The sequence below is a fragment of the Mobula birostris genome, chromosome 11, assembly GCF_030028105.1.
Source record: "Mobula birostris isolate sMobBir1 chromosome 11, sMobBir1.hap1, whole genome shotgun sequence".
NCBI lineage: Eukaryota > Metazoa > Chordata > Chondrichthyes > Myliobatiformes > Myliobatidae > Mobula > Mobula birostris.
This window is the reverse complement of record NC_092380.1, coordinates 22,427,054-22,533,888: the sequence shown is the minus strand read 5'-3', so window position 1 is coordinate 22,533,888 and position 106,835 is coordinate 22,427,054. Positions and strand designations below refer to the sequence as shown.

Below are 106,835 nucleotides of genomic sequence, written 5' to 3'. Positions count from 1 at the left end.
GTGTGTGTGTGTGTGTGTGTGGTGTGTGTGTGTCTGTGTGTGTGTGTGTGTGTGTGTGTGTGTGTGTGTGTGTGTGTGTGGCGTGTGTGTGTGTGCGGTGTGTGTGTGTGTCTGTATGTGTGTGTGGTGTGTGTGTGTGTGTGTGGTGTGTGTGGTGTCTGTGTGTGTGTGCGTGGTGTGTGTGTGTGGTGTGTGTGGTGTATGTGTGTGTGTGGTGTGTGTGTGTGTCTGTATGTGTGGTGTATGTGTGTGTGTGGTGTGTGTGGTGTCTGTGTGTGTGTGTGTGTGTGTGTGTGTGTGTGTGTGGTGTATGTGTGTGTGTGGTGTGTGTGTGTGTCTGTATGTGTGTGTGGTGTGTGTGTGTGTGTGTGTGGTGTGTGTGTGTGTGGTGTGTCTGTGTGTGTGGTGTGTGTGGTGTGTGTGTGTGTGGTGTGTGTGGTGTGTGTGTGTGTGTGTGTGTGTGTGTGGTGTGTGTGTGTGTGTGTGTGTGGTGTGTGTGTGTGTGTGGTGTGTGTGGTGTGTGTGTGTGTGTGTGGTGTCTCTGTGTGTGTGGTGTGTGTGTGTGTGTGTGTGTGTGTGTGTGGTGTGTGTGGTGTGTGTGTGTGTGTGTGTGTGTGTGGTGTGTGTGGTGTGTGTGTGTGTGTGTGTGTGTGTGTGTGTGTGGTGTGTGTGTGTGTGGTGTGTGTGTGTGTGTGTGTGGTGTCTCTGTGTGTGTGGTGTGTGTGTGTGTGGTGTGTGTGGTGTGTGTGGTGTGTGTCTGTGTGTGTGGTGTGTGTGTGTGTGTGTGGTGTGTGTGGTGTGTGTGTGTGGTGTGTGTGTGTGTGTGTGTGGTGTCTCTGTGTGTGTGGTGTGTGTGTGTGTGGTGTGTGTGGTGTGTGTGTGTGTGTGTGTGTGTGTGTGTGTGTGTGTGCGTGTGTGTGTGTGTATTGTTTGGGGTGAGCTGTCTGGATGTCAGGCAAACACAAGCTGCTCACTGACAATGATACAGCAGGACTAACATCCTGGGTAGCTACTGATCCCAGTCCTGACGAAGCATCTCAGACCTGAAGCGTTAACTCGCTTTCCCAATGTTGGATCTTGCACCATTTATTTCCTCATTTTATTTGGGACAATAATAAATCATTTTTGCACTCCGGTTGTTGGTCATAAGAGCAAGACTGTGATCCTGAGGCTTTATAAGGCAACACACACAAAGCGCTGGAGGAACTCAGCAGGCCAGGAAAAGAGTACAGTTGACGTTTCAGGCCGAAACCCTTCGGCAGGACTGGAGAAAAAAACCTGAGGAGCAGATCTAAAAGGTGGGTGGAGGGGAGAGAGAAGCACCAGGTGATGGGTGAAACCTGGAGGGGGAAGCATGGAGTAAAGAGCTCGGAAGTTGATTGGCCAGAGACGGAAAAGGGGATGGGAAATGGAGAAGGATATGAGATGTTGGTCAGGCCGCACTGGAGTGAGTAGTTTTGGACCACCTTATCTAACACAACTTCTCCGTGGATTGTCACCTTGTCGTGGTGGAGAAGCTTGCGTGGTCCTGTGATCCCGAGAGCAATGCCGTCTGGAGCTATGCTCCTGGTAGGGTCACCCATGGCGGTAAGATCGAGGGTGAGGTCCCTGACAAAGAACAATCCAACCAAGACCTCAACGGTGGAACAGACGGATGAAGTTACTTCAAACTCAATGGCTGTGAAGGCAGATGAAGGCTGCAACAAATCCATCAGCTCCAATCGTCGTGGTTTCCATGCCATTGGAATCAGTTGGTTGACTTGTGAAGTATCGTGTGCTTCTTGGAGTGCAACATCAAGTACACGTTAAACAAATACACGCACAGGCGTCTTCACTCTGTGGGCCACTTCTTCAGAACAAAGACCATCATCCTCGACCTCGAGGGATAGCCATGACGACGATCTAATACAAAATGCTGGAGGAGTTCAGCAGATCAAGCAGCATCCCTGGAGGAGAACAAACCCATTCCCAAACTGGAACATAATGTCTGGGGCTGATGTACCAGGAGAACAGCGAATGATGTTGCTGGGACTTGAGGACCTGAGTTGTAGGGAAGGGTTGAAGAAGTTCGGACTTCATTCCCTGGAGTGTAGGAGAATGAGGGGAGATTTGATCGAGGTATGCAAAATCATGAGGGGTATAGATAGAGTAAATGCAAGCAGGCTTTTTCCACTGAGGTTGGGTGAAACTAGAACTGGAGGTCAGGGGTTAGGGGTAAAGGGTGAAATCTGGGAACACGAGGGGGAACTTCTTCACTCAGAGGGTGGTGAGAGTGTGGAACGAGCTGCCAGGGTGAGTGGTGGATGCAGGTTTGATTTCAACATTTAAGACAAATTTGGATAGGTACCTGCATGGGAGGGGTATGGAGGCCTTTGGTGTGGGTTGATGGGACTAGGCAGAATAACTAGTACAGATTAGGTGGGCTGAAGGGCCAGTTTCTTTACTATAGTTCTTTCTGATTCTATGACTCTATGATCGCTGGGATCTTTGGCAAAACAGATCTTTGACAAAACGGATTTGACAATACCGATCTTTCACAACACCCGAGACTCTACACCCAGCTTCAAGCAGCACTAATTGACTCCATCGCACTTTTTTGAAAGAGGATCATTTGAGTTTTCTGGGCAATATTTCAGCTGCAAGCATTATTAAAATAAAATAGTAATTTAGGTATTACACTGCGACTGCTTTCCTTTCGATAATGGTAGTCCAACATCAAAATCAAAGTAAATTTATTAACAAGGTACATATATGTCACCCTGAGATTCATTTTCTTGCAGGCATTTACAGGAAAATAATGAAATAGAATAGAGTTTGTGAAAACTATGTAAACGATGACCATAAGACACAGGAGCAGAATTGGGTCACTGAGTCCATCGAGTTTGCTCTGCCATTCCAACTTGTTTGTTTTATTATCCCTTTGAACCCATGAACACTACCTCACTACATTTTTATTTCTGTTTTTGCACTACTGTACTTATTTTAAGCTATCTTGGTAGCTTTATATCACAAGATGCTAGAAGTAAAGTAGAAATAAAAATAAGAATTGCCATTGCCAAAACCAACTTCCAAAAAATGAAACCCATTTTTACCAACAGACACATCTCTATGACGATAAGGCTTAGGCTACTCAAATGTTACATCTGGTCAATCTCGCTGTGTGCTTCTGAAACATGGACTATAACACCAGAACTCCAAAGAAACTTAGAAGCAACAGAAATGTGGTTTCTTAGAAGAATGTTGAAAATATCATATAGAGATAGGGTAACTAAGGAGACAGTACTCCAACCTGCCCACGCAGAAAGATCTTTGATGAGAACATTAAATGAGAGGAAACTTAAATTCCTGGGCCATGTCATCAGAAAGGGAGAAGTAGAATGCCTTACATTACGAGGCCATATGCCTGGGAAACGTGGAAGAGGAAGGCAAAGAAGAAAATATATGGACACTGTGAAAGAACTAACAGATCTAAGTGTGCGAGATATCATTGACGTTGTGTGGGATCGTTCGATGTGGAGAGCCATGATCGCCCAAGTGTGTAACACGCAAGGCACACGAAGATTTTAATTTAACTATTTTATATATATATATATATATACTTTACTTCCGGGGTTTTTTCTATATTTATCATGTATTACATTGTACTGCTGCCGTAAAGTTAACAAATTTCATGACATATGCCAGTGATATTAAACCTTATTCTGATTCTATGTATATAAGTTAACCTTCTGTATGTATATTGTGTATTTTTAGATTATTGAGCTTTTTATCTTATTGTATGTTTTTTTTGGTGCTGCATGGGACCCAGCATAACAATGATCGCGTTCTCCTTTACACTCTTGTTCTGGAAATGACGTTAAACAATTTAAAATCTTGATCTTGAATCTTGGATCGTGTGGAGAGATTAAATACGTATTCTGTTTGGGTGCCATATTTAGGAGTAAAACATAGGAACCGTTGCTCAGGAAAACAGACGTCCTATATGTGACTCATAAGGAAGATTGAGGCCGATGGGGGCATTTTCCCCTTAGCTAGTCCATCAGGAACCTGGACACACTCCACAGACCCAGGACAGGGCCAAAGTAACTACCACTGACAAGATTGGCAACGGCTGAGCAGTTTATTGGCTGCAAGTCACCACTTTCACAACTGTACCCAGAACTGCGGTGAATAAATCTGGGAATGGGAATTATAGGCTCCAATTTCAGGAAAGTCCCTGACTCCCTGGGCCAACTGTCGGGAAGTTCTGACTTCTGGTAAATGGACTGCCCCGGACAGCGCTGCTGGAATGGAGAGCTGTGAGGCAGCTCCCCCTGGTGGCAAAGTCCTGCCACTGCTGCCACAGAGAGTGGGAGCAATCAATACTCCAGTCAGCATCTAGGAGAGGATGTCTCAGGCCTCGACCTTCCATGAGGGGTCCATCCTCTTTACAGCTTTGCTCTCTGACTAAGCGTTTGATGTCTCTGGGCCTGTACAGGGGGATGAATGGGAGTGTTCTCATTGAAACCTACTGGATACCGAATGTGATTCTGCAGACGCTGGAAATCTGGAGCAACGCACACAAAACGCTGGAGGAACTCAGCGACTCAGGCAGCATCCATGGAGGGAAAACAACAGGCCTGGATAGCGTGGACGCGGAGAGGATGTTTCCTATAGTGGACCAGAGGGCACAGCCTCAGAATGAAGGGACGCAACAGGGATGAGGAGGAATTTCTTTAGCCAGAGGGTGGTGAACTGGCAGGGAGGACTGCGGAGACCAAATCATCGGGTGTGTACTGAAGGTAGACATTGTAAGATTCCTGATTGGGAAGGGGGTTAAAATTTATGGGAAGAATACAGGTTTTTTTTAAATCATCAACACCAGATGCTGGAAATCCAAAGCAACATGCACAAGATGCTGGCGAAATTCAATAGGAAAGGCAGCATCCAATGAAATAAACAAACAGTCAATGTTTCGGCCAGAGACCGTTCTTCAGGTCTGGAGAGGAAGGGGGAAGATGACAGAATATAAGCGTGGGGGAGAGGAGGGAGGAGAGCTGGAAGGTGACAGGCGAAGCCAGGTGGGTAGGAAAGGTAAAGGACAAGGGAGGAAGGAATCTGACAGGAGAGGAGAGTGGACCACAGGAGAGAGGGAAGGAGGAGGGGACCCAGGGGGAGGTGGTACACAGGTGAGAAGAGGCAAGAGGCCAGAGGCCAGAGTGAGGAATAGAAGAAGAGGGAAGAGGGGGAGGGAATTTTTTTTACTGGAGGGAGAAATCAATGTTCCTGCCACCAGGTTGGAAGCTACCCAGTCGGAATATGAGGTGTTGCTCCTCCACCCTGAGGATGGCCTCATCATGGCACAAGAGGAGGCCGTGGTCCGACCTTTCGGAACAGGAATGGGGAATGGGAATTAAAACGTTTGGCCACCGGGACATTCCGCTTTTGGCGGATGGAGCGGAGGTGCTCGACGAAGCGGTCCCCCAATTTACGTCGGGTCTCGGCGACGTAGAGGAGGCCGCGTTGGGAGCACTGGACGTAGTAGACGGCCCCAGCAGATCCAGCAAAACGTCAGCCAGGATAGAATGGCAGGAAAGACTTGATGAGCCAACTGACCTAATCCTGGTCCTGGATTTTGTGTTCTGGGCTTTTGCTCACTTCAACCTGAGTTTATCGTCACGGGTACAAGTGCAGTGAAGCCACAGGTAACAATGAGAAACACGCAGGCAACACACCGAACATAAATCACACGAGACTGTGCAAAGCAAGACACTGATGCCAAACACACAATCACTCTTCCTTCAGTTAGTCCTGACGAAGGGTCTCGGCCTGAAATGTCGACTGCACCTCTTCCTACAGATGCTGCCTGGCCTGCTGCGTTCACCAGCAACTTTGATGTGTGTTGACACAATCAGAAACATGCCTACGATAGATCGACACTTTATTGATCCCAAAGGAAAGAGATTGTCCACAGTGCTCTGTAGTAAGGATTATGTTTCCACAGGTTGGTCCAAGATGACCGTGGGAAACATGTTCTTTAAGTGTGTAAGCAGAAGTGAGTGTGGGTCAGTCAATCTCTCCAGTCTGTGTCACTGCTGATTGAGAATCACAGCTAACGCTTTGTCCTGCACTGAACCTAAACCAGTGATTCGCCAAGTATTAATGAAACCTCTCCTTGTTGCTCGAACCCAGTTTTCCCCACCTTCTTCCGCTGCACTCAATCGGCCTCTACACTTCCTCTGTAACTCTGACGCTATGTTCTGCAGACGGACCAGAGGCTGGACGCTGGAGGCACAACCTGCTGCAGGAGCTTAGCGGATCAGGCAGTATCTGTGGAGGGAGATGGGCAGTCAACGTCTCGGGTCGAGACCCTTCACTGAGTCATAGAGCACGACAGCACAGAAACAGGCCCTTCAGCCCATCTAGTCCATGCTGAAATGTTACACTGCCTCATCCCAGCGACCACAGCCCTCTGTACCCTTCCCATCCACGTGCTTATCCAGACTTCTCTTAAATGTCAAAATCAAACCTGCATCCACCATTTCTGCTGGCAGATCGTTCCACACCCGCACAACTGAGTGAAGAAGTTGCCCCTCGTGTTCCCTTTAAGTATTTCACCTTTCACCCTTAACCTGTGACCTCTAGTTCTAGTTCCACCCAACCTCGGTGGGAAAAGCCTGTTGTTTTTCACCCTTCGCCTTTCACCTACATTCTGCATTCTGTTTTTATTTTCCCTCGTACCATCTCAACATACTGACGCGACCAAGTGATCAGTCAGCTTGGCGTGCAAAACAGCGGTTTTTGCCGCAGCTTGGTACGCGTAACAATACGTGGGCAGCACGGTCGCGTAGCAGTCAGCGTAACATTAACGCACGCCGGTGTCCGGGGTTCGATTCCCGCCACCGTCTGCGAGCAGTTTGTGTGCTCGCCCCCGTGGCCACGTGGGTTTCTTCCGGGTGCTCTGGTTTCCTTCCACAGTCCAAAGACATGCAGGTTAGGGTTGGCGAGTTATAAACACGTTACGTTGGTGTCAGAAGCTTGGCGACACTTGCAGGCTGCCCCCAGCGCATTCTTGGGCTCGTTCTCACTAACAACATATTTCTCTGTAGGTTTAGATGTACGCATGACAAATAAGACCATCTTTAGAAAGATAGAAAACCTACAGCACAATACAGGCCCTTCGGCCCACAAAGCTGTGCCAAACACGTCCTTACCTGAGAAATTACCTAGAGTTGCCCATAACCCTCTCTTCAAATCTTTTTATTGTTATTATTATCCAAAATTAACATGAGTACATCGAAGTAAGCAACACTTACAATGTCTCAAGAAAAAGAACATTATTTAAAGATTGAAAAATTTTGGTGATAGTTAAAAAACCCTACTAAGCAAGAAAAAGTAGGAAAAAAGAACCCATTAGGTGTTCAACTCCGGACCCATGCATCATACAACATAACCCTCTATTTTTCTAAGCTCCATGTACCTGTTCAAGAGTCTCTTAAAAGACCCTGTCGTATCCGCTTCCACCACCGTTGCCAGCAGCCCATTCCACGCACTCACCACTCCCTGCGTAAAAAACTTACCCCGACATCTCCTCTGTACCTGCTTCCAAGCACCTTAAAACTATGCCCTCTCGTGCTAGCCATTTCAGCCCTGGGAAAAAGCCTCTGACTAGCCACACGATCAATGCCTCCCATAATAAATGGAATTTGCCAATTATCAATTCTTTTGTAGACTGTGGAGAGAGGAGAGACTGGACATCCATAATATGTAAAAAGTTCTGGTGTGAATTTACTGGAGATTGACGGCCCGGGGCGAGGGAAGAGAGGTTCCCCTTGGCAGAGCTGCTGACGACAAAGACCCTGGAAACCTATCAGCAAACTGGTGCTGCAGTACGTGGACCCACTGCTTCCCACCTCCAGGTTGTCCTGAGCTCGGGCGCTCTCTGTGTGGAGTTTGCACGCTCGCCCATGACCGTGTGGGCTTCCCCAGGTCCTTCGATCTCCTTCCACATCCCAAAAACATGCAGATCCAGAGGGTATTTGTCCACCATGAAAACTCCCCTGTGCGGTGATGTGTGTTAGAATCTGAGGGGCCATCATGGTTAGGGTGAAAGCGGGCTGATGCAGAATTCAGAATCAGAATCAGGTTTATTATCACCGGCATGTGACGTGAAATTTGTTCACTTAGCAGCGGCAGCTCAATGCGATACATAATCTAGAAGAAGGAAAAAAGTAATAATAAGTAAATAAATCAATTACAGTATACATGTAATGAATAGATTAAAAATCATGCAAAAACAGAAATAATATATATTTTAAAAGTGAGGTAGTGTTCACGGGTTCAATGTCCATTTAGGAATGGGATGGCAGAGGGGAAGAAGCTGTTCCCGAATCGCTGAGTGTGTGCCTTCATGCTTCTGATGGTAACAGTGAGAAAAGGGCATGCCCTGGGTGCTGGGGGTCCTGAATAATGGACGCTGCCTTTCTGAGACACCACTCATTGAAGATGTCCTGGCTTCCACAGATGGCTGTGGAGGTCAGGACGTTGTGTGTGTTCATGGGTGAGATTGACAGGTTACAAGGAGAATGGGGCTGAGAGGGAATAGAAATCAGCCATGATCCACGGCAGAGCAGACATGATGGGCTGAATGGCCTAATTCTGCCCTTATGTCTTATGGTCTTAAGTGCAGCTTTGAGTCCCTTCTCTATGAAAGGACGTGCTGGCATTGGAGAGCTGGTTTGCGAGAACAATCTCGGGGATGAAAGGGTTAACGTATGAATAGTGCTTGATGGCCTTGGGCCTGTACTCACTGAGGTTTGGAAGGTTGAGTGGAGTGGTGGTGTAATCTACTGAAACCAGGTGGTGAGGATGTTTCCAATAGTGGGAGATAGTCTTGGACCAGACAGCACAGCCTCCGATGAGAAGGATGTTTCTTCAGAGGTGAGGAGGAATTTCCGTGGCCAGAGGATGGTGAATCTGTGGAATTTGTTGCTACAAAAGGTTGTGAAGGTCAAGTTATTGCGTATATTCAAAGCAGAGGTTGATAAGGTTCTTGATGAAAGGTTTTGGGGAGAAGGAGGTGCTGGAGCATCAGGACTAGGACTGCCAGACTGGGTAACAGCTTCTTCCCTCAGGCTGTGAGACTAATGAATGCCCTGCCACCACCGAGTTCTCGTTACTAGAACAACGAGCTGTTGACTGTTTACCTGTGCTGCGCACTTCACATGCATTTTGAATTACATTTTTTCCCAGCTGACTTGTGACAATATTTTGCGCCGTTTTGTTTGGCTGTATTCACGTGTGGTTGAACTTGCGCCATGTGCGCTACACGTTGCGTGGGTGCACCGTGGTCCGGTGGGGGGGGGGGGCGGAACGTTGTTTCGTTGGTTGTATGCATGTGCAGTCAGATGGCTTTAAACTTGAACTTCAGTGGGGTTGAGAGGGAAAGCAAACGAGACATGGTCGAATGCCAGAGCAAACTCGATGGGCTGAGTGACCTAATTCGGCTTCTCTCTCTGACGGTCAGTGCATGTGTGGGTCAACGGGCCTCTTTCCATCCCTGAGAGCTGTGACCTGCAGGTGGGGTCAGGCTGGGCCGCACTTGCTGGGCTGAACAGCCTCCTCCTGCACTGTGAAATTTCTGCCACGCAGCGGGAGGTCATTCCCAAAGCCACAGGCCCTGATATCTCACCGTCTTCGATTTCCCATGATCGCACAGACCCAAACCGTAGCACCAAGCATTTTAGCTCTGAAAACAGTCCCGGGGCCCTGCCAAAAGAGGTGATAATCGCCCGGGCTTGCCCACACTCTCTGACTTCCCAGAACGACAGCCTGTATACTTAACCCAACCAGGTTGCATCATAATAATAATAATGGAACGAATCAGAGGACCCTTCGTGGGTCTCGGCCTGAAACGTCGACTGCACCTCTTCCTACAGATGCTACCTAGCCTGCTGCGTTCACCAGCAACTTTTATGTGTGTTGCTTGAATTTCCAGCATCTGCAGAATTCCTGTTGTTTGAGACCAAGATTACAGCGAGGTTGTGAAGGTAATGTTTAACTTCCTGGGTCCGAGGTCAAAACACCAGATGATTGATCTGGAGACATCAGACATTGATCTAGAATTTCAAAGACTGGGGAATTTTAATTCAATAAGTTAAATAAATACATAATTACAAAATAATAATGGAATGCCAGTTACCCTGTTATAGGAAAGATGTGGTTAAACTGGACAGAGTGCAGAACAGAATTACAAGGATGCAATCACAGACAAGAGAAAGTCTGCAGATTCTGGAAATCTGAGCAACCACCCAAAATGCTGGAGGAACTCAGCAGGCCAGGTAGCATCTATGGGAAAGAGTACAGTCGACATTTTGGACAGAAACCCTTTGGCAGGACTGGAGAAAAAAAGCTGAAGAGTAGATTTAAGAGGTGGGGGAGGAGGGGAGAGAGAAGCACAAGGCGATGGGTTAAACCGGGAGGGGGGTGAAGGGTGAAGTAAAGAGCTGAGAAGTTGATAGGTGAAAGAGATACAGGGCTGGAGAAGGGGGGAGTCTGATAGAAGAGGTCAGAAGGCCACGGAAGAACGAAAAGGGGAGGAACACCGGAGGGAGGCGATGGGCAGGTAAGGAGATAGGGTGAGGGAGGGAAGGGGGATGAAGAATGGTGGGGGGGGGGCATTACCAGATGTCTGAGAAATTGATGTTCATGCCATCAGGTTGGAGGCTACCCAGATGATGTTCCTCCAACCTGAGTGTGGCCCTATCCCGACATTGGAGGAGGCCATGGATGGACATATCGGAATGGGAATTTCTGGCGGATGGCGTGTAGACTCTCGGGGAGGCGGTCTCCCAATCTACAGCAGGTCTCATTGAGGTACAGGAGGCCACACTGGATACAGTAGGTGACCCCAACAGACTCACAGGTGAAGTGTGGCCTCACCTGGAAGGAGTGTTTGGGGCCCTGAATGGTAGTGAGGGAGGAGGTGTAGGGGCAGGTGTAGCACTTGTTCCACACACAAGGATGAGTGCCGGTATGGAGATCAGTGGGGAGGGACAAATGGACAAGGGAGTCGTGTAGGGAGTGATCCCTGCGGAAAGCAGGAAGTGGGGGGGGAGAGAAAGATGTGTTTGGTGGTGGGATCCCATTGGAGGTGGCAGAAGTTACGGAGAGTTACATGCTGCACACACAGGCTGGTGGGGTGGTAGGTGAGGACAAGAGGAACCCTATCCCTGGTAGGGTGGCAGGAGGATGGGGTGAGGGCAGACGTGCGTGAAATAGAAATACAGAAAATCTACAGCACATTACAGGCCTTTCGGCCCACAATGTTGTGCCAACCATGTAACCTACTCAAATTTTTTGTACTGTATGACTCTATGAGTACCTGCCCTTCAGAAATACTTTCACAGAATTACATAGCACACAAGGCCCAGAGGCCATCCAGCCCATCCACTGCATGCTGTACTGTCCTGGAGGTTCCTCCCAGGTTCCTCATTGACCATCTTTGGTTCCTACTCCCTCACTTGCTTGTCCAGCCTCATCTTAAACATGGACTTTCAATTTTATTTGACACATGTGCGTCAAGACGCTAAGTGAAATGTGTCATTTGTGTCAACGACACAAGGATATGCCGATCTTCAGTATCGCCCTCCCCCCCGCCCCCGCCTTTGATGGAACCCCAAACTCCAGGTTCAAACTCTGGGCTCGCAGACTCACCAGCCCTCGTGTCTTCCAGGACCCACCCACCTGGGACAGTCCCTCATCCAAGGATGTCCTCCGTCACCCGTCCACGTCACTGGCCTCTGAGCGCAGAGTAGATGGCTAAGTTGCGGATGTCTTTTATTCCATGTCTACATTGCTGGTCTTCGAGCCCAGATGGAGTCCTGGACTTTCTGTTGCCCTTCGTCACCCATCTGCGTCGTTGGCCTTCAAGCTTGAAGCACAGATGCTCCCATTTTACTCTCTCTAGACTCTACTGCAAAGAGAGTCGCACCTTTCTCCCCACCACCTGGGCAACACAAGTCCCCCTGAGCTCTTGGGCGACCTCCTTGTGGGGGCAGCCTCCTGGTTACAGCCGTTCCCCGGATGTGGAAACATCCTCCCTTGCACAGGATCGCAAGAGGCTGCAGAGGCTCAGTCTGCTCAACCTTCCCCACCATCAAGGACGCCTTCAATAGGCAATGCCTCAGGAAGGTGGCATCCATCCTGAATGGTCGTTCAGCAGCAGGGACATGTCCTCTATCGTCAGAGAGGCAGAGAGGAGGGACAGAATCCTGAAGATCCACACGCAGAGTATTCAAAGTTCAAAGTGAATTTATCAACCAGGTATGTATCCTCTATACAACCTTCTGATCCATCTCCTTAACGGCAGCCATGATACAAAGTACCCCAATAGAACCCATTAAAAACAAAATACCGTCGAAAGCCCAATGTGCAGAAAGAGAGAGAGAGAGAGAAAAACAATTGTGCAAACACTCCGGCGAGCAAACAGCATTCAGAACTGAAGCTCACAACACCAGGCATCACTGCAGCTGATTCCAAAGACCTCAGTCCAACACAGAGTCAAGCAAACCCTGTGGGATAGTGAACTGAACCAGCCCGTCCCCTGCCTCTGAGACGACGCCCTGACCTTCTAAACCTGGCCCGGCGCTTAAATCGTCCAAACCTCAGTTCATTCCTCACTCTCGGCTCGGAGTGCCACCTTCCAATTTCTGGACCATCCATGAACCCATGAATGCCACTTGTTATTCCTTTGGTTTTTGCATTATTTATTTTCGTAACGTATACTAACTTTATGCCTGCTCCGTAAAACAAGAAGTTTCAGGTCTAAGTCAGTGAAAATAAACCCAATTCTGGTTCACCGGCACCATTGATTTCCGTCATTTGGTGATGACACGACCAGAGGTCAAAGGAGAAAGTCAGCAAGTCTGGAGGTCGAGTCTGCGAGTCCAGTCCAGGTCAGAGACGCGTCCTGCCGTTAGAGCCTTGTCTGTGTTGGGGAGGGACGGGAGGAGCTTGTTTACTTGTTTGTTTTGTGGCTGTTTTTGTTACTTGTGTTGTTCTGTTGTGTTTTTGCTCTATTTATTTAGAGACAACGCATAGAGACGCCTCCCGACCCAATGAGACGCATCGCCCAGCAACCCGTCTCTTTAATCGCAAACGTACTGGTTAGTATACTAACGGGTATGTCTTTGGACCGCAGGGTGAGACCGGGGCACCCAGAGGAAACCCTCACGCACTTGGGGAGAACGTGCAAACTCCTCACAGACAACCACACACGCAAAAAGCTGGAGCAAATCAGCAGGCCTGGCAGCAAAGGGGTAAACAGTTGGCATTTCGGGCCGAGACCCTTCATCAGGACTGGAAAGAAAGGTGGGACGTCAGAGAAAGAAGGTGGGGGGAGGGAAGGAAGAAGCACAAGATGGTAGGTGATAGGTGAAACCGGGAGAGAGGGGAGGGAGTGAAGTAAAGTGCTGGGAAGTTGATTTGTGTGTGTGTGTGTGTGTGTGTGTGTGTGTGTGTGTGTGTGTGTGTGTGTGTGGGGTGCTTTGGATTTCCAGCATCTGCAGACTTCCTGGTGTTTGTGGTCCTTACAGACAGCACCGGGGCTGAATTCCGAACTCCGATGCCCCGAGACTAACCACTACGCAACCCAGTGTGGACATGGTGGGCATGCTACGTTGGCATCAGAAAGCATGGTGGCAATTGTGGGCAGCCCCCAGCACGCCCTTGGTTGTTAATGTAAATGATCCATTTCACTGTGTGTTTCAATGGACACGTGATGACTAAGTTACTTTGGATCTTTTCCCCTCAGGAAAAGATTAAAAACCTATTATGAAACTATTGAAAATGAAAAATGCAATTAAACATTAAAAAAATCACTTAGCAACTCTTCAATATAATTAAAACCATTTCAACCAACACAAATGATTGGAATATGAAGCAACAAACCTGATTACTTCCTCACAGTAGGGAAATTCCCTTCCTAATGATTCAACTCAGCCGAACGTGGGAATGAGTGTAAAAATTCTGGGGATTCCTGCTGCTGCCTGCTTCTGGATGCTGTGCAGCAACCCAGGAGCAGACTACACCCAGCACGTCATCTGCAGAGCTTGGCTGGCAAGCACACGCCATCTGTTCCCCTACAGAGATCCCTCTGCTCTGCCCAAGGACAATTTCCACCCAGATTGCATCAGTCTTGTGGGTGGATCAGAGAAACTGGAGCAGGAACTGGGAGGCCTGGGAGAGCGGCAGATCGTGCAAACACTCCACAGTGCAAACTGTGATATCATGGTTCAGTTCTGGCTGGAGTTTGGAGTAAGGAGTTTGTACGTTCTCCCTGTGTGCATTTCCTCCCACATTCCAAAAACATACAGTACTGTGCAGAAGTCTTTGGTACAGGTACAAAAAATCCTATAAAGCAAACATACTTCCAAAAGTAATGAAATTAAAAGCTTCTAAATAACAAAAAAATTCTATAAAGAGCAATAAACAGTAAAAAAAAACTGAAGCAAATCTACATTTGGTGTGTGATCACCCTTTGCTTTTCGATCTGCATCAGTTTTAAAGAACAGACAAGTTAGAAAAGTGTTTAATTGGAGTAAGGAGAATTATGAAGCTATCAGGCAGGAACTTGGAAGCTTAAATTGGGAACAGATGTTCTCAGGGAAAGGTACGGAAGAAATGTGGCAAACATTCAGGTAATATTTGTGTGGAGTTCTGCATAGGTATGTTCCAATGACACAGGGAAGTTATGGTAGGGTACAGGAACCGTGGTGTACAAAGGCTGTAGTAAATCTAGTCAAGAAGAAAAGAAAAGCTTACGTAAGGTTCAGAGAGCTAGGTAATGTTAGAGATCTAGAAGATTATAAGGCTAACAGGAAGGAGCTTAAGAAGGAAATTAGGAAAGCCAGAAGGGGCCATGAGAAGGACTTGGCAGGCAGGATTAAGGAAAACCCCAAGGCATTCTACAAGTATGTGAAGAGCAAGAGAATAAGACATTAAAAAATAGGACCTATCAAGTGTGACAGTGGGGAAGTGTGTATGGAACCGGAGGAAATAGCAGAGGTACTTAATGAATACTTTACTTCAGTATTCACTACGGAAAAGGATCTTGGTGATTGTAGTGCTGACTTGCAGCAGACCAACAAGCTTGAGCATGTAGATATTAAGAAAGAGGATGTGCTGGAGCTTTTGGAAAGCATTAAGTTGGATAAGTCACCGGGACTGTACGAGATGTACCCCAGGCTGCTGTGGGAGGTGAGGGAGGAGATTGCTGAGCCTCTGGTGGTGATCTTTGCGTCATCAATGGGGACGGGAGAGGTTCCGGAGGATTGGAGGGTTGCAGATATTGTTCCCTTATTCAAGGAAGGGAGTAGAGATAGTCCAGTAAATTATAGACCCGTGAGTCTTACTTCAGTGGTTGGTAAGTTGATGGAGAAGATCCTGAGAGGCAGGATTTATAACATTTGGGGAGGTATAATACGATTAGGAATAGTCAGCATGGCTTTGTCAAGGGCAGGTTGTGCCTTACGAGCCTGATTGAATTTTTTGAGGATGTGACTAAACACATTGATGAAGGAAGAGCAGTAGATGTAGTGTATATGGATTTCAGCAAGACATTTGATAAGGTACCCCATGCAAGGCTTATTGAGAAAGTAAGGAGGCATGGGATCCAAGGGGACGTTGCTTTGTGGATCGAGAACTGGCTTGCCCACAGAAAGCAAAGAGTGGTTGTCGATGGGTCATATTCTGCATGGAGGTCAGTGACCAGTGGTCTGCCTCAGGGATCTGTTCTGGGACCCCTACTCTTTGTTATTTTTATAAGTGACCTGGATGAGGAAGTGGAGGGATGGGTTAATAAATTTGCTGATGACACAAGGGTTGGGGGTGTTGTGGATAGTGTGGAGGGCTGTCAGAGGTTAGAGCGGGACATTGATAGGGTGCAAAACTGGGCTGAAAAGTGGCAGATGGAGTTCAACCCAGATAAGTGTGAGATGGTTCACTTTGGTAGGTCAAATATGTTGACAGATTACAGCATTAATGGTAAGACTTTTGGCAGTGTGGAGGATCAGAGGAATCTTGGGGTCCGAGTCCAGAGGACACTCAAAGCAGCTTCGCAGGTTGACTGTGTGGTTAAGAAGGCATACGGTGTATTGGCCTTCATCAATCGTGGAATTGAATTTAGGAGCTGAGAGGTAATGTTGCAGCTATATAGGACCCTGGTCAGACTCCACTTGGAGTACTGTGCTCAGTTCTGCTCACCTCACTACAGGAAGGACGTGGAAACCATAGAAAGGGTGCAGAGGAAACTTACAAGGATGTTGCCTGGATTGGGGAGCATGCCTTGTGAAAACAGGTTGAGCGAACTCAGCCGTTTCTCCTTGGAGCGATGGAGGATGACAGGTGATCTGATAGAGGTGTATAAGATGATGAGAGGCATTGATCGTGTGAATAGTCAGAGGATTTTTCCCAGGGCTGAAATGGTTGTCACAAGAGGACACAGGTTTGCGGTGCTGGGGAATAGGTATAGAGGAGATGTCGGGGGTAAGTTTTTTTTTTAACGCAGAGAGTGGTGAGTGCATGGAATGGGCTGCCGGTAATGGTGGTGGAGGCGGATACAATAGGGTCTTTTAAGAGACTTTTGGATAGGTCCATGGAGCTTAGAAAAATAGAGGGCTATGGGTGACCCTAGTAATTTCTAAGGTAGGGACATGTTCGGCACAACTTTGTGGGCCGAAAGGCCTGTATTGTGCTGTAGGTTTTCTATAAATTCTGTAGTTCTCTTAGGTACACTGTCACGCAGTTTTATAAGAAAATCAGCTAGTAGGTTGTTCCAGGTATCTTGGAGAAATTTCGCAGTTCTTCTACAGACTTTGGCTGTCTCGCTTGCCTCTGTCTCTCCAGCCTCGAAGATGTTGAGATCAGGGCCCGGTGGAAGCCATACCACCTGAACCCAGATCTTAAAAAGTGGCCTGAGAGTTTTGCACTGTCCTGTACGGGTTAGGGTTAGCAAGTTGCGGGGACGCTGTGTTGGCGCTGGAAGCATGGTGACACTTGCGGGCTGCCCCCAGCACATCCTCCGATTGTGGTGGTCATTTGACTCAATTGACCAATTTCACTGTATGTGAGAAATAAAGTTTATCTTTTTCTTGAACTGGAGTGTGGAGTTGCAAGATAAATTGTCAGGGTGTGCACACATCTTTGGCCAGGCTTTCACCTCATCTCACAGAACACAGCCACCTGACTAGACACCTTACTCTGCATTCTGCTATTGTTTTACGTCAAGTATGGAAGAAATTGTAAGTTCTGGGGCAATCATTGCGGACACTATCCTCCCAGTAAACTGCCTTCTCCCTCTGGAGAGCACTACAAGGCTATTAAAACAAAAAACTCATTTTACTCCCACATGCAGTTAATCTGATCACCCATTCCAGTTAACACCCCACTCTTCCCCCCATCTATTACCTCAGTCACTGAAACCACTCTTTATAAAGGCCTTTACATTGTAAATACTTGCTGGTACTTATGTGTGTTTATGCACATTTTATTCGATATCTGGACTTTAACTTAAATTTTTATACAATTCCTTGCTGAATGTTGTTGTTTTCTGTTGTACGCCCTGTCAACACACCACAGCAAATTCCTAAAGCATGTCAATCACAGGAAAGCCCCTGCCCACCACTGAGCACTCCTACAGGGAGCACTGCCATAGGAAAGCAGCATCCATCATCAGGGACCCCCATCACCCAGGCCATGCCCTCTCCTCGCTGCAGCCATCGTCCCACAATACCAGGAACAGTTACCCCCTGCAACCATGCTCCTAAATCAGCGTGGGTAACTTCACTCACCTCAACTCCGAACTGATTCCAGAACCTACAGACCCGCTTTCGAGGACCTACAGCTCACCTTCTCAGTGTTAGTTATATTATTACTTATTTTTTAATTTGCTCTGTTGGTCTCCTTTTGCACACTGAATGCTTGTCAACCTTCGTGTGGAGTTTTCTCGTCAGTGCTACGGTATTTGTTCTACTGTGAAGGCTTGCAAGAAAATTAACCTCAGGGTAGCATATGGTGATATACAGGAATGTGCTTTGACAATAAATTTACTTTGACATTGAAATGCACAGTACTGTAGTAATTTTATGTATTGCGCTGTACTGCTGCCGCAAAAAAAAAAATTCATGATATGTGAGTGATGATAAATCTGATTCTGATGTGGGTCTCTGTTGTGGACTGAGAGTGGGAAGGGGGCAGGGAGAGGGGAATCATGGTTGGGAAGAGGGGAAGGGAGCGGGAAGCACCAGGGAGGGTAATGATCAAAAAAACCGATTGTTTGCGATCAAATGACCTTACTCGGTGTCTCAGGACCGGGTGTGTCTACCCCTGTCCCGCCACCCTGGCACTCCTCCTCTGCCACCTGTCCTACACCCCTCCTGCGGTGCTCCACCCTCGCCATTCCCAACGTCTTTTGCTCCAGCCTAATTTACAACCTCACTTTACGCTCCACGTTGACAGCTACAGTACTGTGCAACCGTTTTAGGCACCCTGGCTATATAGGTGCACCTAAGACTTTTGCACAGTACTGTATGTGAATAAACGTGATGGTTGATTCTGATGCCGTACCTGTGACACTGCTGCAGGGTAAGGGGTTCACTGCACATAATGGGTACGTGTACCTGTGCAGAGATAATAAGCTCAACGTTATCCCAGTTTTGGGGGGGGGGGAGGTAGAGATACATTCGGTGGTAGGGTCCAATTGAAGCGGGTGGAAGTCGTGGAGGATAATCTGTTGAAAGCGGAGCCTCATGCAGTGGTAGGTGAAGACAAGAGGAACTCTATCCCTGATAGGGCAGTGGGAAGATGGGGAGTGTGCAGATGTTCAGAAAATGGAGGAGATGCAGCATCAATGGTGGAGGAAGGGAACCCTCATTCCTTGGAGGAGGAGGACATCTCTGATGCCCTGGAAAGGAAAGTCATATCCTGGGAGCATGCGGTGGAGACAAAGGAACTGAGGAAATGGAATAGCATTTTTACAGGAGACAAGGAGGAAAGAGATATGGTCAAGAGTTGGTAGGTTCATAAAAGATATTGGTAGACAGTTTGTCTCCAGAGATGGAGACAGAGAGATCAAGAAAGGGAAGAGAGGGGTCAGAAATGGACCAGGTTAATTACAGGAAATTATTGGCAAAGTTGATGAAATTGACAAGCTCTGCATGGGTGCATGAAGCAGCACCAATGCAGTCTCCATTCAGGGTCCAAACAGTCCTTCCAGATAAGGCAGCACGTTACCTGTGAATCTGTTGGGTTGTCCACTGTATCCAGTGATCCCAATGTGGCCTCCTCCATATCGGCGAGACCCAACATAGATTGGGGGACCACTTTGTTTTTTTTAATAATTTTTTTATTGAATTTTCAAACTTGGTAACATGGAATAATAATATCTACCCTCCCCCCTCCCCTTAACCCTTCCCCCCGATACATACGCCTACCTAAAAGAAAAGAAAGAAAAAGAATAAAAGGAAAAAAACAGAAAGACTGCCTGGATATTGGAAGGTCTCCACATGCTCCATGGGATTCCAAATAAATTTAATATATTTATTTGTTTCTTTCCCCAAAGGACCAACATCTTTATCATCGGAGGGGACCACTTTGTCGAGCACCTTTGCTCCATCTGCAAAAAGCAGGATTTCCTGGAGCTCAGCCATTTTAATTCCAATCCCCATTCCTATTCCGACATGTCAGTATATGACCTCCTCTACTGCCATAATGAGGCCAGACTCAGGTTGGAGGAGCAACACCTCATATTCCATCTAGGTATCCAGCCTGATGGCACGGACAACAATTTATCCAACTTCCCCCTTCCTTATTCAAATCCTCACTCTTATCTCTTCTCCTCACCTGCCTATCACCTCCCCCTCGTGCTCCTCCTCTACAGTCCACTCTCCTCTCCTCTCAGATTCCTTCTTCTTCAGCCTATCACCTGGTTTCACCCATCACCTTCCAGCTTGTACCCCTTCCTCTTCTTCTTATCCTGGCTTCTTTCCCATTCCTGAAGAAGAGTCTCGGCCAGAAACATCGACTGTTTATTTATTTCCATAGATGCTGCCTGGCCTGCTGAGTTCCTCCAGCATTTTGCCTGTTACCGCACAACCTATGGACTCATTTTCAAAGACTCTACAACTCATGTTCTAAGTATTATTTATTTTGCATTGGCAAGTTTTTCTTCTTTTGCACATTGATTATCAGTCTCTGTGTGTAGTTTTTCATTGATTCTATTAAATTTCTTGATTTTATTGTGAATGGGAATGAATCTCAAGGTAGTATATGGTGGCATACTGTATGCAGCCTTCGATAATAATTGTACGTTCACTTTGAACAATATAGGGGGCGGTGGTGTAGTGGCATCAGCACCAGACTTCGAGGCGAGTGGTCCTGGGTTCGAATCCAGCTGGCTCCCTGCACGCTTTCCATCTGCGCTGGGCTGAGTCCCGAGCTAGCAACTCAGCCTCACAAAAAACAGACCAAATGCATAAAGAAATGGCAAGTTTTCTGCCCAGTGGTGCCACAAGACATGAAATAATATAGGGTGAATAAAATTGATCCGTGACCCTGCTGTGTTTCGTATTGCACCCGTGCACACACGGACTAGTGCAGATGACAATAATCTCCACTTTGGCTTTGACCCAGGCTCGCCCCTGGGTCAGCGAGGCAGCACAGCAAACTCCACCGACCCATTATCTCTTCATAGTACAGGTTAAACACTCAAGACGTTGCTTGGGGTTGGAGACGTTACACACTGGCTGTGGTCAGCAAGAGGCTATGTCTTAGGGGGGTAGGTTGAGCGAGCTAGGGCTTTTCTCTTTGGAGCGAAGGAGGATGAAAGGCAACGTGATGGAGGTGTACAAGATGATATGAGGCATAGATCTGAGTGGACAGCCAGAGACTTTTCCCCGGGGTGGAAATGTCTAACATGAAGGGCATGATTTTAAGCTGATCAGAGGAAAGTATAGGGTGGGGGGATGACAAAGGTAAGTTCTTTACACTGGGAGTGGTTGGTGTGTGGAACACCCTGCCGGGGTGATGGTCGAAGGATGTTTAAGAAGCTCTTAGATAGGTATGTGGATGGTAAAATAATGAAGGGCTATGTAGGAGGGAAGGGTTAGCTTGATTGTAAAAGGTCGGCACAATATCGTGGCTGAAGGATCTACACGGTGCTGTAATGTTCAAAGTTCTATGTTCCTGCCATGCCGTAACACGGAATCTGCTGGAAGCTGGAAAATCTTCCACTAACTTGAAAACTTTTACCAACTCTCGGAGCCAGGTGACAGTCCAGATGGTAACATCGCACTCCAGGCTGCGCGAGAAGAAGAATTACAGTCGAAGCTACGATCAAGAACCTCCAAAGTAACAAGTAAACTTGTGATAATTTTATTTAATTCTAAAGTGCTTTCCCAAACTGGAAGTTGTAAAGGAAAACGATTAGCCTCCAACTAAAGGTTCAGTCTAGGGACAACAATGCAAAAGTACAGTATTGAATGGGGCCTGGGAGCAGGTTTACCAGCCTGCCCTCTCAGGCATATCTATTCCCAATCCCCACTCCCCCTCCCTAACCCCAACGAGAGTTACAATACAAACAGCATCTGAATTGGACCCCCTAATCACTGTTGTGTGACTCTGAAAGCAACTGAACATCTGGGTCCTTGTGGAAGTGGATGTGGATAAGGAATCGGCGGGGGTGGGGGGGTGGTCTGAGCCGATGATATAAGTCCTGGTGGTCTGGAACCCGATCGCCAGCCCGAGGGGAACTGTCCAAGAAGCTGGGTCTGCTATCATGGCCCCAGCTGGTCCAGGACAAGAGGAGAAAGGGTCTGTGCTCACTATCGCCACCCGGTGGCTGTGGCAGGAATGTGCGTACACTGGGCGAAGGCCATGTTTCAACCTCCAGGACACTGTTGGTCAGGGCAGATTGGCCGTGATATCAGACAGCTCCCAGGACCCCCACCCCAACCATGTGACCTCCTGTCCACAGGAAAACCTCCCCGTCTTTAGACGGGGGGTGGGGGGGGTGAACTGGGGCAACATCGCAGGTAAGAAAGGTAAAGATCAGCAGATTAGTTTTGTCACACGTACGTTGAAACACCGTGAAATGCGTTAACAAACACAGTCCGAGTTTGTGCTGGGAGCAGCCCACGATTGTCACTGCACTTCTGGCACCAACGTAGCATGCCCACGACTCACCAACCCTAACCCACGTGGGAGGAAACTGGAGCACCTGGAGGAAACCCGTGCGGGCACGGGGAGAACGTACAAACTCCTTGCAGACAGTGATGGGAATCAAACCCCGATTCCTGGCGCTGTAAAGTGTTGCTTATGCAAAGAGGAAGCACAGCCCTGTGTTCCTTGGGCGATTTTACCACCAGAGATTGGTGGATTAGATCATGGCTGGTCTGAAACCAGTTAACGGGAGACCCCCCCAAAACCAATCAAGAAGCAACGGGTGGCGGGTGTGAAAGAACAGTTTCTTGCTGTTCATACACGCAAGGTGATTGCTGAATCATACTTGAAACCAGTGGTGAAAAGGTTGACAAAGAATATTTTTGAAAATATAGATCTAATTTAAAAAAAATGTTAAGGTGTTTTCAGCAGCAAGGCGGCACCTGACATCGAGCTGACGGGGGATATTGCAGCAGTGAGCAGCCTGTACCGCTGCCCCCCCTGCACGGAGACGGCGGGGGGAGTGGTGGGGAGACGAAGGGTTGCATTCCCACACTCGAAGCAGATTAACATCTGGGGAAAACGTGGCGACTCGGTGCAGTCTGCTTGCAGTCGGGCATCCAAACTCGATCTGGTTTATTGGCCAAGTGCACACAGTCCTAAGTATTATGGATATCTAAGCAACAAAAACCTAACAACATCTACATCCACAGGCCCCTGATTAAGTTGATTCCTTGAGAGAAAATGACTTTTATGCCCCAGTAACACAACAAGCAGTGAATATCCGGATTATTATCAGACTCCTGGGAGTCACAGCACTGATCAACAATTCATTGCTTCAGCTATCAATACCAACAGGGTGTAGTGCTTACGTCTGTTATAAAACTAAATAGGTTTCTTCTCTGTAATACATAGGCTGATGTACATCTATTTCCTTCATAGAGCACAGACCAAACTTGCAGGAGAAAATACTTATGCATGCAAACCTCTCTCACACACACAAATGCACATTCTCTCTCTCACACAGACACACACACACATGCACAGTCTCTCTCTCTCACACACACTCACACAGTCTCTTTCACACGCACACACAGTCTCTCTCTCTCACACACACACACAGTCTCAGTCTCTCTCTCTCTCTCTCACCCACACACACACACAGTCTCTCTCTCTCGCTCACTCACATGCATGGTCTCTCAGTCTTTCACACACACATACAGTTTCTCTCTCACACACACACACACGGTCTCTCTCTCTCTCTCACACACACAGTCTCTCTCTCTCATTCACACGCATGGTCTTTCACACACACACACATACATACAGTCTCTCTCTCACACACACACATACAGTCTCTCTCTCTCTCACACACACACACGGTCTCTAAGTCTGTCTCTCTTTTTCACACACACACACACATACACACACACAGAGTCTCTCTCTCTCTCTCTCTCTCACACACACACACACACACACACACACAGAGTCTCTCACTCACACGCATGGTCTCTCGCTTTCACACACAGTCTCTCTCTCTCTCTCTCTCGCACACGCAGTCTCTAAGTCTGTGTCTCTCTCTCACACACACACACACAATCTCTCTCTCTCTCACACACACACACAGCAACAACCAATCTCCAATTCCAGATTGAATTTGATCTAAGTCGAAAATTAGCTCATTAAAAAAAACATTGAACTTCACATATATATTATTGGGCAAAACATATCTCCCAAATAATCAGTTAAAATTTTTCTGGGGCAGGACTTGACAAACAATGCACATTAAACAACGGTAGTTGAGAGCGATAATGAAACCCCTCTCTGGGGAGGATTGGAACTCAGTTAAGTAAGTGCAGTGATGGACACCTCCACACCATCCAGCCATCGTGTCCTGTGTTCACTCAAAGTTCAATAACTCTCAAAAACACAATCCTCCCTTCCCCAATGTTGGTCAGACCGTCTTGTAATTTTTTCCTTTTCGATTTTAGTTTTTTTAAAAAAAAAAGCCAGGCTATTTTTTTTATATAGATTATCTTTCTCAGTTCCATTTCTAGTTTTGGAAAGAAACGCCCGCTTCCCTCCTCTCCACCCAGCTCACAGCATTGTCCTCCTTCATTCGTGAACATCCCAGATCTCGGAAAGCAGGGGTGGCAACTTCTTGTCCTGTAGCCTGAGGGCAAAGACTTGCTCGGAGTGGACGCTGCTCAGCGTCCGGAGGCTGACCAGCTTCATCAGCATGCGAGGGAACATCAGGTGGTCCTGCAACGTGAGAAGGGGACAAAGACCAGGTAGAGATTACTGATGGGCAAGAAGTTCAAGGTAGATTGAAACGAGGTGTTTCATTTAGACCACGAGTACAGTCGCAGAGTGGTTTAAGTTACTGGCCATAAAAGATGCCTTTAAACTGGAAAGAGAACAGAGGAAGTGTACAAGTGCACAACCTTTGATGCCCCTACTAATCAAGAACCTATTAGCCTTTGCTTGAATTGTACCCAACAGCTTGATACCCCCACCCACCCTAGACATTCCTTCTTCTTCTCCACCCCCATCAGGCAGACGATACAGAAGCCTGAAAGCGTGTACCACCAGGGTCAAGGACAGCCGATATAAGACTACTGAATGATCCAATGTTAAACGGGAGGCCCATGAGCCAGTCCTCATTGGGGATCAGAGGCGGAGAGGGTCAGCAACTTTAAATTCCTTGGTGCTATCAGTTCAGAGGATCTGCTCTGGGTCCAGCACGCAAGTGCCATTACCAAGAACGCACGGCACCGCTTCTACTTCCTCAGAAGTTGGGCGAAGCTTCAGCACGACACCTAAAACTTCGACAAACTTCTATAGATGTGTGGTGGAGGGTACATTGACTGCGTCACAGCCTGGTATGGAAACGCCAATGCCCTTCAACGGCACATCCTACAAAAAGCAGTGGATACGGCCCAGTCCATCACGGGTAAAGCCCATCACAACACTGAGCACATCTACATGGAGTCCTGTTGCAGGAAAGCAGCATCCTCACCAGGGACCCCAGTCACCCAGGCTATGCTCTCTTCTCACTGCTGCCATCAGGAAGGTGGTACAGAAGCCTCAGGACTCACACCACCAGATTCAGGAACAGTTATTACCCCTCAACCATTAGGCTCTAGAACCAGTTTGGATAACTTCACTCAATTTCACTTGCCCCATCACTGAAATGTTCCCACAACCTATGAACTCACTCTCAAGGACTCTTCATATGTTCTTGATATTTATTGCGTATTTATTTATTCATATTATTATTTATTTTTCTTTTATATTTGCACAGCTTGTTGTCTTTTGCACGTTGGTTGTTTGTCCGCCCTGTCAAGAACCGTAGTTCTTGGATTTATTGTGCATGAAGAAAATGAATCTCTGGCTGGTGTATCGTGACGTGTACCTTTGATAATAAATTTACTTTGAACTATAGCATGATAAGAAGGATTCTCGACCTCAGAACCTCATTATGCTCTTGCACCTTGTCGTCTGCCTGCATTGTACTTTGTGTTACACTTTAGAATATAGAATCATAGAAACCTATAGCAGGTTACAGGCCCTTTGGCCCACAATATTGTGCCGACCATGTAACCTACCCTAGAAACTGCCTAGAGCTTCCCTACTGCACAGCCCTGTATTTTTCTAAGCTCCACGTACCTACGTAAGAGTCTCTTAAAAGACCCTATTGTATCCACCTCCACCACCGTCGCTGGCAGTGCATTCCACACACCCACCACTCTCTGTGTGAAACACTTACCCGTGGCATCCCCCTTGTACCTACTTCCAAGCACCTTAAAGCCATGCCCCCTCGTGTTAGCCATTTCAGCCCTGGGTGAAGCCCGTGGCTATCCACACAATCAGCAGTTATTCTGCATTGTTATTGCTTTTCCCTTCTACCATCTCAATGGACTGAAGTAATGAAGTGATCTGTACAGATGGCGGACAAAACAAGGCTTTTCATTGTACCTCAGCACTGTGGCAATAATAAGCCATCCTCATGGGTCAAGGGGCCTGCACCGTTCTGTGTCTACGTTCGAATTTGCCAAGATACCAACAGATAGGTAACAGTGGCCTGATCACGTCCGCACAGAGCCTGGGGTCAGCCAAGTGCTCACATTACAGCACTGGAAGCACGACACTGTTCTGAGGCCAGGAGCGACAACCCCTTGACCTTTGGCACGGGCAGAGCTCACCTTTGGTCGCCTGATCCGCAAGTACGAATGAAGCGCTTCGACATACGGCTGCTGGAGTCTCTCCACCAATTCGTGGTCTTGAACGTTGGGCCGATCTGCGGAGACGGGAACCCCACATTCACTTGGAGAGCAATGAAGCTGCGCTCTGTCCCCGACTTCCTCTCTTACCTCCCAAGTTTGTGCATCTCACTAAAGGGCAGCACGGTGGTGTAGCAGTTAGAGGCCCGGGTTCAATTCCCGCCACTGCCTGTAAGGAGTCTGCACGCACTCCCGTGACTGTGTGGATTTCCTCCGGATGCTCCGGATTCCGCACACATTCCAAAGATGATCGGATTCATAGGTTAATTGGTCACATGGGTGTAACTGGGTGGTGTGGACTCGTCGGGCTAGAAGGGCCTGAAACCGTGCTGTATCTCCAAATAATAAATGTGGCGCGTGGCCAAGTGGTTAAGGCGTCAGTCTAGTGATCTGAAGGACGCTAATTCGAGCCTCAGCTGAGGCAGCGTGTTGTGTCCTTGAGCAAGGCACTTAACCACACATTGCTCTTCCAAGGCGCAAATCCATGATCTCACGAGACTAACGGATGCTTATTACTATTAAATGTTTTTTTAAAAACTGTCCAAACATCTAATGTTCAGCTCCCCAAGGTTACCCTATAAAGTCTGACACCTGCTTCTGACATGAATTGTAACTCAGAGCTCCAGAGCATCAGAACAGAAGGACATCCCTTTAAAACAGAGGTGAGGAGGGCGATGAATCTGTGGAATTCACTGCCACAGGCAAGCATGGAGGACAAGTCATTGGGTGTATTTAAAGCAGAGGTTGATGGGCTCTTGATTAGTTAAGGGTTACCGGGAGAAGGCTGGAGAATGGGGTTGAGAGGGATGATAAATCAGCCATGATGGAATGGTAGAGCAGATGTGATGGGCTGAATGGCCTAATTCTGCTCCTTTATCTTCTGGTCTTCTGAACACCCCTATCAAGTTTCCTCTGCTCCAAGGCACACTGCAGCTTCTGCTGTGAAGGTGTTTCACTTTGCTGGAGATTGGGATGAGCAACTTGGGATTATGAGCAAATACTAGGAGAAAGAGATATACTGGGTTCTTTTCACCCCAGGATATGGGATTTCCTGATCCCAATCCCAAAACCTTCATCCCAACCTCCGGCAAGGTGAAACATGCTCACAGCAGGACCAGACGCAGGGGTGAATTATATTGTCTATGCCCACAGCTCCCTGAACAGCATGGACTTGATGGGCCGAAGGGCCGGTTTCTGTGCTGTAGTGCTCTATGACTCCCTAACACAAGTAGAGAGGGTCATAAATGCAGCACAGAGCAAGTTTGCCTGCATTGGTCAGGGTACGAGAGTCAGGAAATCACACTGAAGCTGTATAAAACGAGTCAGGCCACTCTTGATGCAGTTCTGGGCACCCCATTCCAGAAAGGATGTGGGGGGCTATGGAGAGGGTGTAGAAGAGGTTCGCCAGCATGCTGCCTGGGTTAGTGGGACGTGCGATAAGGAGGGGGTTGGACAAACCCGAGCTGTTTTCTGGTCAATGGTCACACGGACGTCATTGGGAGGTCTGGGCTCGTTAGGTCTGTGCTATTGTAACCACAGAGGCTGAGAGGTAGACAGGGTATGCAGTCAGAGTCTTTTACCCAGGATGGAGACATGAAATAACAGCTTCAAGATGAGAAGTAGTAGTTTTGTTTTCACACAGAATGGTAGGTGCCTGGAACATCCTTCCAGGGGTCGGGGGAGCAGATACGACAGCAGCACTCACACATTCAGGGAGGCACAAAAACGAGCAGGGCTGGCACGGTAGCGTAGTGGCCAGCGCGACGCTTTACAGTACCAACAACCCGGGTTCAGTTCCTGTCGGTACGTTGTCCCCGTGACCGTCCCGGTTTCCTCCCACAGTCCAAAGACGTACCAGTCGGTAGGTTAATAGGTCATTGTAAATTGTCCCATAATTAGGCTAGGGTTAAATCGGGGGCTGGGGGCTGCTGGGTGGCAGATGAAAAGGCCTATTCTGCACTGTGTCTCAATTAATAAAAAGATATAGACCACGTGCCAGCAGATAGGATTAGTTCAATTTGGCATTGTGGTCAAGTACAGGCTCCCTGGGCTGAAGGGTATACTGCTCTCTCAGCCCTCTAAACTCCACTTGCCCTGCATCTGTAACAAAGACAAGTTACTTTCTCCCCCCAAAAGAAAGCAAGTGACCTGCAGAGAAGATGTTGATAGCAATGAGCAGTGCGTACTCGGCATCGTCCAGCTGCAGCTTCCTCATGCCCTTCGAGAACTCGAAGATCGGGTTAATGAACCCAAACTGCAGCCCTGAGTGAGAGAGGATCAGAAAGACATCAGACAAGGTCAGCACACCAACCAGGACGCGCAGCACCTCCGCCCAGGGCTCTGGTTCACCAGACGGTAGGGCAGTCAGAAAGCAAGAGCTTCCACCTTGGCCACACTCAATGCAGTCTGCAGCTGCTTCTGTTCAAAGGCCCACTCCTGTAGTGCGCAAGTGGACAGCACTTTCCAGAGTTACGTCCATGCCCGGGTGTCCCTCAACAAGGAGCACACTACGTCCACAAATACAGGAGGGAATTTCCAGGACCAGTGGGCGCCACAGGAGCTCGAGTGTATTGTGCAAAGTGATAACTATAAACAGTGTGTTTAACAAAGCCCTGTACATTGTATAATGATGCACATTATAATCATTTCAATAAATTTCTGTATAAAAGTCATCTAAGGATATTGGAGCTTTAAAGAGGGCGCAGAGGAGATTTACCAGGATGCTGCCTGGATTAGAGAGCAAGTCTAAAGCAAATGACTGACAAACCTCAGCTCATTCAGAACGCCGTTGCTAGACTTTAAACTAGAACCAGGATGAGGGAGCATATCACTCCTGCCCTAACTCTGCTTTGGCTTTCTGTACCTTTTAGAATTGATTTTAAAGATCTTACTTGTTTTTAAACCTCTTAATGGTTTAATCTTACCTAATCTAATGGTCTGGGACCAGAGTACATCACAGAATCACTTTTGTTTTACAATCGTCCTGGAGCGCTCGGGGACCTCTTAAATGTAAACAATCTCCCACAAAAGATAACTGGCAGCTCAGCGTTTTTGAACTACACTCCTAAGCTGTGGAAAACTGAAAGGGATGCAGACACAGTTGACACTTTTAAACGCCAGCTCAAAACCCATTTATTTAACCTTGCTTTTAACTAACATCTTTTCGGTCTTTTAAAGTTTATTTTAATTTTTATCTTTTTATTTTCATGTTTGTGCTTTATCCCATTGCAAAGCACTTTGAACTACATTATCTGTATGAGAAGTGCTCGATAAACAAAGCAATTATTATTATTACTAACATTCTTAAGAAGAAATGTTGAACGTGTTAGTACTTTTCTCTTGGGGTGACGAAGGGTGAGAGGTGCACAAGATGGTAAAAGGCAGAGGTAGGGCGAACAGTCTCAGACTTTCCCCTCTGGGCAGAAATGGCTAATACAAGGGGGTATCATTTTAAGGTGATTGGAGGAAAGTGTAGCAGAAGATGTCAGAAGCATTTTTTTTTTACACACAAGAGAGCGGTGGGTGTGTGGACAAGCTGCCGGGGCAGATACATTAGAGACATTTAAGAGACTCTTAGATAGGCATATAGATGATAGAAAAATGGAGTGTAAGGAAGGGTTAGATTGATCTTGGGGTAGGATTAAAAGTCAGCACAAAATTGTGGGCCAAAGGGTCTGTAGTGTGCTGTAATGTTCCATTACTGTATCTCTATTTATGAAGTCCAGTATATTAAACATAGAAACAGAGAAAATAGGTGCAGGAGTAGGCGATTCGGCCCTTCGAGCCTGCACCGCCATTTATTATGACCATGGCTGATCATCCAACTCAGAACACCGCCCCAGCCTTCCCTCCATACCCCCTGACCCCCGTAGTCACAAGGGCCATATCTAACTCCCTCTTAAATATAGCCAATGAACCGGCCTCAACTGTTTCCTGTGGCAGAGAATTCCACAGATTCACCACTCTCTGTGTGAAGAAGTTTTTCCTCATCTCAGTCCTAAAAGGCTTCCCCTTTATCCTCAAACTGTGACCCCTCGTTCTGGACTTCCCCAACATCGGAAACAATCTTCCTGCATCTAGCCTGTCCAATCCCTTTAGGATTTTATACGTTTCAATCAGATCCCCCCTCAATCTTCTAAACTCCAACGAGTACAAGCCCAGTTCATCCAGTCTTTCTTCATATGAAAGTCCTGCCATCCCAGGAATCAATCTGGCGAACCTTCTTTGTACTCCCGTTATTATTGTATAATAATGCAACCCTGCAATATTGTAATCATTTCAATAAACTTTTGCATAAAAGGAAAATGCTGGGCAGCCCCTTACAAACAAAAAAGATATTTTAAACAGATGTTGGAAATGTAAAATTAGAGAATGCTGGAAATCTTCAGCAGGTCTGGCGGCATCAGCGGGAAGAAAAGCAGAGTCAGCGTTACAGGTCAGAGACCCTTCATCCGAGCTGGCAGGGAGACAAAAGAAGTTCATCAGGTAGCTGGGGGGGGGGGGTGTAGGGGACATCTCTGATGTCCGTGGGGACAAAAGTTGCAGGTGAAAGATTGGATCTCTGACATTGATGCAGTCCTGCTGGGTCACAGAGTGTGTGTGTGTGTGTGTGTGTGTGTGTGTGTGAGAGAGAGAGAGAGAGAGAGACAGCGAGTGTGTGTGTGTGTGAGAGAGAGAGAGAGAGACAGCCAGTGTGTGTGTGTGTGTGTGTGTGTGTTTGTGTGTGAACACTGAGGCTGTCTACGAGAAGGGTCAGAGCCGTCTCTATTTCCTGAGGAGACTGAGGTCCTTTAACATCTGCCGGATGATGCTGAGGATGTTCTACGAGTCTGTGGTAGCCAGTGCGATCATGTTTGCTGTTGTGTGCTGGGGCAGCAGGCTGAGGATAGCAGACACCAACAGAATCAACAAACTCATTCGTAAGGCCAGTGATGTTGTGGAGATGGAACTGGACTCTCTGATGGTGATGTCTGAAAAGAGGATGCTGTCCAAGCTGCATGCCATCTTGGACAATGTCTCCCATCCACTACATAATGGACTGGTTGGGCACAGGAGTACACTCAGCCAGAGACTCATTCCACCGAGATGCAGCACAGAGCATCATAGGAAGTCATTCCTGCCTGTGGCCATCAAACTTTACAACTCCTCCCTTGGAGGGTCAGACACCCTGAGCCAATAGGCTGGTCCTGGACTTATTTCCTGGCATAATTTACATATTACTATCTAATTATTTATGGTGCAACTGTAATGAAAACCAATGTCCCCCAGGATCAATAAAGTATGACTATGACTATGAATGTGTGTGTGTGTGTGTGTGTGTGTGTGTGTGTGTGTGTGAGAGAAAGAAAATGTGTGAATGTGTGTGAGAGAGAATGTGAGAATGTGTGAATGTGTGAGAGAATGTGTGAATGTGTGTAAGAATGTGTGTGTGAGAGAATGTGTGTGTGTGAGAATGTGCGTGTGTGAGAATGTGCGTGTGTAAAAGTGTGTGTGTGAAAGTGTGTGAGAATGTGTGAATGTGTGTGTGAGAATGTGTGAATGTGTGTGTGTGCGCGCATGCGTGTGTCTGTGTGTGTGTGTGTGTGTGTGTGAGAGAATGTGCGTGTGTGTGAGTGTGTGTGTGTGTGTGTGTGTGTGTGTGTGTGTGTGAATGTGTGTGTGTCTGTGTGTGTGTGCATGCATGTGTGTCTGTGTGTTTATGTGTGTGTGTCTGTTCGTCTGGATTTTTCGGATACAGCAATCATCAAGTTAACATAGAACATTACAGGCTCTTTGGCTCATGATGTTATGTCAACCTTTAATTCCACTCCGTTCAATCTAACCTTTCCCTCCCACATAGTTTTCCATTTGTTCTTCCATCCATATGTCCATTAACTGTATACCTCCTTCTCTCTTCTTTAATCCTGGCTCCCCTCTTACCTCTTCTCCTCACCTGCTATCACTTCCATCTGCTGTCCCTCCTCCTTCCCTCTGTTTTCCTGTCAGATTTCTTCTTCTCCAGCCCTTTACCTTTTCCACCTATCACCTCCCAGCTTCTCACCACCCCCTCCCCCACCCACCTACCTTGCCCCTCACCTGGCTTCACCTATCACCTTCCAGCTTGTACTCCTTTCACTCCTTCTGGAGTCATAGAGTCAGAGTACAGCACAGAAACAGGCTCTTTGGCCCATCTAGTCCATTCTTATTCTGGCTTCTCCCTTTCCTTTGCTGTCTTGGTGAAGGGTCTTGGCCCAAAGAGTTGACTCTTCATTCCTTTCCATGGATGCTGCCTGACCTGCTGAGCTCCTCCAGCAATCTGAGTGTGTTGCTTGAGATTTTCAGAATCTCTTGTGCCTATTAGTTTCCCCTAATTGTCTCTTAAATGTCCCAAATGTATCTACCCCTACCACCATCCCTGACAGCACGTTCAATGCCTCTCTCACTCTTCGTGTAAAAAACCTGCCTCTGACATCCCCTATCCTAGACTTTCCTCCAATCACCTTAAAATTAAAACCCCTGATATTTTTTACTACTTCCACCCTGGGAAAAAGTCGCCGGCTGTCCCCTCGACCTATGCCTCTTATCATCCTGCACATCTCTGTCGTCACCTCTCATCTTCCTGCACTCCAAAGAGAAAAGCCCTGGTTTACTCACCCTCTCCTCATAAGACATGCTCTCTAGTCCTGGTAAATACAGCATCCTGGTAAATCTCCTCTGCACTCCCTCTAAAGTTTCCACATCCTCCCTATAATGAGGTGAACACAATGCTCCAAATTTATTCTAACCCAGGTTTTATACAGCTCACAGATCTCAACCTGGTCCCCCAACTAATGAAGGTCAACACACCGTACGCCTTCTGAACCACCCTATCAACTTTGAGGAATCTATGGACATAGACTTCAAGATCCTTCTGTTCCTCCACACTGCCATTAACTTTGTGCTCTGCCTTCAAGTCGGACTTTCCAAAGTGAATCACTTCACACTTTTTCAGACTAAACTCCATCTGCCATTCAGTTAATAATGAAAAACAGATGTTTTAAATCATGCTCATCTTTGCAGTCAAAGGATTCAGCATAATTTGTACGGCTTCCTGAAAAGCCCCAAATAAGTTTCAACGGGAGATCCCAACGCTGATGGGTTTATCCTGAGAAGTGTCCAGTTTTGTGGACAGCAGCACCCTCTAGTGTCGAGAGAAAGCAAGCTGCCGGAGGAACGCAGTAAGTCAAGCAGGTGGGGGGACGATTTGACCCGAATTCCTTCCCACCACCCCTCTCTGCACCACAGATGCTGCCTGACCCGCTGATTCTCTTTCAGCAGATTGTTTGTTGCTGCAGATTCCAGAGTCTGCAACATCTTGCGTCTCCCATCCAGCGTGATGTGGGTTAAACCAGAACTAAAGATAATGATGGTTGGTGTGGACCTGGTGACTGATGGAAGTCCTTCTGCCCTGCATGACTCGGTGATACTGGGACATGTTTGAGTCCATCACTTCTCAGCAGGGGAATTGAAAATCATTTGATTAATATAATATCATCATTATGTTCTGTGTTGTATGACGTGGGTGATCACAGTCTTTGACTATGATTGTTCTTAGCAATTTTTTTCTACCGAGTTGGTTTGCCATTGCCTTCTTCTGGGCACTGTCTTTATAAGACAGGTGACCCCAGCCATTATCAGTACCCTTCAGAGATAGTCTGCCTGGTGTCAGTGGTCGGATACCCAGGATTTGTGATATGCGCCAGTTGTTCATACGACCATCGACCACCTGCTCCCGTGGTTTCATGTGACCCTGATCGGATGGGGAGATAAGCAGATGCTACATCTTGCCCAAGGGTGACCTGCAGGCTAGTGGAGAGAAGGAGCTCCCTACACCTCCTTTGGTAGAGATGTATCTCCACCTTAGCACCTTATGTAATCTATAATGTAAAAACTAATGTAACACACTGGGAAAGGTTTCATTGCTAATGTAATGGTCTTTCTGTAGAAGCAGTGTTTGGGTTATGGTTCGAGATACCGGGTGCTTTGGAATGTGAGCTGGGTCCTTTGTTCAGTGGGGGATGAAGACAGAAGACACTGGAGGGAACTGGTCATAGGATACGACCCAGTGGGAAGATGGTGATTCGACAGAGCTGGGTGGCAAGATCGACTGAGGATCGGTGAATTGACCTGCAACTGGTGCACATTTGGCAGTTTAATATTAATGGGCCCTTTTTGTTTCTTTCTTTCTTTTCTTTATTAACCCTTTAGTTAGGTAGGAGAGCCATCTCAATCTCACGGGTTTGGCGGGACGGGAGAGTGTCTTCCCTAGATTTACAAAGCCAAGGAAACCAGTGGGATTTCACTAATAACAGTACATGTGACCATAAAATAACCAGACTGCAGTAACCCATCAGAAAACCTGATAATGTCTTTCAGGGAAGGAAGAACCTACCAGTGCTGGACTGTGTGTGTGGTTCCAAACCTATGGTAATATTAATGACTCACAGTAAAACCAATCACTTTTGAAAATCAGGGTCTGTAGAAAGTAGAGCCCCTAAATGTAAGAGTTAAAACACAATGCAAATCATAAACATAAGGTGTGATCCAGGATCTCCGGAGGGGAAGGCCCCGAATCCTCGGCTTTGCTTGTTGTTCGGCAGCTGGGACGGGGTCGAAGCACTCGGCAGAGATGGTGCCCGGCACTCGGTGCCGGAAGGGCTGGTCGGAGGCTCCAAGTTTTCGGACGGACTCAGAGTTGGCTATGGTCGGGTGCTTCCAATGCATCGACAGTTGTCGGTGCCTGGAGGTTTATGGCAGAGAGAGTTTCTCCCTTCTGCCATCTGCTATCGGGGACTAGCAGGAGTCAATCAGAACTTTGAGACTTTTTTTTTACCGTTCCCATGGTCTGCTCTTTATCAAATTATGGTATTACTTTGCACTGCTGTAACTATATGTTATAATTATGTGGTCTTGTCAGTGTTAGTCTTTGGTTTGTCCTGTTTTTTTTATGATATCACTCCGGGGGAACATTGTATCATTTTTTAATGCATGCATTTCTAAATGACAATAAACGAGGACTGAGTGTCCTCATAATCTAATCTAATTCAAAAAAAATGTCAACTATTTATTCCTCTCCATAGATGCTGCCTGACCTGCTGAGTTCCTCCAGCATTTTGTGTGTATGTTACTCTCAAATATAATGCAGTGCAGCTTGATGCCATGAAGAGTGATACAAATATCAGAAAACAAGGGCAAAAAGAAAGGAGAACAAAAGCAACACACAATCTTTGGAAAAACTCAGTGGGTTGAGCAGCATCTGTTGGGGGGGTGTAGGGGGAAGGAATTGTCAACATTTTGGGACAAAACCCTGCGTCAGAACTGAGAATGATGACAAAGAAATTGGAGACATTCCTCACCTGACCTGCTGAGTATCCCTGACATTTTGTGTTCTTATTTCTGATTTCCAGTGCCTACGTTCGACGTGCAATTCACAGGTAAGAGGTGGGTTGTTCCGTAAGCTCTCGAGAAATGGGACTGGGTCCAAGTGATTGCTGGTAGGGGAAGTCTCTCTCGCTGATGTGAGTGTCCCCGGACTATAAGATAGTCGCTACCAGGCGGAACCCAAGTAAATAAATGACCCTGATGAAGGGTCTTGGCCCGAAATGTCAACTGTTTATTCCCCTCTGTAGATGCTACCTGACCAGCTGTGTTCCTCCAGTATTTTGTGTGTGTTGCTCTGGATTTCCAGCACCTGCAGAATCTCTTGTGATGAAATAAATGTGTTGGATTGTGGATCTGTTAATGTGGATAGTAAGTGTAAATAATCAGGTTGGATCGGGCAGAGTCAAATGCTGCTCTGGAATAAATGCCCCATTGTTGGTAGGGAATGGCTGTGTTGGGGGGTTGCACGGCCACCTGTCCTGAGTGTACAGGTCTTTGCTTCTGGACAGTGGGCAAGTCGGTGAGCTTGGTTGGATATGCACGGGCAGGGGAGCATGGACGGGGGGGACGTCTGCACCTGTGACGTACACCCTCCGTGCAACGACCGCTCGGCTGAACGCAAAACCTACTCCCGCAGCCGTGAGGGCTGCTGGAAGCCTGGTCTCACCGGCTCGTGCAAAGTCATCCTTGCTGTACGTGAAATCCTTGAGGAACGTGATGCATTCTGTCTCGTGGTTGTATCGCCGCGCCGTCTCCAACAACATGATCTGGAAGGGAAGAGCCACATAAGCACAGGTTTACAACCCTCTCACTCCTTCTTCCCCCTCCCCCCATCCTGTACCGGGGGGCTCGAAGATTGGCTTTATTTGTCATAGATGCACCAAAACACAGAAACATGGAAACGTGTCATTTGCATCAATGGCCAACATAGCCCAAAGATGTGCTGGGGACAGTCAGCAAGTGCCAACACAGCATACCCAGAATTTACTAATCTGAACCCATACATCTTTGGCATGCAGGAGGAAACCGGTGCACCCACAGGAAACTTCCTCGGTCACGGGAAGAATGTACAAACTCCTTACCAACAGCGGGGGGTGGGGAGGGGAGTTAAACCGACGGCTGGTGCTGTAAAGCATTGTGCTAACTGGTACGCTATTGTCTGCAATGGTGGTGATCACTCTTCAAAATTACTTCAGACGCAAGTTATCTCTGATTAATCTAGATTTCCACATCAACACAAGTTCTTTGTTCTTATGCCTGATGTCACAGAACGAGTCCAACTTCAGGATTACTACCGGTCACCACCGGGTCACAGGGGGGAAAAATATGACTGGATTTAACAAATGGCTTTAGGACTAACACACATAAAATGCTGAAGGAATGCAGCGGGGCAGGCAGCATCAATGGAGAGATATAAACAGTCGAGGCTTCGGGCAGAGATCTTTCATCAGAGCTGATTTTGACTGTGTTGCTCTGGATTTCCAGCATCTGCAGAATATCTTTGTGCTTTAAATGGCTTTAGGATCTTTGTAAACAGCTTCAATTCATTAATAAACAGAAGGCAGATGCAGAGACTCTGACAAGTATAAAGAAGCATCTGGACTCACGAACAAACAAGAGAAGATCTGCAGATGCTGGAAATCCAAGCAACACACACAGAATGCTGGAGCATTTTCTGTACTCAGGAAGGTAGCTGCCTTCACTAGGGAACCTAACCATCCGGGACTTGTCCTTCAAGGAAGAGGTACAGGGGCCTGAAGACAGACAGATAGACAGACAGACAGACAGACAGACAGACAGACACACACACACACACACACACACACACAAATTACAGGAAGCTTCTTCCCCTCCACCATCAGATTTCTGAATGGTCCATGAACCCATAAGCACGGCAGCATTACTTTTTTAATCTATGTACTTTGTAATTGATGGTAATTTTTTTTGTCTTTGCACGGCTTTGCTACCACGACTAATTTCACGCGATTCTGATTCTGGACAAGCCCTTGAATTGCCAAGGCACAGAGGCTATGGTTCAGGTATGTGGGTGGATGGGATCAATGTAGTTGGGCACTTGATTGATGGTCAGCATGAACTTGGTGGGCTGAAGGGCCTGTTTCTGCTCTGTGTGACTCTCCAGTAAACCTGGGTTAAGCTCACCCTTCAGCAGGAGCCGGCTCCATTTTAGGATACGCACAAGGATGTGGAAAGAACACTGGAGCCATTTTAAGCTCGGAGTCCTAAGTTCGAAGTAAATTTACTATCAAACAGTAAACCAAATACAACTCAGGTTCATATTCTTGCGGGCATACTCAGTAAATCCAAGAGACAGGATAGAATCAATGAAAGACCGCACCCAACGGGATGGATAAACAACCAATCTGCGAAGGCAATAAACTACAAATACAAAAGATAGATACAGTAAGTAGATAGATAAATAAATATCGAGAACATGAGATGGTGGAAGTGAGTCCATAGGCTGTAGGAACAGTTTAGTGATGGGGTGAGTGAAGTTATCCCCTTTGGTTCAAGAGCCTAAAGGGTAATAACTGTTCCTGAACCTGGTGGTGTGAGTCCTGAGGCTCCTGTACCTTCTTCCTGATGGTGGTGGGGGTCCCTAATGATGGATACTGCTTTCCAAATTGTACAAAGATGTATTGAGGACAAGGGCTTGAAGTTTGTGATTAATCTTAAGGGGATGATAATATTGAATGTCGAGCTGTAGTTGATAAAGAGCATTCTGATGTATGCATCTTTGCTGCCCAGACGTCCCAGGGTTGAGGGAAGAGCCAGTGAGTTGCCACCAATTGTGGGTCCCTTGTGATGGTAGGCAAATTGGAGAGACCGCAAGCTGCTTCTCAGGCAGGACTTGATAGGTCTCATCACCGACCTGCCAAAACTCTTCACCACTGTGGACGTCAGTGCTTCTGGACAATAGTCACTGATGCAGATGACCACATTTTTCTTAGGCACTGGTATAATTGAAGTCTGCTTGAAGGAGGCGGGCACCTCAGACTGCTGAAGCGAGAGATTAAGGATATCAGTGAATATTCCAGCCAGTTGACCAGTACAGATCTTTCACACTCAGCCAGGTATCCCATCTGGGAAGGATGCTTTCCGTGAGTTCCCCCTCCTGAAGGATGCTCTCATGTCAACCTCAGAGACTGAAATCACAGGAGTTCACGATGTTCCTCCACATTTTGACAGTCAAAGTGAGCAGGGAAGGCTTTGGCCTCATCTGAAAGCAAAGCCCTGTTGTCACCTAGTCACTCGGTTTCACTTTGTAGGAGGTGATAGCATTCAAGCCCTGCCTCAGCTGTCCAGCATCCTTCAGTGGTTCCACTTTGGTCTGGAACTGCCACTTTGCATGAGAGATTGCTTTTCAGAGATTGTACCTGGAACTCCTGTATTTTACAGCATTGCCAGAGCCGAATGCCCCTGGTCTGATCCGCAGCAGTTTGCAGATCTCATGGTTCATCCGGGGCTTCTGATTAGGGGAGACTCTGAATGATTTTGTGAGGATGTGCTCGGCTATGGCTGTTTTTATATCTGTGACAACAGTGGTGTATTCATTCAGATCCTCTGATCAGTCCTTGAACACAGCCCTGTCTAACAACTCAAAGCAATCTTGTAGCCACTCCTCTGCCTCCCATGATTGTTGTCCTTATCTCTGGAGGCTTGCTCTTTAGCCTCTGGCTGTCTGTAGGTAAGAAGCCAGCCAAGTGATCAGATTTCCCCAAATGCAGTCAAGGGACGGAATTCCCAATTATAATACTGTATAACAGTGAGTTTGGACCCTGGAGCTGCAGGTTATATGCTGATGATAACTGGGCAGAGATATCTTCAAACAAGCCTGATTGGAGTCCCTGATAATGATTTGAAAGGTGTCAGGGTAGGCTGTTTCTTGTTTCCTGATGGCAACATTCAATATCTTGTGTGCCTCCTTAACATCAGCCTTTGGCGGTAAGTAAACTGCGGTTAGGTTCAAGGACGAGAACTTTCTTGTTAACTACAACATTACTGAAACAGACAGGTACAGTGAAACCCCACTATAACACGATCGTTTGGGTCCATAAAATGTCATCGCGAAAAAAGAGGGGTCGCGCTAAATCAGGGTTGTTGTTACTGTAGAAATTAAAACACAAATTCATTTTTAGTAAAGCCTTTTAATACACTAAAGAACAAATAAAAAAATTCAAGTATATTAGCAATTATCATTTACAGTTTATTTCTTAAAGAAGTGATTGAGTGTTCCTTGCTTGAACGTAGCATGTCGCTGGCGTGTTTTTAGTTCAGCCATGTATTTGCACTGTCAGCTGAGCGAATTTCTCCTGACACTAACACTTGAGAAATCCCGTGGCGGCGTTTAAACTGGTCTAGCCATCCATTTCTAGCTTTGAGCTGTGAGGTTTCTCCGTTGATCTGCTTGTCAAACTTCTCGGCTTGAGCTTTGAGAACAGGACCAGAAACTGGAAGGCCTTCTGAGCGAGATTGAACGAACCACTCGTGCAGGAAGTCCTCGAGGCTGACATCTTTGGCTGTCTTCAGGCGTTTGGCTTTTAGTCCTGCTTCTTCTTCAACTTTGCAAAAGCGACGTGCGTAACTTTTCTTTGTGAGATTTCCAGCCACGAAGTGTTGATTCCGGTATCCCGAGGTCTCGTGCAACTTGATTTTGACTTTTAGTCTTGATCGCATCAAGTGCGTGAAGCTTATCTTTCACAGAAAAAGATTTTCTTTTTCTAGCAGTTTGTTCCATTTTGAGCAAAAACAAAAGGTCCAATGACTCACACAGAATGCTGGTGGAATGCAGCAGGCCAGGCAGCATCTGGTCAAGACCCTTTGTCAGAACTAACAGAAAAAAGAGATAGCGAGAGATTTAAAAGTGGGAGGGGGAGGGAGAGACCCGAAATGATAGAAAACAGGAGGGGGAGGGATGAAGCCAAGAGCTGGGAAGTTGATTGGCAAAAGGGATACAAGGCTGGAGAAGGGGGAGTATGGATTGACATGGACATGGAGTCCAATGACTCATCGCGTTATATCCGAATTTGCGTTAAATCGGGGTTTCACTGTATTTGTAGGAATTTCGCAGTTACTGACACTAGCCTAATTGCTAATTCCATTTTTACTTAATTACTTGATTTTAAATTCCTATTTGCCATGCAACATTCTCTCAATTTTTTTTTCCAGCTGTGTGGACCAATCATTGCTCTGATCAGAAATCTTCCACACGGCCTGAACACCGCAGCACTTAATTTTACTTGAAATATGCACCCTAGGAAAACTGAAAAATCACACACTTTTGATTTTATTTATGAACTGAAGTATATAATGAAATATTGTATAACAAAGAAAATCTTTCACATTTTGCAAACTTCTCATCTGTCTTTATTACAAATCCATTGTCTATAAACACTGTCCAGATTAATTTCACATCCAGATGAAAGATACGTCTTAATCATCATTAGATCATCCAAATGCTCCACTTTTAGTCATAAGACTGAATCCATGTTCTCAGTCAGCACTAGAAGCTTGAAATATTCCAATGATGCCAACAAGAATTGATAGTTCTTCAAATTCTTCGTTTCTAAGCATGGAGTTCAATGTATCAGTTAACGTCTTAATTGAACCAGTCTTACCTTTGTCGGAAATTACAAATTTAAAATCACAGTATTGCTGTGATATTTTTGAGGGTACACTTTTGTTGTAGTCGTAATAATAGCTGAGTATTTTTTTTTTGTCAGTTGTACAATATTCTCTTTTCCAAATTCAAAATGGGTTGGAAATAATTTGGAAAAATGTGTGGCTCGGGTGGTCAATGGTTCGGTTGAGTTGTTCTCTGATCTTGGCAATTTACTTGCAAACTTCTCACCACCATATGAGGAGACACTGCTAATAGTGCACTGATGATGTCTCCTTGTATGGTGACAAAACGTTTGCAAGTAAATTGCCAAAATCGGAGAACAACTCAACCCAATTAAAATTGGTTGTGGTTGCAATAGCAACAGGGTCAAAAGTTTGCCATTCTCTTAACTTATCATCAGGAAGTCTATTATCCAAGTGATTATACACATGTTGAATTAATTGAATATTAGGCACAGTATCAACATCAGAACGCACAGATGCAAGATCTTTCGCTTTGTCACGCCAATAAACAGTATCACCAAGATACTGTGAACGTAACGTGAAATTTTGCTATGGCATATTGAAGTGCTTCAAATGCATTCAAACAGCTTTTCTGAAGGAATTTACAAAGACATGCCAGATCTTTTAAAACATCATTAAGGACAGTTAATGCTACTCGATATTCCAGATTGGTCAAAACCTTCAGGCATTAGTTAGCGATCGGATCGTTACATTCATTAGCTTGTTCTTTGCAATACTGGATCAAAACATATATAACAATACATGAAAGAAAATTCCTGCTGTGTAGCAACATTTCTGTTACTGTGCGGGTGCACACCCTAGTGTAGGAAGCAGTGTAGGAATTGAACTTGATTCTCCACATCGATGGTCCAGAACTCTGGCTGCAATCCCGTAACTTGACCAATACGCAATCATGCCCCTTATTTTATGGGCCGTCAAAGTGGTTATATTACTGGAAGAGAAGGCGATGTGTGTGACAGTAGACTCTGTTCCCTTCATATTCCTGTGTCTATCTGAAAGACTCAAACTCCACCACATAGCCTGCTTCCACTCCCACCCCTGGTAAACCATTCCAGGCACCCACCATCCTGCATTAAACCTTCTCCCCCCGTCCCTTTCCCCGATTTTAAAAGCGCGCCCTCTGGGGTTTGACATTTCTACCTTGTAAAAAAGGTTCTGTCTGTTTACCATATCTACACCTCTCATAGATGGAGGTAATTTTATAAACTTCTCTCAGGTCTCCCTTCAGCCTTCAGAGCTCTAGGGAGAACAATCCAGGCTTGTCTAACCTTTCCTTATACTATACATGAACCCCTCCACAAAGTCTCCAACCTCCCCATATCAGGAATGGTTGAATAATTAAAGTAGAAGAAGGGGAGATTTTTTTTTATTTACTGAGATACAGCGTGGAAGAGATTAAAGCCTCACCACGTATCTACGAATCGTATGCTATGCACCTAGTTAGAAGAGATATGATGAACTCGGGCGCTGCACCGTGTGCCTGGACCTGCCCAAGGCCTCCGCCTAAGGAAGGGCCGAGCTCGAAGAAGTGGCCGCGGCTGGAGGCTGACACGGCCTCGGGCTCGAGTTCGGTGGGGGCGGCAGCGGGTGGTGCCAAGGTGGCCAGCGAGAACAAACTGGAGGACAGGCTGTACTCGGTGCTGTCGCAAGATCGAAGAAGATGCAGATGCATAGCCAACCCCATATTCGGGATGGCACCCACTGACTGACTGACTGACAGCACCGAACAGACCCTTACGGCCTTTCGAGCCGTATCGCCTAGTAACCCCCTACTTAATCCTAACCTAATCACGGGACAAATTATCATGACCAATTAACCAAATAACCGTTATGTCTTTGGACTGTGGGAGAAAACCCACGCAGTCACAGAGAGAACTTATAAACTCCTTATAGGCAGAAGCGGAAATTGAACCTGGGTCTCCTGTACTGTAAGATGCTGTGCTGACCAATATGACATCATGTCGCCATCTTGTAGAGTTAGTCTCAGGGTGAAAGGTGAAAAGTTTAAGGGGAACATGAGGGAGGACTTCTTCACAGAGGATGGTGTGAGTGTGGAATGAGATGGCAGTGGGTTCGATTTCAACCTCTAAGAGGTGGGAGGGTATGGAGGGCCATGGTCTGGGTGCAGGTTGATGGGTCTAGGCAGTGGCGAGAAGGGCCTGTTTCTGTGCTGTAGTGATCCATGACTCTATCCTTCCTATAATGGAGTAACCAGAACTGCTGACAGTATTTCAAGCGTGGTCTGTCTAAAGTTATACCCAACGGCTCTACCAAGCACGTCATAGGAACTTCTTTACCACCTTATCCACTTGCAGAGCCACTTTCAGAGAACTAGGGGCTTGGAGCCCCATAGCCCCCCGTACCTCAGGGGCCTCTACTATTAAATGGACTTTTTCCCTTTCATTTGACCTCTCAAATCTTTGGAGATCTTTGATGCTTTTCTGCTTCACACAAGTTCACCCGAAGACCACACGGTGTCCAGTTAAACAAGTTGAAGTGGGGGGGGGGTGTGCTGTAGTGTTGCGTGCTTTATGTGAGAACGCAACAGGTCCAGAGAAATAAGAGTGTTTCTCCCTCGTTAGCTGAAATAACCTACACTTTTTGGCCTTCATGAAGGAGATGAAGTCCCACATTACCAGGTTCACAACAAGTATTTACTCCCTTCAACCAATCAGTACAATCCTAGTGATTAGTTTAGCAACGCTGCGACATGGTAGTGTAGAGGTTAGCGTAACACTTGGCAGTGCCAGTGTTTGGGGTTCAATTCCCACTGGTGCCTGTAGGGGGCGTTTAGCATTCTTCCCAAGGCCATGTCGGTCTCCTCCCACATACATACCCAAGGCATACAGATTAGGGTTAGTAAATTGTAGGCATGCTCTGTTGGCGCCAGGAACGTGGTGACACTTGCGGGCTGCCCCCCTACGCATCCTTGGACTGTGTTGGCTTTTGACACAAATGACACATTTCACCGAATGCTTTGATGTAACATATGACAAGTAAAACTAATCTTTAAAGATTTTTACCACTTTGCAATAATACTGACTTTTTAGTTGTAATTGTGTTTTTTGTAAAAAAAACTGTATGACTTGTTTTCATAGAAACATAGAAACATAGAAAATAGGTGCAGGAGTAGGCCATTCGGCCCTTCGAGCCTGCACCACCATTTATTATGATCATGGCTGGTCATCCAACTCAGAACACCGCCCCAGCCTTCCCTCCATACCCCCTGACCCCCGTAGCCACAAGGGCCATATCTAACTCCCTCTTAAATATAGCCAATGAACTGGCCTCAACTGTTTCCTGTGGCAGAGAATTCCACAGATTCACCACTCTCTGTGTGAAGAAGTTTTTCCTAATCTCGGTCCTAAAAGGCTTCCCCTTTATCCTCAAACTGTGGCCCCTCGTTCTGGACTTCCCCAACATCGGGAACAATCTTCCTGCATCTAGCCTGTCCAATCCCTTTAGGATCTTATACGTTTCAATCAGATCCCCCCTCAATCTTCTAAATTCCAATGAGTACAAGCCCAGTTCATCCAGTCTTTCTTCATATTAAAGTCCTGCCATCCCAGGAATCAATCTGGTGAACCTTCTCTGTACTCCCTCTATGGCAAGGATGTCTTTCCTCAGATTAGGGGACCAAAACTGCACACAATACTCCAGGTGTGGTCTCACCAAGGCCTTGTACAACTGCAGTAGTACCTCCCTGCTCCTGTACTCGAATCCTCTCGCTATAAATGCCAGCATACCATTCGCCTTTTTCACCGCCTGCTGTACCTGCATGCCCACTTTCAATGACTGGTGTATAATGACACCCAGGTCTCGTTGCACCTCCCCTTTTCCTAATCGGCCACCATTCAGATAATAATCTGTTTTCCTATTTTTGCCACCAAAGTGGATAACTTCACATTTATCCACATTAAATTGCATCTGCCATGAATTTGCCCACTCACCCAACCTATCCAAGTCACCCTGCATCCTCTTAGCATCCTCCTCACAGCTAACACTGCCACCCAGCTTCGTGTCATCTGCAAACTTGGAGATGCTGCATTTAATTCCCTCATCCAAGTCATTAATATATACTGTAAACAACTGGGGTCCCAGCACTGAGCCTTGCGGTACCCCACTAGTCACCGCCTGCCATTCTGAAAAGGTCCCGTTTATTCCCACTCTTTGCTTCCTGTCTGCTAACCAACTCTCCACCCACACCAATACCTTACCCCCAGTACCGTGTGCTTTAAGTTTGCACACTAATCTCCTGTGTGGGACCTTGTCAAAAGCCTTCTGAAAATCCAAATATACCACATCCACTGGTTCTCCCCTATCCACTCTACTAGTTACATCCTCAAAAAATTCTATGAGATTCGTCAGACATGATTTTCCTTTCACAAATCCATGCTGACTTTGTCCGATCATTTCACCGCTTTCCAAATGTGCTGTTATCACATCCTTGATAACTGACTCCAGCAGTTTCCCCACCACCGACGTTAGGCTAACCGGTCTATAATTCCCCAGTTTCTCTCTCCCTCCTTTTTTAAAAAGTGGAGTTACATTAGCCACCCTCCAATCCTCAGGAACTAGTCCAGAATCTAACGAGTTTTGAAAAATTATCACTAATGCATCCACTATTTCTTGGGCTACTTCCTTAAGCACCCTGGGATGCAGACCATCTGGCCCTGGGGATTTATCTGCCTTCAATCCCTTCAATTTACCTAACACCACTTCCCTACTAACATGTATTTCCTCCAGTTCCTCCATCTCACTGGACCCTCTGTCCCCTACTATTTCTGGAAGATTATTTATGTCCTCCTTAGTGAAGACAGAACCAAAGTAATTATTCAATTGGTCTGCCATGTCCTTGCTCCCCGTAATCAATTCACCTGTTTCTGTCTGCAGGGGACCTACATTTGTTTTTACTAGTCTTTTCCTTTTTACATATCTATAAAAGCTTTTACAGTCCGTTTTTATGTTGCCAGCCAGTTTTCTCTCATAATCTTTTTTCCCCTTCCTAATTAAGCCCTTTGTCCTCCTCTGCTGAACTCTGGAATTTCTCCCAGTCCTCAGGTGAGCCACTTTCTCTGGCTAATTTGTATGCTTCTTCTTTGGAATTGATACTATCCCTAATTTCTCTTGTCAGCCACGGGTGCACTACCTTCCTTGATTTATTCTTTTGCCAAACTGGGATGAACATTTGTTGCAGTTCATCCATGCAACCTTTAAATGCTTGCCATTGCATATCCACCGTCGATCCTTTAAGTGTCATTTGCCAGTCTATCTTAGCTAATTCACATCTCATACCTTCAAAGTTACCCCTCTTTAAGTTCAGAACCTTTGTTTCTGAATTAACTATGTCACTCTCCATCTTAATGAAGAATTCCACCATATTATGGTCACTCTTACCCAAGGGGCCTCTCACGACAAGATTGCTAATTAACCCTTCCTCATTGCTCAAAACCCAGTCCAGAATAGCCTGCTCTCTAGTCGGTTCCTCGACATGTTGGTTCATAAAACCATCCCGCATACATTCCAAGAAATCCTCTTCCTCAGCACCTTTACCAATTTGGTTCACCCAATCTACATGTAGATTGAAGTCACCCATTATAACTGCTGTTCCTTTATTGCACACATCTCTAATTTCCTGTTTAATACCATCTCCGACCTCACTACTACTGTTAGGTGGCCTGTACACAACTCCCACCAGCGTCTTCTGCCCCTTAGTGTTACGCAGCTCTACCCATATCGATTCCACATCTTCCCGGCTTATGTCCTTCCTTTCTATTGTGTTAATCTCTTCTTTGACCAGCAACGCCACCCCACCCCACCTCCCCTTCCTTCATGTCTATTCCTCCTGAATATTGAATATCCCTGAACGTTGAGCTCCCATCCCTGGTCACCCTGGAGCCATGTCTCTGTGATCCCAACTATATCATAATCATTAATAACAATCTGCACTTTCAATTCATCCACCTTATTACGAATGCTCCTTGCATTGACACACAAAGCCTTCAGGCACTCTTTTACAACTCTTTTAGCCCTTATACAATTATGCTGAAAAGTGGCCCTTTTTAATGCTTGCCCTGGATTTGTCGGCCTGCCACTTTTACTTTTCTCCATAGTACTTCTTGTTTCTACCCTCACTTTACACCCCTCTGCCTCTCTGCACTGGTTCCCATCCCCCTGTTGTGAACTAACCTCCTCACGCCTAGCCTCTTTATTTTGATTCCCACCCCCCAACCATTCTAGTTTAAAGTCACCTCAGTAGCCCCCGCTAATCTCCCTGCCAGGATATTGGTCCCCCTAGGATTCAAGTGCAACCCGTCCTTTTTGTACAGGTCACGCCTGCGCCAAAAGAGGTCCCAATGATCCAAAAACTTGAATCCCTGCCCCCTGCTCCAATCCCTCAGCCACGCATTTATCCTCCACCTCATCGCATTCCTACTCTCACTGTCGCATGGCACAGGCAGTAATCCCGAGATTACTACCTTTGCGGTCCTTTTTCTCAACTCCCTTCCTAGCTCCCTATATTCTCCTTTCAGGACCTCATCCCTTTTCCTACCTATGTCATTGGTACCTATATGTACCACGACCTCTGGCTCCTCACCCTCCCACTTCAGGATATCTTGGACACGATCAGAAATATCCCGGACCCTGGCACCAGGGAGGCAAACTACCATCCGGGTCTCTGGACTGCGTCCACAGAATCGCCTATCTGACCCCCTTACTATCGAGTCCCCTATCACAACTGCCCTCCTCTTCCTTGCCCTACCCTTCTGAGCTACAGGGCCGGACTCTGTGCCGGAGGCACGGCCACCGTCGCTTCTCCCGGGTAAGCTGTCCCCTCCAACAGTACTGAAACAGGAGCACCTGTTGTTAAGGGGCACAGCCACCGGGGTACTCCCTATTACCTGACCTTTCCCCTTCCCCCTCCTAACCGTGACCCACTTGTCTGCCTCCAGTGGCCCCGGCGTGACCACCTGCCTGCAACTCCTCACTCTCCCTGACCAGACAAAGGTCATCGAGCTGCAGCTCCGGTTCCGTAACGCGGTCCCTTAGGAGCTGCATCTCGATGCACTTGGCGCAGATGTAGACGTCCGGGAGGCTTGGAGACTCCAGGGCCTCCCACATCCGACACCAAGAACAGCAAACTGCCCTCACACTCATACTGCCCCTCTCCTCAAATAACAGCAGAAAATGAATGCCAAACCTCCCTCGCCTCGCCTGTTTCCGCCTAAGCCCGTTGAGCCGAAGCCCTTAAGTCTTCACTCTGCTCCCGGCTCACTCCGCAGCCCGCAAACTACGCTGCCCGCTCTATGAGGCTCTGTTCCTTTTAAATCTGCCGCGCTGCACAGCCCGACATCACACGCCTGCGCAGTCCCGCCTCAGAACGCCGTTGGAGAAAAAAAAATAACGAAAATTTCAAAAATGTCTTTCTCGGCACTCCCACTCAGACTCTCAGACTCCTTCTTCGAATGGTGCTTATATGTGCCTGTGAAGATGCTGCAAATTAAATTTTTAAGCCATAATATATGAGAAGAAAGGCCATTCAGCCCATCAAATCTACTCCACCATTCCATCATGGCTGATTTATTATCCCTCTCAAACCCACAGAATTAGGCCATTTGGCCCATCAAGTCTACTCTGCCATTCCATCATAGCTGATTTATTATCCCTCTCAACCTCAGTCTCCTGTCTTCTCCCTGTAACCTTTGATGCACCTACTAACCAAAAACTTATCAGCCTCCACTTTAAATATCCCCAAAGACTTGGCCTCCATTGTCATCTGTGGCAATGGATTCCACAGATTCTCCACCCTCTGGCTAAAGAAATTCCTCCTCATCTCTGTTCTAAAGGGACGTCCTTCTGTTCTGAGGCTGTTTTCATTGCACACCTGGACAGACCTGGACTCATGCAGGTGACAGGAAATTCCACTTGGACTTTGACATTAGTCATCAGCAAAAATAAAACTACTTAAACCATAATCGTCCATTTTAACAAAAGAAGCTAAATTATAACAGAACTTAATATCAAAACAAAACTTTTCACACTATCATTTTACTTCTGGTTTCTACATGATAAACAGTGTGGCTACAAGTAGGTTAAAGTGTACTAGTTTGTAGGAGAGAGGTAAATTATTGATCCCTGTTACTAACCAGCAGGTCTGTCACCTAGACACTACCAGTTACAATGGAAAAACAAATTCCTTGTTTGCTGGGTGACTTCACAGTTCCGAGAAATCTGGTGCAGTACATTAACCCTTAATGTGTGGGAAGCTGTGCATGGGGATCACAGAGGCACAGCACTCTCGCCAGGTCAAAGAGGATGCCAAGGACTGGCGTTACTCTGCAATGTAGACCATTTCATTTACCATTAGATCATAGAACACTACAGCACAGTACAGGCCCTTCGGCCCACAATGTTGTGATAACCTATTTTAAGATCAATCCAACCCTTCCCTCCTACATAATCCTCCATTTTTCTCTCAAGTGCCCCCAATGCATCTGCCTCTACCATCACCCGAGCAGCACATCCCACATACCCAACACTCTCTGACATCCCCCTATACTTTTCTCCAATCACCTCAGAATTATGCCCCCTTGCATTATCCATTTCCACCCTAGGAAAAACTCTCTGGCTATCCACTCAGTCTATCTCCCCTATAATTTTGTGCATCTCTACCAAATCACCTCTCATTCTCGTTCACTCCAAAGAGAAAAGCCCTCGCTCACTCAACCTATCCTCGTAAGACATTCTCTCAAACACAGGCAGCATCCTGGTAAATCTCCTCTGCACCCCCTCTAAAGTTTCTATGCTCTTCCTATAGTGAAGCAACCAGAACTGGCCCCATTAATGAGGGAAGCCTTGGCACAATTATGAGTTGCCAATATACTGACATAACCAACTGAAAGGGAAAGACCGATGAACAAGCCAACATATTTTGATCAGGTTACCCTTGTGACTGATTTCAAAGTTCAAAGTATAAACATGAGAAAGTCTGCAGGTGCTGGAAATCCAGAGCAAAACACACAAGATGTTGGAGGAACTCAGCAGGTCAGGCAGCATCTATGGAGAGGAGTAAACAACTGATGTTTCGGGCCGAGACCTTTCTTCAGGACTGGAAAGGAAGGCATAAAAAGCCAGAATGAAAAGGTGGGGAAAGGGGAAGGAAGCTAGCTGGAAGATGGCATGAATATTGATTTCTCCTTCCAGTAAAAAAAATTCCTTCACCTCTTCTCTTCCCCACTCTGGCCTCTTACCTCTTCTCACCTGCCTATCACCTCTCCCTTCCTCCTCCTCTTTCTCCTATGGTCCACTCTCCTCTCCTATCAGATTCCTTCTTCTCCAGTCTTTTATTTTTCCAACCCACCTGCCTTCACCCATCACCCACTAGCTAGCCTCCTTCTTCTCCCCCAACCTTTTTATTCCGACATTTTCCACCTTCCTCCTCAGCCCTGAAGAAGGGTCTCGGCCTGAAACGTCGACTATTTATTGATTTCCATAGATACTGCCTAACCTGCTGAGTTCCTCCAGCATTTTGTGTGTGTTGTCTTGATGATGGATGTGGCAGTGTTCCTTGTAGATGTGCTCAATGGTGGAGTGGTCTTTGGCTGTGCAATATACTGGTACATAGCAACCTTCAAGTCTCCATGTAACTGTAACCTCTCCTCTCGTGAAACACTTTGCTAAATTGCTCAAGGTTTCTTTGGGAAACGGGAGGCCCAGAATTGGAGCAGCACACACAAAATGCTGGTGGAACGCAGCAGGTCAGGCAGCATCTACGGATGGGAAATGGACAGCTGAAATTTTTGGCCTCGATCCTTCATCAGGCCAGCTGCCTAATCTGTTGTGTTCTCTAGCATTTTGTGTGTGCTGCTCCAGATCTCCAGCCCCGTCTATCTTGCGTCCCAGAATTGGATATAATATTCTAGTAACGTTGAACCAGAGCCTTATTCAAATTTAACGTGTTTCAGAGGTTGTGTCCTCTGCTAGTACAAAGCCAAGGATCCTACAGCTCTTTATACAATCTGCCTTCTCGATTTGTTCTGCCTTCTCCAAACCTCCCTTTAAAATTGAGTCCCACAGTTTATATGCCACTCAGCCATTCTACTTAGTCTCTCATCCCATCTATCTATTACTTTAAGCTACTTTTCATAATGCTGTTTCGATTGTAAATATACTCTGGTATTTACTTACAACACTGTGCAAAAGTCTTGGACACATTATTATTGCGAGGCTGACTAAGACTTTTGCACAGTTCGGTTGTAATTTTATGTATTGCGCTGTCCTGCTGCCACAAAAGAAAACAAATTTCATGACATATATGAATGATGATAAACCTGATTCCAATATGGTTCTCTATTGTGGACTGAGAGTGGGAAGGGGGCAGGGAGAGGGGAATTATGGTTGGGAAAGGGGAAGGGAGAGGGGAGGGAGCAGGAAGCACCACAGAGACATTCTGTCATTATCAATAAACCAATTGTTCGGAATCAAATGACCTTGTTTCACATGGTGTCTCAGGGCTGGGTGTGTCCGCTCCTGCACCACCCCCTGCCCCTCGCACTCATTCTCTGCCACCTGTCCCACACCCCTCCCACGGCACTCCACCCTCACCACCCCCAGAATCTTTTACTCCTGCCACATTTACAAACTCGCTCTCTGCTCCACGGTGACAAATACAGTAATGTGCAAAAGTTTTATGCACCCCAGGTATACTGTATCTATGTGCATTTTATTCCATATACTTTAACCTCCAACTTTATCTTTTATCTAATTGTTTATTCTTTACGATTCTTGAATGTTGTTTTTGTTGCATGTCGTGCCCTGACCAACGCACCACAGCAAGTTCTTAATACATATAAATGTACACAGCGAATAAAATTAATCCTTGAGATGGTCTCTTCTCGGTCTTCCTAATTAATGTTATCACTCCAGCTTTATAGAATCACAGACAGTTATGGTATAGATTGAAACAACTGGGCCCATCATACATATGCCAACTCCAAATATAGCAATCCTGTCAGTTAATAACTTGGACTCTTGACCTCACAATCTACCTTGTTATGAATTGCATTTCATGGCTTACCTGCACTGCACTTTCTCTACAGCCGTTACACTTCATTCTGTATTCAGTCACTGTTTTAACTTGTTCTACCTCAATGCACTGTGTAATGATTTGTTCTGTATGAACGGTATGCAAGACAGGCTTCTCATGGTACCTTGGTACATGTGCCAATATAAACCAATTTCAATATCAATCCCCTTTGCCAATCCCATGTAAATTATGCTCTCTTTTGTGCCAATCCAATTGCTTTTCTGAAGGCCCCAAATGGCTATTTCCACCCTGCAGAGTAAATAAAGAATTCAGCACATTTCCCTTACACAAGGAATCCTGCAGATGCTGGAAATCCAAAGCAACACACACAAAATGCTGGAGGAACTCAGCAGGTCAGGCAACATCTACAGAAATGAAGAAGGGTCTCGGCCCAAAACGTCAACTGTTTAGTCAGCATTTTGTGCATGCTGCTGGACATTTCCTTTGTAACTTTTGCCCGAGTTTTTAAGCCTGTGTCTTTACTTCTTCAACCACCCACTATTGGGAACAGCTTCTGTCTGTTTTGCCCCATTGCTCCCCTCTCAGTCGCCTTTACTGTAAGAATAGCAACAGCTTCTCCAATCTAACCCTGGAGCCAACATTGTTCTTCCCTGTACGTCTTTACTGCACCCTCTCTGCACTAAACCTCACTGCTGAAGAGTTTGACCATTGCTCCAGTCAAACTCCACCCTCCTGGACCTTGCTATTATCCTATTTATTCATTTGTAGAATGTGGGTGTTACCAGCAGGCTCAGTTTTAATTGCCTGTTTGAACTGTAGTGTTGATCCTGGGCAAATTACAAGATAACTTTTTTTTTATTCTTTCTTACTTCTCTTCTAATATTTCCATACTTGTATATTTGTGCACTTGTAATGCTACCGTGACACTAATTTCCTTTGGGATCAATAAAGCATCCACCTATCTATCACATATTCGTGCTGCAATCTTCCCTATCTGCTAACACAGACACATGAAATTCTGTAGATGCTGGAAAACCAGAGCAACGCACACAATATAATAGAGGAACACAGCATCCACGGAGAGGAATAAACATTCGACATCTTGCGCCAAGAGCTTTCACGAGGAAGGCCAACATTAGGCTGGCTGCTGGTGCATCTTTGAACTGAAATCAGTTTATTATTGTCATATGTCCCAAGACATAGTGAAGCTTGCATAGTGTTCGTTTAGGTCAGATCATTACACATTGAGGTAGAACAAGGTAAAACAATAACAAAGCAGAATAAAGTGCAACAGCACAGAGAAATCGCAGAGCAGGTAAACAGTACAAGTTCAATGTTCAAAGTAAAACTTATTATCAAGATACATATATATCACCATACACTACCCTGAGATTAATTTTCTTGCTAGCATTTACAGGAAAATAAAGAATATAATTGAATTTATGAAAAACTAAACAGAATCAAATACTGACAACCAACCAAGTAAAAAAAAGACAACTTGCTCAAATAAATAATACCGAGAACATGGAAGTGAATCTATAGGTCGTGGAGTCAGCTCAGTGCTGAGGTGAGTGAAATCATTCACGTCAATTCAGCAGGCTTATTGTTCTAGGGGAGTAACTGTTCCTGAACCCGATTGCTTGGGACCAAAGGTTGCTGTGCCTTCTGCCTGATGGTAACAGCGAGAAGAGAGCATGGCCTGGATGGTGAGGGTCGTTGACAGTGGAGGTTGCTTTTCTTTGCGGCAGTAAGATGCGAGATCATAATGAGGTAGATTGTGGGGTCAAAGGTCCATCTTATCAGCCGTGAAGCAGGGAACACAGCAATCCCTCATTCCCCTGCAATACAGCCATCTTGCCCTCAAGTCCTCAATCTAGTTCTCCAGTGACTGCATTTTTGCTAAAAAAAAAAAATGCAGGGTAGAGGAAGTTTTACACCTCGAGGTTTTAAGTGCTCAACCCTCTCAGTGTCAAACTCCCAGATCTAGCCCTCTGTCCTTTTCTCTTTAAATAATATTTCCAGTCCACTACCCTCAAAACCCATGGTCAGTCCATCCTCTTCTCATAACTACAGCTTCTTGGAAGATTGTTTGCACTTTTGCAAAGTAAACTGACTCCAGGCCAGAAGCCAGCATTGTCAGTGGAGTGGAGCGCGAAGCGCAGAATCAAATATCGCTGTGATGATTGTACATTCCAGTATCAATTGTTCGGCAACAATAAAGTATTCATCATCTTCTTTGTGGTACGGTGTCATGCTGGGACGGTATGATATCATAGCGGCTAGCGTAGCGCCAGCGGCCCGGGTTCAATTCCACCGCTGTCTGTAAGGAGTTTGTACATTCTCCCCATGACCGCGTGGGTTTCCTCCAGGTGCTGTGGTTTTAAAACATAGAAAACATAGAAAATAGGTGCAGGAGTAGGCCATTCAGCCCTTTGAGACTGCACCACCATTCAGTATGATCATGGCTGATCATCCAACTCAGAACCCTGGACCTGCTTTCTCTCCATACCCCCTGATCCCTTTAGCCACAAGGGCCATAACTAACTCCCTCTTAAATATAGCCAATGAACTGGCCTCAACTGATTCCTGTGGCAGAGAATTCCACAGATTCACCACTCTCTGTGTGAAGAAGTTTTTCCTCATCTCAGTCCTAAAAGGCTTCCCCTTTATCCTCAAACTGTGACCCCTCGTTCTGGACTTCTCCAACATCGGGAACAATCTTCCTGCATCTAGCCTGTCCAATCCCTTTAGAATTTTATACGTTTCAATAAGATCCCCCCTCAATCTTCTAAATTCCAGCGAGTATAAGCCTAGTCGATCCAGTCTTTCATCATATGAAAGTCCTGCCATCCCAAGAATCAATCTGGTGAACCTTCTTTGTACTCCCTCTATGGCAAGAATGTCTTTCCTCAGATTAGGGGACCAAAACTGCACACAATACTCCAGGTGTGGTCTCACCAAGGCCTTGTACAACTGCAGTAGTACCTCCCTGCTCCTGTACTTGAATCCTCTTGCTATGAATGCCAGCATACCATTTGCCTTTTTCACCGCCCGCTGTACTTGCATGCCCACTTTCAATGACTGGTGTACAATGACACCCAGGTCTCGTTGCACCTCTCCTTTTCCTAATCAGCCACCATTCAGATAATAATCTGTTTTCCTGTTCTGCTACCAGAGTGGATAACCTCACATTTATCCACATTAAATTGCATCTGCCATGAATTTGCCCACTCACCTAACCTATCCAAGTCACCCTGCATCCTCCTCACAGCTAACACTGCCGCCCAGCTTCGTGTCATCTGCAAACTTGGAGATGCTGCATTTAATTCCCTCGTCTAAGTCATTAATATATATTGTAAACAACTGGGGTCCCAACAATGAGCCTTGCGGTACCCCACTAGTCACTGCCTGCCACTGTTTTCACCCATATTCCAAAGATGTTTGGTTAGTAGGTTAATCGGGTGTAATTGGGCAGTGCCAACTCATTGGGCCTGGCACCGTGCTGTGTCTCTAAATAAATAGACATGGATCGTTAAAAGTGACCACATAAATAAAGATCATAAAACCAGAGTAAACAGAAGACATAGTTCCTAGGAACACAAAGTACCAAGGCAAGAGCGGAGTATTAAATGCTTTAGCTGGGAAACTTTGTGCAAAGAACACAAAGGGGCAAAAAAGAGCACTGATTCACCATGACACAAAAACCAGTGTGCATTATTTCCGTGAGAGATCATACGCCTAAAGCTAGCCCGATAAAGGATTATGGAAGGTTATTGACCAGTAAATAGTAGAAGATTGGGTCCAAAGGTTGGCGAGTCTCTAACAAATGTCAACATTTAACACAAATGCAAAATAGAAGTGACGGGGAAGTTCAATCAATCTGTAGACACAAAGAATAATTTTCTTCCTTGCGGGCCAGACTTAGAGCAGAATCCACAGTACAGCAAATTAGACAAGACTTGAAAAAGACGATTAGACCGTGGCATTTCACTTCATTACTTTAAAATTAATGGCAAGTTTCATTTAAAAAGCATCGTCAACATCTTAAAGGTGCAACATAGATCTGCTGTCAAAGAAAGTGACAGAAGGAATAGCTAGGTAAAAATCACCAGAAACATGGACAAAAAAGCAGATTTTAAGGAGTTTCTTAAAGTTGAAGTTAAAGAAATGGAGGGCTTGGTCACAGAGTCACACAGCATGCAGATAGGCCCTTCAGCTCAACCTCTCCATGCTGTGTTGCCAGTGATTAGTCCCATCTGCACACATTTAGCCTTTAAACCAAACCCACCACCCCATCCATGTACTTATCTAGATGGCTTTTTAACAGTATTAATGTGCCTGCCTTGACCATCATTCTGGCAGCTCATTCCAAACATGCAACATGCTTTCCCTGACCTCCATTTTAAATCTCTTGCTTCTGAACTTAAATGCCTCCCCCGAGCAACACACACAAAACGATGGAGAAACTCAGCAGCATCTACGGAGAAGAAAAAACTGTCAACGTTTCTTCATCCTGACTGGAAAGGAAGGGAGCAGAAGCCAGAACAAGGCAGTGGGTGGAGGGGAAGGAGTACAAGCTGGCAGGTGATAGGTGGGACCAGGTGAGGGTAAAAAGTTGGGTGGGTGGTGGAGGAGGGTTGAAGTAAGAAGCTGGGATGTGATAGGCAGAAGAGGTAAAGGGCTGAAGAAGGGGGATTCTGATAGGAGAGGAGAGTGGACTCTGGGACAAAGGGAAAAGGAAGGGGGGGGTGATGGGCAGGTGAGGGGTAAGGGAAAGAAGAGGGCCAGAATGTGGAATGGATGAGAGAGAAGGGGAGGAGGGAGATGTTATCAGAAGTTAGAGAAGTCAGGTTGGAGGTACTAAGTCAGAATACGAGGTGTTGCTCCTCCAACCTGAGAGTGGCCACATGCAGCAGTAGAGGAGCCCCTGGACCAGCACGTCGGAATGGGAATCGGAATTAGAATCACCAGGAAATCCTGCACGTTGTGGCATAATTCCTGCAGCATTTTGTGTGCGTTGCTCTGGATTTCCAGTATCTGCAGAATCACTTGTGCTTTAATCCTGTGCCCTTGTGTTTTAGCAGCCCTTTGCTAGGGAAAAAGATGATGTGTTGTCATCTTGTCTCTGCCCCTCATGATCTTAAACACCTTAGGGAGTAACTTCAGAATTTAAGAACCTTGGCATCTTCAGGTGCAGCCGTCAACAGTAGGGTGGGCAAGTTCAGTGATGTGTAAGAGGAAGGCACAGATATTCAGGGAGGGCTTATAGGGATAGGAAAATAGAATTATACAGTATAAATGTGCCTTTGACCCACTTTATCTATGCTGAATCACGATGCCTATCTACACTAATCCCACTGCCTACATCCATCCAATCCTTTCCAATCTAGGTACCTGTCCAGGTGCCTTTCAAACTTTACACAGAACAATACAGCACAGAAACAGGACCTTTGGCCCACAATGTCGGACATCCCACCCTGCAAAAACTCATTTCAGGGAGGTAGCACCATCAATTTGCAGGAGACTCCCGGAACTTCCAGGAGAGGTGGGATGTCTGCAGTAGAGTAGCTCCTTAGCAGCTGGCCAGCTAGTTTAAATAACGTTAGCTATGCTAATGAACGAATGACACCTGTTAAACTCACCTCAACATGTCTTTTACATTTTAACCCACCATGGGCAATAGAAAATTCACTGTTGCAAACAGTGCAGCGAGCAACACTGGCATTATTTTTGACCCCTATTAGGCAGGGGTACACTTTAGTGTAGTCTGGGGTGACATATGTTTTATATTTTCTGTTTTTGGAACACTCTGCCATGGCACGCTCGCTCTCTTGCTCTCTCCTGCTCGTGCTCTCTCTCCTCTCGTGGTCGCTCTCACGCTCACTCTCTCACTCTCTCTCCCTCTCTCTCTCTCGTGGTCACTCTCACACTCGCTCTCTCTTGCTCTCTCTCTCACGCTCAAAAAAATGGATTTCTGGGATATTGTATATAATTTGCGGGCACCAGGGAACCACTATTAATACGCGGGAGACTTCCGGAACTTCTGGGAGAGGTGGGATGTCTGCAATATTGCGTCAGGCCTATTAAATTAGGAATCAAACGGCCATATCCCATATCCTTCCATTTTCTTCACATTCACGTGCCTATCTACAAACGTTCGTAGATGTCTCTTAAATATCGCTAATTTATCTGCCTCTACCAACCACCCCAGGCAGCAGATTCCAGGCACACACCACCCACTGTATAAAATATTCGCCACTAACATCTCCTTTGAAGTTACCCCCTCTTACTTTAAATGCATATCTTCTGGTATTAGACATTTCATCCCTGAGAAATCGATAGTGTCTGTCTACTCTGTCTGTCCTCTTATAATCTTATCTCTATCGCATCTCCCTCAAGCATCTACGGTTCCAAAACAAAACAAGTTTGTCCAAGTTTCTTGTTATAGCATATGCCTTCTAATCCAGGTAAACCTCTTCTGCATCCTCTCCAAAGCCTGGAGATCCTCCCTATAATGGGGCAAGTAGAACTATATACAATACTGCAGATGCAGCCTAACTAGAGTTTTTTATAAAACTCATTGCTGTAATTGTACCTGCCTCTACCACCTCCTCTTGCAGCTCATTCCTGCTATTCAGCACCCTCTGGGTAGAAAAACTTACCCTTCAGATCTTCTTTAATTTTCTCCCCTCTTACCTTAAACCTGTGCCCTCTAGACCACCCTGCCTTAAGAAAAAAGGCTCTACCCTGCCAATGTCTCTTTTAATTTTATAAACCCTTATAAGATCCTCCCCTGGCCTCCTCGCTTTCGTGATCCAATCTCCCTTTATAAACAGTTGTCCAGTCCAGGCAACATCCTGATGGATCTCATCTGCACTTGTTATTACCGCATCTTTTCTATAGTGTAGTTACCAGAACTGTACACAATACTCCAAGTGTGATACAGCTAACATCTTGTATAACTGAAAGATTAATATCCCAGATCTTATACTCAATATCTTCCTCGGCTTTCTTCACTAGCCTGTGTCTTCATTTTCAGGAAACTACGGACTTGCATCCCAAGGTCGCTCTCTGTTTATCAATGCTTCTAAGCTCCTTATTATAGGCTGGTCCTGGACTTATTTCCTGGCATAATTTACATATTGCTATTTAACTATTTATGGTTTTATTACTGTTTAATTATTTATGGTGCAACTGTAACGAAAACCAATTTTCCCCGGGATCAATAAAGTATGACTATGACTATTATTTCCTCGCAATATCCGACCAGAATTTAACTTCCTAAAGTGCATGACCTCACATTTGCCTGGATTAAATTGCATCTGTGACCACTCCACCGAACTTTCCAGCTGATCTCTGTCCCGCTTTATCAACCTTCTTTGCTATCTGCAACCAATTTTCATGTCATCTACAAACTTGTGCATCAGACCCCTGCAATTTCATCCATCATCAATGACCCCCACCATCCAGACCATGCTCTCTTCTCACTACCACCACCGTGCAAGAGGTACAGGAGCCTTAGGTCCCACGTATCAACTAGGTTCAGGAATAGTTATCACCCTGCAACCATCAGACTCCTGAGCCAGTGTGGATAACTTCACTCACCACGAATGTGAACTGATTCTACAACCACAAACTCACTTCCAAGGACTCTTTACAATTTATTTTTTCAGGGTTTTTGTTTGCACAATTTGACTTCTTTTGCACATTAGTTGTTTGTCAGTCTTTGTTTATCTATAAATTTCTATAAATTCTTTTGTATTTTTTTATTTTCATGTAAATGCCTGCAAGAAAATGATTCTCAAAGTAACAGATACATACTTCGATAATAATTTTTAATTTAACTTTGACAAGTCATGTACAGATATTAGAAACAACAGAAGTCCTAGCACTAATCCTATGGTACGCTACTAGTTTATGGTAAGCCCTCCATTCTGTAAAACACCCACCTAACAGTATCCTCTATCTCCTGTCAGTTCTCCAACTCGCCTTGGATCCCTTGTGCCTTAACCTTCTGGTCTAGCCCACCATACAGGACCTTGTCGGAACCCTTACAGAAGTCCATCTAAACCATGCGCTGGAAGTAAGAACAGACCTGAGTGTAGTCCAATCCATGTGGACCACTGGTTGAAGAATGAGAAATTAGAGGAGCCACCTGTGGTCAACCATATTGAAGATGATGATGAGAAAGAATGAAATCCTTTTACTCCAACTCTTTGAATGTCGTGAGCAACTCTTATAGAAAGCAGAGACAGAAACTATACAAGGAAAAAATGGGAAGATCAAAGACTTGATGAGTAGGTGGGAGGAATAAAAGAAAGACTCATCACAAAATCTGATTCCGCATTTCTATAATTCACCAGCCTATTTATAGATTTGAGTCATCCATCACTCTTTCTTGGTTTACTGCCTTTTACTCCATGCTGAACCTCAGTTTAAAAGAAATCCAAGTCATTATAGAAGACTCATTTCTCCTCTGAGAGTCGATACCCAACTCACATTTCAAACCTGCCCCATTTTATTCAGCTATGAGAACAAGTGCTTTCTTCCAAACCAGATTATTGATTAATTCTGGGACTGCACAATCAACAGAGATCCGAGGAGAACCTTAACCGTTTGAAAGTCAATTAACATTAGAAATTAGTAACTGAATGACTGCTATTTTTTTCTTCACTTGTAGTAACTTTCTCTGATCAAATTGCCAATCAAGGAATTTCACAATGTGATTTCTATTCCTGCAACACTGGGAATTTTTTTTGGGGATGTTCTACCTTTGAAATCTGGAACCTTGGACAGACCTCTTGTACAATAAAGGTGAACTCTTGATCTCTAAACCTGCTTTGTTGTGGCTCTTGCACCTTATTGTCTGCCCGCAACGTACTTTCTCTTTACCTGTAACACAATATTCTGCTTTCTGCTTTTTTTTTTGTACCATCTCAGTGGACTTGTGAACAGAATGGTTGGAATAGATAGCAAAGTTTTTTAGTCTATCCTGCTACACATGTCAATAATAAATGAATTACTGATCATACTGGTAGATATTCAAAAACCTTTACCTCAGACTGACATAATTGTGAAATTTCTACAGGTGTATGGTGGAGGGCATTCTGACTGGCTGCATCACCACCTCTAAGGAGGCTCCAAAGCAGAGGATCGTAAGAGGCCGCAGAGGGTTGTAGATTCAGCCAGATCCATCGCTGGCACACTGTAAGCCTCCCCACCATCAGGGACATCTTCCAAAGGCGGTGACTCCATTATCAAGAACCCTCACCACCCCGGACAGGCCTTCTTCTCACTACTACCATCAGAGAGGAGGGACAGGAGCCTGAAGACCCAAACTCAACATTTCAGGAACAGCTTCTTCCCCTCTGCCATCAGACTTTTGAACAGACAATGAACCCATGAACACTACCTCACTATTTTTGCACTTTATTTATCTTTTTAAAAAAAATAGACATAGATATTTTGCATAATTATTTTCTGCATTGCACTGGTTTGCTGCCACAAAACAACAAATGTCATGATATATGCTAGTGACAATAAACCTGATTCAAAGAACGTCAAGAACAAACCGGACAGCCTTATCCCGATGGATCAATTTGAAATATGAGTCTTCATCATTATACAATAGGTAGCCTTATACAGCAGAAAGCCTTTGTTCTGGCTCACCTCGATTGTGGATGCCTTCAGTAGTGCAATCTGGTCCTCCCGTGAGAGGTCAAGGAAGCCTGGGATCTGTTTGGCAAAGTCAACGATCTCCTGGACTGAAATGATGGCCAGCTCTGTGAAGTGTGCGAAGCGTTGCTGCCGGGTTTCCCGGTTATGGGGGTCGTTACTCTGTGGCCAAGGCTGGGGAGGAAAACAAGGCTGAATGAAATGCTGCTTCTATTCAATAATAACCCTCCACATTCACAGAGCATAGAACAGGGCAGCACAGGAACAGGCCCTTCTGCACCAACCAAGATGCCAAATTATACTAAATCTCTTCTGAATGCACGTGATCCATATACCTCCCATTCCCTGCCTATTCATTTGGCTGTCTATCTAGCACCTTCTAAACGCAACTACTCTGTCTGCTTCCACCACCATCCCTGGCAGCCCGTTCCAGGTACCCACCACTCTCTAAGAAACAATCTTGCCCTGCACATTTCCTTTGTACTTTTCCCTCTCTCTCTTTAATCGCATGCCCTCTAGAACTTAAGATTTATACCCTAGGAGTAAGGTTCCTTTCCTTGTGGGCAGGTTTGCGAGAGCTGTTTGGGAGGGTTTAAACTAATTTGGCAGGGGAATGGGAACCGGAGTGTTAGTGCTGACGATGGGGTAGTTGGTTTACAAACAGAGGCAGTGTCTAGGGAGACTGCTAACAAGGGCAGGCTGATGGATAGGGCATCATTGCAGTCAATGGGATGAGCTTCAATGTAAAAGGGGCCAAAATTGAAAAGGACAGACGGTGCTACACTTGAATGCACACAGTATACAGAATAAGATACGGCAGATGAACTTGAAGTACAGTTACAGGTTGGCATGTATGATGCTGTGGGCATTACTCAATCATGGCTGAAAAAAGATTACAGCTGGGAGTTTAATGTCCAAGGATAAACACTATCAAAACAACAGGCAGGTAAGCAGAAGGATCAGTAAAAAAAATCTGCTGGTAAAAAATCAAATCCTTAGAAAGACCCTGATGGGAGTATATACAGGCTTCCAAAAGGTAGCAAAGATGTGGTCTACAAATTACAAAGGCATGTCAAAAGGACAATATTACAATAGTCATGGGAATCTCAACATGTTGACAGATTGGGAAAATCAGATTGCAGGTGGATCCCAAGAGAGGAATTTTGTAGAGTGCCAATGAGATGGCTTTCTACATTGTAGTTGAACCCATTCGGAGATCACCTATTCTGGATCCGGTATTGTGCAATGAACCATAATTTATTAGAGAGCTTAAGGTAAAGGAACCCTTCAGAAACAGTGATCATAGTATGATAGAATTCACTGTGCAATTTCAGAAGGATAAACTAAAGTCAGATATATCAGTATTACAATGGAGTAAAGGGAATTACAGAGGCATGAGAGAGGAGATGGCTAAAACTGATTGGAAGGGACTGCAATGGCTGGAGTTTCTCGGAGCAATTTGGAAGGCGCAGGATAGATATTTTAAAGGCAGGATGACACACCCATGGCTGATAAAGAGAAGTCAACACCAATAAAAACCAAAGAGAGTCAACATAATAGAGCAAAAATTAGTGGGAAGCTTTTAAAAAACAACAGAAGGCAACTAAAAAAGGAAAAGATGGAATACAAAAGTAAGCTAACCAATAACAGATATCAGATTGCTGGAAAATTATGCTGAAGAGATAGTAATAGGGGGCAAGGAAATGGCAGATGAACAAGCATTTTGCATCAGTCTTCACTGTAGAAGACATCAGCAGTATGCTGGAAGTTCAAGAATGTCAGGAGGCAGAAGTGAGTGAAGTTGCAATTACTGGAGAAGGTGCTTGGGAAACTGAAAAGTCTAAAGGTAGATAAATCATCTGGACCACCAGATGGTCTACACCACAGGGTTCTGAAAGAGGTAGCTGAAGAGATTGTGAAGGCATTAGTAATGACCTTTCAAGGATCAACAGATTCTGGAACAGTTTCAGAGGAATGGAAAATTGCAAATGTCGCTCCACTCTTCAAGGGAGAGAGGCAGAAGAAAGGAAATTACAGGCCAGTCTGGCCTCAGTGGTTGGGAAGATGTTGGAGTCGAATGTTAAGAATGTGGATTTAAGGTACTTGGAGGCACATGATAAAATAGGCCAAAATCAGCATTGCTTCCTTAAGGGAAAATCTTGCCTGACAAATCTTTTGGAAATAACAAGCAGGATAGACAAATGATAATCAGTGGATGTTGAATACTTGTATTTTCAGAAGGCCTTCAGCAAGATGCCACACATGAGGCTGCTTAACAAGAACCCGTTTAACAAGAGCCCATGATATTACAGGGAAGATACTCACATGAATAGGGTATTGGCTGATTGGCAGGAGCCAAACAGTGGGAACAAAGGAAGCCTTTTCTGGTTGACTGCCAGTGACTAGTGGTTGGGACTGCTTCTTTCTACGTTATATGCCAATGATTTGGATGACAGAATTGATGGCTTTGTGGCTGTTTGCAGACGATATTGAAGATAGATAAAGGGGCAGGTAATTTTGAGGAAGCAGAGAACCTGCAGAAGGACTTAAGACAGATTAAGTGAAAGGACAAAGAAGTGGCAGATGCAACACAATGTCGAGAAGTGTATGGTCATGCACCTTGTAGAAAAAGTAAAAGCACAGACTATTCTGTAAATGGAGAAAAAAATCAAAAATCTGAGGTGCAAAGGGACTTGGGAGTCCTCATTCAGCAAGCCCCAAAGGTTAATTTGCAAGTTGGTGAGGAAGGCAAATGCAATGTTAGCATTCGATTCGAGAGGACTAGAATATAAAAGCAATGATGAATGCTGAGACTTTTATAAAGCACTGGTGACGCCTCACTTGACTGAGCAGTTTTGTGCCCCTTATCTCAGAAAGGATGTGCTGACATTGGAGAGGGTTCAGAGGATGTTCACAAAAATGATTCTGGGATTGAAAGGCTTATCATATGAAGAGCGTTTGATGGCTCTGGAATTAAGAAGAATAAGGAGGGGAATCTCACTGAAATCTATTGAATGTTGAAAGGCCTCAATAGAGTGGGTGTGGAGAGGATGTTTCCTATGGTGGGAGAGTCTAAGACCAGAGGACACAGCCTCAGAATAGAGGGTAGTCCATTTAGAACAGAGATGAGGAGAAATTTCTTGAGCCAGAGTGGTGAATCTGTTGATTTTGTTGCCACAGGCAGCTGTGGAAGAAACAGATCAGCCATGATGAAATAGTGGAGCAGACTCAATGGGCCAAATGGCCTAATTCTGCTCCTATATCTTATGGTCCGATTCTGACCGTCTACCTGAGCCTCTCAATTTTATAAAGCTTATAGATCCAGAGCATAATTTTACAGAAACTCAGCCAGCTCCATCATGGGCACAACCCTTCCTACATTTTGAAGACCGCTGTCTCAAGAAAGTGGCACTTATCACTAAGGACTCATAACATCCAGGACATGCCCTCTTCTCGTTACTACCTTCAGGGAAGAGGCACAGAAGCCAGAGACCTATACACACAACAATTCAGAAATAGCTTCTTCTGTTTTCACATTTCTGAATAATCCAATAATACGTATTCCTTATTTTTGCGATATTTATGTTATAGCAATTTTATATATTTGCACTGTACGGCTGCCACAAATTAATAAATTCCACATCATATGAGTTAGTGCTAATAAATCTGATTCTGAAATTCTTTAAGTCTCCCCTCAACCTCTGAACCTCCAGACAAGACAACACTAAGTTTGTCCAGCACCCCTTTGTTCTGTCTGTCACAAAAAAAACCAGGATTTTTCAGTACCCAAACATTTCAATTTGACTTCTCATTCTGACATGTCAGTCTATGGCCTCCTCTACTGCCATAATAAGGACATAAGAACATAAGCAATAGGAGCAGGAGTCGGCCATCTGGTCTGTCAAACCTGCTCCACCATTCGATAAGGTCATGGCTGATCTGACCATGGACTCATCTCCACCTACCTGCATTTTCCCCTTAACCCTTAATTCCCCTACTATGCAAAAATCTATCCAATCTTGTCTTAAATATATTTACTGAGGTAGCCTCCACTGCTTCATACTCTGGAGGAACAACACCTCATATTCTGTCTGGGTAGCTTTTAACCTGATGGCATAAAACCACAAGACATGGAAGCAGAATTAGGCCATTCAGCCCATCTAGTCTTCTCCACCATTCTGACCATAGCTGATTTATTTTCCCTCTCAATCCCCCAGTCTTACCTTCTCTCTGTAACCTTTGGTGTCCTTACTAATCAAGATCCTATCAACCTCCCCTTTAAATATACCCAATGACTGAGCCTCCACAGTTGCCTGTGGCAATGAATTCCACAGATTCACAAATCTCGGCTAAAGAAATTCCTTCTCATCTCCATTCGAAATGGACATCCTTCTATTCTGAAGCTGTGCCCTCTGGTCCTAGACTCTCCTACTATTGGAAACATCCTCTGCACGTCCACCTTATCTCGGCCTGTCAATATTCGACAGGTTTCAATGAGATCCCCCCTCATTCTTCTAAATTCCAGCAAGTACACGCCCAGAGCCATCAAACACTCCACACCCATTAACCCTTTCATTCCCGGGATCATTCTCATGAACAACCTCTGCACCCTCTCCAACACCAGCACATCTTTTCTTCAATATGGGGCTGAAAATTCAGAAACAGCAAAAGGTTTAATATCACTGGCTTATGTCGTGAAATTTGCTGTTTTTCTGCAGCAGTACATTGCAATAATAATACTAAAACTATAAATTATAATAAGAAATATATTTTAAACATTAATAAATAGTGCAAAAAGAAAAGGAAAGAAAGTGAGGTATTGTTCATGGATTCAATGTCCATTCAGAAATCAGATGGCAGAGGGGAAGAAGCTGCTCCTGAAATGTTGAGCACTTCTTCAGGCTCTTGATCTCCTCTTCACTGGTGGTTCCTGGGTGATGGGGGTCCTTAATGATGGATGCTGCCTTTTTGAGGCATCACCTTTTGAAGATGTCCTCGATGCTGGGGAGGCTAGTGCCCATGAGGGGAGCTGTCTCAAGTTTACAACTTTCTGCAGCTTTTTCCCATCCTGTGCAGTGGCCCCTCCATACCTGGTGGTGATGCAACCCGTCAGAATTCTCTCTACAGTACATCTGTAGAAATTTGTGAATATCTTTGGAGACATACCAAGTTGCCTCTAACTCCTAATAAAATATAGCAGGTGTTCCGAACCTTTTTTGCGCCGCGGACCGGTTTAATATTGACAATATTCTTGTGGACCGGCCAACCCGGGGGGGGGGGGGGTGTTCAAGTAGGGTTAAACTCACCTCAACATGTCTTTTACAGTTAGGGTTGTCAATTTTCTCACTCCCAAATAAGGGACAAAAATAGCAGTCAAATCCTGACGAAGGGTCCCGGCCCGAAACGTCCACTGTACCTCTTCCTATAGATGCTGCCTGGCCTGCTGCGTTCACCAGCATTTTTTGTATTTACCCTGAGAAAGACTACCATGATGCCTTGCATGGACACCTGTGTGCGCGTGTGTGGCATTCACATATGTGACGTGCACATGCGCATACGTGCCGATTTCTTTTTCCCCCACAAATCGGTTTTGGCTTAATCTTCCTGACTATGCTGTACAAACATTATTTCAACTTTATATAGGCCGTGTATCTATCATATCAGTCCTGCTTTTACTATATGTTAGTGTTATTTTAGGTTTTATGTGTTATTTGGTATGACTTGGTAGCTTATTTTTTGGTCTGGGAACGCTCAAAAATTTTTCCCATATAAATTAATGGTAATTGCTTCTTCACTTTTTCATAGGAACGCTCTACCTTAGCGGGGGAAATAAGGGACAAGGGCAGTCCCGTATGGGACAAACAAATTTAGCCCAATATACGGGATATCCCGGCTAATACAGGACAGTTGGCAACCCTATATTAAGTTCAACAGTGTGTGACAGGGAATGAGGAAAGGTGCAGGTGACTCATATCATTTCCTCGCGGCCCGGCAGCACATGCTTTGCAGCCCGGTACTGGTCCGCAGCCCGGTGGTTGGGGACCGCTGAAATATAGCGTCCATCGTGCCTTCTCACTAATCACAATACTCCAAATGTGATCTAACCAGCGTCTTATAAGGCCTCAGCATTACATCCTTGAAATTACGCCTCTTGAAATAAATACTAACATTGTGTTTGCCTTCCTTACTACAAACTGCTTCTTTCTTGAAGATGCTAAGAATCGTAACAAAGATTTAAAGATTAGCTTTATTTGTCACATTCAGCGAAATGCATCATTTCCATCAAATCAACAAGGATTGTGCTGGGCAGCCTGTAATCACACCAAATGAGGCCATTTGGCCCACTTGGTCTCTGCTAGCTCCCAGGGGAACAATTAAATTAGTCTCATTCCTTATTTTCTCATTTCCTCTATCCCTCTATTCTCTCACACAAACACCTATCAACTCCTCTAATTCTTTTACCCATTAACCTAAACCAAATTTTCTTTTGTAGCCGATTATATTAAATCACATCTCTGGAAAGGGGGAGGAAACTGCAGCGTATAGAGGAAGCCCACAGCGTCACAGGGAGAACGTGTCAACTCCATAAAGGCAGCACCAAAGGTCACAACCAGACGAGTCCTCGGATCTGTTGGACAGATGACTGTCTCCTATGGCCCTTTCCTGATAGGAGGGGGACTCAACGACATCGAAAGAGGGGCTGACCTGGGGTGGCACAGACTGTAGCTGTAAATGTAATGCCAACACAGAGCCAGTGGTCCAGGTTCAATTCCCAACGCTGTCTGTAAGGAGACTGTACACTCTCCCCATAGCCACGTGGGTTTCCTCCGAGTGTTCCAGCTTCCACCCACATTCCAAACACACACAGATTAATTGGTTAATGGGGTAAAATCGGGCTTGTTGGACAGAAGGGCCTGCACCTCTGAACATAACATCAACAGGATTCATGCCCCTAAAAGGCATCGACAGAGGGACTACGCAGCCAGAGGTCAGGAGTCAGGAGACGAGACACTAAAATAATTCGTGCAGCACAGTGAAAAGGACTGAGTCAAGGACTCTCACTTTTCCATAAGATAAGAGATAAGACATAGGAGCAAAATTAGGCCATTCAGCCCATTAAGTCTGCTCTGCCATTCGATCAGGGTTGATTTCAAATTCCTCTCAACCCCTCCTTTCCGCCTTCTCCCACTAACCTTACTAATCAAGAAACTATCAACCTCCACTTTAAATATACCCAAGTACTTGACGTCCACAGATGTCTGTGGCAATGAGTTCCACAGATTCACCACCACTAGATAAAGAAATTCCTCCTTATCTCTGCTTTAAAGGGACATCCTTATATTCTGAGGCTGTCCCCTCTGGTCGTAGACTCCCCCACTATCAGAAACATCCTTTCCAGATCCACTCTATCTCGGCCTTAAATACATCCACCTCCCTATGTATTTATATGGTGTATATTCCCCCAAGGCCTCTCCATATTCTCCTTGCAACCTACAAGGTCACCTGCCTGAATCATCAGCAAACATATGACACTGTAGCGCAATAGCAGGATGCTGCCTGGATTGGAGAGCATGTCTTACGAAGACAGGTTGAGCGAGTTAGGGCTTTTCTCTTCGGAATGAGGGTGGGTGAGAGGTGACTAGCTGGAGGTGCATGGATGATAAGAGGCATAGATGGAGTGATACCACCTCCATCTGGTACGGAGGGGTCACCGCACAGAGGGATGTGAACTCAGCCAGCTCCATCATGAGCACTAGCCTCTCCACCATAGAGGAAACTCTGGAAAGGCAATGCCTCAAGCATGCACCTTGAAGGGACATCACCATCTGGGAAATGTCCTCTCCTCATTAGTACAATCAGACAGGATGCTGTGACCCTGGACGGCGGGACGGACCCTGAGCGGGAGTCTGAGGCCCAAGGTCTTCGGCGAGGAGGGGAGATGAAGACAGACTCGTATGAAGCGTCTGGTCGACCCCTGTGATTGGTCCCAGGCAGCAGGTCGAGGGGGTCGGAGGGGATTGAATGGTGGAAAGAAGACTCTATTAATTGAGTTCCAACTGTTGTGCACGAAGTGGGTGAACTTTGATAAGTTTGGCGCCTTTTATTTTCCTTTTGTATTGTATCTCTATTAATTATAGTTCCAGTAAGATCTATAAAGTGTAATCATTTAATTGCCTATGGTGTATTGTCTGTTAATTGTCGGGGTGGGGTACATCACACAGCATCCACACAGACTTGATTACCCAGTTTGGCGGGGCCAAAGGCTGCTCCCCCTAGACAAAAGCGAGTTGAGCGAGCCTGAGGCTTACCAGGGGCTACAATATTTATTATAATTTATGGTATATTTTACATATTGCACTGTAATGCTGTCACAGAACAACAAATTTCATGACATATGTCTGTGATAATATACCTGACTGTGGTTCTGCAATTTACTGCTGGAAAGGGCAATGGGAAATGGGAAAAAATGTTGAAGAACAGACATCTTGTGATGCAGTTTTCAAAAGGGCAAAGCATGACTGCACAGGAACAGGCCCTTCGGCCCATCTAGTCCATGCCAAGCTGTTATTCTGCCTAGTCCCGTTGACCTAAAGTAGAAACTGTATCACAGTGACAGGAAGCGAGGAAGAGGAATGATTGAGTTGCTCTCACAGAGAGCTGGTTTGGGTTCACTGGCCGTGACACTTTACATACCACTGTCTGCAAGGAGCTTGTACAGTCTCCCGTGACGGCATGGGATTTCTCCAAGTACGTTGGTTTCCTTCCACATTCCAAAGACATATGGGGTAAGGTCAATAAGTTGTGGGCATGCCATGTCAGACACTCGTGCACTGCCCCCGGCGCATCCTCGCACTGTGTTGGTTGTTGACGCAAACGGGGCATTTCACTGTATGTTTCAAGGTCCATGTGACAAGAAAAGCTGATCTTCACATCTTTCTGCTTCCAGGCTACAATAAGTAGGAAACCTGAACGGATCCTCTCCCATGTGCTCCCCAGCATCAGGCACAGTCTTAGACCAGCTGCTGCCTTGTATGGAACCAGGCTTCTCAATATACCGTGCACTGCTCCATATTACAAAGGGTGGTGTAGGGGAAAGAACAGTGAGGGCTAATAACTAATAAATAGGGACGTGGATTGTGCTAACGTAGTAACAGGGATCCACAGACGTAAGTAGAGATACAGAATACAGCAGCAACAACATCCAAGTTTCAGAACCTTCTTTGATTATGTTTAACACCTATAGTTGTAAAAGAAAACTGGATAACAGACCTGTGGATAGCAGTTTTATTCTGTAATCAGGACTCAATCTGCCATTCAAGTAAGCCTTCCTATCGCCACCATTTGCATGGCGGGGTGGAGATACGTCTCTGCCAAAGGAGGTGTACGGCGCTCCTTCCCTCCGCTAGCCTGCAGGTCACCCTTGGGCAAGGCGTAGCAGCTGCTTAGCCTCCCCGATCAGAGTCACTTGAAGCCACAGGAACAGGCGGTGGGCGGTCGTATGAGCAGCTGGTGCATATCACAAGTCCTGGTTAAGTGACCACTGACGCCAGGTAGACAATCTCGATAGAGTATTGATATTGGCTGGGGTCACCTGTCTTGTAAAGCTACTTCCCAGAAGAAGGCAATGGTAAACCACTTCTGTAGAAAAATTTGCCAAGAACAACCATGGTCATGGAAAGATCATGATCACCTTCGTCATAGGCCACGGCACATTAATGAACAAATTGCCACCATTCTGTTATAACAGTGTAGCTTTACTGGTAATCTCATAACCGAGAACGTCAAATCTGTACCAAATTCATGATCAGGTTTAACTGGTTTCGTGGTGCACACCAGTTTGTAATAAGTTGCCTGGTATTTCGAAAATCAACTCCATGTGAAGTTTCAGTTTGCTCCTACAATGGGCGTCTGTATTAACTACAGCAGCTTTATTTAAACTGAGTGGTGAAAGTGTGTTTAACGCTGACGTTGTGTAAGCAATGACTTTTGGATGGATAAGTGCATTATCAAAGCTTCAATAACAACTGGTAATTGCATTAACCAATGCATTTTGATGGCATCATAAAGTAATCAAGTAACTCATTCCCATGGGAAGTGCATTGCCTGGTGAGACGCAAACTGACTTCTAATCTGCGTTGGTGTATCTCGGTTGGGATAGGGAACTGAGCCCCAGAAATCCTGGTCTTGGGACGCTCTGTGATTAAAGAGTCATCATCCTTATGATGTAGGCGATCACAGTACCATGACCATGACTGTCCTTGGAAAATATACAGAAGTCGTTTGCTATTAACTTCTTCTGGGCAGTGTCTTTACATAACAGGTGAACCCAGCCATTGTCAATACTCTTCAGAGATTGCCTGCCTATTGTCAGTGGTCACATAACCAGGACTTGTGATATGCACCAGCTTCACATACGACCATCCACCACCTGCTCCCATGGCTTCAGGTGACCCTGATCGGGGGCTAAGCAGACGTAAGGCTCATGGATCAAGTCTTGGAAGATGGAGTTGGGCTGGATGGCTGCTTTTTGCCTAGCAGAGACACGATGGATCAAACAGCCCCCATCTGTGCCATAAATGCTTCATGAAATAATTCAAGTTCTTAAATACACAAGAATCTTCAGATCTTCAAGGAGCAATGCCTCAAAAAGGTGGCATCCATCACTGACTACCCCATCACCCAGGACATACCCTCATCTCATTGCCGACATAGGGAGGAGATACAGGAGCCTGAAGGCACACACTCAGTGGTTCAGGAACAGCTTCTGTCGTTAGATCTCTGAATGGACAATGAACCCATGAACACTACCTCACTACTTTTTCTTTGTTTCTAACTGTAATTTACCGTTTGTATTATCTATTGCAATGTACGGCTGCCAAATAACAACAAATTTCGCGACACATGCCAGTGATATCAAAACTGATTCTGATTAAGCAGCACAAGCATTCTTTACACGAACGTCTCCGTCACCAAGCGTTAGGTCAGGACGGCAGCGTAGCAATTAACATATTGCTTTATAGTAGCAGCAATCACCAGTCGGGGTCTGATTCCTGCCACTGTCTGTAAGGAGCTTGCAAGCTCCCCCCGTGACCACGTGGGATTCCCCCCTCATCCCAAAGACGAGTGAGTTTGGGTTAGTAAATTAGGGCATGCTACATTGGTACCAGAAGCATAATGATACTTGTGGGCTTCACCCAGGACAAACTCAAACGGTGTTTGTCACTGATGCTTCAAAGTACATTGTATGTTTCAAAGTACATGTGATAAATAAAAATAATCATCTCTCTCTCATGCAACCCAACCGGAGGCCAGTAAATGTCCAACAATGCACCAACCAACCAGCCCAGATCCCGCATTCACACTGAAGCACCCTCAAGCGACAACAAGATGATGGAGCAAGTCAGCAGGCCGGGCAGCATTTCACTGCATGTTCCGATGTACGTGTGACTTTAATCTACTCCATACTCACCGTGACTTTGGGCTGGTCACTGAATGACCGCTTGTTACACTGCTGCTGGGCGGCCACCAGCTGCTGAATCATCGCCTCCTGCTCCGGTGTCAGCCGTACCACGTCCACGCTCACGGGCGAGTCCTCTGCTGCCGCCAGCACCGCCTGCGCCAGGTCCTCCTCCCGCTTCTTCTGTTTCTTGCTGCGGATCTGCTCTTCCGACAGGACGCCTGCGGGCAGTGACAAGCACGATCAGAGACTCTGGGGGAGTCGGATCACACGAGGCCACGCTCTGCCTAAGCAGGCACAGATGTGACAGGTGGACCGTTGTGTGGATAAACGTGAAGACACCATTTTGGCACATGATGGGGAGAGATCAGATCGTGTTGGTGTTCAATGGGAGTAACAACGTGGAACAATACAGTGCAGGAGCAGGCCCTTCGGCCCATCTTATCCATGCTAAGCATGATTCGGAATGGATCACAATTCCAATAGGCACATAGGTGATAGGAAAAAGGACTGTTATGTAGGAGGGAAGGGTTAGATTGATCATAGAGTAGGTTTAAAGGTCAGCACAACATCATAGGCTGAAGGGCTGTACTGCACTGTAATGTTCTATGTCCTAAATTAAATCTTTTCTGCCTTTACATGGTTCATATCCTTCCACTCCCCAAACACTCAAGTGTCTAACATCAGTATCATATCTGCTTCCATCACTGTTCCAGACACCCACCACCCTGTGTAAAACAAAACTAACACCACACACATCTCTTAAACCATCCCCCCCTCACCTCTAATTCATGCCCTCTAGTATTTGACATTTCTACCATGGGAAAAAGATTCCATCTGTCCACTCTATCACCACCTCTCATAATTTTATAAACTTCTATCAGGTCTCCCCTGAGACTCAAACACTCCAGAGAAAACAATTTAAGCTTGCCCAACCCCTCTGTATTGTTCAGAATCCAGGCAGCACTTTGGTAAAACTCTTCTGAGTTTCTCCAGACTCTCTGCCTGCTTCCTGTACTAGTTTGTACACACCATAAGATCTTGACACAGAATTAGGCCATTTGGTCCCTTGAGTCTGTTCTGCCGTTCGATCATACGATGTTGCACTGTTGGCGTTTAAGGCAGCAACGAAGGTCCTCCACCTCTGTCTGTATAGAAGGATTCTTCTTGGCTGTTTCCATAACAATTGCTTTTTGACCAGTCAGGGTCATTAGCCTGAGCTGAACCCTCAAACCTGGAGGACTGGTGGACCACTCTAGTCTGGCCTCTGCCCTTTGACCTGATTGGCATGGGTGACCCTACCAAGAGCCAAAGCACAAGGCCCCGACTCCAGCCAACATAACTCTCCAGGTCATTGAGGAACGCAAGCCTCCAAACCCAACAACAAGGTTGTGGCCTCTTAGAGGGCCATTCAATCAAGGCTGATTTATTATCCCTCTCAACCCCATTCTCCTGCCTTCTCTCCAGAACTTTTGATGACCTGACTAATGAAGAACTTGTCAACCTCCACTTTAAATACACTCAATGACTTGGCTTCCCTAGCCGTCTGTGAAAATGAATTCCACAGATTCATCGCCGACTAGCAAAAGGAATTCTTCCTCAGCTCTGCTCTGAAGAGACATCCTTCTATTCTGAGGCTGTGTCCTCTGATCCTGGACTTTCCCACTATTGGAAACATACTTTCCATGTCCACTCTATTTAGGTCTTTCAATATTTGACTGGTTTCAATGAAATCCCCTCTCATTCCTGAGATCATTCTCGTGAACCTCCTCTGGACCCTCTCCAATGCCAGTGCATCCTTTCTCTGATATGGGGTCCAAAACTGCTCACAATACTCCAAGTGTGGTCTGACCAATGCCTGAGAAAGCATCAACATTACATCCTTGCTTTTATATTCTAGTCCTCTGGGAAATGAATGTTAACATTGCATTTGCCTTCCAACGGATTATACCCGCCTCCCCCACCCCGCCCAAAGATCAGAATTAGGCAAATCGCCTGAAGCCTGCTTACAGTGTTCCCTCATTCCGGCCTCCCGGCATTTCCGCAGTCGGCACTCCTGGCATTTCCTGCGCATGTACATGTCCATCTCACACTTGCCGCTGCTTTTGCAGGTGTACTGCGCGTTCTTGATGACGCTGCGGCGGAAGAAGCCCTTGCAGCCCTCGCAGCTCAGCACGTTGTAGTGGAATCCCGACGCCTTGTCCCCACAGACGCTGCAGACCTCGTTGCCTAGCATCTTTGGGGCCGGGCCCTTCTTGCGCTTTACCATGGGCTCATCCCCTGAAAGGCATGAACACTGACAGTTAAACAGCTGCCAAGCACGTGAGGGCTGCAGGCACACACACAAAAAAAACAATGCTGCACTGTAGCATAGTGGCTAGCATAATGTTTTTCAGTGTTGGCGATATGGGTCCAATTCCCACCACTGTCTGTAAGCAGTTGATACTTTTCCCTTGTGACCACTCTGGTTTCCTCCAGGTGCTCTGGTTTCCTCCCACATTCAAAAAGATGTAAGGATTAGGGTTATTAACTTGTTGCCATGTTATGTTGGTGCTAGAAATATGGCGACTCTTGTAGGCTGCCCCCAGCCCATCCTTGGACTGTGTTGGTCGCTGACGCAAATGACGTATTACACTGTATGTTTTGATGTACATGTGACAAATAAAGCCAATCTTTAACCCTTAAAGTTCAAGCACAAGCTGATGCAAACAATCCTGTCCTAATGAAATACCAATCAGTGTTTAACCCTTTTCTTGATTAAACTGGACTGAGTCAGAAATGCACCCCCTTATCGTCACTTTGATCTCAATTCTGGAGCTTAGATATGGAGATTGCACACAGTCTCTTTCCCAGGAAAAGAGAAGCAACAGCTAGGGGCCATCGGCTTAATGTGGGGGGGGGGAGGGGGGGGAGTTTTGAAAGGGAGCTGAGGGACAACATTTTCACTCAGAGGGTAGTGAGTATATGGAACAAGCTGCCAGAGGAAGTGGTTGAGGCAGCTGCAGTAGTATCATTTAAGGAGCAGTTGGAACATGGATAGAAAAGGATTGGAGGGATACAAGTAAAATGGGACTAGCTTAGATGGGCATCCTGGTTGGCAGGAACGAGTTTCCTTCTCTGCTTTATGACTCCCTGACTTTAATCCTGTTGTGTAAGCACCTTGAGCAGAAGACCAAGTGGTTCAAGAAGATGGCTCATTGTCTTGAAGCTGCAAGGTTGTACCTGTACCTCACTGTACGTGGCAATAAACTTGACTTGATGGATGGCAAACGATGAGTATTCCAGCAAATTTCCTGTCCAATTAATGAATAGCTCAGCATTCAATACCATCATCCCCTCAAAACTAATCAATAAACTCCAAGACCTTGGTTGGCCTCAGTACATCCTTGTGTAATTGGATCCTCAATTTCCTCACCTGCAGACCCAAGGCAGTTTGGGTTGGTAACAACACCTCCTCCACAATTTCCATCAGCACAGGTGTATCACAAGGTTGTGTGCTCAGCCACCTGCTCTACTCACGATAGATTTATGACTGCGTGCCAAAGCACAGCCCCAACGCCATTTTCAAGTTTGCTGATGACATCACTGTTGTAGACCAAGTCAAAGGTGGTGACAAATCAGACTGAAAATCTGGCTGAGTGGTGTCGCAACAACCCCCTCTTACACAATGTCAGCAAGACCAAGAGCTGATTATTGACTTCAGGAGGAGGAAACCAGAGGTCCGTGAACCAGTCATCACCAGGGGATCTGAGGTGGAGAGGGTCAGCAACTTTAAATTCGCTGGTGTTATTATTTCAGACGACCTGTTCTAGGCCCAGCGTGTAAGAGCAATTATGAAGAAAGTACAGCAGCACTTCCACTTCCTTAGGAGCTTGTGAAGATTCAGCATTACATTGGCAAACTTGTATAGATGTATAGTGGAGCATACATTGACTGGCTGCATCATAGTCTGATATGGAAACACCAAAGCCCTTGAATGAAAAATTCTACAAACAGTAGTGGATACAGCCCGGTCCATCATGGGTAAAGCCCTCCCCACCATTGAGCACATCTACAAGATATGTACCAGGAAAGCAGCATCCATCATCAGGGAGCCCCACCGCAAAGGACATGCTCTCTTCTTGCTGCTGCCTTGAATAAAAAGGCACAGGAGCCTCAGGATTCACACCACCAGGTTCAGGGACAGTTATTACCCCTCAACCACCAGGCCTTTGAACCAAAGGGGATAACTTCACTTGACCCCCCCCCCCCCCCATTATTGAAATTTTCCCACAACCTTTCAAGGACTCTTCATCTCATGTTCGCGATATTTATTGCTTATTTATTTATTATTATTGTGTGGCACGTGGCCAAGTGGTTAGGGCGTTGGGCTCACCATCTGAAGGTCGTGGGTTCGAGTCTCGGCCAAGGCAGCGTGTTGTGGCTTTTGAGCAAAGCACTTAACCACAAACTGCTCTAGACCACCCAGCTGAGAATGGGTACCGGCAAATGCTGGGGGTTAACCTCGCGTTAGACCGGCTTCCTATGCAGGGGGGGGGAAATCTCGTATTCTCAGTCGCTTCACGCTACAGAAACCGGCACAAGCACCGGCCTGATAGGCCACAAGGCTCCGGACAGACTTTGACTTTGATTTATTATTATTACTATCTCTTTCTTCTTGTGTTTGCACTGTTTGCAGTCTATTGCACTCTGATTGAACACCCAAGTGGCCTTCCGTTGATTCTGTTATAGTTATTAAATTATTTTGGATTTAATGAGCATGCCCACTCACAGTTTTGTCAAAAATGAAATTTTTCAAAAAAAAATTTGAAATATCAATTTATTTTAAAATATAGTACGTACCACCGATATAAACTAGGCACTCAGATTCAGAGGAGAATGAACCATTGTAGTCGTTGGTGGCTGGGTCACGAACCTCCTCCGTCTCATACTCCTGCTTCACCTCATACTGTGCGCAGTCTATACTCTCCTCCGGCATAGACTCCGTCGCCTCTTTGTCATCTTCTGAAGAGGACATGAGATGGGATGAATGGAAAATAAAATCAATGTCAATGAAGACTGACAACTGTATGGCTGAGAGTAAAATCTAAAATCAGGTTTATTATCACTGACGTATCTCATGAAATCCGTTGTTTTGTGGTAGTGCAGTGCAATATATTTTAATGTATCGAGGAGAGCTTTTTGTTACAGTACGTAAACAGATCATCAAGGAAGGGAGCATTACTGGACTTTTTATCATGAAGTGTAGCTAATCAAGTGAGGAAGTGCCAATAGGGGAGCATTTTGGAGAAAGTGATCATACCTCATAACATGATGCCTAAGTGGTCATCGTGAAACAGGACAAGCATGGACAAGTATTTAAGCTCTTAAATTGGGGCAAGGCCAATTTTATTAAGGGAGGAACTGGCAAAGGGAGATTGGCAGCATCTACTTTTTAGTAAGTCTTCTTCTGTGGAGTGTGGTAGAACAGAGGGATCTGGGAATGCAGATCTATAATTTCTTGAAAGTGGCATCATAGGTAGACAGGGTTGTAAGGAGAGGTTTTGGGACATTGGCCTTCATAAATCCAAGCATTGAGTACAGAAGATGGTAATGTTATCTTGGAGTTGTATAAGACATTGGGAAGGCCAAATTTGGAATTTTGTATGTCATTCTGGTCACCTACCTACATAAGATTGAGAAAATTTACAAAGATGTTACCGGGACTTAAAGACCTGAGTTATAGGGAAAGGTTGACTACGTTAGCACTTTATTCACTGAACGAAGGAGAATAAGGGGATATTTTGTAGAGGTTTACAAAATTATGAGGGGTATAGATTGGATAAAGGAAAGAAGGATTTTTCCACTGAGTTTGGGTGAGATGAAAACTAGAGGTCGTAGGTTAAGAGCGAAAGGGGAGCTTCTTCACTCAGAGGATGGTGAGAATGTGGAACGAGCTGCCAGCAGAACTGATGGATGCAGGTTCCATTGCAACAATTAAGAGAAGTTGGGATAGGTATGTACATTTGTAGATGGGAGGGATATGGTTCAAGTGCAGGTTGATGGGACGAGACATATTGACAGTTCAACACAGACTAGATAGGTCAAAGGGCCGGCTTCTATGCCGTAATGCTCTATGACTCATGTCTGCACCATGGGAAACATTGACAGAAGTAACAAGAGTTCAGGGTTGACATGTTCTGATGAGGATAAAGTCCTGGGGCAACAATTACAGGAAACCATGGATTGGACGTGGAGGTTTGAATAAAGAGGAAAAAGGAAGCACATTACAAGTATAGGGAACTAATGATGCCAGAGGCACATCAAGAGCATAAAACCCCCTGGGAGGCACTTAAAACGGAAATTCAGGAGGCTAATGGGTCATTAAAAATGACAAGCAGAGAATTAAGATAATCCTGAAGTGTTTCACAAGTATGAGGGCAAAAGAATAACCAGGGAGTATTAGAACACATAGGGGCAACAGGGGAAAGCTGTACATGAGCCAGAAGGCGTAGTTGACATTCTAACTAAATACTTTTCATACGAAGGATCCCCAATCATCTTGCACGCCCTACCACCGGACCCTGACACCGATCTGTCGAGGACCATGCGGTGGCCGCCCATGCATCAGCCTCCCCAGGCTAAACAAAGTGACACACACAGGGGTTCTCTGTGAAGGGAATGCACCCTAACATCCCGGATTATGTGGATCCTGGACCGGCCTGTGCAACCACCAGAGCTCCCACCAATAGACAACCCTTTGGAGAACGTGATACTTGACTTGAAAGGAAGTAGTGCAGCGATCACTCATCAGTATTTGCAAAAGAAAGACTCGGTAGTCAAAAAATTCAGTGAAACTTTCAAAAATAAACTGGGGCATAATCAATGTCTTATTGGGCTTAATGGTAGATAAACCTCCAGCACTGGATGAGATTTCTCCCAGGTAACTGCAGGAGACAAGGGAGGAATTTGCTGGGGCTCTAGCTAAGATTTCTAAGCCTTTGCTGGACACGAATGAGGTCCCAGATGACTGGAGGACAGCTAGCGGGGTCTCCCTTTACAAGAGAGGGGGAGCACAGCAGCATCGCGGTTAGCGGGACGCCACTACAGCGCCGCAACCTGGGTTCAATTCCCGCTGCTGTCTGTGAGGAGTTTGCACCTCCTCCGTGGGTTTCCTCCGGGCGTCTCACATTCCAAAGATCTACGGGCAAACAGTTTAATTAGTCACATGGGTGTAACTGGGCCGCACAGCCATCGTTGGGCTGTAAGGGCCTGTTACTGCACTGTGTCTCTAAATAAACATGTGAGGTATTTAAAATTACCAGCAGTGATAAATAGGCAGCTTACAAGAAATTCTCCCCCCTCTCAGAGGTAGATAAAATTGGACAACATAGGTCATGGCAAAAGGAAAGAGGTTCAGAGGGAATCTGAAGGTCACCTTCTTCAGCCAGCGGGTGGGGAGTACCTGAAATGCACTGCCTGGGAGAGTGGTCAGGGCTGGGTCACTGACGGTACTGAAGTATCTGAATGAACCCTTGAACCTCTTACGCATGGCTTGCTATGGATCAAATGCTGGCCGATGCAGTTAGCATGGAAGGGTGCCCAATGGTTGGTACGAACAAATTGGGCTGAATGGCTGGCATGAACAAGTCGGACCGAATGGCCTGCTTCCATACTGTATGGCTCTATGAGAGCATAGAGAGGCATCATGATTAGCACAAGCGGCCTGTTCTGTGCTGTGCAATTCTAGAATTTAACCTTCTGAAAAGCAGATGCAAATCATTCCCCTGTAACTTTAATAATCTCTCATATAACCCTCCATTTTTCTTTCATCCAAGTGCCCAAGAGTCCCTTAAACGTCCCTAATGTATCTGCAACTACCACCATCCCTGGCAGCATGTTCAAAGCACTCACCACTCTCTGTAAAAAAAAAACACAACTTCACCTTCTGAAATGCAGATGTAAAAAATTCCCCTGTAACTTTCAAAGAGGAAGGAAAAATAATGAGGGATTAATGGAAGAGTTCTCTCAAAGAGCTGCCACAGACCCAGTGGGCTGAATACCCTCTTTCTATGCTCTCGGAACTTATAGATGAGCCTACCGTGGCCAGCGTCCAAGCCATTCACAGCCGAGAAGGACATCTTCCATCACGTGTGGCACTGCATTGTGTAAATACAGACCAAGGTGAAAACTGGGAAAGAAAAGAAACTAATCAATAGTTAGCCTGACCGTAAATTCTACACTTAATCCCTTTTCTGGAAATGACCAGCTTCTAATTTTATTTTGCTCTATTTACTTAATATAAATTTTATATACTATACATTACCATTTGGGTGGCGGGGCGCTCCTTCCCTCTGGTAGCCTGCAGGTCACCTTTGGGGAAGGTGGGGCACCTACTTAGCCCCCCACAGGCCAGGGTCCCGTGAAGCCACAGGAGCAGGCGGTGGATGGTTGTTTGAGCGGTTGGTGCACATCACAGTCCTGGTTATCCGACCACTAACACCAGGCAAACAGTCTCTGAAGGGTATTGATAATAGCTGGGGTCACCCATCTTGTAAAGGCACTGCCAGAAGGCAGCAATGGCAAACCACTTTTGTAGAAAAGTTTTGCCAAGAAGAATCATGGTCACAGAAAGACTCTGATCGCCTACATCATGCAACATTGTACATAATGAACAGATGATACTGTATACGTATATATTTCTTCTGGTAATTTACTATTTTTTAATGCATTGCAGTGTACGGCTGCCACAAAACAACAAAGTTCGTCACATTATACCAGTGATGATATACCTGATTCTGATTCTAATGGACGCAGATATTGGAAAACCAGTTTACTTTTGTCAAATGTGCTGAGGAACAGTGAAAAGCTTTGTTTTGTATGCCATCCAGAGAGATTATGTCATTACAACAGTGTTTTGAGGGAGCACAAGACAAGACAACAACAGAATGCAGAATTAAGTGTTACAGTTACATTGAAAGTGCAGGTAAACATTAAGGTGCAAAATGAAGGGCAAGTAGACAATAAGGTGCTGTCTAGCTGTGACACTTTAAACTGCATTCTTTGTTGATCCTCTCTGCACCTTGTGGCACATCAAGTGGCAACTTTGCCATTTCTTTAGCATTTGTCTGTCTTTTACGAGGCCAAGTTGCTAGCTCGACACTCAATCCAGCACAAATGGAAAGCGTGCAAGGAGCCGACCGGATTCGAACCCTGGACCTTGAAGTCCAGAGCAAATGCTACTACACCACCAGCCGGCATTCCGCACTCTTGTTATTGTCTTATTGGTATTGGTGTACAAAGCTTGTCTTGCATATTGCTCACACAGGTCAAATCAGTGTATATGGAGCCAGAATAAGGTAAAACAATAACAATGCAGAATAAAGTGTCACACGTAAAAGTTGCTGGTGAACGCAACAGACCAGGCAGCATCTATAGGAAGAGGTACAGTTGACATTTCGGGCCGAGACCCTTCATCCTGAAACGTCGACTGTACCTCTTGCTATAGATGCTGCCTGGCCTGCTGGGTTCACCAGCAATTTTTATGTTTGTTGCTTGAAATTCCAGCATCTGCAGACTTCCTCGTGCTCACAGAATAAAGTGTAGAAGCTACCGAAAAAGTGCAGTGCAGGTAAACGATATGAAATGCAAGATCATAATGAGATAGACTGAAAAGCCAAGAGTCCACCCTATTGTATGAGAGTAGAGACAGGTCTCTGGTACGTGCTGAGCTGTGTCCACAACTCTCCACAGTTTCTTGCAGTTTTGGGCAGGGCAGTTGCCGGACTAAGCCCTGATGCATGCGGATAGAATGCTTTCTATGGTGCTTCGATAAAAATTGGTGAGATATGGGAAACATTCCTAGATTCAGGCCCTTGATACCATAAGACATAGGAAAGATTTGGGCCATTCGACCTATTGAGTTTTGTCCACCATTCAATCATGGCTGACTTATTATCCCTCGCAACGCCATTCTCCTACTTCCTATCGATAACCTTTGATGCTCTTACTAATCGAGAACCTATCAACCTCTGCTTTAACTATAGTCATTGACTTGGTCAATGAATCTGTAAAAACCCAAAATGAGAGCCCTTCCCCTCTGGGTTGGGGTTTGAACTCCAGTTAAACTTCACATAGCCAGCACCTGAAGTCAGGTTTGAACCCAAGACCCTGGAGTTGGAGGCAGCAGCTTGTGTGTAGTGACACTGTGCTGCCCAGGAATGTTGACCGATATTTTTCCACCATCTTCTTGAACTGCTGTTGTCTGCGAAGGTTCTCCTAGTACAGTTGGGTTGGGTATTCCAGGATTCAGACCCAGCACTGATAAAAGGAATGAACATGTAACATCCAGACAGGACAGAGTGGAAAGGTGGTACCTGCTGCAGCTCTTGTGATGGGATTGAGAGGGGCTGTTCAGTCACGTGTTGGCCTTGTGTGGATGATCTGCACTGCAGCCAGAGTGTTCTGGTCATGGCAGAATTGGGTGTCGGCAGTGGAAAAAATCGGTCAACATTCCTGGGCAGCACAGTGTCACTACACACAAGCTGCTGCCTCACAACTCCAGGCTCTTGGGTTCAAACCTGACGTCAGGTGCTGGCTGTGTGAAGTTTAACTGGAGTTCAAACTCCAACCCAGAGGGGAAGGGCTCTCATTTTGGGTTTTTACAGATTTATTCATGGAGTTATACAGTATGGAAAAAGGCCCTTCAGCCCAACTGGTCCATGCTGACCAAGACTCCTATCTGAGCCAGTCCCAATTGCTTGTATCTGGCTTATATCCCTTTAAAATGCCAAGTGCCTTTTAAATGTAGTTAACGTACCTGCCTCAACCACATCCTTTGGCAGCTCGTTCTACATTCCCATTAAATTTCTTAAAAAGGTGCTTCTAGTTCTTGAGTCAATTCAATAGACAATAGGTGCAGGAGTAGGCCATTCAACCCTTTGAGCCAGCACCACCATTCACTGTGATCATGGCTGATCATCCTGGGGAAAAGACTGTGTGCATTGACCCAGTCTATTTTCCCTGTGCTTTTATACACCTCAATAAGGACATTGAACAGTACAGCATGGGTCCTTCTACCCATGATGGTGTTCTGACTTTTTAAACCTACTCCACGATCAATCTAAAACCCTTCTCTACTACATAGACCATAACCCTCCATTTTTCTTCCATCCATGCGCCTCTCCAAGAGTCTCTTATTTTGGCTTCCAAAGAGAAATTGGAATCAGAATCATGTTTAATATCACCGACAAACGTGTCAGTGAGCTGTTGTTGTTCAGTCGTTAAGTCAAGTCCAGACCATAAGGTCCATAGGGTTTCCACGGCAAGATATGGAAGTAGGTTGCCAGGCCATTGTTCCACGCTGATACTGCTGCTGCCCAGGTTGGGACCCGGCTGGGTTTAAACTCAGGACCATCTGCCTTGGAGTCCAGTGCTGATGCCATGACACCACCTGCCGGCCCAGTAAACGAGCTAGCTGATGTTAATTACCTATAGGTGTCAGTAGATGACAAAGGATCGAGGAGAGGGAGAGAATACGTTGCATGGCAATAGGACATGGAATTGCTTGTCGCAAAGCTGGTATTGCTGACGCACTGAATGGCATCTTCACCCCCTCCCACCTCAAGGTGAGAGAACAGCTTTGCTCTGGGTGACACCGGGCTTCTTATGATCTTGCAGAGTACAGATCCACAGAAGCGGAGGGGATCCCATCACAGTCTGGATCCAACCTGATAAACACAGGAGATTCTGCAGATGCTGGAAGTCCAGGGCAACAGACACAAAATGCTGGAGGAACACAGCAGGTCACACAGCATCCATGGAAATGAACAAACAGTTGACATTTCAGGCCGAGACCCTTGAAATGCTGATTATTTCTTCCTCTTCACACCCCCTGCCACGAACAGATGCTGAGTTCCTTCAGAAGTTTGTTTGATACTCCACAATCCTAATTTATGATTCCCACTGTGCTTCAGCACCATCAGTCCCCCTCAAAAAACACCCACACACAAAAAAATCCCTCAAACACAACACTTCAGGTTGAGGTTGCAGAGTGGTTAAAGAATTAGGTAAGCCATTTGGCCATCAAGTCTGCTCCACTAATTGATCATGGCTGATTTACTTTCCCTCTCAATCCCATTCTCCTGCCTACAACCCATAACCTTCAATGCTCTTTAACACTGAGTATCTATCTACCTCCACTTTAAATATACCCAGTGACTTGGCCTCCACAGCCATCTGTGGCAACAAATTCCAGAGATTCACCACCCTCTGGCTAAAGAAATTCCTCCTCATCTCTGTTCCAAAGGGACATTCTTCTGTTCTGAAGTGTGTTTTCTGGTCCTAGACTCTCAGGCTATTGGAAACATCCTCTCCATGTCCATTCTATCTAGGCCCATCAATATCAAGTAGGTTTCAATTTGATCCCCCCTCCCCTCATTCTTAACTCCAGCAGGTAAAAGCCCAGAGTCATCAAAGCAGGAAGCTTGGGCTGATTTTAATTCCTTCCTGAACCAGTGTATTAATTCCTGTTATAGAGCAGCGACAGGTGGAACAGCTAGAAGTCTCTTACACACTTGGAGTATTGCCTTATGTAGTTCCTTAAGGTTGTTATAGCCAGGGGTGGGAGTGGGGAATAAGCTCCTACCCATTAAATGCTCCCAATGTTGTGCACTTCAAATAGCCTCTGACAACCAAGTCCAGCTCCTGACCTTCACATGTGGCTTAGCTACTAAGCCCAGTGAAACCATTTCTACTGACAGGAGAAGGGGCAGAGGCAGATTACTGGCACCTTAAAACCAGTCGCTTTGGGCAGATGGGGCTCATCAGTCGTGGTTGGCAGCTCATGCAGGAGCAGGAAAACTCTGATCTCAAACCTCCACTATCTTGCGGCTACACCCACTCATGGGGAAGGCTTTGGGAGAAAACCCCGAGGAAATATCTGGAGCTGGAGTCCCTAAGGCAGTCCTTAAGAAAGGCGTTTCATAACCCACTAATCTATGTAAAAAATATATTATTTTATATCCTCCCCTCCAATACTTTCCTTCAATACCTTAAAGTTATGGCTCCCTGAACTAGCCATTTCCGCCCTGGCTGTCTACCAAAGTGCTACACCTGCCCTTCACCTCCATTTAGGGCCCCAAACAGACCTTCTAGGTGAGGCAATACTTCACTTGTGAACTTGCTGGGATTGTCTATTGTATCTGGTGATCACGATGTGGCCTCCTCTATATTGCTGAGACCCATCATAAGATGGAGGACCGCTTCATCAAACACCTCCGCTCCATCCACCACAAGCAGAACTTTCCGCTAGCCAAACCTTATATTCCTTCTGGGTACCCTCCAACCTGATGGCATGAATATCAATTTTTCCTTCTGTTTACAAAAAAATTCCCTCATCCTCCCCTCTTATTCCCTTCTCTGACTTCTTATGACTGCTCGCCTGCCTATCACCTCTCCCAGGTGCCTCTCCTCCTTCCCTTTTTCCCCATGGTCTACTCTCCTCTCCTATCAGATTCCTTCCTCTCCAGCACTTTACCTTTCCTACCTGCCTGGCTTCACCTTATCACCTTCCAGCTATCCTCCTCTCCCTCGCCTCACCTTCACATTCTGACATCTTACTCCTTCCTTTCCAGTCCTGACGGAGGGTCCCAGTCCAAAACATCGACTACTTGTTTGTTCCCACAGATGCTGCCTGACCTGCTGAGTTTCTCTAGCATTTTGTGTGTGTTGCTTTGGAGTTCCCAGCAACTGCAGAATTTCTTGTGTCCACTCTATCCATGCCTCTCATCACCTTCTACACTTCTATCAAGTCACATCTCATCTAGTAGAGAAATACTTCACCTCTAATAGATGCTACCTGACATGCTCAATTCATTCAGCATTTTGCGCGTGTCTTGCTCAAGATTTCCAGCATCTGCAGAATCTCTTGTGTTTAAACAAAGGTATACTAACCTCTGAATCCTCACTTCTGTCCCACCACAGAGAGGCAAAACTCCAACACATAGCATCAAGCGCTGGCTACAATCAATGGGATTAGCAAAGCAGATATAACCAAACAGTGGTGACATTCTAAAGCAAAAGGTCCTTCTTTCTACTCAGAATCCCAAACCCAAGTCAGAGCACAGGCCCCTCTGAAGTGGTTTGCATTCAGAAGTCAACAGTTCAACTGAGTGAACCAAGCAAAGAAAAAGCTGCTGGGAAAACACCGGGTGGTGGGGGGGGTTGCATGTCAGGCGGCATCTGTGGAGGGAAATATGGGGTTGACACTCTTCATCTGGATTGCTGGAGGAATTCTTTTTCAAAGTAGGCAAACCTCAAAGCACTGGAGAGGTAAAATGGAGACCACAGAAGGAATTGAACCAAGAACACCGTGGGGCAGCACAGTAGAACAGAGCAATGGCATGGTAACATAGCAGCTAGTACGACACTGTACAGCACCAGTGGTCAGGATTAAGGCATTGGTAGACTGTACTTGGGAGTACTGTGAGCAGTTTTGGGCCGCTTATTTAAGAATTAGATAGGCTGGCTCTGGAAAGGATCCAGAGGAGGTTCTCAAGAATGATCCCAGGAGTGAAAGGGTTAATGCATGAGGAATGTTTGATGGCTCTGAGACTATACTTGCTGGAGTTTGGAAGAATGAGGGGGTGGGAATTTCACTGAAACCTATTGAGTATTGAAAGGCCTAGAAAGAGTGGACGTGGAGAGGATGTTTCCTATGGTGGGGGAGTCTAGCACAAGAGGGTACAACCTCAGAATAGAAGCACAACCCTTTAGAACAGAAATGAGGAGGAATTTCTTTAGCCAGAGGGTGATGGATCTGTGAAATTCATTGCCACAGATGGCTGTGGGGGCCAAGTCATTGGGTGTGTTTAAAGCAGAAGTTGATAGGTTCTTGATCAGTAAAGGTGTCAAAGTTTAAGGAGAGAAAGCAGGAGAATGGGGTTGGGAGGGATAATAAATCAGCCATGATGGAATGACAGAGCAGACTCGATGGGCCAAATTGGCTAATTCTGCTCTATCTCTTAAGGTCTTTAATTCCCACTGCTCTCTGTAGAGAGTTTGCACATTCACCCTATGGGTTCCCTCTCACACTCCAAAGACATTCAGGTTACGGTTAGTAAGTTGTGGGCACACTATGTTGGCACTGAAAGCATGGCACCATTTGCAGGCTGTCCCCAGGACATCCTCAGATTGCTGATTGTTACTGCAAATGACATATTTCACCATACGTGTGTTTTTAAATCCTAGCCTTACCTACAGTGATCTTCCCAGAACCAGTCATACATGGGCTACCATGTAGCTTACCTGCATTAACTCTTGTGGCCTCAGGGCCTCATTGTTCCTGCTCCGCTCAGTCCAGCTGGGAAAAGACCTCTGTGTTCTTACTCCCAACTTGTTCTTCTTCTCACCAAAGAATCGAAGAGCGCAAAGCTAGGTGTGTCCGTATCACAGAGAAGGGTCGCGGTTTGCTATCCACCTTGAAACCAAACATTCGTGAAAATATAAGAAAATAGGACCCAGAGTTGGCCACTTGGCCCTTCTAGTCGATCTTTCCTATCTCCTTTATAACACACTCAGAGATCCAGGCCTCACAGCCCTCTGGGACCGAGAATTCCAGAGGTTTGCCACCCTTTGCAAGAAGTTCCCATACACCTCCTTACCTTAATAGCGTTTAAATGACCACATCCTTACCTTGTAAATACATCCCCTCGTTTGAAAGTCTCCCACCAGGGGAAACTTAAACATCTGCCCAATGATTCTCCCAGGGAATTTATACTCCTCTCCCAATTCAACTCCTCATGTGTAGAGTTCCTCATTGTCCTCAATTCCTCAATCTTCCAGAAGTTTATCAATTCCTTCTTTAAGGACCCACAAAGATCTGGCTTCTTTTTTTTTTAAATTTATTTTTATTGAAATTCAGCATCATACAAACATTTCCATAAGATGTATTGATATAAGATACTGTATGTATATATCATATATTCATGTTTGCCACTAATCTCCACATAGTATTTATCTGAGGTATACACTTATAGAAAAGAAAGAACTAGCAAAAGGAAAACTATGTACAAGTAGGGAGTGATCTTTTAATTTTACAACATAATCATTGATTTGTGAGAATAAAATCCAACCTATGGGGTGTTATGTAGTCAAACCATTTTTCCCAGTATGAATCAAATTGTTCCAATTTATGATTAACAGATGCTGTTATCTTCTCCATTTTGTAAATATCCATTGTAATTTCCATCCATGCATTTAAAGTTGGGCTCTCCTATGATAAACATTTCTTGGTAAGGGTCTTTTTACCAGCCACCAGCAGTATATTCATTAAATATTTATCTCTTTTCAGCCATTCTTGAGGTATATACCCAAAATATATGGTCTTATTTTCTAAGGGTATTTCACATTTTAAAATATCTTGTAGGGCATTGTGTATCCCACTCCAACAGTCTTTGATAACGGGGCAATCCCAGAAAATATGGTAATGGCTTGCATTTTGATTTCCACAATTTCTCCAGCAAACAGGGAGGTTACTATCATAATGGGATTTCTGAGAGGGTGTAATAAGATACTTTATCAGGTTTTTCCACCCAAACTCCCTCCATTTCTGTGAACTGGTACCTCCATATTATTGTCCATTCTTCCTCACATATAGTTATCCCTCCTTCCTCCTCCCATTTTGTTTTAATGTATGAAGTCGAATGTGTTTTAAGATTTGACAGACCCTTATACACGCTTGAAGTTATTCTACTACCATTATCTCAATTATATGCTTTTCTAAACCGTTCTATCAAACATGTACTTGCCTCGGTTAGATTTTTCACCCTCCCATTAACATACTGTCGCATCTGTAGATACTGAAAAAGTCTTGTTTTTCTAATAAGTGTTTCTCTTTAAGCATTTCAAAACTAAACAGTGTTCCTTCTTTCATTATATTGCATAGAAGTGTTATTCCTTTAGCTGTCCAGTCCTTAAATCTAGCATCTAGTTTATTCGGCATAAAATCCAAATCATATGCACACCATTTAAGAATTACAATATCTCCCTCTAGTTTATATTCTTTTATAATAGTTTTCCATATTTTAGGAGTCCATTTCACCCATGGATTATCAATAGTATTTATATAACTTTGTAGCTTGTTATCAGCCAAAATTGCCTGTATGGGGATGGAAGGTATCTTCTCTTCAATGTTTTTCCATTGAGCGTCATATGACGGGTTGCACCAGCATATCACAGCTCTCATCTGTGCTGCAGAATTATAATCTCTAGGAGGAGGGAGGACCCATCCCCCCTTTTCCTCGGCTAATTGCAAAGCTTTGAGACAAACTCTAGGTCTTTTACCTTGCCATATGTACCCTGATTTTGTGCCATTCATTGAATTGATGTTGGTTAATCTCTATTAGTAGGGTCTGAAAGAGATATAATAGTCTGGGAAATATATTCATTTTAATGGATTCAATCTTTGAACTGAGACTAAAGAAAGGAATTAGATTCCATCTTGTTATGCCTTCAAAGATCTGGCTTCTATGACCCTCCCTCTGTGAGGAGATCCTTCGCACCTCAGTTTTAAGTGACTGACCCCAATCTTGTACTTGCATCCCCTCTTTAGAGACTATAATACAAAAGCCTGAAATCATGAACTATCAAGCTCAAGGACAGCTTCTAGCCCACTGTTGAACAGTCTCCTAAAATGATAAGAGGACTGTTGATTTCCTAATCCACCTCGTCATGGCCCTTACGCCTTATTGTCTGCCTTCACTTCACTTTCTCTGTAACACTTTATTCTACGTAATATTATTTTTTTGTATTAACTCAATGCAGTGTTGTAATGATCAGTATGTGTGAGATGTTAAACAAAGTTTTTCACTGTATCTTGTACATGTGACAGTCGTAAAACAAGTAATCAGGTTTTTTTTTCCCTCTGTAGATGGAAGCTCAGGGAATAGCCCAATTGTGTAGGAAAGAGAAGAGGACAAAGGTTGCCCAAGGTGATGTCTGGTCAGAAATCATTTCCAAGATTCAAAGTACATCTTTTATCAAAGTATGCATGCAACATATAACCCTGAGATTCATCTTCCCAGACAGCTACAAAACAAGGAAAACTATGGAACTTCAAACACGAGGAAATCTGCAGATGCTGGAAATTCAAGCAACACACACAAAGTGCTGGTGGAACGCAGCAGGCCAGGCAGCATCTATACAAAGAGGTACAGTCGGCGTTTCGGGCCAAGACCCTTCGTCAGGACTAACTGAAAGAAGAGATCGTAAGAGATTTGAAAGTGGGAGGGGGAGGAGGAGATCCGAAATGATAGGAGATGATAGGAGGGGGAGGGATGGAGCTAAGGGCTGGAAAGTTGATTGGCAAAAGGGATACAAGGCTGGAGAAGGGAAAGGATCATGGGACGGGAGGCCTAGGGAGAAAGAAGGGGGAGGGAGCCCAGAGGATGGGAAAAAAATTATAGTGAGAGGGACAGAGGGAGAAAAATGAGAGAAAAAGGGGAAAAGAAAAAATAATAATAATAATAAATAAATAAGGGATGGGGTACGAAGGGGAGGTGGGGCATTAACGGAAATTAGAGAAGTCAATGTTCATGCCATCAGGTTGGCAAACTATGGAACCTGTTCAAAGAAATGCATTAACCCTCTGTCCAACATGCATATTAAAAAAAATCATGCAAATGGCAAAAAAAAAGAGCAAACAACACAATATAAAACACCAACCCACAAAAGTCATCGAAAGAGTCCAGGCATAGTTAGTTCAGTTCAAACCCGCGCTGGGACACTCGTTATCTACAGGCTACCCTGATCAAAATCACACCAAATAGCAACAAAAAAGGACCAGAAACCAGACATCACGCATCAAAGTTGCTGGTGAACGCAGCAGGCCAGGCAGCATCTCTAGGAAGAGGTACAGTCGATGTTTCAGCCCTTGGAAGGGTCTCAGCCCAAAACGTCGACTGTACCTGTTCCTAGAGATGCTGCCTGGCCTGCTGCGTTCACTAACAACTTTGATGTGTGTTGCTTGAATTTCCAGCATCTGCAGATTTCATTGTGTTTGCGACCAGAAATCAGAATCATGTTATAACGTGAACTACAGAGACCAATCTACAAACCATGTCAATTAAACCTGATGGCTGAAAACAAACATTCAGGCAAGGACTACAGTGAGAATCACTTACGTGCCCTTTGATCATACTTTTGCATTCCAGGTGGTGGACATGGATTGGAAAAGTTTCAGAAGGACAGGGCCTAACACTGACAAATGGGACTGGCTTGGATGGGGCATTGTGGTCAGCTGAAGGGACTGTTTCTCCACTCTATTTTGCTCAGTAACTGAGAAAGTGCTTCTTCTCTCTTCAGAGAAAACCATTTATTGTAAACCTCAAAACAAAACTGCAGGCAACACCAGACTGGAGCATTTTCAGAATTCAGAACAGATAAAATCTAAAATTCTCTGATATCAGCTCTCAGAAACTCCTCTAACATACCACTTGCACAAGACCCCACAAAGGCACACCAGACAATTGAACATTGATTTCTCTAATTTCTGGTCTCACCTTCCCTCCTTCTCGCTTTGCCATTCCCTTTTCTGGCTTCCCTCTCACTCCTTCTCCTCATCAGCCCATCACCTCCCTCTGCAGCCCCTCCTCCTTCCCTTTCTCCCGCGGTCCACTGTCCTCTGTTGGGTTGGGGTATAGAATTACTACTTTTCTTGTAGTCTCACTTTCCTATTTGAGCTTGTATTTTATATAAACCACCCACCACACAGATGTAATGGTCCAGTAATAATTTTTCCAGTAATTAAGGTACAGTTCCTTCTATATTCTACTAGAAACTTCTTAGTTCTAGTAGCTGGAGTCACGCGACTTGAATCTAGCTATTTTATAGATTAATTGTTATCACTGGAAGTCTTAGCCTCAATCTTGACTCTCAAAGAAGCCTTGGATCGCAAGAACATCCAGAACCAACATCTCCTATCAAATTCATTCTTCTTCAGCTCTTTCCCTCTTCCACCTATCCCCTCCCAGCTTCTCACTTTATCCATACTCCCCCACCCATCTACTCTCCCCCTCGCCTGGTCCCACCCATCTCCTGCCAGCTTGTACTCCTTCCCCTCCACTCACCTTCATATTCTGACTTCTTCCCCCTCCTTTTCCAGAGCTGATGGAGGGTCTCGGCTGTTAATGCTGCCTACCCAGCTGAGTTCCTCCAGCATTTTGTGTGCGTTGTGCAAATCTAAATGAGCTTTCCTCTGATCATTCCAAACAACATTTCTTCCCCCCCCCCCACAAATGGGACTAGACTGTGAAGACCAGTGAACTATTCAACCATGCAAGACGTCACGACCACGACCACCAAGGGACTGAATCCCGAGCTCCTGGGGCCAAGTACGTGGAGTGCTCCAAATTCCTCAAACGTCCCAAGGAAATTCAGGTTGGGTGGATGAATTGGCCACTGTAAGTTGCCCCCACTCGTGTGTGGCGAGTGGTGGCACCTTGGAAGAGTTATTGAGAATGTGAGGAGAATGATACATGGGATTATTGTGGGATTGGTCTAAGCGTGTGGTTGACAGTAGAACAAAGAAACACAGTAGAAGCAATGCAGTGTTTTTCATTGATTCTATTGAATTTCTTTGTTCTACTGTGAATGCCTGCAAAAAAATGAATCTCAGGACAGAATATAGTGGCAAATATGAAAATAAATTTACCTTGTACTCACTGCCACAACTCAGGCCTCATTGCTTATGAAGCACCAGTAGTGTTATACTGCTGGCTTTTTAAACTTGTCATAAATGCACCTTATGCTAAATGTCAATCTTCTGGAATATATTTTATTATCTGTGGTAATATTACTTCATGTGTTGTATGTAAGATGCTTGTATTGTATTGTGCACCTTGGCCCGGAGGAATGTTGTTTCATTTGGTCGCTTACATGTATATGGTTGAATGACAGTAAACACACACAGAACGCTGGAGGAACTCAACAGGTCAGGCACCATGTATAGAAATTAATAGATAGTCCATGTTTCGGGCAGAGACCCTTCTTCAGGACTGAGAAGGAAGGGGAAAGACGCCAGAAATAAAAGGTGGGGGTGGGGGGAGGGGAAGGAGACTAGCTGGAAGGTGATAGGCGAAGCCAGGTGGGTGGGAAAGGTCAAGGGCCGGAGAAGAAGGAATCCATTATGAAGAGAGTGGATCTTAGGAGGAAGGGACCCAGGAGGAAGTGGCAGGCAGGTGAGAAGAAGTAAAAGGTCAGAGTGGGGAATAGATGGGGGGGGATGAGGGAAGAATTTGTTTACCAGAAGGAAAAATCAATATTCATTCCATCAGGTACCCAATGGAACATACTGTTACTCCCCCACTCTGAGGGTGGCCTCATCATAGCACAAGAGGAGACTGTGGACCAACATGTCAGAACAGGAATGGGAATTAAAACGCTTAGCCACCAGGAAGTCCCACTTGTGGCGGATGGTGCAGAGGTGCTCAACAAAGCAGCCCCCCACCCCCCCAGTTTAGGACGGGTCTCACCAACGTAGAGCAGGCCACATCAGGAGCACCGGACTCAATAGATGACCCGAGCAGAGTCACAGGTGAAGTGTCACCTCACCCGGAAACTTGAACTTGACCCTGACTTACATCGATGGCCAGCATGGACAATGCGACCAAGGGCTGGTCTCTGTGTTGCCTCTTCCTCGCTCTGGCCCTGTGTGACTGCTTCCCTCTTCACCCTGAGCACGCTCAGCTCCCCGCCTGGACTTATCGCTCCCTTGATTATCATTCCATTTTACAGTGACCATGTGAAGTAAGCTGCCTCAGAGAGCAAGGAGACAGACTGAGAAAGTAGGGTGGGGGGGGGGTCCCTCTTCTGTTAAGCTTCATAATAACAACTTGCTTTCATTATAGAATTGGTATTCGATCATTATAGTCACGTGTACCAGACTGCAAAGCTTGTCTTGCCTACTGTTTATTCAGATCCGTTCACCGCACAATGAACTGAATTAGTAATAGAAAACATTCCATCAACTCCTCTCCCATGACCTCAGAGGGATCAGAAGTGGAGAGAGTGAGCAGTTTCAAGTTCCCAGGTGTCAACATCTCTGAGGATCTAACCTGGGCCCAACACACCGATGCAGCTACAAAGAAGGCACAACAGCGGATATACTTCATTAGGAGTTTGAGGAGCTTTGGTACGTCACCAAAAGCACTCGAAAACTTCTACAGATGTACTGTGGAGAGCATTCTAACTAGCTATATCACCATCTCTGGTATCGGGGGTGGGGGGTACTGTACAGAATCAAAATAAGCTGCAACGAGTTGTAAACTTAGTCAGCTCTATCATGGGCACTAGTAAACAGGACACCTTCAAGGAGCCATGCCTCAAAAAGATCGGTGTCCATCATGAAGGACACCCCGTCACCCAGGTCATGTGTTCTTCCATTGTTACCATCAGGAAGGAGGTACAGAAGCCTGAAGGCGCACACTCAACGATTCAGGAACAGCTTCTTCCCCTCTGCCATCCGATTCTGAATGGTCTTTGAACCCATGAACACTACCTCACTATTTTTATTTCTATTTTTGTACTACTCATTTAACTATATATATTATTTACTGTAATTCAGTACTTTTTCTATTATTATGTATTGCAATGAACTGCTGCCTCAAAAACAACAAATTTCACGACCTATGCCGGTGATATTAAACCTGACTCTGAGAGTTGTGGACACAACACAGCACATCACGTGAACCAGCCTTGCCTCCGTGGACTCTGTCTGTGCTTTACACTGTCTCAGTAAAGCAGCCAGCATAATTTTAACCCTACCCACCCCAGACACTCTCTCTCTTCTCCCCTCTCCCACTGGGCAGAAGATACAAAAGCCTGAAAGCACGTCCTACCATCTTCTATCCCACTGTTATCAGACTCTTGATCTTTTACATGATAAGACAAACTCTCATCCTCACAGTCTAGCTCATTTTGATCGTGCACCTGAACTGTACATTTTCAGTTCTCTTTACACTTTGTTCTGCATTGTTGTTGTTTTACCTCATTCTACCTCGATGCACTGCATAACGACTTGATCTGTATGAACAGTATGCACAACAAGCTTTTCATACCAATACCAATAAACCAGTAACAGAATGCAGAATAAAGTGTAACAGCTAATCAGCACCTTACAATCTACTTGCTAGTGCAGGTAGACAATAAGGTCATGAATGAGATAGAGAGTAAAGTCAAGAGGCTGCTCTAGGGGACCTTTCCAACAACGGGATAGAAGCTGTCCTTGAGCCTTGTGCTACAAGATTTCACACTTTTGGAGGACAGGAGGGGAGCAAAGAAAGAATGTCTGGGGTGGGTGGGGTCTTCGATTATGCTGGCTGCTTTATTGAAAAAGTGTAGACTGAGTCCACAGAAGGGAGGCTGGCTTCTGGGATGTGCAAAGTTGTGTCCACAGGCAGAACAGTTGCCATACTGTGGTGCATTTGGATAGGATGCTTTCCAGATGGGGCACATTGATGAAAATTGGTATGGGTTGTTGGGGATATGCCAGATTTCTTTAGCCTCATGAGGAGTACAGGCATTGCAAAGTTTTCTTCGTCTTGGCATCCACATAGTTAAACGAGGACAAGCTATTGGTGACATGTAACTCTCAACCCGCAAACCCGTTGATGTGGACGAGATCATGTGCACCAACCCCCCCTCCCACCACCACCACTTCCTGAAGTCAATGACCTGCTCTTTTATTGACTGACATTGAGGGAAAGGTTATTGTCATGACAATATGAGACTGGGCTTTTATATCCTTCCTGTACTCATTGTTACTTGTGGTGTGGCCCAATACGGTGGTGTCATCTGCAAACTTGTAGATGGACTGAGAGCAGAATCTGGCCACACAGTTGTGAGTGTTCAAGGATTGGGGAAGGCAGCAGAGGACGTGCCCTTGTGGGGCACCTGTCCTTAAAATATAGCAGCTTTAACATAGTAAAACTCCGTTAAAATGCTTGGAATGGGCTGCCGGCAGCAGTGGTGGAGGCAGAAACGATAGGGTCCTTTAAGAGACTCCTAGATGAGTACATGGAGCTTAGAAAAATAAAGGGCTATGGGTAAGCCTAACTAGTTCTAAGGTAAGGACATGTTCGGCACAGTTTTGTGGGCCGAAGGGCCTGTATTGTGCTGTAGGTTTTCTATGTTTTTCTAAAATTCCCCAAAATGCTCCTCAGTCAAGTAAAATAAGCTGTTAATATTGACATTTGCTTAATGGAGAATGCCTGTTTAACGTGAGGAAGCTGACGCACAGGCAGCCTCCACACAGTCCATAATAAATTGGGGTCAGGGAGCAGTGGCATGGAGTGCGAGATGACTGGAGGGGCCCTTCCTCTGTCTTCACTGTGATGCATCATCAGCTTTCGCCAGCTCCATTGTTGAGGTCTCGGTTGGAGCACTCTTTTTCCGGACATCCCCTTGACCTTACCACCATGGGTGACCCTACCAAGAGCTAACTACCAGACAGCATCACTTTCAAGATCTCAAAAACTCATAGGCCTCTCAAACACAAAATGGTGATGATCCTCAAAGAAGATTGCCAACACCAGTTTTAAGGAACGCCTTAAGTAGGGGAATGAAAAGGCATAGAACTGTTTCAGGACAGAAGTCCTAATGAAGGGTCTCGGCCTGAAACAACGACTGTTTATTCTTCTCCATTGATGTTGCCTCGCCTGCCGAGTTCCTCCAGCTTTTTGTGTGTGTTGTTTTGGATTTCCAGCATTTGCAGATTTTCTCATGTTTCAGGACAGAGTTTCAGAGCCTGAAGCACCGCTATTGACAGCTAATAGTGGGGCATTTAAATCTGGGGACAAGGAAGAGGCCAGACTTAGAGAAACACAGATATTGTAGAAAGTCTAAGAGTTCAAAATTCAAAGTTTTTAAAAAAATTTATTGAGATACAGCGCGGAATAGGTCCTTCCGGCCCTTCGAGTTGCGCTGCCTAGCAACCCCCGATAGAACCCTAGCCTAATCACAGGACAGTTTACAATGACCAATTAACCTACCAACCGGTACGTCTTTGGACTGTGGGAGGAAACCGAGGCATCCGGAAGAAACTCACACAGTCACGGGGAGAATGTATAAACTCCTTACAGGCAGCAGTGGGAACTGAACCTGGGTCACTTGTACTGTAAAGCGTCGTGCTAACCACTACGCTACCGTACCCTTGCAGATTTTATTATCAAAGTACATACATGTCACCGTACAACACCGGCAAAATGCTGGAGCAACTCAGCAGGTCAGGCAGCACCCATGGAAGTGAATACACAGTCGATGTTCTGAGCCAGGACCCTTCATCAGGACCGTAACCATATACTTCCCTGAGATTCATTTTGCAGGCATTCGCAGTAGAACAAATAAATGCAATAGAATCAATGAAAAACCATACACAAACAAAGAAGGGTAAACAACCAACATGGAAATACAAAAAAAATAATAATATACTGTGAATATGAGTTGCATTGAATTGAATTGAATTGACTTTATTGCTTACATCCTTCATATTCATGAGGAGTAAAAATCCTTACATCTCCATCTAGATGTGCAATTTATAATAAATAGTACGTACAACAAGACAGTCAATATAACATGGAAACACAGTTGTGTCTGCGTGAGTTAAGCAGTCTGACGGCCTGCTGGAAAAAGCTGCACCCGGAGCCTGTTGATCCTGGCTTTTATGCTGTGGTACTGTTTCCCAGATGGTAGCAGCTGGAACAGTTTGTGGTTAGGGAGTCCATAGGTCAGTTACTCATACAGGTTCAGGAGTGAGGAGAATGCAGAGATAGGGACGAGGGCGAGTATGCAGAGAAATTTGTAAAGGAGGAATTTAAAAGGCTAGCAAGTCTCAAGAGTTATGTCCAGCCAAGGAACTCAGTGTCGCTCATACCCACCCAAGCAGTCATTTCAAACTTCAAATTCCCAGTTCTGTTCTGACAGAAAGCAGTACTGTATGTTCCTAATTTCAGAATTAGGGGCGTGAGGCGGTGTGGTAGCGTAATGGTTAGCACAACGCTTTACGGTACAGGCAATCGGGGTTCATTCTCTGTCGCGGCCTGTAGGAAGTTAGTACATTCTCCCCGTGATAGCGTGCGTTTCCTCCGGGTGCTCCAGTTTCCCACAGTCCAAAGACGTACCGGTTGGTAAGTTAATTGGTAATTGTACATCGTCCCGTGATTAGGCCAGGGTGAAATTGAGGGCTGTCGGGCAGCATGGCTCGAAGGGCCTATTCTGCACTGTATTTCAACACATTTTTTTAAAAACGCATTTCCAATGCAAGAAACTCTTTACCTCTAAGCCAGCTCAGGAATATACAATTGTAACCAGACCATAAGACATAGAAGCTAAATTAGGCCTGTAAAATCACCATACTGCTTTTGTGCTGAAAATCACTCTTACTTGCAACCTCAGTGAAACTACTTCTGCAGGATTTCTATGTTCCTGTGGGTTCAAAGTGATTTTTGAATAGGTGGAATGGAATAGTTTTGGTTCATCATTGTCACATGAACCACGATACAGTGAGAAGATTCTCTTGCATACCGTTCATACAGATCAGATCACTGCACATTTCACCGAGCTAGAGAAAGGTAAAACAATTACCAGAATGCAGAATAAAGTATAACAGCAGTGCAGGGCAACAATAAAGAAAGATTTGCTTTATAGAAACACAAAGTGAAATGCATTAACAAGAGAAAACCCTCAGACGCTGGAAGTCTGAGCAACACACACAAACTGCTGGAGGAACTCAGCAGGCCAGGCAGCATCTATGGAAAAGAGTACAGGGTCTCAGCCTGAAACGTCGACTGTACTTTTTTTTACATAGATACTGCCTGGGCTGCTGAGTTCCTCCAGCATTTTGCGTGCATTGAAGTGAAACGCATTGTTTTGCATCAATGGCCAACGCACAACACAGTCCGAGGATGTCCTGGGGGCAGCCCGCAAGTGTCACCATGCTTCCGGTGCCAACCACAGCACGCCAACAACTTACCATCCCGTACGTCATTGGGTGGCATGACGGCGTAGTGCTTACCACAAAGCTTGACGGCACCGGCTATAAGATCAGGGTTCGATTCCCACCACTGTCTGTAAGGAGTTTGCACACTCGCCCCGCGAGCGCGTGGGTCTCCTCCCACGTTCCACAGATGTACGGGTAGGGTTAGCGAGTTGCTGGCGCCAGAAGTGTGGCGACGTTTGTGGGCCGCCCAGCAAAACCCTCACCGATTTGACTTGATGCAAGTGACAAACGTCACTGCCTATATCACGTAACAAATAAAGCTCGTCTTTGCTCTTTAAAATCTTTGGAAATATGGGAGGAAACTCGAGCACCCAAGCGGTCACAGGGAGAACGTGCAAACTCCCTAAAGGCAGCGGTGGGAACTGAACCCCCATTTGCCGGCACTGTAAGGGATTATACTGACTGCTACGCATAAGGTGCAAGGTCCTAACGATGTAGATTGTGAGGTAAGGAGTCCATCTTATTGTGCTCGGGTACTGTTCAACAGTGAGGTGGAAGCTGGTCTTCAATGTCTGCTTCCAAGATCTCCCCTGAGCCGACAAAGTGATGCTGGCAGAGGTAGCCATTCACTTTGTGATTCCAGTTCCATCCAATAGATTTTTAACCCATCTCCCCAAATCTGTGGAGCTTATTCCATCGTCCGCTATTAATAAAATGGTCATCCAGTTAGTGACGTCAGCAGCCCCGATTAGGGTCTCTAACCCTAATCGGCAAGTCCCCGTGTGCACTTCCAGCCATTCCGTCCCACCCCAGAAGGCAAGCTTCTGTGGGCAGTGTGAGCTCAGTACCGTATCACCACTAGGTAAGCAGGTACTGGTCTTCACAGAATCACAGAAAGGTGACAGTACAAAGCCAGTCATTTAGTTTGCAGAATCAGTGTCAGCATACTGACTGATACAAGAGCAATCCAGCAAGCCCCCTCTCCCCATAGTCCTGAAATTCATTCTCCTCTCAAAGGAAATTTATTATCAAAGTACCTATTCGTCACCATATACTTCATTTTCTTGCAGGCATTCACAGGACACGCACAGAGAAACAAAAGAGTCAATGAGAAACCACACACTAACAAAGACCGGCAAACAACCAATGTGGAAAAGACAAACTTTGCAAATGCAAATAGAAGTATATGAATAACAAATGCAAAATAGTCCGCAGGTGCTGGAAATCCAGAGTAGCACACACAGAATGCTGGAGGAACTCAGCAGCCTCAGGCAGCATCTATGGAAATGCATCCATAGTCAACGTTTCGAGCCGAGATCCTTCTCCAGGACTAGAAAGGAAGGGGGAAGATGCCAGAATGAAAGGGTGGGAGGAGAGGCAGGAAGGTGCTAGAAGGTAATAGGTGAAGCCGGGAGGGAGGTAAAAGCAAAGAGCTGGAGAGGAAGGAATCTGGTAGGAGAGTAGAATGGACCATAGGAGAAAGGGAAGAAGGAGGATCATCGGGGGACACGATAGGTAGGTGAGGAGAGGCAAGAGGCCAGAATGGGGATCGGAAGAAGGGGGAAGGGGTAGAACTTTTTTTAATCCGAAGAAGAAATCGATATTCATGCCATCAAGCTGAAGGCTACCCAGACAGTGTTGCTCCCCCAGCCTGAGGGTGGCCTCATCATGGCACAAGGAGGTCACGGTCCGACATGCCGGAATGGGATCGGAATTAAAATGTTTGGCCACTAGGAAGTTCCGCTTTAGGCGGATGGAGCACAGGTGCTCGACCTCCGCTCCGTAACAAATAAGTAACACAGAGTCCTTTGAAGTGAGTTTACAGGTTGTGGAATCAGTACAGTGTTGAGGTGAGTGATGTTCTCCACACTGGTTCAGGAGCCTGTCGGTTAAAAGGCAATAACTACTCCTGAACCTGGTAGTGTGGGATCCTGCACCTTCGTTCTGAAGGCAACAGCGAGGAGAGAAGATGGCTTAGATGGCGGGGGTCCTTTAAGATGGACGCTGCTCTCTTGTGGCAGTGCTCCTTGTGGGAGTGCTCAATGGTGGGGAGGGCTTTGCCTGTGATGGACTGGGCTGTATCCACCATTTATGCAGTTCCCCTCTGAGAACTTTGATTGATCCTGCCTTCACTATTCCCCACTGCAGGTTCTATCCACCAGGCATGTCAAGAAGTTTTCTTTTCAAACTATCACCTCAGGTTCAGATTCATTTATTTATCACACGTACCTCAAAGCTGGAGGTTGGAGGCCTGATGTCTGAGAGCCTTGGGCCAAGGACTGGGTGATGGGAGGCCTGGAGACACCCTGTCCTAAGGACGTACCTCAAGATGTGCTGAGGGTAACCCATAGAGTCACCAAACAGCATCAATTTAGTAAGCCCACCATGTTCTGCAGAACAACACAAACAGCAACAACAACAACAGGTAAAGAAGCTTCTTCCCCACCCTCCCCACTCACAGTCAGGCCTCTAACCCTGGTACAGGGTGCCTCTAGGCCTCCAGCTTCCAGTCCCTGGCCCAGACCTGTTGAGCTCCACTTCAACCTTTGTGCGTTGACCTCCGGACTTGCTGACATGATGGGCGGGGAGGCACCGGCCCTTCTACATTTGGTAAATGTCATTATAAGACGTACTAGTGGAGGTAAATCTGGCTAGGGACTTATCAGTGCACGGAAGATGCTGTAAGAACTCAAGCATCATCTATGGAGAGAAATAAACACTTGATGTTTCGAGCCAAGACCCTGCATCAGGACTGGAAAGGAGGGGGACAGAAGCCAATTGCCTTCATTCTCTCTGGTTCTTGATAAATCCATCAATGGGAACATCTTTCTTCTATCAGCTCCATCTCTGTCCCTGCATGGCTTCAACTACCTTTAATCAAGCCACCTAAATAATGACTGGAGGAGAGAATTGCCTGTGACCATCAGAAGAAACACCTGTCAGTCCATGGCCTCCTTTACTGCTATGAAGAGGCCACCCTCAGGCTGGAAGAGTAACACCTCATATTCCTCCAACCTGATGACATGAGGGTAAATTTCTCGAACTTCTGGTTATTCCTTCTCTTTCCCACTTCTCTCTTTTTTCCAGTCAAAGGACTGGTTTCCCTCTCAGTCCTTCTCTCCTCCGCACCTGCCCATCGCCTCCCACTGGTTTCCCTGCCCCTTCCTTTTCTATGCTCCACTATCCACTCCTGTCAGATTCCTTCTTCTTCTGCCCTTTACCTCTTCCACCTGTCTCCTCCCAGCTTCTTACTTCACCCCTCCTCCCCCCACCCACCCAGCTCCCCCCTCACCTGCCACCTTGTACTCCTCCTCTCCTCCTACCAACTTACTCTGGCTCCTTCTCCCAGTCCTGATGAAGCGTCTCGGCTGAAACTTCAGCTGTTCATTCCCCCTCCATAGATGCTGCCTGACCTGCCGAGTTCCTTCAGCACCTTGTGGGGGTTGCACGACGATTCTTCGCCTTCCTTGACTTGGAGCTGCTGAGAATCAGTGCTGAGATGTCAAGTCAGGCAGAGTTCACAAGCATTACACAATGAATGGTTTCTGTTCACAATGTTTGTCAGGCGCTTTGTGCACAGGACTCTCACGACCCGCAAGAACAGGGGATTTTTTTTTTCTTCTCACCTCATAGACCACATAGAACCAGTTCAGAGAAGGAGGTGAGTTTCATCCCAGTAGGCGGCTTGCCTTCCATATTTGAAGCTTTATTTGAATGGATCTTCTTGTGCCCAAGTCATACCCTGATTATACACAATGCATCTCTGGACAATGCCCCATCAGCAAACAGCTGGGAAAACTGATTGAAAGCATAGACACAAGTTAAGCATCATTTAACCTGTGCGTAAACCATCACCCCATCATTAACCAGAAAGTAAAATTAATTGAAATGAAAGAACAACTGATATTGGTTAAACAGCATGGGACAACATGAGAACAACAGGATTGAGTTGATGAAGATCAAAGTGACATTTCACTTTGCTGCAGCCAGTTGCAGAACAGAGAACCCTCCACATCCATAAGCCATAGGAGCTGAATTAGGCCTTTCAGCCCATCATGTCTGCTCTATCATTCCATCATGGCTGACTTATGGTGCCTCTCAACCCCATTCACCTGCCTTCTCCCCCGCAACCTTTGACACCCTTGTTATTCAAGAACCTGTCAACATCCACTTTAAATACCCAATGACTTGGCCTCCACAGTCATCTGTGGCAATGAATTCCACAGACTCACCACCTTCTGGCTAAGGAAATTCCCCTTCATCTCCATTCTAAGTCAATGTCCCTCTATTCTGAGGCAGTGCACTCTGATCCTAGACTCTCCCACCATAGGAAACATCCACTCTATCTAGGCCTTTCAATATGCGATAGATTTCAGTAAGATTCCCTCTCTCATTCTTCTAAACTCCAATGAGTACAGGCCCAGAGTCATTAAACACACTCATACATTAACCCTTTCGTTCCTGGGATTATTCTTGTAAACCCTCCACCTGGACACTAATGCCAACTTATTCTTTCTAAAATATGCGGTCCTAAACGTCTCACAATACTCCAAATGCAGTCTAACTAATGCCTTATAAAGTCGTAGTATTACATAAGACCATACGACTAGTTACCCTTGAATGGTCAAACAAAATACACAGGGCAAGAGAATTTTTTTAAAAACACTTTTTGTTGCGTCCACTGTTTTTTTTTAATTCAACGGTTGACAAAATCTGCAGGCTACTGATGATGCAGGGGAGGGAGGAGAGAAGATCTACTCCTGGCCTCATGTAAACAGGAAATAAACACAGCACTCCCCTTACTCACCTACATTTACAATGCATCATCTAAACAGGATCACTCCCACACAGCACCCCCCTGCCCATGTTCAATGCCATTGAACTTCAGACCCCATTAAATCACTAACCACGCGTCCTTACCAGCCTGTGTATGAATTACGTGAAGTTTATTCGTTGGATTTCCATCCCTTTATAACTTTTTTTTCTCCTCTCTCTCTCTTCCCCTCTCCAGCAGCTTTGACAACTTCAGGGGCACTCCCACGCAACCTAACGCAGCGCTGGCCGGAGCCCCGCCTTTCCGCAAGATGCTTCCGGATTCCCATTGGCTTAGTTTCCCCCAAATCTCTTCTTTTACTGGTTGATCCTCGCGTCTATCAGCGCTGCGCCAGCAAGCTAGGTTGAGGGCAGCCAGAAACCACTTCCGGCGGAAGGCGGCTGTGTTATGTAATTTGTTTCAAACAGTTGTATTTATTTAACGTGTATTTACGGAACAAGAGGTAAGAAAAAATTGAATTCAATATTTATGAGTACTTTATGACAATTAATACGCGTTGACTGATCTTTGCCCCTCTGTGGGTTGCGGCATTTGGCGCCATCTTTGTGAGGGGCATAATCCAAGCTATCAAGGGCTCAGATGGTTTAAATTTAATGCCATAAACATGCATGCGCTCGCTATAAATACCATCAGATCATTTTTATAGCAGCACAGTACATTACAGACATAAGTTAGTATAAACTTAACACGGATTATACATAGCTGAAAACCAGAAATATCACTAAACTCCCTCACCATCAGAATCAAGTGAAATATGTCATTAAATTTTGCAGCAGCAGTACATTGCAATGCAATACAATAAAAAGTGTGTCTTCAGGCTCCTGTATCTCCTCCTTGTTGGTAGCAATGAGAAGAGTCCTGAGTCCTGGCATGTCCTGGGTGGTGGAGGTCCTTAATGACAGATACCCCATTTTGAAGGTATCCTCTTTTCAAGATGTCTTCGATGCTGGGGAGGCTAGTGGCCGTGATGGAACTGGCTTGAGTTTGCAACTTTCTGCAGCTTTGTCCTTTCCTCTATACCAAATGGTGATGCAGCAAGATAGAATACACCCGTGGAGATTTTGGTGACTCCTCTGAGTCCTAAAGAAACAGAGCCACTGGCATGGTTTCTTCGTGATTCCATCAATGTGGTGGGCCCAGGATAGATCTTCAGAGGTGCTGACACCCAGGAACTTGAAACTGCTCACTGTTTCCAGGTGTTCTCTTGACTTTCCCTTTCTGACTTCTACGATCACACTCCTTGGTCGTACTAACGTTGAGTGCAAGGTTGTTCTACCACTCAACCAGCTGACCTATCCCATTCCTGTACG

General features: G+C 45.6%; 1 protein-coding gene across 2 annotated transcripts; it reads right to left on the bottom strand.

Moving 5' to 3' along the window:
* Nucleotides 1–21,392: 21,392 nt before the first annotated feature.
* Nucleotides 21,393–105,753, bottom strand: LOC140204928 (oxysterols receptor LXR-beta-like). 2 transcript variants are annotated; one of them, XM_072271906.1, is made up of 11 exons: nucleotides 105,612–105,753; nucleotides 89,006–89,177; nucleotides 81,801–81,890; nucleotides 78,563–78,724; nucleotides 75,731–76,000; nucleotides 73,733–73,941; nucleotides 62,257–62,436; nucleotides 36,544–36,643; nucleotides 28,626–28,739; nucleotides 26,400–26,494; nucleotides 21,393–24,456 (listed from the first exon to the last, which is right to left on the bottom strand). In XM_072271906.1, the coding sequence occupies exons 3-11, from the start codon at nucleotides 81,838–81,840 to the stop codon at nucleotides 24,310–24,312; spliced, it is 1,317 nt and encodes a 438-aa protein (XP_072128007.1). In that variant the 5' UTR covers nucleotides 81,841–81,890; nucleotides 89,006–89,177; nucleotides 105,612–105,753; the 3' UTR covers nucleotides 21,393–24,309. The 2 variants fall into 2 exon arrangements, with proteins under 2 accessions (XP_072128007.1, XP_072128008.1); XM_072271907.1 differs by lacking the exon at nucleotides 89,006–89,177.
* Nucleotides 105,754–106,835: the final 1,082 nt, after the last annotated feature.

What these genes read in the sequence shown, in the direction of transcription:
- LOC140204928 (XM_072271906.1), bottom strand. Translation starts at nt 81,840, where the DNA reads ATGTCCTTCTCGGCTGTGAATGGCTTGGACGCTGGCCACG. An exon ending in GGATGACTTTGCACGAGCCG is followed by an intron (nt 28,740 to 36,543) that starts GTGAGACCAGGC and finishes TCTCTCACTCAG; the next exon opens with GGCTGCAGTTTGGGTTCATT. An exon ending in TGCGGATCAGGCGACCAAAG is followed by an intron (nt 24,457 to 26,399) that starts GTGAGCTCTGCC and finishes CTCACGTTGCAG; the next exon opens with GACCACCTGATGTTCCCTCG.